The sequence below is a fragment of the Nomascus leucogenys genome, chromosome 11, assembly GCF_006542625.1.
Source record: "Nomascus leucogenys isolate Asia chromosome 11, Asia_NLE_v1, whole genome shotgun sequence".
Taxonomy (NCBI): domain Eukaryota; kingdom Metazoa; phylum Chordata; class Mammalia; order Primates; family Hylobatidae; genus Nomascus; species Nomascus leucogenys.
This window is the reverse complement of record NC_044391.1, coordinates 41,103,729-41,225,624: the sequence shown is the minus strand read 5'-3', so window position 1 is coordinate 41,225,624 and position 121,896 is coordinate 41,103,729. Positions and strand designations below refer to the sequence as shown.

The window sequence follows — 121,896 nt, the reverse complement described above, 5'->3', positions numbered from 1 at the left end:
CACATATCTTGAATTTGGTTGAGAATATATAATCCCAGCTCAGTTCTGGGTCTAGCTATGCATCCCAGAACGTGTGGTCACACTCCTAGGGGAAAGCAAGGGTCTGCGGCTGGAGAGGAACAAAATCACCGTGGAGGTGTGGCCCCCGTCCACTGTCAACTGCTTCTTCGCCCTCCGACACGGAAGGTGACAGGCTATGATAGCTGGGAGTGGACATTCCTTGTAAGCAGGCTTGAATCTATCTAGCTCTCCGAGACAGGGGAGTTCCTTGGTGAGGGGCCTTGAGAGTCCTAGTGACATTAAGAGTCTGGCTTTTTCCACCCCCCTGGGGTTTCCGTCTTTCTTTGCTCACTGCTCCCCCTACCCCGCGTACAAGCCAAAGAAAGTTTTTCTCAGAATGAGCCCGCGTTGACGTAGGCATCGCCTCCCCTCTCCGCTGGATAGAAGCCCAGAAAGGAGCCACGGGGAGAAGCGGAGATAGGGGTCGCCTGGATTTCTGTTGCTGCGGTCCGGGGGCGGGGCGGATCAAAGGCCAGCCAAGAGTATTGGTCCTGGATCTACAAATACATCAGGCTTTTTCCTCCTCCGTCAACCTCCTAAATCCCAATGAGGTCATAGCAATGAGAGAGAATCAGCTCGAGAGAGAGGGGGAGGAAGAGGACGACGACGAGGGAGAAGAAACCCAGACGGAAAGAGGCCATCAGACAAGGTCGCTTTTTCTGGCGACAAAGCAACTGCAAGGAGAGTGGTGCTGAATATCATCCGCCCGCTCTGCCTGGGGACCCAGAGACTTGCAGAAGCACTTTGCATTGCCACGAAAACAAAGGAGAGGAGACGAAAGGGAGAGGGAGAGAGAAGCTCGGAGCAGTTCTCTTTGGATCTCCTGGAAGCAAAGCTCCTCTCCTCGGCAATAAAACAGAAGGGACCGTGTGAAAGGGTCTAGTAGGCTGGGGAGGGCGCGGGTTTCCCTGCGGAGATTTGGGACGCGGCAGAACTCTGGACAGCGCCTGGGGAGCAAGGCTCGGAGCTCCCTGGGCTCCTCCAGGTTTCCGGCTCCTTAAAAGCCCTGGTACTGGTGTGCAATCTTCGCACCACCGAACCCAGGAAGATCCTTCTACGATCCCTATCTGAACGTGCCAGGGGGTGGAGCAGCTCCTTTGCCTCTGGCCCAGCCAGGGAAGGTCTTCGTTTCTGGAAATCCAGCCCTTGTGGATAATGCCTCGCTCTTGAAGAAAGAAAAGTTTTGGGATCTGGTAGGGGGTGGAAGGGGTAAGGAGGATAGTGGAAGAAAAAAAGGTAGATGGTTGATTTCCCTCTCTGATCTGGAAGGAAGATGACCGATGAAGGATGTGCACCAGCGGTCAGATTATCGGGAGCCTCTTGGTGCTCTCCGTGCTGGAGATAGGGCTGGGGGTGTCCAGCGTGGCCGTGGGGGCGGTCAGCTTCAGCCTGGCCCTCCGAGAGCACAAGCCGCAGCTCGGAGACTCGTCCCCGGTATGGAGCGGGGTGTGTGTACGTTGAGCCATTTCACTCTCTCTTTACCTCTTTACGGTGATGGTCAGGGTGCGCGCACTAGTCACTCCCTCCCTGGGAAACAAAATCATAAATCTCTGGCTTGCATGTAGGTTCATGCTGAAAAGCTATGCTTCTTTATATTGTCCTTTATTCGTTTTTTGTTTTGTTTTGTTTTGTTTTGTTTCCTTACTTGGGCTTAAGACCAAATTAAATGGCTTTGTTTAAAGGTGGGGGTGGGGGGTTAGTTTCCACTGGCTGATTCTACAAAAGGCTGCTTTGCCCAGTGGTGCTGTTTGGGAGGCGGGGGGAAGGGGGGTGTCACACCTGTCAAGGGCAGGCTCACTTAATCTTTTGTTCCTTCTACAAGGAAAATCAAAATAAGAGTGTTCCATCATTTTTTTTTTGTATCAGGGAACAAGCAGGGAGAGTTACGCATTTATCCCTGGGCAATAATGCCCAAGGTGCACCAGAGGCAACACCAATAACAAAAAGAGAAATGTGGTGTGAGTGTGAAAGGAAGTTTGTGGGTGCATTTCATTCCAGAAAACATTGCTCTTAATTTTCCTTTGCTACATTTCTGATATTTCACCTCTGAAAATGCTTTTGTAAGTTCTAGACAGTAAGTTAGAAAAACATCAAATGGTAAGATGTGTAACAACATTCTAAATGGACAATAATTCTGCTTACAGAGTACCTAACTGCTCAGAGAAACTGTCATAGTTATCTCTAGGTCAGATGTCGGACTCAACAAGCTTCTTTTTTATTAGGATGAATCTCCAAGAAAGCCTTAGAGACCCATTTCTTCCACCAAGATACAATAAAATAACTCAGCACCATTCCTAATGTGAATCTAATTGTGAAAACCAGTTTTTTCCTTCCTTCAAGCTATATACGTGTCATATACTTCTGGATGTGTAGCTTGATCCTACTTTTCAAGATAATTCAATAGAAAGTATTCTGTCACTGATGATCTGTAGCATGTTTAACCACCATGGCTTAGTCACTTGAGCTTTAAGTCACTAAAAGAAAATGATTATTATGGAGTTCAAGAAAAATTATTCAAAAGTAATTCATTTTTGAAAGATGCTGTAACTTTTTTTTGAAACTGGCAAAATTTTGCTTTGGATAATTAGTTTTTATATATTTTTTCAGGTGAGATAAATGTTTTTAAATTGCAGAACTACAAAAAAGAAAAATAGTGTTCAATTCTAACATTGAATTCATCCAAGAATCCTTAGTTTGAATTCAATAATAAGTTACTATCAGCCTCCAAATAATTATCTTGCTCTTTGTCATGTAATTTTTGTCAATGTATATATTAAATTTGAGTTTGAAAGGATAAAGACATCTTAAATCTGATAATTGTTCATTTTATATGTGGCAGTAATTATTTGGAGAGTTGTAGTTATTGTTCTTGTTTTTGTTGTTATTATATAAACAGAAATAACACTTTAAAACTTCATTGAACAACTGTCAAAATGAAGTGTAATGTCAACATTTAGGGAAAGAGGGAGAAAAGGTGATCTTATGATATCTTAATGGGGAGAAGCCTTAAATACTCTACAGCTCAATCCCCCCCCCGAAATTCAACCAATTGAGTCAATTAAGTTAGATTTTCCCTAGATAATACTAAAGTATCCAGTTTATCTTTGAGAATTAAAAAAATGGTTATGTTAGCTTAGTATCATGTAAGAAAAAAATGATTAAATGTTTTTTCTTTTTCTCAGACTATTTACTATTATCTAGATGTGTATGTATAGAAAATGAAAATTTTGAATCACCTCATGGAAAAGCAAATAAGTCAGTCATATCTACATAGTCATTATAATAAAGAATTATTCCCTTTTTTAACTGGTTGTTTACAGTGAGCAAAATTCATTTGGGTTTCTAGAACAATAGTTTTGAATTCTATTGTCTGATTCAGTAAAATCAAACAATACATCTGACTGAATGAATGGGTTTGACACCAGAATGCCCAAACAGCTGCTCACTTTTATAAACCCATTTAAAAAGTGAAATTTGTGAAGAAACAAATACCCAGTAGGGATCATTGTGTTTATTGAGTGACAGACTGGCTAAGTAGTTTCTAAATTATTTTGGAGAAGTCATTTATGGTACAGTCTCAACTACCTCAGTTTCTTCAATGATGAATTTATGTAGCCAATATTTGTAGAGGGCTTAGCATGTGAAAGGCATTTTACCATTTACTACCAATACTATAAAGATGAATCAGAGCACTGTCTTAAAAAACTACTCCATAGCGGAGGAAACAAAATGGTACATTACTAACTTTGCCAGCAATGAGAAATTAGAATGCGACTTCAGAGAGATACAAAGGCAAAAAACGGGGAGAAAGATTGGGGTGGTCAATGAAATATCCGTGAAAGAAGTATTATTTTATTCTTGATCTTGGAAGTTTATCAGGACTTAGAATCAATGTACTGCAGTGTTAACTAATGCTTCACAGTGTGAGATCTGAAACCATACTACCTGGTTGCAAATTCCAGATCTACCACTTACTTAGCTGGGCGACTAGCCCAAGTTTCCTTATCTATAAAATGGGGTTGTTAAAAGGAACAAATTAAATAGAGTTGGCCCTCCCTATTCATAGGGGATTGGTTCCAGGGCGCTCCTGGTTACCAAAATCTGAGGATGCTGATGTCCCTTATGTAAAATAGTGCAGTATTTGCAATAACCTAGGCACATCTTCCAATATACCTTACATCATCTCTAGATTACTTATAATACCTAAAACAATGTAAATGCTATGTAAATAGTTGTTATACTGTATTTCCTTTGTATTATTATTGTTGTTGTATTGTTTTTTTTCCCAAATATTTTCAATCAGAGGTTGGTTTGTATTCATGGATGCAGGACTTAGGAATACAAAGGGCTGATTGTAATGTTCTTAGTAAAGTGAATGGACTGTAGTAAGCACTGAGCAAATATGAGCAGCTAATACTGAGTGCACAGACTGGTAGTGGAGGGCATGAGAAAAGAGAGTCTTTCAGTCAGCATAGATGAAGGCAAAAAACTGGGACAGGTTGGGTTGTGGTCCAGGAAGAGTAGGTTCTTCTATTTTTCTGGGGCTTAGGTGTGTAAGAGGAAGATAAGGATAGAAAAAATGATTGGGGCCAGACCACAGGAGACTGTGTGCCAGTTTGAGGTGACAGATTTACTTTCTCATATTTCGAATAATAATAATAATACCCATTCTTACTTCCCCTTCCCAAAATGATACTAAGGAAATGCAGAAGAAAGCTAGATAGAAAATTATTCATCTCTTTGCTAAATTATGAATTAAAAACCTGGATTATTTATAAATGCCAAATAAGATTTTACAATAATTAACCTGTCACAATACACGTAGTCTACAATCAAACTATATTTTGATTAGTGCTGTAAAACTCCTTTCAACACATTAATATCATTACAAAAGATTTCTGAATTAAATTTAAAAGTCAGTGGAAATAAAAGCTGCACTGTAAAAGGATTATTTTTATATAAAGAGACCCTAAAATCATAAGCTTTTTATCTAGGACAAGTGCATTAAGGTTTTAAGCAACTGCTGCATTTTGATTTTTTGGCCCCGAACGTGGAAATACAAAAAACTGAAAGATGGCTTAAAAACAAAGATAAGGCTTAAAATGTATGAGATGGATGCTTACACAGATTATTTCCAGGCACTATTTCATCTGATTAATCAGGCAGGGATACTTCCTGTGATAAATTTTTAAATATGGGCAATTAGAAGGAAAAATCAATTAACTATAATTTCATAGAGAAAGAAAGCTATAGGTGTCATAGCATTTTTGTTTCTTCTTGATTCTTTGTTATAGCTGATATGGTCATCTACAATGAAAGCACAAAATCAGAGGCATAACTGTTAGATAACAATTAATAAACTATTGAGTAAAATGCCTTGGAAAAGATATAGTCATGTGAATTATAACTGATGTATCAGATTTATAAACAGGAAGTTAAATGGACAGAGCTCTGTTTCCAAGTTGCTGTGTGAAAGTCACTCTTCTCAGCCTCCAGTGCATCATCTATAATGGGAATGGACTGGGTTTAGTAGCACACAGATTTATAAATCCCTGAGAATTTTATTGCTGTAGGTAGAGATTTGGAAATCTAAAGATTCAAATGGTGGTATCCAGAATAAAATATGATGCTAAGTTGTATTTTATATATATTATGCTAAAATTCCATCCATCTATTAACATATCTGACAATATCCTGTAAAACTTAATTTATTAAACTTTTCTAAGCCTAGTTCTCCCACATGTAAACCACGAGGTAGTATTTTTAAATATTTAAAAGTTTTCTTATCTAAATCATTTAATGTTTACAGGTTTTATTGCTTATTTTTCTGGAGCATATTTGATTTATACATTATATCTTTATCTGCTTAATATATCTGATGTTTTGCTTCAGCGAAATTTCCAGCATAGCCAACACACATACCTTTTATGTAGACTCTTGGTTTACCATGGCAACAACTCAGCCAATTGTAGGATTTTGTTGAAATTCACCTCTATACACTCTGATCTATATTATAGCAATCTAAATGAGGTGCTGTATATAAATTATAGCTGCTCCAAAGTATTATTTTTAATATTTAAGCTTTTTAAATATATTTACTAGAAAAGAAATAAAATAAAGTGAAAGAAACCTCTCAGTTACTGCAAATGCACACAATTTGAAACTAGTGTGTCTCTAATCAGGAAATACATCATTTTTTCTCCCAGATCAAGTACTTAACATAAGGGATTCATAGCCTTTAGCATAAGATGAAAATGCTGCTCCTATCCCCCCAAAAAATTACAAACGTGTTTTTATGCCCCATTTTAAAATTAACTGAAATTATACAAGTAATTTATAAATACATTCAAAATGTTGTTCAAAGTTATAACTAAAGTCCTCTTCCCTACTCCCTCATCAAAATTAGGCACCATTATATTATTATAGTTTCACAGACATTTCTCCATGTAGAAAAAATAGTTTTGTTCTGGGCATATAAACCAATTTTCATCAAATTTTTGCATATAATAAAGCCCATTAAGGGATTCTGTAGAGCTCAGGTAAAGAATCTCTTTCTTATATGATTCATACTCTCATTTTCAAATGCTACTTATTATCCACTGGGCATAAGCAGTTGGATGATTGACAATCAGATAAGTTAGGCAAGCCAAACTACTGGGAAATATAGTTATTATTCAGGGGGCCATACCATGCGTCAAAAGAGATATAAATATATGTTCATTTCTGGTGTAAATTGATAGTGGTATAATAGAAAATATGGTGAGTTTTGTCACATTTTTATTTATTTCATTAATTTCTTAGTCTAGATTCTGTTCACATGTAAATGGCACATACTGGAATTTCTATCCAAAGTCCATGACAAAATCTGCTTTGAGATTTTTGTTCTTATTCAAGGGTATAACTGGTCATGAAGTCTTTGTCCTAAAAACATTAAGAGATAACTAATAATATTTGCATCAGTCACCTACTAATTGACAGTTTGCTTGATAGAAACATCTGAATGAAGTCAAACTTTTTAATTTGGACATTTTTGCCTAAAATACATCTTAGTTGTGTCTCTGTATTGCCTTAATTATGAGCCAGATTATCCAATGTGTACTTTGAATAGAACCAAACTATCTAATTTTTTATATATTCACTTGGTTTTCATGCAACAATTAATCATATTGGTAGATTAATCCACCCTGAAATGTCTCTCCTTGGCTTCAACAAAAGCTATAATAGATTTTGATGTGTGTGTGTGTGTGTGTATGAACTTGCATACACACACACGCAAACCAAAGGTGACCAAAGGTGAGAAAAACTGCAACAGTTTTTGGATCTGAACCATCATTTTACTTGTGAAGTGGACCAAATTTCATTTCGCTACTGCATTAAAAAAGTTATATATATATATGTATATATGATCCTATCTTTATCATACATATAATATATATCATAATATATCATATATAATATATATCATTATATATATATATATGATCCTATTCACACAAATAGAACTTCTGTACCTAAATAACTAGGTCCAGCATTGGTCTAAATATTTAAATTTGTCTTAGTAATCTAGAGAAATTTTCTTGCGGCCACTCTACAGATAGATGTTTCAACATGCGAATGGACAATGCCTTGATAATTAGACTCTGATTGAGCATATTTCTAGAAAAGAGAAAGAGAGAAGAAACTGTGTGACTACTTTCCTCTGTAATGTACAAAGCCATGCAGTCCTTATAACTGCAGATCTAATCTATATATACTTCATTAAAATTAAATGACAATCAGATTAGATTCATACATCTCACTCAATATAACTGTGTCAGTGGAAAAGTTTTATTTCTTCACCAAATCACAGTCTCATTATTCCTAAAAGGAGGGAAATATCAGGACCTATTTCATGGAGTTCTTGCGAATCTCAGAAAACAGTGTTTCTAAAGCTGCTAGTTCTGGGCCTGGCATAGAGAAAGAGATCAGTGAGCATCAGCTGCTGCTTTCTCTCTGCTGGCCTGTGCTGCTCCTTGCCTGCCTGGGGTCTAGAGTCCACTAGTGATGCTCTGGCTCTCAATATTTCTCCCACACCTTTCATCAGCCCTAGTTTGACCCATTCTTTTTGTTTTCGTTGTTTCTGAATAGTATGTATCTAGTTAGGTTTTGATTTAATTAGGATATTTACATTAGCAACTATGAAAATGTACCAAAATATCTATATTAGAAAAGTTTCGTAAATATTTAGTCTAAAACCGAATGAGGAAACATAAAACACCTCTTCTTTTGTTTTTCTTTTGGAGTGAGACAGGGTGGTAGAAACTGTATCATAAAGATATTTGGTAATCAGATTAACAAGATAATTATATAAATTAGGCAAATCGAATAGTGTGAATATGGTGACCATTATTTATGCCATAAAACAAAGTATTCAAAAAACATTTAGAACTATGTAAATACTTGTTGAAAAGTGAAAGTACAAATTAACACATCTAATAAAGATACTTAATATCTTAGAAACTTGAACTGCCTGAATAGTAGCTTTACAAGCCATATTTATTACATGATGTATTATTCACAGATACCTCAATTAAATACCTAGATTTCAATAATGACTATTATAACCTTAACTGGTGCCCACAATTTATTAGTACCAATAGTAAAACCCCCAAGAAGCAACTCTAAGTTCCATTAGCTCGTAATCTATTGTTAAATATTGAATAAAATCATGTGGTCAAGGCAAAAAGAAAATATTAATGGTTAAATAAATAGATTAACTTGGGAGATAGAGTGCCCTGATCTATTTACCCTATAGAAATAATTCTAGACATGATTTATTAATAGTTAACTAATGTCCAGATGCTTCCATATGTATTATTATTTCTAATTTTAACAACTTCGTGAAAAATGTGGTATTTTATAAAGTTTTAAGTAGAAAAAGGAACTTACCTAGGGTCCACTGTTATTCAATCAGCTTAGTCAGTCAGTACTTTAAGTCACGACAATATTGTTTCAAAGTCTGTACTTTTTTTTTTTTTTTTTTTTTTTTGAGACGGAGTCTCGCTCTGTCGCCCAGGCTGGAGTGCAGTGGCGCTATCTCGGCTCACTGCAAGCTCCGCCTCCCGGGTTCATGCCATTCTCCTGCCTCAGCCTCTCCGAGTAGCTGGGACTACAGGCGCCCACCACCACGCCCAGCTAATTTTTTGCATTTTTTAGTAGAGACGGGGTTTCACCGTGGTCTCGATCTCCTGACCTCGTGATCCGCCCGCCTCGGCCTCCCAAAGTGCTGGGATTACAAGCGTGAGCCACCGCGCCCGGCCGGTCTGTACTTTTTCTATTGTGTGTTGTGTGGAACTTTGGAAATTTTCATGAAAAAGTCTTTCGCTGAGGCCTGACCTCATTATTTGCTCCCCACCCTTGAATACATGGACCAGGCAGGATGTCTTAAAGGCTAAGTCCCAGCCGGGCGCGGGAGGCGGAGCTTGCAGTGAGCCGAGATTGCGCCACTGCACTCCAGCCTGGGCGACAGAGCGAGACTCCGTCTCAAAAAAAAAAAAAAAAAAAAAAAGGCTAAGTCCCAATCATTCTTTTTATCTATTTTCCAGAAGAGACTAGCACAGTCAATCAATCAACAAGCACAACCCCCATGTTACCAGAAGTTTAAATCTAAGCTATTGGACCGAAATTGTTCCTGCCATTAAAGTTTAAGCCTTAGTGTTGGATTATGAATCTCAAACTATCCTTCAATATTATGAGGTCCGGTCAGTATAGCACGTGACAACAAATTTAAACAGAGTTCAAAATAAAAGGTATAAGCAAGAGATCACTTTCTCTTCATTTAAGCCTTGGAGACAGAATAGGTTTCCAGTGGGCAGAGGAGGAAAAGTGTGCAAAGCAAAACTATTAACATTTGTAAAGTCATGGAGAAGAGGTAAAGGCAATGAAATGGGGTTTTTGTGGGGCACTGAAGATATCAGCCTTGTTAGGGCAAGACATCTTCATGTAAAAACTGCAAAATGAAGATCTGCCTCATCTAAATAAGATGGTACCAGTCTTGAAAAGGTCCTGAAAGAATGCCAAGACTGGTCTGCTCTTGATACCCTACTAGGCTTGGAGAGCTCTACAGGGCAGAACTTGACAATCGTGAGGTCAAGGCAGTTAAGCCCAGGCAATGCTGCTCAATTTCACAGCAAAATGCCAGCTGGGTTCTGAGATGTACATCCTGGATCAAAAGAAAGACTTGAGGAAATTCTTGAAATTGAAGAAAATGTAAATTTACCATTACAAATCTAACCACATTTTCAAGTGTCATTCCTGTTGATGGTAGATTTTTAAACTTGTAAGTTTCTTATGTTCAGTGAATCTCACAGCTGGCTGGCATATAAAAATAGAAATTTGTGCATTTAATTGGAGATATCGGCTTAATACAAAGAAGTGAGAATAGGTTTGGGAGCTATTAAGATCTGGGTTCATATCTTACCTCTAGCACTTTTTAATTGTTTAGACTTGAGTGAGTTACATTGTCTCACTGAACAATCAGTTAATTCATCTGCAAAATAGAAATACTACCACTTATCTCATGGAGTTGTTCTAAAAATTAAATGTGATATTTATATTAAAGTATTCAATATACACATTAGATATTTAAAAACCATGTCTGACCCACAACAATGGGATGCATGTTTGTCATTTTTCTGGAAAATCTATAATCTGTGTGTGGTTTCTATTTGTTGTTTATAGACACATTTATTTTTATACATTTATGAAGAGGATCTTGTTGTAAGACCATTGATGAAATTGACCTTGGACTCTAGGCTTGCTAACATTTAGGTCATATACCCTCTCTTAGAAACTGTTTACTCTACATAACTGATTTTGTTCCTTAGTAATAGTTGTGATTTGGTGTGCATGTTCCAGAATCCCAGGAATAATTGTTTTAGATCAATGTTGGAATACCAAGGTATAATTTTTGTTTGTTCTACCAAACAGAGACATGTTTGATTTTCTTGTTATATTTGGCAGGGTTTTTGGAATTCTTAGTTGCCTTCTTTTTAAATTTGTACCCTGCCAATTATTTTTCCATATGGATTATTCTGAGGAATTAAAATAATATCAATGATGTTAATAATAGCAATGGCAGCTTATGTTTATAATAAATCACATTGCCCAAGAAATCCAACTGCTTTCATTACACCATTTATCCCAGCAGATAAATTTATTCACTTAAGGGATGAGAGACTAAAGGATTTAGGATTTAGTGATTTAAGATCAGAAAGTGAAACCAGTAACAGAAGTAGGATAAAAATCAAAATCACCTAAAGAGAGAAATACATGTACGAGCCTGTGTGTGCACACCCAGGCACAGAGAAGGTAAAAAGACAAGCAATTCCTAAGAAAAAGTTGGTAATTGTCATCAATACACAATTTAAGCTGCATTTAGGCTGCTATTACCCTGACGTGGGGGCAAGTTCCTAATGCCATGACATTCTGTGCAGCTATGTTTGTTTCCATAACTGGCTAGCTTTCAGAAACCACTATGCATATTGGATGAACATTCATCTGTTGTGTTGGCAATTCTTGGGAAGAACATAACTTCCATTCTTTAATCCCCTAGGGTCACTGGCTATTTTCAAATATGTAAGAACAGGTCACAAATCAGACTCAAAGCTGGCACAACTCAAGGGAGTAATTTTTTTTCTTTCTCCTTCACCAAATTTATCATCTACATGTTAAAGCCTATTATAGTTTCCACATGTTTCAAGTTGTGAGCTTTATATTTGAATGTTGTGCTAAGCTATATCCAAGTACATTGTAGTCATATTTGATATGAAAGAATCTTAAACATAAAATGTAAGCAAAATGATGTAAGTTGGAATAACCTATATTAATATAAAACTACTTCGTTACATAAATATGCTTATTAAATTGTTATTATGAACTACATAATACAGAGATTCTGCACAAGTATATAAAAAGTCTAGGCTACTGCAGTAACTAGAATATTATTGATAACATTATCCATACATTGATGCTTAATATTAATCACAATCCTTTTTACTTCCCTCTAGAAGTAATCACTATTATAATGGTTTATATGAATTTAATTTTAAAATTTATTTATTTATTATATTTGACTAAGATAACACAAATTGGAACTCCAAAGAGAAACTATTCTGATTTTTTTACTACTATCTATGAGATGGGTTTTCTTTTAAGAGCCTATGTGAATAATGACTATAACTAAGATTTATTTAGGAAAATGACATTTAAATATACTGCAAATTCAAAGTTCCCCTTATATAAAATTCACAAGTTTGGTTATGATTTTTCTGTCACTTTTGAAGCAGAAACAGCTCTAACACCTAAAAGCCTTATTTACTTAGCATGCTCAAAATATTCAAGAGATAATTTTTTAAAAAAGAAAAAACTATCACAAAACAGAATTGGAATAGAACACAATGCATAATGCATTAAAAACAAGAAAGATTCATTACATGAACACTGAGAGGGAGATGTGAAGAAATTGCATTCTGAGAATTAAGGCTGATTTGTTCTGTGGACTGAAAGATTTGGGTCCTGGGCCAGTTTGAAATTTCTGAGATTTTTTTGGACTTGGATTTATTTAGAAGTGTGTGCATGCGTGTTAGCTACATGCTATGTCTGGTGATTTCTTCCGAAATTTATTCTTAAGTTCATCTTCCTTTCAGTTACTTTAGTCTCTGAAAAGGTTTCTGTCACTACCTGATGTGCATCTTCATTTAACACCGTGAAACTATTCTTTCCATCTCTCTCGAGTGCTTCTGGTTTAATTTCTGTTTGCTATAGTTGCATCTTATCTCACCTGGTCTGCTAAGCCACCAAGATGGCTGCTGTTAATGGAGGAACACCTTATCACATAAACATGTCTCTTGTATATTTTATCATCTTGGGATTTTATTTTTCTATGAAGTTGATTACATGTGCGAGAGGTTATGTCTCTTTCGATAAAAGATGTACATTACCCTTTTCCAGTTAAACTGATGGTGAAATTTTCTGTAGTGGAAGAAACACGGTGTATGGAACTATATTCTTTACATTATTTCAGTCCTTCATTATAGTTTAAAAAATAAGAAATTAGTTTGAGCTTAAGGAAAAAAGAACGTTGCATAATTAGCAGGGTTTTCCTTTGACTAAGAAAAGAAAGAAATATAAATAGGAAGATGGAAAGTGGCTTCTTTTGAAGATGTACACTATGCTAAAATTGCAGAAGAACTGGGAGAGGGGAAAGCTGAAAGCCAAGACCACTGAGGAGATCTGTAAATCTAATAAAGGCAAGGAGGGCTCAGGGATCTGGATTGTGAGCCCAGGGAGTGGGACCCGCAGGGATTAGGCTTATGAGGATGGGGCCAAGTCAACGTTGAGGTCAATGGCAGTAACATTTGATGGGCCTTAACTCCGTAGTCCACACTGGGCTGGGATGAGACAAAAGAGGAAAAGACAGCGTGATGTGGAAGAAAGCTCTGCGGGACTCCGGGAGCACAAGCTTCTGTTGTCACTCTCATGAGCCACCCGCTTACTCTCCTCAGTTCTCTTTCTTGTTAGATTTAGTGAACAAATATTGATTCCATGGCTACTGTGTTTTATGGTGTGATTTTGGTCCTGAGGGTCTAGCAGTAAATAAAATAACCATAATCCCTGATCTTTTGATGCTTAATTCAAAAAGAAAATATAGACAATGAGCAAATAATACACAAATTAAAATTAAAGATTGTGCTATGTTAAACAGGAAAATAGGCCGGGCGCAGTGGCTCACGCCTATAATCCCAGCATTTTAGGGGGCCGAGACAGGCAGATTGCTTGAGGTTGGGAGTTTGAGACCAGCCTGGCCGACATGATGAAACCTCGTCTCTACTAAAAATACACAAATTAGCCGGGTGTGGTGGCATATGTCTGTAATCCCAGCTACTTGGGAGACTGAGGAAGGAGAATTGCTTGAACCCAGGAGGCAGAGGTTGCATTGAGCCAAGATCATGTCGCTGCACTCCAGCCTGGGCAATAGAGTGAGACTTCATCTTGAAAAAAAAAAAAAAGGAAAATATATAGGCTTATGAAGAATATAAAATAACTTTCTTAACAGTGGGAAAATCAGGAAAGCATCTCTGAGGAAGCAATATTTTCTCAAGAATGATGAGGCATTAGTCAGACATAGAGAGGGAAGAGCATTGTTTCATGCAGAGGAATAGCATGAGTAAAGACGCTGAGATAGGAAAGCTTTGGTGTGTTTCAGAAACTGAATGAAGTTCAGGGTGACTGAAGTATGACCTGAGGGGGAGGAGGTAGAAGGCATTGTGTGAGATACTGAGCCTAATAGGGGTAAAAATTAGACCTTTATATACGTGCCACAACATTTAGATTTTTCCCTAATTATAAAAGGATCTATTGAAAACTTTTGAGCAGGAAATGGACAAGATTATAAAGGTCATTCTGGTTTTCAGTTTAGAAAATATATTGATGTCACACAAGAAGTCACAGGTGTAGTTAGGAGGCTACTAAGATGTGTGATACAATGGTTACTGCAATGAAAGCAGAGGTGGTAAAAAATAGAAGCACAGCTATTTACTTGATAAGACCTTGTGTTTTGTGTTCAATTTTATGCCATTATAGAGGGGATGTGTTAAGAACAACTACCAGATTTTGAGATCAAGCAAATGATAGAATCGAGTTTCTGTTTAGTCTTTTGAGAAGCAGATAATCAGAAACGAGAAAAACTCTGTGTGCATGTGTGTGTGTGCGTGCATGTGTGTGTGTCTGGTGTAGGATGGGAGATCAAGAATCTGTCTGTGACCTGTGAAAGTAGAGATGCTTGTGAGATACCAATATAGAGAGATGCTGTGGACTGTTAGATAAATAGGTCTAGGGTTCAGAAGAAAGGGCTGTGCTAGAAATATCAGTGTGGGAGTAATTAGTAATTACAAAATATTTTTAAGGTCATATGTTTGGTTGACACCACCCAAATAAAGCTTTTAGTTACTATAATATTTAGAGAATGCATAGAAATGAGGAACCAGGAAAAAGGTACTAAGAAGTTTGGCCAGAGAGATAGGCTGAGGCCCAGAAGAGTGGTGTAAGAAAAGACCGAAGGAGAGACTTCTTTGTAAGATGAAGGCTGAAACATGGCAGTCATTGTTTGCTTTTCCAAGAGTAGCTGAAGTAAGGTAATGGGAATATAAGCCAGGCTAACGTGTGCTGAAAATATAATGGGAAATAAGAATCTAGAAATTGTAAACAAGAGGCTTAGTGGTGAAGGGAGATGCGTTCTGTGTAGAGATAGAGCAACAGACTTTGGATTCAAGGAAGTTTTCTGTTTTTAGGGGAGATTTTGGAACATGTTTACATGCCAATGTGAATAATGGGGTACAAAGTGAAAAAATAAATATGTAAAGAGAAAAAGTATTTGAGTAGGTGAAGGGTAATTGGATTTAGAGCTAAAGGGGGAGTTTTTTATTAATTCTCATCTTTGTCTATTGTAAAAAAAGAGAGAGCAAGTCAAGTATGAGTGAAGATGCAGGCTAATGTATGACTAAGTCAAGTATGAGTGAAGATGCACATTAAATGGCCAATGCAGAGAGGAGTCTTGGACAGCTTCTGCTCCTTTGTGTAGCCTGAGACTCTAGCAGTCAATAGCTGAGGGTAAAGAAGAGATAGAATTCTGAGTACGTGTGCACTGAAAGCATCATTAAAATGTTTTCTCTTCCTATTGGTTGAGAATTATAATTGAGTCATGCAATGAACTAGATAGAGATTTAGAAATAATTTATTCTAAATTCATCATTTCACAAATAAGTAAACTTAAGCCAGAGAATCACCATAGCTGGCTAGCTGTAGAACTAGGACCAGAGTCCAAATCATCTATTTTTTTATTCAAACAGTATTTCTACAGATGACTCAAAATATTAACTATCCTTAAAATAATCTTTCAACCAAAAGGAAAATGTAGTTATCTGGCCACTACCCAAAACTGAACAGGAATGATCCCAAATAATTGGCAGTGCTAAACCATAATGGAAATATAATTAGTATGTTAACAGATTTCAGGGGTTTCCACCTGTTTGGAAGTTTCAAAGAAATGGCTTTCTACACCAATTTTGGCACCTTTTCCATGGTGCTTTTCCAGACCAACTGAGAAATGGAAGCTAATTTTTAGAAGCTAATAGTTTCCAAACCAACAAGAGCTATTGATCAATTTGGATAAGTAAGTGAGTTGCCTTCAAGAAGATTTTTTTAAAAAACAGAGTCCAAAGCTCATTTATCAAGCAGTGAACATTCAAAACTTTGGACTGGAAATGTCAAAGTCATTAGGCTATTAACATTTGCTATCTGAGCATTTTCTTTTTAATTCAAGTATATATGAATTAAAATTTATAAATTTACTACACCATTTGCCTGGAGTTCTTAGTAAAAAAAAAATATATATATATATATAAAAATGCTTCATCCAACACCATTTTAAAAGATAAATGCCTTTTAATCATGCTATATGTTTAAAAAGGTAACCGTTTTAATGCTTTTATTTTTAACCATGGGTAGAGTACAGCATATTTACTAGTGATGGGGTGGGCTGTTTTCTAATATGAAAGTAAGAAACTAAAATATCATTATAAAAGACAAGCAATATTAATTAATTTTATATGCCAATCACTTATAATTAAAATATTTTCTCAAAGGATCAGTTATTTTGGGGAAAAAAAAGGAGTAACTATGATTTTGCTAATGTCTTTTCAGCTCCAGCCAAGCTATCTCACTAAACCTCTTAGACCCTCAGACCTTCAGAATAGTCTCTTAGAGGGGACATGAGGGTTTATAAAATACTAAGATGAAAGCATTGACTGGGCGTCGTGGCTCATGCTTGTAATCCCAGCACTTGGGAGGCCAAGGCGGGTGGATCAATTGAGGTTAAGAGTTTGAGACTAGCCTGGTCAACATGGTGAAACCCCATCTCAACTAAAAATACAAAAAACAAACAAACAAACAAAAAAAACAGCTGGGTGTGGTGACACGCACCTATAGTCCCAGCTACTTGGGTGGCTAAGATGACAGAATCGCTTGAACCTTGGAGGCAGAGTGCAGTGAGCCAAGATTGCGCCACTGCATTCCAGCCTGGGTGACAAAGTGAGACTTCATCTCAAAAAAAAAAAAAGTATCTACTGCAATATAAGATGCAAGTTTTGGAGATATTACACTATAAGTTATCAGAAAACTTATGCAGGTAAAAAGCAAGCCGCCTTTAGAGCTAATATAGGAAGACATTGTATTTTCTGAGTGATAAGATATTTGGGAAGAAACTTGTCTTTTCTTGACTTGTAGCCATTACTAGAACTGTGCATCATCTAGCCTTGCGTGGTCAAATGTAGTAGCCAATAGCCACATGTGGCTATTGAGCACTTGAAGTGTGGCCAGTCTGGATTAAGATGTGCTTTACACTATTCACAATAGCAAAGACATGGAATTAACCTAATTGCCCATCAATGATAGACTGGATAAAGAAAATGTGGTTCATATATACCTGGGATACTATGCAGACATAAAAAGGAATAAGATCAGGTCTTTTGCAGGACATGGTTGGAGCTGGAGACCATTATCCTCAGCAAACTAACACAGGAACAGAAAACCAAATACCACATGTTCTCACTTATAAGTGAGCTAATGTCTTTTAATATATACTTTTAATAAGAGCTCACTTTTAAAGTGAGCTAATAAGACATTAACTCACTTATAAGAGAGCTAAATGATAAGAACATATGGATTCATAAAGGGGAACAACACACACTGGGGCCTTTCAGAGGGTGGAGGATGGGAGGAGGGAAAGGATCAGGAAAAATAACTACTGAATCTAGGCTTAATACTTGGTTGAGGAAATAATTTATACCACAAACCACCATGACACAAGTTTACCCATATAACGAACCTGCAGATGTACCCCTGCACATGTAACTTTTAAAATAAAAGTTTAAAAAACAAAGATGTGATGCAGGTAAAAAATACACACTAGATTTCAAAGACTGAGTATGGAAAAAAAGAATGTAAAATGTCTCAAGTCGTTTTATGTTGATTACATGGAAAAACGACAATACTTCTTATATGTTAGGTTAAATAAACTACATCGTTGAAATCCCCCTTTTGATCTTTTAATGTAACTACTAAAAAGAATGGTTATATATGTGGTTTGCATTTGTGGCTTACATTAGATTTCTATTGCATAGCTTTTGTCTGAATACATTTTTTTTTTGAACAAAAGAAATGAGTAGCTTGTCAGGAAACTTCATGCTTTTTTTTTTCTTTTTTTTTTTTTTTTTTAATACAGTCTCACTCTGTTGTCCAGGCTGGAGGCTGGAGTGCAGTGGCACAATCTTGGCTCACTGCAACCTCTGCCCACCAGGTTCAAGCAATTATTGTGCCTCAGCCTCCTGAGTAGCTGGGATAACAGGCATATGCCAGCATGCCTGGTTAATTTTTATATTTGTAGTGGAGACAGGGTTTTGCCATGTTGGCCAGGCTGGTCTCAAACTACTGGCCGCAAGTGATCTGCCTGCCTCAGCCTCCCAAAGTGCTGGAATATAGGCGTGAGCCACCCATGCCTGGCCTCATGTTTTGTTTTGCTAAGACATTAACTATAGATGAGGAAAGTCTTTAAGACAATTTGTGTTATTTTTTGGCATATTCATAAACTGGAAAGGCAGAATTGGCTTATTTGCCTTGTAGTGACACCAGAAACAGGTGTTACAGTACAGCATTTCTCAAAATGAACCCTTAAATTATTTGTACTCATGACACAATACTTTCAACCTTATTTTTTATTTTATTTTTTTTTTGCTAGTAAAATCAAAGTCTCTCTGTTACTTTTTGTTAGTGGGATTTCAAGTATAGTATAATCTGGCAAGTACCAAAAGTGTTCCAGGCAAGGGAAGACTATTTCCCACTTCTCCCACTGAACGGAAATTCATTCACTCATCGATCTATTCATCACCAAATAGTCACTGAAATTTTTGTATGTGCAGGTCTCATGTTAGTGATAAAGGTTTAATATATATTTTAATAGCAGTCAACCAGGAGGAGTTTCAAACCTTTTGCAATGACAGATATATAATTAATGATTACCAAAAAGTATGATCAGGGCATCAGTGTTAAAATATGCATTAAAACAATATTTTGTTAGGTTTTGACTAAGAATAAGTAGAAAGGTTAAAGAAAGCATCACAAATAAAGTTAATAACTGCACTGAATCTTGATGTTCAAAAAGAAATTTTTCACATGGAAGGAGGAAAATAAACATTTATTAACAGCTGCCATGTACCATAACCCAAGACTGAGCACTTTCACATGAATTGTCCCTTTAAGACCATAGTTACAGGATATTAACATTAGTCTCCTTATTCTTATAAAAAGAATGGAGATAATTATTTCATTATAAATAATATGTGCTGTATCAGCTGTGATTTTCATCATGGTAGACACCGAAGAAATGCCTGCTAAAAATGAGTGGGAAAAAATAGGGTTATATAGATTCGTGATCAGAAAATGTCAGAGCTGGAAGAGATCCACAATTTCATGTGATCCAACTCCCTCTTTTTGAGGATGAAGCCCAGAGAATTAATTGACTTGCTTAAGGTAAATAAATAACAAAGGAAGACAGAATCGCCACCTAGGGGTTCTGTTCTGAATTGCAGAACTTTTTTTCTTTTTTTTTTTTTTTTTTTTCTTCCTATAGTTCATGGCCACAAGTAGTTAGTTGACAAGCTTTTAGCCCATGACTACAGAAAAGAATTTCATGAAAACCTGCACTCTGGCAACAACACACTTCAAACCATGCTCATGATTTATTGCAAGCTTTCAGATTACTTGTAGAAGATTCCCGTCTGTATTCTACTGATTAGAGTTGTAATTATAATATTAACATTTAATCATATTCTCTTTTTGGAAATTCTGATGATTTTTTTCATCTGCTTTCCTAAATATTGGTTTCCTTAACAGGACTGATATTATCACGGTACTTCTGGTAATACAAAGCTTCGATATATACTGGACCCTAGAGCTCTCCAGTGAATCAATTTGACAAATAATTATTGGGCTAACTTTGAATGAAGCACTTGACTGAGAATTTGAACATAAATAATACACTGGACTCTGGATCCAAGGGCTTTAGAGTTGTTAGAAGAAACATACCCGCAAACAATAATAGACAGCGAGCACTTGAATTCTTCCAAGCGACTTATACCTACAATTTTATTTAAGATTTACAGCTATTCTATGAGGTGTACACTGTTATGCACCTCAGTAAAGAGGAAACTGTGGAAAAATAAGTAACTTTCTCAAAGCCACACAGCCAGAAAATGGCAGAGCCATGATGCAAACCCAGTCAGTATGACTCCAGAGTAGTCATTCTTCATCACTAAGCTACACTACCTCCTACTCAATCCACATAAATATAGTTCAATACACAATAAAGTGTATGCAGATCCTGTGGATGCACAGGGAAGGTGAAGGTCACAGATGACTTCATGAAAGATGTGCCTTCGGTGGCAAACCTGGAAAAACGAAGTAGGGAGAGCTTGAAAAGAGAGGAGGAGAGATATTCCAAACTCGTGGAGGCAAGGCCTATGAGAGCTTGAGAATGGCAAAGAGAATGTTGGTTTCTAAGCACAGAATGAACAGAAAGCAGGGAGCTTGAAGAGGTAGGCTTGGTCCAACTATGACGAACCTGAGTATTAGACTATAGGATTTGAAGCCTGCTTCTTTAGAAATGAACAGGTACAAAAAATGTTGTAAAAGGTTTTAAGGATAAGGGTGACTAGAATCAATATATTTTAAGAATAATCACCTAGGGAGTAGTGTGAAGAATTAGAGGCAGGGGGATTATGTATGCCTTTAATATTAAAATTAAGAGTCAGAATGAAGGGAACACCAAGAGCAATGGAATTATGTGAAAAACTATGGAGACACATTCAGCAAGACTTCATGGGAGTCAGGCTTTTAAAAACATGGGTTGAAAAGATTGGCAATTAAGTCTGACTTTCTGCCTGGGTTAAAGAGAATGAATGTGTGCTGAGATCAGAAAAACCAAAATGAAGGCAGGTTTGGGAAGGGGTAAGAAAATGAGTTTAGATAAGTTGTACCTCTTTGATTTATTCTGAGTGGGAGTAGGGTGCTGGTGGTGGTTATAACATAGAATAAAAAATAGACTTCTCTTTAACGTGCTTAAGAGGTAGTAACAGAGATAATAAACATATAAATATTTATGAGTCAAAACGTAATAAGCCCCATAAAAAAGATACTATGAGAATTAAGAAAAAAAGATGGGATTTTATCTGAGCAGAGAATTTCAGATGGACCCTGGAGAATAGTAAGAATAAGAATAAAGCTGTCCAAGAAGAGAAGTGGAATATGCAAAAAGGGATAAACTGAGAGTGTACAGAATAATTTAAGTGCACTTTGGCTGTAGAAGATCCACAGTAGACCAGTTGTCAAATTGGCTTGGAACCATCCATTTGGGCCCTGATGCCAGGCCAAGAAATTTGGAGAGACATTGATTTTAAAAATTGAACGAAAAGGCCGGGCGGGTGGCTCATGCTTGTAATCCCAGCACTTTGGGAGGCCGAGGCGGATGGATCACAAGGTCAGGAGTTTGAGACCAGCCTGACCAACATGGTGAAACCCTGTCTCTACTAAAAATACAAAAATTAGCCAGGCGTAGTGGTGCACGCCTGTACTCCCAGCTACTCGGGAGCCTGAGGCAGGAGAATCGCTTGAATCTGGGAGGTGGAGGTTGCAGTAAGCCAAGATCGGGTCACTGCACTCCAGCCTGGGCGACAGAGCAAGACTCCATCTCAAAAAAAAATAAAGAAAGAAATACATAAAATTAAATTTAAAAAAATTGAACGAAAAAATAAGGCACTAATAAGGCGCTAAAAATCATGCTAGGAATGAACTTAGAGTGAGTGATGTGAGAGAAACTAAAGGCAGGGGGACTCGCTCAAAAGCCCTTAAATAATCCAGTTAAGGGCTGGTGAGGCCTTGAATAAAAGAAGAATTTCACTGTGGATATAAAAGTAATGGCACACAGTAATTAATGTGATGAAAATGACATAGGAGGAGAGGGGAATCAATAGTGTTTTTGAGTTTTGAGAGAACAGTAATAAGAGTAATAGACATAAGAAAAGTGGTGAGTGGAAACAGGGTTGAGATTCATGTTTTGAGTCTGAAGCTGACAGTGTAAGTCTAGATCTGTTTCATTAACTGCTGTGCATCTGGCTACATGCACATTGAATTGCAAAATGATTGTAGGCTGAGCTAAAACCAGACATAAGCTTTTATGATGACCAACATCTTATGTTATTCTTTAGTTTCTTGGAGCATCGACCCAATCTGAATATAACATTATGCTTTAAAACATGACATTCAGAGACAAGTATGATTGGTAGCATTTCAAAGACCTCCCTTGGAGTAAATAGAAATTAATACACAATTATTTTCCAGAAGACAGTCCACTTACGATCCTTGAAATCTTGTTAATTGTAGCTTAGTGTATTAGGGCCAGAGGTTGCAGAGAACAGTGGTACTCACATCGCTGAGTATATATATTGGTGTGATGTAGGAAAATCTGCCTCCATGGATGAGGAAACATGAGTATTCTGAAGCAAACATACACACAGTTTTGGTACAAGGGAAGATCCTTTAAGAAAATAAAAGTATAAAATATTCTTTATAATTCTGTTAGGAATTCTGCCACTGGTCTGTACCCATCAGATGCTCAAGAGTTATAAAATTTTAATAATTATTATTAACAGCTCCATCTATTTATAGTTTATTGGACATTAGAAATATACCAAAAATATCACAAGCATTATCACATTAATATTTTTAACAGCACTTTTAGATAAGTATCAGCATACTTGCAGGAGTACATCCATTTTACCAATGGGAAAATTGAGAGTCAGAGACTTTCATTAGCTGCTATAAGCCCCACTTGATTGTGACACAGCCAAATTTACAGCACATGTCTGTCTGACTCCAAAGTCTGTACTCTTAACCATTGTGTCATACTTTTAAGCCTTGGTTCTAAAGAGCAGTGCTGGTTTTATATTCCAGAACTTCGTGGACAGCACCTATCAATTAACCTTTTCCCAGAGTGAAAAATGTCCTGGAGCATAAATGCGGTTCCACTAGTGCTTCAGAAACTAGCAGCTCAACATGAAAAGCCATTGCAGATACTTCTCTCCCCTGTATAGTTGCATTCTCTTAGCTGATGCAGAATCATCTTGCTATCTATCTTGTCAAGGGAGAGGAATTATTTTCTCTTCCAATATTTATATTTCTTCTTCATATGGTTTAGTGGAAAAATCATGCCATTCTGCATCTTCCTATTTCTGCTCTAACAAGAAATATATAAAATAAAAATAATCATGACATCCTTTATTTCTAATCAGAGAGTCTTTCTAGTCTTTCCTCAGCAATGAGGGAAAAACTTTGAATGCATTACATTTTTAACCATTCCTCTTAACTTGGTCCACATATTACAGTTACTCCTTTACAGATACCTTTGGAAACAAAACACTTTTCAAGGAAATAGCATTGGGGAATTACAAACTTTAAAGCCAATATTTTAAAAGATATAATAATATATGATTGTTCTTTTTCAGATATTCTGAAGGTATATTTTTGGTGTAGATTGTGCAAGATTCACTCTATTTCTGAAGGAATGATGTTATTTTTATTGAGTTCTGTAAAAGGATAGAACTGCCTATAAAGGAAATAAATTGCATAATGAATGGTACTTGTTTATAGACTGCTACGCATTGTAGACCCCGTATATTTTAATCTCTGTTGTTCTATTTGGGAGTAGAAAATGGCCTGGTCTCGGTAAAGACACCAGAGGACCACTGCTTAAAAGTATTTACAACCCCAGAGCAACTTTTCACCAGCTTAAGGCTGACATGTGTTAAGGAGTTCTTGTGAGATACGAATATCTGTAAGGACATAATAATGATTAAAGACCTCAACTACTTGGAAATTTGCTAAAAAGAATCTTCTTCTGACTAACAGAAAAAGGTCTTCCAATTTATTCATTTGCAGTGTAGCTTCATTTTTAACTGCCAAATAATAATTGTATATATTTATGGCTACAATGTGATGTTTTGATTGTTTTGATATATGCTTACATTGTGGTATAATTAAATCAAACTAAGTAAGATATCCATCATTTGCATACTTATCTTTTGTGTGTGTGACAAGAACATTTAAAATCTACTCTTTTAGAGGAATGGGAAGTTTTGCTGACTCTTAAAGAGACAGAAAGACAACAGAACGTTTAGGAGAGAGTGATCATGAAAATGGCTGAGAAGCTAGGGCATGTTTTTCCTAGGGGAAGATACAGGGTTAATGGTGCTCTTGTCTTAATGTGTAGACAATGGGTAGACATGCTGGGGATAAAATCTTCAGGCTTAATGAGAGAGAGAACTTTCTAACAAAGTCCCTTAGGATATAAAAGGCTGCCTTTTTAATGGAAGAGATGGATCCTAAACTGTGAAAACTTGTCAAGCAAGGAATGAGAGTAGTATAGTTATGCCAGACAAGTTATGATTGCGGGCAAGTTAAGATTGCATAACTCACTGACACTCTAATTTCCACTGCAGCAGGCTGAGCTTAGCCTCAATATGTAGGAGAATTGTTTGTGAGCGTTGTGTATTTGGAGGTACGAATTGTGAGTAAGGGAAATAAAGGAGAGAACAAAAATAGATGAGAAAAATCTAGAGGAGTTGTTAATGAATACAAGGCTAACTTACAAAAAGCCTTGTTCTCCTTGCATTGAAAGAGATGATGGATATGTTCATTTGTTCCACTATGGTAAGCATTTTATTATCTATATGTATCCCATAACATTATGTCCTACACATTTAAATATACACAAAAAAAATTATTAAAAAAAACCACAGAACGTTCCAGGACATTTAGCATTGCTCTGGGTTATTAGCAAGGGTTTCTGACATGCACACAAAGCAAGATGAAGGTGTTTTCCCACTTGAATACTAATTTTGTGAATGCAAATCCCACCCACTTTATAGGTTACATGCTAAATGGATGCCTTTTGGGGAATCTGTGACTTAATTCAAATGAATCATTCACAGTAGGAACTTAAGCCAAGTGAGGGAAATATTTTGATTGGCTCTCTCCATATCACGTGTTATAAGTAGGTCTTCCTCCACTTCTAAGAAGGGTGGCATCTCTTGGTTTATTTTTATCTTATTCATATATTAACTCCTATAAATGTAAAAGCCATAGACCAATGGCCTAAATAAAGTTATCAGGACAAATTTATGGAAATATTATACTTAGTATCCTATTATTTTTTACAAGTTTACTGTAAAGAATTGGAAAAATACAAAATAGCAAAATGACATTAAAATTGCCCATAATCCTACCACTCAGAGATAATCACTGTTTAGATTGATTCACAATAATTTTCTAGTTTAAGAACAAAACGTGCATAAAATGTTATATTCCGATATTATATTAAATTGAAAATAGTCATATAAACATTTTATTGTGACCTAACATATTCTAAGAAAACATGATTTTAAGGAACAGTAATTTTTTATTCTAGTCTTCTGCTTTCAATTTCATATAATTATTTAAGGCAAATATTATCTCTACCTCCTAAAAAAACTTTCTGCCTTATCTCATTCTAGTAGACCACTCCAAATTTCCACTTGCCTTTTAGCTAAGCAAAATGTATCTTGATCACTATGAACTCATTTATTTTACTTGTCTTTACATTGGAGAGTTCAGCATTCTTAGAATTTTGATATTCCCTCCTGAAGTCTTTCTGTACATGTCTTTCCTTAGGCATAGTACTGCCATCATCAGAGGGAGCGTGACACAGAGGAGGGTGCACATGTTTACGTCAGACGACTCTGGATTTGTGTCCTGCTTCTGCCATTTATGAGCTGTATACACTGCGTTTAAGTGGACAGAATCACTTAAATTTCTCTGAGCCTGTTTCTTGTTCTATGAAATGGACTGGTTGTGTGTATTGAGACAACATACTTAAAGTTCCTCGATTATTGTAAATGCATAGTAATAAGTTAATGCTCGATGATTATAAGGTCTCTTCTAATTCTGGTTTGATAAGCTCTCATTCTTTCTAAGTTCTGTTATTACCCTTTTTTTTTTGGACAGCCACAGTGAACATCTCTAAATCTATAAGGCTGAATGAAGGAAACCTTTATATTGTCATTATGTATAAACTTTGTTATAAAGGAAAACGCAAGGATTTTAACTTAGGAGATGCAGGAGAGCATTGTAAGCAATGCCCCAGAAAATCATAATCATAATAAATAATAAATAAATATGCATGGGAGAAACCAGTGGAAATACACGTATTACATGGAAAAAATAATGAATTGAAGGAAGTAATCCTTTTTACAAATCACTCCCAGTTAGAGGTAACGATCAATAGCTTAGTTGTTAATTAATTGGGAGCTACTGCCACCAAGTGGTAGGAAAGTACTTCTTCAGAGACTAGAATCCAGTAACCTTTAGGGAGAAAAGCTCCCTCACCATGCTGTGGACTCAAATGTATTCCATCCTATCCCATTGCATCACAATCACCCAAGATCTGATCTTCATTAAATAACCAGCAGCCGTCTTTGGTTTCTGTTACCACACTAACAAAATATTTTTCTGTCAAGAGACAAAATTGAAGTTTAGTTCTAATGGAGGAAAATAAAACAACCAAATACTGACAGAGTTCAGGTAAAATCATAATTGAAAAATTCCAAATTAGGTTAGCCTCTAGAGTTAAAAAGGCTGAAGTTCAAACACCAACTCTGCCACTTGCCTGCTGTATGATATGAAAAAAATGTATCTGAGGATCAGTTTTCTCAGCTGAAATATAGAGGTTCATTTAGATGATGTGTGCAAAATGTTTAGCCTAGAGGCTGTTATCTAGCAAGTGCTTGATAAACATTATTCCATTCCTTTTTATTATTATAACTATAGATTGTATTCCTCTTCCCTAAACCTGAATACGTTTTTAGTTCATTAAAATTATGACATATAATCAACTCAACTGTAAAGAGGTTTAACCTGAGAGGGTAAAAATCGCCACAAACATAATAGGGATTTTCTGATTTACCTAATTCCAAAGAAACAACTACAGTGAGAAGACAGAAATGAAGAAATCTCATACTTTCTAAATCTAGATCAGGCAATAATAATTCCTTCCTGCTGAGGTTCTGAGCAAGGCAGTTAAGCCCCCTTGAACCTCGTCTAACTCATGCAGTGCTATAAAATATACAAATCAATTAATTATTTTGGAAAGTGGCCCAAAATAGAAAATTTGTATGTGGTGCCAATTATAATTTTATGCAATACAAACCGTAAAGAGTTATCTACTCTTATCTTTAATCAAAAGAAAAGTAAAAATAGTGTGGTTGTTTCTTTGTTTATAGTAAACTGTTATCTGGAATTCTGGATTCAGTAGCCTTAATTAACCAATTCATGCATATATTTATGAGTTGAGTAATTTATATTCACAACAATAAATATCCCAGAACACTGAAATAGCCTAAAATGTCTTGTTTTATCAGAGATAAATTACACAGTGTCACATATATGTCACTGAACTCCAATTCTTCGAAAATTGAGCATCTACATTTCTTTGAAAATTGAGCATCTAGCCACGTGGTAAATTACAATTAAAAAGAGAGCCAGTATATTTCATAGGATTCTACTTCAACTTCTTGCCAGATTTGTACCAGCCTTATCCTCTGTACTCCCACGTGGTACTCATTTACTGACTCCCTAAACATTTCCCGTTAAAAAGACCTCATTTATGTTATGAGGAACCTTAATCTACGTTGTGGACAGATCTATTGATTAGAAATTATTTATTGATAATTCGTTAAAATCTTCCTCTATATAACTCCTCTCCATTGTTCTTGGAGCTAGCATTTAGATTCAGAAATAATAGGTAACATTTTAGACTACCCCAATTTCCCAGGTAGGTCAAAGAACAGAACTTTTAGTAGTATTAGCTTCAACCTATGAATGTGCATATCCTGCAGCACAAAATGTAGTTCTTCTGTGTATCTCACCTTTCAGCAATCATGTATTTTTATGACCTTAGCACTTTAAAATAAATACAATATAGGTCCTCTGAGTTATTTGATTTTTTAAAATCTGGATATCAATCAGAACAAAATGCAAAAAGACCATCATTTTTATTAAAATAACCCATAGAATACGCCAATGGATAATTTCAATTGGGAGCAGATGACCATGGAAGTGGCCTCTGGCCCTTTGTCTCCTAAGGTTCGATGTCCTCTCAGCATCCCCAGTACTGGGTCACTGGGTGCCTCCAACAAGATGTGGGATGGAACAGGCCCGGCATATTAGATGAATTATGCACCAGGAAGAAGATGCGTGCTTTAATTCTCCTCTTGTACTTCTTTATTTTCTAGCCATGTCTCTTTGAATATATCAACTTATTTCAGCTGTGTTAATAGATAAATGGAAATAAATTTATTCTAGCTTTGTTAGGTTTTATCCCAGCTGGGCAAGAGATACAGTGGGAAGCGTAAGTGTGACAGTGATTGTGAGGGGAAAAAAGAATCTTCAGGGAAAGGTGAAAATTAAGGTGACAGGCATACTCACTAGCAACCCTTCCCTCCAGAGAGATTTTCCTCAAAATCTTTTTACTGGGAACAATTTATAATTGATCTATTAAAGAGAGTATTTTGTGACAAGGCGTTTCCGATATACTTAGTGCTAATGTGAAACCAAGAATAGTTGGCCCTCCCTATGCACAGGCTCTGCATCCACCAATTCAACCAACTGCAGATTTAAAAAAATATTGGGAAAAATGATAAAAATAAGAGTACAACAATAAAAATAATACACATAGAAAAACAATATAGTATAACAACTATTTACACAGTAGCATTTATATTGTCTTTGCATTAAAAGTAATTTAGAGATCATTTAAAGCATATAGAAGAGTGTAGGAAGATGATATGCAAACAGTGTGCCTTGTTACATAAGCGAATTGTGCATCATCAGGTTTCAGGATCTGTGGTGGTTGCAAAACCAATCTCCTGCACATATGGAGAGATGACTATAATGGGCACAATAAGGAATAATTAGGAAATCCCAAGCTTCAATTATCATTAAAATTCTGCCACTGATTTGCTATGTTTTGTTGTTGTTGGCTTTTTTTGTTTTGCCTCTTTATTTCTCTACACACAAAATATAAACACTGAAAGAATGTTCTTTTCAGTATTCCCAGAAATATTGGGAGACAGAACTCAGGTAGTCAGTGTTACAAACTTTTGAAAAAAGTAAACTATTGAAATTTGAGAATTTATTCCAAAAGAATACTTCAGAAATGTGTCCATTTGGGGTCATTCTTGATTTAACAGCAAAGTAAAGAAACTGGATGATGAGGGTAAAGTTTCATCGCTAGACATCTTATAATTTTTTTTTAGTAAGGCTAAGAATTGTGCCTCTAAGGGATATTGATAGAGAGTGCAGTGTTTAATATTTTCTGCAAAACCCAAAACCCACATGTGTTTTATGCTCCTAAATTATGTCTTTTTGCTACACTATTATTTCTTGCTGCAGCCTTTGTGAGTATTTCAGTAAAAGCACACTGTGACTCCAGGAAATAGAAAATCTGTCAGGCTTAATCTTTTTGCTTCTTTAAGAGCCAGCATCTATTGTCTGGCTCTGTTGAGAGTATAAGTTATTTTTTATTCTCTGTAGCATCATCTTATAATACCACAAAGACATGCAAGTGTTAAATCTTGTATGCAACTGCACAGGCCTAAGAAAATTGCTGAGTAATGAATAAATGAATCAGTGAAAGGCTAGAAAAAGAGTTAAAATTATTTTATGATAGTCCTATTTATCCAGAGAAAGCTGAAAGCTGTTACATTAATAACACAAATCAACGAGGCTCAGAAACCACCATTCATAACTATTCTTAAATAATTCAGAAACTCAGCATCTTCCCTGGGTCTTTTATTAGCTTAAGTTTATAAATCACCTAGACCATTACTGTACTTCAATTATAATGATTTCTTCCACAATCTAGTCCTTAAAAACCTCACCCTCCAGATTCATTTACCAGAACCTTCTATCTGATTTGGATTAGACAAGATTCTGGTTCATGTTCTTGTAAGATCTTATTTTAGATTTTTTGAGACAATGAGAAATGTATAATTACTTTTCAGTTATATAATTCTCCAATATTTCCTTTTGAGATTTGATTTAAAAGTCTCCCTATTTGCCTTGTCAAGATTTTAAGACTCTGTGGCAAATCAAATTGAACCAGGTACTGGAAAGATGTAATTCATGTTTGCTGTCCTTTAAAACCAGTTTGAAGTTAACAAACTAGGTATGTGGAGAGATGAGATACTTCTCCCTCAGGAAATTTCAAGTGAGTTATAAATAGTGCTCTTTAACTCATTGATTTCCCATAGAGTTTGGAAACAGCTCATTCTAGTTTACTATTTCCAACCCCTTCATTTTCATAGTCCAATTATGTATACTGATGACCTCTGGCATAAATGTATTAGGGAAGAAAATCATACTTTTATACCTGATCCAAAATATTTATTATAAAATTGATACAAACAGAGAAAGCATGGCTAAGTAATATAAACTATAATACTGACTCACAGAGTGAGAGTAAAATTCTTCCCTGTGTTTATTTCAAAGGCCTCAAATCAACTGCTCTAGAATCTCTGGAAAGAGAGAGCGAAACAAACAGAGAAAGACAGAAAAAGTTGGGTGAGACAACTACTTTTGTTAATAGCTCTTGAAGAGGCCATTCTCTCATTCGTTAGGGGCTCTATCTGGGATGATACCTCCACCTTCCCTTCAATCCAAGTAGTCTGATCCCCAGAAATAATCCCTCATCATGAGAAACAGAAAAACAAAGTTTAAAAGAACTTAAAAGTCCAGATACACCACCAGTTCTTTGATGGGGGAAATGAGCCTCTCAAAGACAAACTACACAAAACTTCCCATGCAAAGGCATAAAAGGTCAACAGGATCTAGAGAAAGCAACAGTAACCTCTCCCCATACCTAATGGAGATAAGTATGAACAAGACACTGACTCCTGACAAAGTGCTTCTCACAACTGTCTTAACACCTGGGAATGGAGAGGCAAGTGTTCTCTATGAGAGTCCATACCTTTCAGGAAAGAGAATAACCTTGTCCATCACAAAAGCTTAGGGAGTCCTTAGAGTATATGAGACATCAATTGCCACTCCCTTCAGGACTCTTACATGAGTCTGCATTTCTAAAAAGTATCCCCTTGTCATTCCAATATAATGGTCTATGGAAGTCATTATTTGAAAAATTATTGTGGATGCTTTGTAACTCAGATTATTCGGACTAAAGTGGGTCCAGTTGTTAAGACAGCCAAAACTGAGTCCCCACAAACTACCTGTGGAGAAGAAATAGGCAAATAACATCAGCAGCTTTTATACACTGCCTCATTCCCAAGAGTGCTGACACCGGATAGATGCACATTCAGATAGGATTATTGAATGAAACATATGTTGTCAAATGGAGCGATGTCTCTTTACTTTCAGTGATATCTTATAAAGGATTTCAAGCCAGTCATAAAGTCAGGATTATTATTAATATGACGTAAGCCCTGAGGTTTAAGGAAGTTCCTCTAAGGGCACCCCACTCTCCCTGTGAGAGCATACTCTTTTTCCTCAGAAAGGACAAACAAAAAAGATGGCAACAGCTTTGGTCATAGTCCTTCGAAGACCAGTCATTGTTTTCAATCAGAAAGTGAGACGCCTCTCTCCTTTAGGAATTGTGTTTTAGATAGGCATGGAATGAAAAGTATAGTACCTGATGGGTTAAAATAACCATAAAATAACAAAGAAATTGACCCTATTTAAAAATGTATTCTGATATTTAAATGTCCTGAGACATTTTCTAATGTATTTTGACTGTTCATACGTTATCTGATCTTGACTGAATTAAAAGTATCTGGATTTCTTCCAGATGTAAGATTCTAGATGATATTAGGATAGTGTGTGCATGAAGGCTAAAGAGGGGTCTAAAGAGGAGATTGAACTACAATTACTCAGAACAGTGAACCAGTCAATAGCAGGTAACAGCATCTCAGCATTCAGATGAAAGTGCTAAGATGTTGTCCAACTTCCAGTTCCACCAAAAGGGAAAAGCTATTCTGTGTATATTCTGAAGCCAAACCTGGTGTTTGAGAGAAAGTGAATCAACTACTGGAATATATTCTCTTAGGTAAATTTCACAAATCATTTTCTGTCTTAACAATTAAGTACAGAGTCTTTTCTGGTTTGGGAAATTACTTCTCATCTCTAAAAACTATTTTTGCAATCATCATTCAGTGCAAAAGTACCGTCTTTTTCAGTGACTTTTATGTAGAAAAGTCTATTTGTATTGACATCTCAACAGCATCTGAGGACTGAGAAAGAATTTTCTGAAACACACAGTGTTATGACTGTGACATGTGGAAGGTCAACACCATCCAAGTTATTTTCAAATGCTACCATTTAGAAAAGAATTAATCTATCATGACTAACCATAACTGTTTTCAAAAGTTTAAATTAACTGGATTTGATTCAGTGACCATTAATTGCACCCAGTTATGTGCCTTAAAATTGGCTGAAATTGATTAATTTTTGTACCTCCCCATGGATACTGTAAATACACTCATCAATGCATTTACTGATTCATTCATTTCATCTGAAGTTCCATTATGTCATCTAGAAATATTATTTCAACAGCACAGCTTTGTCAGAGAGGCTATGGCAAAGCTGGATATAACGAGTAGATGATCTGTTACTCTAAAAATGCCAGTAATTGCAAATGAAATAACACATTGAATTCCATTGTTTATATGGAGATTCATATGAGGTTTGAAATGGTTTCTTAGATCCATAATTTACTTTCTTCATAAACTTGCCCATCACAGAGCAAAATTCCTTTTTCAATCCATCTGTTTTTTCTAGAGGGTCGAGAGACTATCAAAATACTTTACAAAATAAAGATTTTATTTCAGCAACTATTATGAATGTGTGGGAACTACAAGATCCTTTCTAAACAAAGATGAAATATGTTAGTTATTGAAGGTGGAGCCTGCATCTACTTCAACATGTAGTGGTTTATGCTTCATTATATTTAAGAAGAAAACTGCGCTCAGCCTTCAACCTAAATCTTCCATGATAGGCTTAATTTATTTCTGTACTCAATTCTTATAAACTACTCTATGGAACTTTTGAGTTTGTTCCTGAAATGCCTGACCCTCCAGATTCTGAATTCATTTCAATTCCACATACACAACTAGCCTTGGATATAGGGAGGTAAAACAATGACCTCAGTGGTTGTGGTTGGAAAAATGCTAGCAGAGCTCCTTGGCTCACCCCAAAAAGGGGTGCCACCCTCTCATTCCAAATACACATTCTGAGTATGTACAGATTGGGGAGTTTTTGTTAGTATTTTTTAAATACCCATGGAGAACACAAAACTGAATAACAATGAATCCTGATGGGCTATTTTTTCTTAATATTTACATCATAATTTTGCCTTGAGCAAATAGGAGTCAACTTATTTAACTTTTTGAATAAATAACTCCTGAAAATGGTTCAAATGTAAATAAAACCAAAAGTATTCAATGAAAATTCAGTCCCCTTGATCAGGTTGCCATCACTCCTCTAACCCAAATAATCACAGCCATTTGTTTCTTATTGGTTTTTCCAGAGTTACTTTACACATGTATGAGCAAACTTGTATATAGATAATTATATATTTCTTGCCTTTCTACACAAAAGGTAGTATATTACATACACAATTTTACACCTTGCTTTTTTCCCTTGACTATATGTGTTGGAGAACTCTCCATATCAGTGAATAGTAATCTTTCTCATATATTTTTAATAGATGCAGAGAATACCATTAAGTTTAACCAGTTCTCTACTGACTGACATTTGGGACTGCTCTTCTTGTGTTATTACTAATAGTGCTAAAATAAATAATATGGCACATGGATCAGTTTGTACACTTGCAGCTAAATCTGTTGGATAACTTCTCACTTGTGGGACTGCTGAGGCAAAGGAGATATATGTGCGCGCACACACACACACAAAACACACCTGTATAATTTTAATAATTGTTGCTGAATTCCTTTCAGTAATCAATTTATCTATAAGCAATGTATGACTGTCTGGTTCTTTACATCTTTGCCAAGATTATCGAACAGTACAGAACAGAATATAAGGATTTCTGCCAATCTGATAAGTGAAAAAACACATTTGAGTTAGTTTGAAATTGCATTTATCTTATTACTGATGAGGTTGAGCATATTTATATTTAGAAGTCATTTGTATTTCAGGGAAGTATCTGTTCATATCTTTTGTGTATGTTTCCTTTGAATCGTTTATCTTTTCCTTATTAGTTTTTAGGAGTTCATTTACATTAGGGAAATTAGTCTTTTGCTTATTGTTGCAAATATTTTCCCCAGGCTGCTGAGAGATTCAGTGTCTGTTGAGGGTTCACTCTTTGCTTCAAAGATGGCACCTTCTAGCTGTGTCTTCAGGTAACTGAAGAGATGGACAAGCTCTCTGAGGCCTCCTTTATAAGGTCATTAATCCCATTCACAAATATTCAGACTATAGCAATTATGTTTTATGTATTTTCATTTTTACAAATCTATAATATTCTTCATTAATATTTTTTAAGTTTTCTCCTTATTTATACTTAAACAATTTATTTTTAGGAATTTCATCACTTGCATATATGAATATTACTACTTTCTAATATTAATTTGTGCCTTGCTACCTTTCTATATTACCATGTAGAGTTGATTCTCTTCAGAATTTCATATATCAATTATATTGTCTGCAAATAATGATAGTTTCACTTCCACCTTTGCAATTTTAATATTTTTAATTTCTTTCTATTGCCTATGTGAATTGTCTACTGGCTCTGCTCCAATGTATAACACAAGTGGTAACAGTGGGCATCCTTGCCATTTTCATCACATTGTATGAAGGATATATACTATCAACATGATTTATCACTGTTGGCATTGACCTTGGTCACCTGATTGAGGTGGTGTTTGTTCAGTCCCTCCACCCTAAAGTTACTCTTTTTTTTCCTTTCCAATATGATACTTTTTGGAAGAAAATCATTACGTGTGGCTGACACTTAGATAGTGGGAAGTTATGCTCCACTTCTTTGAGAGCAAAATATCTACAGAAGTTATTTGAAATTTTTCTGTACAGTAGATTTTTCTATTCTCTGCATTTACTGATTTAGTCTATCATTCATTTTTATGGCCTCAAGGATATTTGTTGTACACATTGGGTCATAATCCCACCCTATTTTATTTTGGTGCTTGAATTGCTCCAGCTTTAGTCATTGGAAGCTATTTCAGTTGGCTCCTTTGTCCCTTTGACAAATCTCAATGTGGGTTTTGTTTGTTTGTATGCTCCATGTTTATCTTATATATTTCCTGCCCCAGTCCAAAAATCAGCCATTTCTCCAAGGATTCATGGTTCTTTTTATAGGAGAAGGTATTAGAAACCAAGATCTGGGTGATAGGTGTGCTCATTGATACTGGGATGTTGCTCCTTCTGTCAGTTAACGGAGCAAAGAAATATATGTATTAGTATATGCCAATGTGCGTATAGACATCTATATAAATAGTTCTATATGTAACCTTCTGTATCTATATTAAACTAAAAATTGCTTAATACTGATACCTACAACTCCAATCCCTTACCATGTGGATCATCCTAGACTCTTCCCCTGACTTATCTCTGAACTCTCACTCCAACAGTAAGAAATCTGGCTTTTACCATCTATGCATTTACTTAAGTGTTCAATTTCAGTATACATGTATAGTGATGTCAAAATGGTTAACCAGTAACCCTGTAGGAAACAACTTTGTGAAATAGAGTATAATGGTTATATACCATTGCCTTTTTGTCTTTTCTTCAGTTTTACAGATTCTACTTATTTCTAAAATTACATCTCAGGTCAGCATTTTCTCCCTGACCCCTTTCATTGAAATTGTCTTATACATTTTATTATAGTTATATAGTTTGGTTACATTCTACATTCTATTCTGGGATTCCCTAACCCCCTAATTTTTTTATTTTTAACAAAATTAATTTAAAAAATTGTTTAGACATTAAGATTTTTTGTGTTATAAAGTTCTATGTGTTTTGACAAAAGGATAGTATCATGTGTCCACAATTGCAATATCATACAGAATAGTTTTATTTCCTTAAATATATACCCCATGCTTTGCCTTTTCAACCCCCTTTACCTCCCTCAAACCCTAGCATTTACTTTTTTTTACTGTCTCTATTATTTATTTTTTCCAAAAGTTTACAGAATTGGAATCATACGGTGAACAGCCTTCTCAGACAGGCTTTTTTATATAGAAGTATGCATTTACACTCTACCCATGTCTTTGAGTGTCTTGGTATCTCAGTTTTTTTTATATTAGTGAATGGTATTGCATTGTATGAATATACCACAGTTTATCCATCTTTCTATGAAAAAGCATCTTTATTGTTCCTAGGTTTACAAATCATTTCAAATTAGTTAGGTAAATACCTAAAAGCACAATTTTTGGGCCACATGGGAAGACTATGTTTAGCTTTGTAAGAAACTGCCATCTTGTTTTACATAGTGGCTACACCATTTTCTATTCCTATATGTAGCAAATGAAAATTCCTGCTGCTTCACATCGCAGCAATTGATATCATCAATTGTTTGTTTGTTTAATTTTAGCCATTCTAACAGATTCGTCTTGGTATTTCACTGTTGTTTAAATTTATAATTTTTAATGACAAACAATGTTGACTATCTTTTTTTATGTTTATTTGCCATCTGTGTATCTTCTTTGTTCAGTTGTCTGTTCAGATCTTTCACCCACATTTCAATTCAGTCGTTTGTTTTCTTATTCTTGATCTTGTTTAATTTCAGTTTATTTCCCTTCAATATTTTTCTACAGTGGTGTTTGTTTGTATAGGTGTCTTTCTTTTGCCTATTTCTCAATTCTCAATAAAAAACTGGCCTGATTTACCCAGATAATTGTGTACCATGCCAAATTCTAGGTCTAGTTAACTAAAACAAAACGGAAAGTTTGAAAAAAGTTTAGAAAAGATTAGAGGCTTGGGGAAAAAATATGTATTAGCAACGATGAAAGGCCCTGAGTGAAATAAAGGATGATAAAATAATGATCTCTATATCTAAGACCTATTACAAACCAAACAACTCTCACTCTTTGACCTTATGTTTTGAACGTTGACTCCATGTCTCTCCCTTGAAGAGCGGTTTATCTGGTCTTCATGTTTGTTGATATCTCACTGACAGTAGTTAAGGAGAATTTCAGTGCTGAAGTGGAGAGCCCTAAAATGAATATGTCTATTGGTAAAGCACTGCTGAAAACACTGCATGTGATTCCCAGGGAAATGGATTCTGTACCTTGACTGTACACTAGAATCACCTGGGAAGATTTAAAAATAATGATGCCTGAGTTCTAACCCGGATACTCTAATTTGTAATTGGTTAAAATATCAGGAATTATGAAAGCTAATGTGAAGCCAAATTTGAAAACCAGTGCTTTCAGTCAGGCTTTCCAGCTTGATAAGCTTTCTCCATTTTACAGAGATAATTTACATATTTTTATATATATACAATAGGAACCACTAGAAAAGTGGGATCTCAAATGAAACGAAGCCCGTAACAGAGGAGGCATCCTTATTAGTTGAGCCAGGATATGATGTAAGAAAAACACAATCATCAGCACAATATCAAGAAAACTATGAAATGCTTTTTATGTGCATTTTGTGTGTTGAACCACGAAATAACCTTTCTAAGAGATTTCAGAGTTATTCTTTAATTATAAGGTGAGTGAAGTAGAGTAAAACTATTCAAGAACTAGTGGTCTCAAAATAAGTCTTTCAACTTTTAATCCAGGTACAGGATAAATACATCTTTTAGCCAGAACTAGATTCTTTCTAAACAATTTTTAAACATTTAACATTTGTCTGTGTGTTTTCCTGATGATTTTTCTATGCATTTTAAAGAAACGAACTAATGTTATGAAATTAAAGGTTATCAAAGTATTAAATTCAATTTGTGGTTCAGCTCATTATCTTGTGGGTAAAAAAAGCAGTGTTGTTTCTGTTTTCTAATGAGTATATCTCCTCTAATAACTAGAGAATTTCGGTGAAAATTATTTCATCTGAAGTAGTTAAATATTATGGGGGGAAATTTTTAATAAGCTATGTTAAAATAGGATTGGCCTGTCATCTTTTATAATCTTATCAGTTCAACCTTGCCTGCTCTCCTTCAACCTTGCCTGCTCTCCCTGCCAGTTAATAGAACCATTGCTTATATCTGCCTCCACAGTAATCATGGTTCCAAAATTTTCCATTATATAATTCAAACTGGGGAATTCTACCATTGCCTTTTTTACTCTTAGTCGCTCTTTCCCAAAATAAACTTTCTTGTACAGAAAAGAATAGTAATAAGGAACTCATTAACTAGCACGTAGGCCAGTACAAGAGAAAGAGAGAGAGAAAAAGAAAGAGAGGCAGACAGAGAAGAGAGACAAACTGGCAGGGAAAGAAAAGGGTTTTACTCATTTTAGAGAAATTCTAACAGAGTAGTTTTCTGGTTTCTATTTTTCCTCTTGCTAAGAAAGTTGAAAACATTCACATTTAGTCTTATTGCTTACTTTATTAGAATTATTTACACCAATTTATTGCATAGTTTCACTTTTTAAATTTTTTTCTAACTTTCCTAATACCTGTTGGTTTAATCTTTGTTTTCATTGTATCTTTTTAAAAAAAATTTCTCTTTTAGTTTTCTGATCTATAATTTAATGCACAAATTTAAAGTTTGACTGTTTAATCAATATCTAAATCTAGTTAGGATCTCTTTATTCAGTTAAGTAATATAAGAATGTTACAAATTTTACTTACATGTTCTTTACTCCCATTCAACACATCATAGCTTATGCCAAAATCGCCTGGGGTATTGGCAGATATTAATTTTTTCAATAATGTATTTTCCATATATTTACTGTTTCTTATTTTGTGCTTTTGTTATTTCATTCCTTTCCTGTCTCATATCTTTCCCTATTTATTCTCCTGAATACAAGTTCTGGTAATTCTTTTAGAGTTTTATGTGGAATAATGTTTTCGAGCCTGTATTAGTTTCCTGTTGCTTCTGTAACAACTTTCTGCAAATTTTGTGGCTTAAAACAATGGAAATTTGTTTTCTCACAGTTCTGAGGGGCAGAAGTCTAAAATTAGTCTTTAGGGCTACATTCTTTCTGGAGGCTCCAGGAAGAATCAAATTCCTTGTCCTCTCCGGTGCCCAGAGGTCACCTACATCCTTTGCCTCATAGCCCCCTTGCCTCTCTTCAAAGCAAACAGTGTAGCATCTTCAAATTTCTTCTCCCTGTCTCTTTGTTTCCTTCAACACATAGGCTTCTGCTTCTTTTGACCTTGCCTACCTCTTAAATGACCCTTGTGATTACATTTAAGGCATCTGTGGATAATCTGCAATAATCTCCCCATCTCAAGAAACTTAATTTAATCACGTTGGCAAAGCCTTTTTTACCCCATAATATTCATGGATTATGGGGGTTAGAAGATGGATATATTTGGAGGGCCATAATTCAGTCTACCACCATGCCCTTGGCCAAGTGAACATGTCGTTCTTATAATCTCTTGCTTAAGTGAGAGTTTGGCTAGATATACATTGCAAAGTTTGAAAGTCATTTTTTTTCAGAATTTCGTATTTTATCTTAATATCTACTTTCAGGCTGTTAGTGTGAGAAGTGGAGTCAGTCTGGTGTAAGGGACTAAACGTTGTTTGGCTGTGATTATCTGTGGTGCAAAATAGTCTTCACATTCCTCTAGTGCTGGGCTACAGTTGCCATGAGTGCCCCACCTTCAGCTTGAGCCCCTGTTCATCTTCATCACAGGGTTGGGGTGGAGGGTCTCCTCCCATGCTGTTGTCTCCCCCTCATTGGTAGACTGCTGTCAGTTGTTACTTCCAACTGCTGACTCATGGTGAAGTGAAGGTGGGGCTGAAGGAGAAAGTGTTTTGTTGTTGTCAATCAGTTTCAGTTTAGGAAGTCCCTGTGCAGCTGATCTCAGGTGTGGGGCTTTCTCAGTATTCTGTACCCTCCTCCCTGAGACAATTAAATTTAGCCTTATATCTGGGGTTGATCTTGGGCAAGAGGCTCTTGCGTCTTCTCCAATGGTCAATGGCCTCTACGTAGTATAGGCATAGGATGCCAGGCCCAAGATGAATTCCTGCCTCTCCCTCTGTATTAAAAAAAAAAAAAAAAAAGAATCTTCTACTTTTCCTCCAGTTAGAGTGGCAATCTATATTTGAATAGGCCCTGGAAATGAGAAGTTTTGCTACCCTTCTGCCAGAAGCCTAAGTCTTTTGCTTCATAAAAAAGAAGGTCTAGGGAAGGAACAGGGCTTTATACCTCCCTCAGCACACACAAATGTGTGATGACCAGTGTCTCTTCCTCCCTTACTCTGCAACAGGTGACATAGTGTCAGACTTTTCTTGGAGAAGATTGTCCCTCTTTGAATTGAAGTTATCTCATTGTCTTGGAATCTCAACCAGCTCTCTGATGGGCTCTAAAATATCATTTCCTTACTGTAAGAGTGGAAATGACATCTTTGCATCTTTCTCTGTCCTAAACAAAAGCAGAAACCTCCAAGGACTTTACATAAAGAAAATCCACTCAAAGTGTAAAATACTGTCTTCATAATCATGTCATTTAATCCAACAAGTCACAATCTTAGTTTTCTATTGAATATAATCTAAATTGGAATCAAATGAAGTTCGCTTGGAGGATGAACTAATTTTATTTTATAGTGTAGCACTTGATGCCTTATCATTAGATTGCTACCTTTATATTATTTCACAGTAAGATCAACGCAAATAACCCTCCCTGGATTTAAACATCCCATCTTCTCAGAAATAAAATCATATTTTCTCATGGTTTAGGCTTTACACATATACACATACATACAGCTATCAGCTTTACTTTTTTAGCTAATTTGTTTTTTACTTGCTTAATAATTGCCATGATGTGGGTAAGTGCTTTGCATCCTGGATAAAGTTATGTTGAACAAAAAAATATGTATTTTGAAATATTATAAAAAATTCCTTTATAAAATAAGATGCATTTAATTTTAGAATGTAACACAATTGACTGATGTTCTTATTATTTTTATTACATCAGAAGTTATATCATAAATTAACAATGGTCTTGCAGTTGTAGGTGAGTAGGTATTCATTGAACACTTGTAGTTGGATTTGCTAGTATAATCTACACTGAACTAACACCAAAAAAAAAAAACTCTTTAAAAATCCGGGCACGGTGGCTCACGCTTGTAATCCCAGCACTTTGGGAGGCCGAGGCAGGCGGATCACGAGGTCAGGAGATCGAGACCACGGTGAAACCCCGTCTCTACTAAAAATACAAAAAAAAAAAAAATTAGCTGGGCGTGGTGGCGGGCGCCTGTAGTCCCAACTACTCGGAGAGACTGAGGCAGGAGAATGGCGTGAACCCAGGAGGCGGAGCTTGCAGTGAGCCGAGATTGCGCCACTGCACTCCAGCCTGGGCGACAGAGCGAGACTCCGTCTCAAAAAAAAAAAAACAAAAAACACTTCCATTACTTTTTTTTTTTTTTTTTTTCTGACCTTGATGTGTTACCTTGAGCAAGTCACTAACTCTCTGGACCTCTGGTTCCCCATGTCCCCACATGTAAACTTCGAGGGATGAATTAAATCATCTTTTAAGATCTCTTCCAGTATTATGACTTGAGGTAAATAAAGATAGCCAATGAAATAAAATATCAATTTACTACTTTGGGGCCCTCTTTTTCTCTTTTCTGTAAACTGTGATGGCTAAATTTCAACCAAGATCTTTTAGATCCTCCTCATAAATCCCATGATTTCATATACTTCCTGTTACATGTGTCCACTTTTTCTCAGGTTACAGCTTTTCTCTAGGAAACGTGATTTTGGATACTCTAACAGAAGTAACAGTTGGAGAGTATTTACATTCTTCTGCTGAAAGTAGAAAAAATATTGATTGATTCCTCCCCTACTCTTCCCTTCCCTCTCCCAATCCTTGAATTCACATTTCTTAGCTCCATCCAGTTGAAGTGAGACAATACAAAATAGCAAATTTATTGCCACCTAGATGTTCCAACCAAATGGTTGGATGGAGAACTCTGCTTATGCTCCTGACCACCCCTTGGGCTTTACTGTAAATGAATAATGGCAGTGTTTACAGATTTCAAAACAGATGCAAGGAACACAAAACTACACTGCTTTCAAATTATTTTCGAATGAGTTCTGGATAAATGGACTTGCAGGATGAAAATGGGGTAGTAAGGGAAACTTAAGGAGAAGAGTATGCTTGAGCTTTGATCTGAAGCTTGAAGCACTGAAAGGTACAAAATTGGTCCAAACTGGCATTTCTTCAGCACAGCCTTGAAAAATGTGAGATGAAATTAGTAACAAAAAAAGTCCATAAGAGGACATGATCATCTACACTTAGGACACAGTGGGTGGTGAGAAATGGTCACTCTGAAATAGCTTTTTAAGGCTACTGAAAATTATGCAAGTATTCAGGTTTTATAAAGTTCTGAGTTTCTATCTTCTCATGGTTTTATAATACTAAAAATATTTTGTTAGATCTATTTCTGAAGTATGTTAACTATTTGGCTATCATATACTTTCCGAATATAATCCCAACATTTTTTGCCTTTGAGTGTTATGTTTTTGACCATCAAAATTAAATTTTTTTCTATTAATAAGTACTTTCTACTTTGGTTTATTACTTTGGTGCTACATTTAGAAAATCCTTCCCAGTCCTCTAAAATTATATAAATATTTAACTTTGTTGTCTCCCAATGCATTTAAGCATTTTTGTATAAATACTCAATTTTATATTAATTTTGGCGTATGTTAGGGAATGTTAACACATCATTCTAGTTCTATTTATTGGGCAAATAATCCTTTCCATTAATATGAAAGGTCAACTAAATTATATACCAAATTCTTATATATTCTGTGTTCCCTGTTCCTTCTTGCTGCACCACTGCCTGCATAATAATCATTCTGCTCCCTTATAGGAAAACTTTCCTTGCAACAACTTCCCTTACTTATTGCTTTTTAACAAATTTTCTTGGTACTTCTCACATGCATATTATCTCAGATAATCCTTAGTATATTTTGATATGTATTTGGAAATAAATCTATCCAGGTGTCAAATATTTAGTGAAATAAGCTATATTGTTAGTTCTGACTTCAGATAATTAAACAACAACAACAACAATGAAAACTAGTTCTCTTTGCAAATAAAAATTTTCTTTACAAATCTGAAGTCCTTTAGTGGACTTCTTACTTATTAATGAATATTTTATACAGTTATTTCAAGTTAGAAGTATGTGAAAACTTGCATTCAAATGAAACTGTTTCTATTCAAATTAAACTATTTATCATTTTATGATTACCAAAATATCTAATAGTCTCTCCTTGGTAGATAATGTGATGTGACTGCCTTTGCAAAGCAATTATGTCAACAATGTTTTATTTACAAGAAATAATATGCTATCAATTGCTTTATCCCTTTGTGTTCTTTTTTTTTGAGATGGAGTCTTGCTCTGTCGCCCAGGCTGCAGTGCAGTGGCGCGATCTTGGCTCACTGCAAGCTTCGCCTCCCAGGTTCACGCCATTCTCCTGCCTCAGCCTCCAGAATAGCTGGGACCATAGGCGCCCGCCACCACGCCTGGCTAATTTTTTGTATTTTTAGTAGAGACGGGGTTTCACCGTGTTAGCCAGGATGGTCTCAATCTCCTGACCTTGTGATCCGTCCACCAGGACCTCCCAAAGTGCTGGGATTACAGGCGTGAGCCACCGCGCCCGGCCTATCCCTTTGTGTTCTTCTGACATATCCATAAGGCCAGTCTTTCTTGTAGAATAAGGAGGCTGTCATTGTACCAGTTGGAGAGGTACAAAGAGTATCTCTAGAGAGAATCATCGCCTTGTCTGATGCATTATGTTTCGATTTGTGCAGATTCTTTCCTGTAGTATAACTTACTGATTTCTAGTTGTTAAGTGTGAATGAATGTATCACATCACTTTTCTCCCTGAGAAAGTAGAAAGGAATCAGACAGTGAAAGGAAGCGGGACAAACAAAGCTCTAAATTCATTTATTTAACAATTTTACCTGATGCTAAAACTGATTCAATTACCTCTAACAATCTGGCAAAAACTAAATTTTTATTAGGCTTTATACTTTTATCCTTTATTATTCTAGAATGAGATCTTATCTTCTCCAGGTTTTGAAGGAAATTTAAAATGTTCTATCTTCCCTGGAGAAAGTGTCATGAGTGAACTATAAGCTAAAATCTAGGGGTACTCGTGTCTTTGGATAAGGAGTAATTGTTCTTCTTTTCCCTTTCAGTTTCTTCTTTGCGGCATTTGTGGAATATTGTGCGCCAAAAAAAAATCAGGACTTGTCGTAAGTGTTTGATTTGTTTGTATTGTGCATTGAGGTGTATGAAATGTAAAATTTTAAAATAGAAATGATGACTAGCCAGCTTTCATATGCTGAATATTGCTAGTTTGAAGCAAAAAAAAAAAAAAACTGGCAAATAAATCCTGCCTTTTCTGTTTTCAAAGAAAACCATCAAAATTATTAGAAACTATGACAAAAGCCCACCTATGTAAAAAAAACTTTAATAAACTCTTTAAATACCTGAATATGTAACCTTTAATGACTGCTACGGATGACAGTCTCTAGTTTTCCAATTTGGAGACTGCCAGACAATCGCCTGAATCCTTCAGTAAGCTCAAGTAGATAAAGCTTCAGCCCATGAGAAATGTAACCGTTTAAATATGGAACTGGGCCTAAGGATTATTGGCTTTCGTTGACTGTGAAGCAAGTTTTGCGAAGCAGCGAGACAGCTGTGTTGCTATGGTTACAGTTAATTCTCAGAGATTTATTTTATTTTCTTTTATTACTGTGAATGCACACATAAGTGTTTTCAGATGTTTTCTGGTACTATAGTAGGTTTCTGGGGTATGGAACACACTCCCAGTTAACTCTGATATTGGCTGGATGAGACACACTGCATGCTGAAGTGTGGATTCCCCATCGCCTTTCATGGTTTTTTATAAGGGTTTGGAAATAAGGAAAAAGTGTGGTTTATTTTACCAAGTATTATGGAAAAGAACATAGACACTTACAAATTGGCAAAATTAATACTACACAGGGACCCTAGGAAGTGGCCTTTGAGCATAAAAAGAATTCTCCAAGGTGAGGCCAGTTATCTGAGCAGATCAGGGAATGGGAAGCATTGCAGTTATTTTTATTTGACCCCTTTTTCTAATCACATCTTTCTTTGTGAAAACATCTATTATGACAAAAAGGCTAAAGCCCTCACTGCTTTAGACAGCAATTTTAGGTGTAATTTTTAAAAATTACATAAAGGGAAAAATGAAACCTTTAGGAAAAAAGTGTATTTTTTCAGGCTTGTAACTTGCATTTATGATTCTCCCATCATTCTTTAGACATGGTCTTCATTCTTCTTATGGTCTTCCTCTACCAAGACTCTTTATGACTATGTAGGAACAACTCCTTGGGAGAAAGCAAGTAAACAAGCAAGGAAGCATGACAAAAAGAAAGAGAAAGAGAAAAAAGAAAGAGAGAAAGAAAGAGGAGGGAGGGAAGGAAAAAACAAAAAAAGGAAGGAAGAGGCTTTTTGTTGTTGTTGTTGTTTTATACAAAGGCAATAGTGGCACTTCTCTTTCTCTTATAAATTACAAGGAAAAAAATGACGAAATCTGATTTTTTTAAGAAACTACCACCCAGGTGGTAGCTGTACCTACTATTAGAAGGTACATTATCCTCTGTACTTTCTAAGGTCCCTATTGATGGCATTTAACTATCAAGATTTTCTACATTTTAATGAAATTTTTTTTAAAAATTTCACTCCAAATATATCTGGAGTCTAGAGTCTCTAACCTGGTGAAATTTGAAAATAGTATACGGTTACAGATTTAAACATTTTAATTCCTGGATAAGATTGTTTTATTAACACATGTTAATGAGGTGTCATGCCTTTAAAGAATTAATCAGAATGACATCAGGAAAGACGTGGGCTTTCCTGTGATAGAAAACTAAAGGTATTGTCTACTTTCTCTATAACAAGAATTAATTATTTGAAGCTAGATTGTAATATCTTTCCGTATTTTCAGAGAATGAGTAAACACCAAAATATATCCCCAAAGAACAGCATGACATCCAAACCTACTTTAAAATAAAATATAATTGGTTAATTCTACTAGGCATCTTGAGCTACAAGTTTACACTTAGTAGGATGATTTAATTATTTGGTAACTGATCTCCAGTATTATATTTAATCAAGTATAAAAAGATTTTACCCATTCATTATTGGATTTTTAGCTCTGATGATATTTACAGATGCAATAAGGAATGCTGAATTAAGTTGAAGAAATGAAATTAACTACTTGTAGTTACTGACATGACATATTCTCAAGAAGGCCTTCTCCAAAAATCTTGGCTGGGCTAAATTCTTCTCCTCCCTACTCCTAGGGCAACCCATATATCCGTTTCTTAATATTTATCATGCCATGTTAAAATTCTGGATCTTCTCTTTCACAAGATTTTTTTTCATCAGATTTTTGGTCTGAAGAGGAATTATTATGAATGATTGATTGTAATGCCAGCAGCTGCTGCACTCAGGGGCTAACAAATGCTAGGTGCTCAGTAAGTGCAGGCTAAACTCAACTGTCAATGAAAAATAATATCTGATAAAATAAAATTAAATGTTAAAGTGAGTTACAAAGCTGTTTGACCTGGGGAATTATAGCAAAGGAGGAGATCAATAAAGTCCAGGTTAGGACTTAATTTGTGCCTTTCATCCAGGAGTCTAAGGAAGAAGCAAAATTATTTCCAGGAAATGAAAAATATCACTGATGTGGGAAGGAGTAACCCATATTGAAGGACAAGAAAGGTGACTGGAATAAGACTGTGTTCCAGAGAAGAATGGAAATTAGATTGCATAATTCAATTAGTATCATAGTATAAAGTATCATGAAAGCCCATAGAAGAATTTAGACCAGATGCAAAAAGAAAATATAATTATTAAAGTTATTTGACTAGCTAATTAAATTTATTAAATATTCACAAAATATTTACTTCTCAGAAAGCATTATTCTTGGTTCTGCCAGGGATCTTATGATAGTTGTTGATTAAACCCCCTTAGCTCTATTAATAGACACCTAGATCCAACCAATAGTAGGACCAAAAGCAAAGCCACATCATCTGTTTCTCTAAAACAAACAAACAAACAGTATTTTTGGAACTCCTATTGTATATTCTTCAATGATAGTGCCACAAGTAATAAAATATTTGTAATATATAGGGGTCAGTTCATAGGAGTCCCTAAAGTACTTGTTTAGGAAATACATGCACAACGAAATATGAGTGAACTTTTTTTTTTTTAAAAAAAAGAGATTTAACTAAATTTCCTAAGCTCACATAGGTAGGAAGATATAAAGATTTGAAGTTAGGTCGAACTAATGACAATCCAAAGAGAAGCTATTGAGATATTTTTGAAGGACTGACACAGTGAAAGTAGATTTTGAATCAGAAAAATCTGGGTTTGGTGCCTAAATTTAGTGTTAGCTATTTACCATTCATTTTTCTAAAACGTATGTTACTATCTCAGAGGCTTGCTGGGAGTGTCAATTGAGATGATATCTGTTAAAGTTCCTAGCGTAGTAGCACACGGCAGATGTTAAATAAATATTTAAATCTAAATCTACCTAGAAGATAAATTTTGTTTGCTTCAGAGTTTTCATAAGCTATATCCTTGGCTTTAATATAGTCAGTTATCAATTTCTGAAACGCTGTGGTATACTCCCTCTGTCTACAGTGAGTCAGAGTGAATAGAAACTTGGCTAAAAAAAAAAAAAAAAAAAAAAAAAAAATCTCCTGTCCTCTGTGAAGCACCAAAACCACCTTTTTCTTCTTTATTGTAGGTTAGTCATCATTGACGTGCAGACCGACAGGGCAACTGTGTTCTGGTCAGGTTTGCCTTTTCAGCTTTAACGCTGCCTTTCTTTTTCTTATCAGATGATCCTGTTTTCAGCCTGCTGTATCTGTGGACTCATTGGGGGCATCCTGAATTTTCAGTTCCTCCGGGCGGTCACGAAGAAAACTTCCTCCCTATACCCTCTGCACCTTGCCTCCATGTCTCTCGCGTGCATTGGGATCGGGGGCTGCACTCTCTCTTCCTGGCTCACTTGTCGACTAGCCAGTTATGAACAGAGGAGGATGTTCTCAGAAAGGGAGCATTCCCTGCATCACTCTCATGAAATGGCTGAGAAAGTGAGTTTTGTACCTTATCCTCTCACTGCTAGCACATGATGAAGACTGAAGTCCACTCTGGGTGAATCAACTTGAAACTTTAGATCATAATTTGAGGAATCAGATTTTATATTTTTGGCTCTATTGGGTTAAGAATAGAAATTTTATTTTTTTTCTCTGCAATTCATGGGCACACCTATTTTCAACAAAATTTTGTAGTCTCTCTGTCTATTCAGAAACACAGTGCCTAAAATCGTATTTCATAAAATATTGAATACCTTATAAATATGGATTTTTATGTATTATACTGAGGAAAAACACAGATACTAAATACACTCTCCACTCAATAATGCCAGTTTTAGAAATTGCATGAATTCCCTTTTCTAGCTCTTCCCTTGTTCTTTTAAGGAGATGCATTTGATTATGTAAATTTGATCTTCAAGTATAAAGGGGCTTTTTAATAAGGTGACAAAAAGCCTTGTCTATCAGTGCAGATATTACAGTCCATATAAAGCTTCATTTAATTCTCATGTAAACTTATGCATATTTGGATAGCTTTGCCTGTATTTTAAACAGTTGTCCTTGCATAATTGTTTCATGAAACCCATATAAATAGGAAGTTAAATTAATTGTATAAAAGGATAAATGGTATAGTATGATGTCTGTGTTTCTATTACATTTTGCACGTATTCCTTAATTCAGTTTCTGCTACTGGATCTAGTAGAGAAAAGAGGAAACATTTGTAAAATAAACTCACCAAGGTAATGACCACATTATATTTTGCTTCATATCATGGAAATAAAATTGCACAAGCACAGAGGAGAATTAATAATAGCAAGACTTACTGCACATTTCTTTAGAATGTTATTTTGAAGGAAAAATATGTATTCTGTAGTGTTTCCATTTTGTGTACCATCTATACATTCAAATAAGGAGAGCAAGTGTTCTCAAATTGACTCAAGGAAGCAATTTTAAACAGAGCTATGCATGTCCTTCATTAAAGAATTAATAATATACATAGCAAGACTCCAGTAATTTAAAGAAATGATTGTTAAAAATAGATGATCATTTTATATGTATATATGAATAGTGGCTCTTTTGTGCTTTATTTTATACTAGTCTGATTTAGTTTTCTGTATATATTTGTACAATATTTATTGTATGATTGTTATATTTATATTAGAGATTGAGGGCTATTGAAATAACCGACTTGCCCAGCTGCCCGGTGGTGCCCCCGACACCAGAGTTACCTACAAGGTACGCTGATTTCTAGGGAGTTACCATGTTGTAATGTCGCTGCAGAAAGCACTACCCCTTCCAGAAAGCCATGATGTCAACAGATCAGTCTGAACTGATGTTGTTTAATGTTTCTCAAAGTATCGCTTTCATAAGCGCTTACTTTGCAGAGCTGACATAAACCTACATGGCCGAGTCTTGCAGCTTGAAAGTTGGTTGAGTATTTAAAATACTCAGCCTGCCTATAAGCATCCAAACACATTTCTGCTTGGATGATTCATGACTCCTTTTATTGTCTACTACTTCATGATTCTGACTCAGTATAATCATTCATGGGCCAGAGTTCTGTTTTTAATAATAGATATGTCTGGATAAAGACAAACTGTGTATTTCCCTCATGCTAAAATTGCATGAGAAGATGGCCAAAGTTGGACACTAATACAGTAAAATTTTGGTATGAAAAGATTCTTCTTATAAAATTATCTTATGTGATACATTTTAAATTTAGTTCCCATGTTTCAAATTGCTAAAAATAAATATTAATGGTTCTTGGTTTGCTCAAACAAAGTAATTGGACATACAGAAAGTCACATGGATACTACGGCCCATTTGCAGAAAGCCCATTTGCAAATAGTCACATTGGTCCAGCTCAAATTTAAACCACAATCTTCCTATTAAATTAAGCATGCCTATTTGCAATTTTTTTTTTGCAAACTGGAGACTCACTCATTTTAAAACTAATTTTCACTCTTCTTTCCTATCAGTGATTTTACTGTGTTTATGGTAGAGTGAATTCAGTTAAGAAAATTCTTTTTTTGTAAAATTTTAAAAAATTGTTTTACTAAGTTCTGCAATAAAAGGTTAATATAACAGATTAACTTTTTATCATTTCTAAGCAGTTTTTGAGTGGGATGTCATTGTAGAAGGAGAAAAGTCTCCTAACGGGTTTATGTAAATTTATTAGAAATTTGATTTTTCTCCTAGTAGGTAAAATAGGAAAAGTAAATTTTGTTGAAGATCATTGGGGGTGGGGGGTGATTCTACCTATTTTGCCATCAATGGTGAGTTCCTCAATGAAGCCTCAAATCAGATTTCTGAGCTATACACTTAATTCCAGCATATAACCGTAATATATTTTCAGATTTTTCATCACATACATCTCTAGGAGAATTTCACCATGTACATCTCTAGCAGATTCTCCAAACAGAGCTAGATAGAAATAAAATAATTGAGAAAATAATTTCCACTTGTAATTTTTTTTTTCTGCTCTGTTGCAAATAGGCTTGTTCAAGCATGGAAAGATGCTGCCAATTTATTTTTAGATAATTTTATCAACATATTTTTAGTATGGTGCTCTAACCATTACAATATGAATGGGCTTCATATCCCATTACTTTTTATTGTGTTGGGAAGGATTTAATATTTAATAAAACATATGAATTAAAAGCATCAGAATTTTTCATAATGTATTTCATATAATTGAAAATGAAACTTTTAATGATAGTTTGTCCTTTGTATCTATATTTTCGTGCTTTTCTATACAGTTTTACTTATTAACTTTTTAGTAATTGATCCATTAAAAACATGTTAAGAGACTTCACTGTTTTTGCTTCTTACTGGAAGAGTGATAGTGTCATGAAAAACAATCTTTCCCACTATGATTTTTTAGTGATCCATAGTTACAAATGAGCAATAATGCCCTTGTAGGCCTTTTTCTGTTCTTAGCAAAAAGGCCACACATTTTCCTATAGAATAAAGGTCACCTCTAGAATGCATTGGCACTTTGTTGACATGCTCAGCAGAGTCCATGCATTAGAAAAACTTGCGCATTTAACCATCTTCTTCTTTCTAGGCGAGGTCTTTCCAAAACTGAGTTGAAGAAAGAAAGAGGAAACTCAGGAAAGTGGGGAGAGAATGGACTGTTGTTGTGGATAGAATATTTTGGTCTAACTGATTCTTACTTCAGCATTTTCATGTGCTCCAAGATGCCATGAAATTTTAGTTCCTCAAATATAACAGCAATATCCTTGTCTCTCCCCAAAACTTAGCAAGTTTTTCAATGGATTGAAATTTCTGTTTTGCAAACTCATTAATGAAAACAATGTCTTACTCTGAAAGCGAATTTTAATTAATCATGTCATTTTTCTAACAGGAAATGACAGACAACATGAGCAATGGAGGACCACAGCTGATATTTAATGGAAGAGTATAATCAATGTTTTAAAGAATTGAACACTTTTAAGGATTTTCATGAGGCAATGAGACACCAAAGGACTAGAAAATAAAACAGTTTTTGCATTTGCATTTGTCTCTCCTGAGCATCCACTAAAATTTTTCTTCCTAAAAAATATATTGCCTCACTGGTTTCTCCACCCTTTTTTATGGGGTAAAAAACTTTCCAGAAACATTCTAGTACAATAATTTCAAGATGCTTTCCAGATTGTTCTAAAGAAGACTTTTCAGGAAAAAGAAATAGTAAAACAGAAATAAAATGCATATTCTATACAAACACTATTTGACTAGCATGATTATTATATTTGTAATGACATATTTCATATGAGTAATTGAAAAGTGCAAATGTCAAGAAATAAAAATAACTTATTGATGTCTTTGTTTTGAAAGACAGATGGCTTCAAGGATGCTACAATTCAAAACCTCAGTAATGCCTTGTTATAAAAACATTGTAATTATTTTCAACTTATGAATGAAATATATTTCATAATTTATTTGTAAATGACAAAAAACCTCACGCATAAAAAAGAGACTTTTTAGAGAGAGAGAATACTAATCTATATGGTATTTTTGCATTTTTGCACAAAGAGTGAAAAGTTATATGTGAATATCATTTAAGAAAATAAACATGTTTTGATCATACTGTGCAGATTGATCTGCATGTTCATGAATGAGCCTAAGAATAAAGTATGTGTGTGAATGTGTGTATATATACTGTAAATATAGAACATGTATACAGCATATATTATAGCATACATGAATGTAAATAGGTATTAGAAAAGAAATTGTGATGCTGTCGGGGTAATATTAAGATTCTACTCCACTAGAAATGGGAAGGCAATTGCTCAAGGCTCTTCTATGCCCACAAAACCACATGTTTAATTTCTACTAAAATTGCCCATTTTTCTTCTTTTAATTAGGTTTTGTGTAAATATCATTGTGGCTGATATTTATGAAGATGAGTGATCTGAATAGTGTAGTGTACAGATAGACTACTTATTTGACTATTTCACTATGATTATAGTATTTATGTATAGCAATTAAAATTAATTTATAAACGAACATGACTTTAATGACATAGTTCCATATTTATAAAGACATCATGACTTAAAATTATTGATGATATTGATATTTCAAACACCTTGCAGTCCGATTAAATGATACAAAAGGGCAGATGATGTAACCCCCCAACAATGAAGTTATAATTACCTTTGCTATAATCTAATTTAGGTGTTTTGTTTTACAATTCTCATGAAATAATATAGGCAGTCCATATATAAGAAAGCCTACATCCAAAGATCCTGAAAGAATTCTTTCAGGAAAAAGTGAAAAGATAGGCTAACCTTTATATAGCTAGATTCAATCCTTTCCTCTAATAATGGAATGTTAAAATAGCAAACAAGAACAACACATATAAGTGAAAAAACAACATATATCTGAATATATTTATGAGAATATAACCTCTGGCAACAGACAAAGAAATCTATTATTTTTAAATACATAAATCTCACTATATTGTATACTTTTCTTTTTCCCCAAATCTAATCAATTTTCATGTCATTTTTATGAGTTACTTATTGAACCAAAGGTAAATTAAAATATTTAGTATCCAGTATGAGAATATAATTTATAAACAAAACATGAGTTTTAATTGTGCTAACACAGTAATAATAATTCAAGTTAATGAAAATTTGTAGGTCTTTTATTTTATAGCAACATGATCATCATTTAACCTATTTAAATCAGCTCACTTAAAATTCTGGCTGTCATCTATTCAAGAGAAATAACTGGACTCTTCTTGTTTGGTGCAGTTTTTGAAGTCTCCCAATTCCTCTGGATAACTTCATTGCCTAGTAGGTTACAGAAGTTACCCATAAATGCAACCTCATATAGTGAATCAACATCATAACTATTCATTCAATGCCACAAACAGGCATGATCTTTGCCAGTGAAAATCTAAATTACATCATGAAGATATTTGTGTGTGTATGATCCTACTGAATTCATGCAAGGATGTAGTTTTGTACTGAAAGAATAAACACTGACTCTAATTTTCAGTAGCATTTCTCTATAAACATGTTTGTTCAATACAAAATTATAATACATCAGAAAAATGTTGTAATGCCTTTTGAACTGATCTATGACATAACACATTAAAGGACAAAAGGAGGCATATCACTTTGATGTATAGTTAAAAAGAGACGGCATCATCACAATTATTCAAATAGTTTACAGTATATGTTTAACCAAGTATAGATATATTTTTAAATATGATTATTTCTACCTAGTGTTTTCAAAATTGAGTTTAGAATGATTTACTTGGGATGTGCAGCGATTCTTTTTTAGATAAGTGGGGGATGTTAGGAAGATATTGTTCAAGTGCTTGAAACTTTAATTTGGACAATACATTGAACCATATGCTGGAATGTTTTAAGTGACTACCTTATAGTTTTAGTATGAGCCTATCCTTGGAAGAAAGTAAGGTGATATTAAATTAGAAAAACGATGTGAAACTGGAGTGGTGGTATACTTTGGACCATATCAAATAAGTAGAGGTATTATAAGCATAAAAGAATAAAACTGGGCTCTCTTTGGAAATTTTAAACATATATGTGTATGTGTGTATATATATACACATATGTGTATGTATACGTATATACATACACACGTGTGTATGTATACGTGTATATATACACACGTGTGTATGTATACGTGTATATATACATATGTGTATGTATATGTGTATATATACACACGTGTGTATGTATATGTGTATATATACATATGTGTATGTATATGTGTATATATACATATGTGTGTATGTATATGTGTATATATACATATGTGTATGTATATACATATACATACACACATATGTATATATATGTATATATACACACACAATGGTTTGGAAGTGGAACATGAAATGATAACTCTACTGACATGTCTATAATAAAATGATGTGCTTTGAAACTACGTATGGTGTTGGCTTTCTTTTCATTATAATACAGAAATGGCTTCCCCAATAGCTACATGAATAAATGTACTATTCTGAGAGTGGCAAGGGATGGCCTGCTGTGAATGAGGGAAAAGAGACAGTCACAGATGAAGGATATAGAATTAAATAAGAATATTATTTGAGATACAAAAGCTAGAATATGTTCAAGTATAGACAGAGACTGGTTGAAGACATCAAACAAAATGATTATAATAAGAATGTGAAGTCCCTGAGGGCATGAGAAAATAAGACACAGATCATATGAGACAGAATTTACTACAGTAGGACAGAGACTGCAGGTGATGTCACAAATTAAACCACAATATTTAGACAACTCTGAAGGCCTACTTGAGTTTGTCAAATTGGTTGTTACTGGCATTTGGGCTGGATAATAACTCATTATGCAGACTGTCCCACACATTTCAGGCCATTTAGCATCTCTCATCTCTACCCACTAAATCCCAGGAGGACACTCTTATCATTTTAATAACCAAAAATGTCCTAACAAGTGTTTACCTGTTTCTTTGGTAGGGAGATATTAGCCACTTAAGAACCACTGAGGAAATCCTTTGAACATAATCCAGAGCAGCCAATTTTAATGCTACCTATAAGTGAAGACTTGAATGGCTCAAGGTCATAAACTCACTGTTCTAAGGTCTACCTACACTGTCTAATATGGTAGCCACTATCCACATGTGACTATTTAAATCTAAATATAAATTAATTAAAACAAAAGAATATTTTTGTTTTTCAGTTTCTCCATCAAACTAGCCATATTCCAAGTGTCAAATAGACATATATGGGCAACAGTTACAGAATATCCCCATCATTTCAGAAAGATCCATTAGCTAATGCTAGTCAAAAGCACATAGAGAGGAACTTCCAATTTCCTTCAGTCCTTGTACAAATTCTTGCACAATTAACCAATTATCATTCCAATTGAAAATATGAAAAGAGTCAGTAAATACTCCATGGAATTTGAAAGGTGATGTACCAATTACAAATCCATGAACTGGGCAGGGCGTGGTGGCTTATGCCTGTAATCTCAGCACTTTGGGAGGCTGAGGTGAGTGGATCACAAGGTCAAGAAATCGAGACCATCCTGGCCAACATGGTGAAATAATTTTATTAAAGCTATAGCTTGGTTTTTAAGCAGTATACTACTTGTGAAATGCATTTTCATTCCTAGTAAAGAACTCTTGTATTCAATAAATTGTTTTCCTGGCAAAGGGAGTAAAAAGAATGGTGAAACCCCATCTCTACTAAAAATACAAAAATTAGCTAGGCGTGGTGGCATGTGCCTGTAGTCCCCCCTACTCAGGAGGCTGAGGCAGGAGAATCACTTGAACCCAGGAGGTGGAGGTTGCAGTGAGCCAAGACGGCACCACTGCACTCCAGCCTTGTGACAGAGCGAGTCTTTGTCTCAAAAAAAAAAGAGAAAAATCCAAAAACTGAGCAAAACTTGTAAAAGCTAGCAAATGTGGTAGAACAACCCATAATAAATTAGAAATTTTTTTCGATATTTCACATTTAAAAAGTTCTGCTCAGAAAAATTCCACTAAATTATTAAATATTATATGCTTGACAAGCAAAATGAGATGTTGGGTAACCCCTATTTTTCAATATTTTTACTCTACCTATTACATGTGTCAAAGGATACCCTGAATTTCTTGTGCTTAGGGATGTGACAATAATAAATACATGGTCCTCCACTTTATTCTTTGACTTAGTTCAAAAATGGTGTATTTAAAAACCTTACATCCCAAACTATTTTCAAAGATTATTTAGCAAACATATTTCAGAAACTTATAGGAGCATCTTAAGTATCATTTAGTTAGAGCACTGTTTGCAAATAAAATGTCAGAAGTTGGCATCACTTCACTCTTTTCTTCTTTTAGTCATTTTTTTCTGGAAACATATATAATACTTCTTACTCAAAGTGTATGACAGCCAAGAAATTCAATTATTCCAAATCCATAAATCACAGGTTGTCAGTTACTCATAGCATGGGAAACCAATTCAGAAATTGCTGGAAATATGGATGCCTAGCAAAATTATACAGAGGAATTTCTTTTTTACTCCCTTTGCCAGGAAAACAATTTATTGAATACAAGAGTCCTTTACTAGGAATGCAAATGCATTTCACAAGTAATATCTTGCTTAAAAACCAAGCTATAGATTTAATAAAATTATTTCAATATTTTAACACTTCAATATTATTTACATCAACAAATTATAGTGAAAAGAGACTCCTTCATTTTAGGCAGAAGGCCTTCATTTAGTTGGAAATCTTGCCATCTTTGCCTTTCTCCACATCAACTAGGGACTATTGTTTTCACAAGATTTTCTTCACTGAAAGTCTCCACCTTCTTCAGCCACACAATACATTGCAAGCCTTTCCCCAAAGCTAAAAGTTATTATGCCACGGAAAATTGCCAAGAAGACTCTAGAACTTGCCTGAAACTTCACAGAAAAATCTAAAATGTTGTTAAAATTTCACCAAGTGTCGTATTAGCCGCAAGTAATCTCATGACTGCTCCTTAGTATCCAATCAGGGTATTGATCTCCACCTAATCATTCTATAGCATCCATCCCGGGAGTTGGGGTTGGGGGGTGTGGTGCACTAACAGATATCTCTTGAAATAGCTAGGGTCATTGCCCAGGAAAGAAAAGCTACTGACACCTTTGGGGGTGGCTCTATTAGCCAACACTACCCCTCACTCTGAACTATAAGTCAGCCTAAGGATGAGATAACACTCAACTGTGTAATATAGAAGTACTCTAAGGGCTTGTTTAGATAGTCATCTAAATGTCCACTCCTTTCATTACTATCCAAAAAGGCTTTTGAAAGCCAGACTTCTCTTTCTATCTTCTAGGTATATTAGTATTCTTCTATCAATCTCTAGGAAAACAAAATAAAAGCTTCAATGTTCTCTGTAATAAAATGAATTGCTGGAGAGAAGGTCAAGTTTCCAAGTCTCAATATACTTAGTAGTGGTAATATTAGCCTATTGCCATTTACCAGCAAAAAGGATGGTGGCACAGCAGGTGAAAATGAGCATTTGTCAAGCTCTATTTAGCAAATGCTATTACAATATACATTATCTATAAAGTTGAATATCCCTCTATGATATTAACATCACTTATTTAACATGAAATAAGAAATAGAATAAATAAGAAAACGGTGGGTAGACATCATTTTACCTGAAAAGTGAGATCATTTCCGATGGTACTCCTGAATCTTAAAGCCATTCAGCCAAATCATATAACATGTGTGTGTTTACGCACACACACGCACGCACACTCTCATACTTAGGTCCATAAAACAAACCAATTCTATCCCATATGAACCATTCTCCTTTATTTAATCTGCTTGTTTTGATTTTAGATTCAAATTTCTGGTTCTGTGATGCTGCCTTGATTTCAGTTTCCGGTCCCTGCACTTGAACCTGAGACTTCATCTCTCCAGTTGTCAAGCTTTGACAGCTACCTTCAGTCATTTCACTCTAGGCACTTGGGTTTGTTTAACAAAACTCCCTACTCCTGAATCAGCCAACTGAAATCCAGCTTTAGTCACTAAGGCAGCAGCAGCTAGTGAGAGAAGCGACCGTTTTAGTCACCTGGCCAACAAGTATGTACTCAGATTGAAAATAGGAATTCAGAGAAAGGATCTCAGCCAACTGAAAGAAAACTTGAGCTCCATAAACCTTGAATATAAAGAGGCTTGAAAATCTAGGAAGTCATTGGAGACAGGCAGAAAGCTGTAACTGAGAAACGGAAACAAGATCACTTTTCCCCTAGGCTTTATTGATAAGGTGCTTGGACCTATAGGCTACAGAGAAAACTAATTTGGTCATGAACAAAATTATTCCGCTATATTAAAGACATGTTCATTTCTGGTAGGGTCTGTTTTTTTTTTTTTTTCTACTTTTAAACATCCAGTTTAGTCTATTCAACTGTGCCAAAGATTTCAAGAGAAATGGTTTTATTCAAGCTGGAGTTAATACTGTCAGTATCACCCTAAAGCCAATATGGTACAAGACAACAGGAATCACAACAAAAAATGTCAAGGCGAATGAGACAGACACAAAGAAATCGAGTAGCTTTCTTTTATTCATTAGTCTATCCTACTCAGTGCAAATTTTGGACTTTCAGATATTTTACTAACGAATGTGGCCTTAAAGTAATGACTTATTTTGTAAATTCCTGCAGTGCATTTTTTCACAACTGGGCAAGTTGACTTTGCCATTGGACAACGATAAATTCATAACTATAATAATGTCTAAAGCATTGACGTATTAAGCACCCTGCAGCTGTAACAGGAAGTCTAGAATATGATACATTAATATAAATTGTGTTTGGTCACTTCAGAGTAAATTGTATATCAAAAGGCACTGCATCTAAATTTCATTTTTTTAATTACCACCCTCAAACTTTCCATACCACATTCTTTGGAACTACTTAATGTCAAGAATCTTGGAGTTCACATCTACACAGATTCTGCAGTCAGCAAGTGGTTTATGAAACTACAGCATTAAAGTAATCTCCAAAATATAAAAAAAGAAAACTGTTTTCTATTTTTGTTCTGCACTGAGCCAAAGACAGGTGGAAGTAAATAAGAATTTCCACAGGCACCCTTGCAAGCATCATAGCCAATTGTATTAGCCTAATTCATTGGATTTGAAAACCTTGAAAGAAGGATGTTGAAATTCGATTGCAGAAAGGTCTGATTAGAGAGGAAACAGGGCTTAGAAGAAATACTGACACTAGTTTTTGTAAGAGGACAATAAATACAGATGGCATCTTGTCCTCCTAAAGTAGATTCACCCTCTTGAGATACCTTGTTTACCTCTTCCCAACATCAAGAAGCAGTCATCAGTGCTCACATCTACATGTATGCAGATTCGTGCATATCCACACACCTCAGATTTATTTTATTATTTAAGCCAATCCTTTTTAGCTGACATCTTTCATCCAAAGTGCTCGGCAGTTGCTTTCTTGGCTTTTACCTAGATAGATAATTGTAACATCAGGAGCTAAAAAATTGGCATTTTTTATTTAGGTCCATATTTTAAAGCTCAGGTTTAAATCGTGTGTGTGTGTGTGTGTGTGTGTGTGTGTGTGTGTGTGTAATATAATGTGGTCTGTTAATATATTTCCTCATTCTCTGCAGGCACATGTGTGTCATTTAGTGTCAACAATCTAACAACCAAGTAGAAGGCAACTTCAGAGCCAAAAATTCATCCTAAGTTCTTTTTTGAAGAAGGATTGTAGATAAAAAACAAAAAAGCCATCAATAAATAGTTTCCTTTCACTTTTGTCATTTCTATAGTCCTTAGGCTAAAGCAAAACTTTACAAATTTAAGCTCATTTTTGCCATCTGCTGGCAAATTTGTGAAATACAAGTGGTCTGCATCAACAAACATTCGGTTGATATATCCTGTATTATATATATTTGGCTAAAACTGGTGCTTGTTGACACCTTTCCAATCCTACTAAAATGTTAATATTTACCAATTTGGTTAAATATCTTACTTTAGCATTTTTTAGGCAAAGACTAAATAAAATAAACCATCAATTTTTACAATTTCCTTCTTCATCAGCTTTTGTTACAGACAGAAAAAGTGAGGATTTTTAGTGATTGAAAGCATAAGTTATGGGATAACTCATGCCTGGGTTAGATTCCTTTATTGATAAATAGCTGGGTATTCTTGGGAAAGTCATTAGTTCATTCACCCAAGGAGTATGCATTAGGCCCTGGCCATACGACTGTTAGCAATACAGAGAGGACAGCTACCATCATGAGGCTGACTTTTATTTTTAGAATACAGGCTCCTCACTTGTAAATATATGTAATTATTGTAAAAAATTCGTAAAGATTATCTGTCAGTGATTTACCTAGGGCACTTGGCATAGCATCTGGCAGGTTTGTAATAAAGTTTACCCATGATAATGTTGGTCATTGTGATGTTGACACTCATCACTCATTCCACCAATTTGATATAAACAGTCATATAAGCGTGATTAAATCCTTCCTGTCAGTACTAGTATTTCTCTTTTTCCAGGGTGGGCATTCCTAGGGTCTTATATACCCTTGATATATGACAGAAGAAGCTTCTGAGCCTCTCTGAGGCAAAGAACAAAGTACCTGAGATCAGATGTACCCCATACATTGAATTGACATTGTGGAAGTTCCAGAGTCTAGACAGGAGGTCTTGTGTGCTTCCTGCTCTATCTTGGAAACCTGCATAGCTGCCAGGAAAGCAAGCTCACTCTAGCCTGCTGGAACACCAGATGCATGAGGCCACGTATGAGGACAGATACACAAGTGAACCCAACTGAGTGCTGCCTAAATTTGTCCCCATAGCATTATGAGTTAAATTAATAGTTTTATTTAAAGCCACTACATTTGAGGATAGTTTGTTATGCAGCAAAAGCTAACTGATACAATGACATTTTTCATGGAATGCTCTTTATAGGAATTTCTTATGCAAACAATTACATATAGCCAAAAATTCCTGTCTGATTCCATCTTCAAATAATCCTACTGTAATAATTTTAGTTTTTTGAAAAGCGAAAGAAATTTGCCTAACATCACACATCTAGTAAGTGACAGAGCCAGGATCTGAACTCAAGCAATGTGACTTTAGCATCTAGGTAGGCTCTTCTCTTTGTATTAAGCCTGGTGCAAAAGTAAGTGTCATTTTTCCCACTAAGAGTAATGGCAAAACCCACATTACTTTTGCACCAACCAACACTATTAAATCATCTAAAACTAGAGTATTTCCTGTAACAACTTAAATCTTCTGATTAAGTTTCTGATTTGTTTCTGTATAAAACATTAAAATAATATATAAAAATTCACAAAAATAAAAGTATAAATTCACACTCAAGAGATGACTAACATTAACATATGGTATAGACATGTGTCGCTTAATGACAAGGATACATTCTGAGAAATGCATAATAAGGCAATTTCATCATCACATGAACATCATAGAGTGTACTTACATAAATCCAGATGACATACCTTACTACACACTTACGCTATATGATGTGCTATGCTAATCTCCTCCTTTATCAGCTTTGGTCATGTACATAGAAAAAGTGAAGATCTTTAATAATTGAAAGGGTAAGTTATGGCATAAGTCATGCCTGGGTTAGATTCCTTGATTGATAGATAGCCTATTGCTATTTAGCTGGTTGATAAATAGCCTGTAGCCTATTGCTCCTCGTCTACAAACCTGGACAGCCTGTTACTGTACTGAACACTGTAGGAAACTGTAACACAGTGGCAAGTATTTGTGCAACTAAGTATATCTAAATATACAAAAGATACAGTAAAAAGACATGGCATTATAAACTTACAGGGCCACCATCATATAGGTCAGCTGTTGTTGACCTAGATGCATGAATACAATCATGTTCTCCATGATTTTTTTCTAAGCATATAAGTGTGCATGTGTTCTACAAAAATCAGAGCATATGGCACATATTACTTTGTAACCACCATTATTTATTTCAGCAAACCACCAATTTTTGCACATTTATGTTGCTCCAGGGATTATCTGATTGTGAGGAATAGAAACACACTAATATAATAAGGTATATGTGCGTGCATGCCGGAGGTGGCAAGGTCAGTGATAAAATAATACAGACAGTTGCACAGGAAATTTTCTCTCTCTTCCTCTGAGGCCATTGGTCATGGGGTCAAAATTATTTCTAGTTTTCTTTCTGCTCCTCGTAGAATGAAGATCTTCTAAGCACATTGCCTTTGACTTGACAGAGCTTTTCATGAGACAGGGACCACCATTGCCTTACTTTCTGTGGAACTTGGACAAATTTCAGAGAAAAATAAAATGGTTCAGTTCAACTACAGGTCTTTGAACAAATAAACTTTGTACATGTCTGCGGGGTAGGGTAGGTAGGAGGAACTCATGGTATTTCTGTTTTCTTCCCTGTGTCGAAGGTGGAACAGGTTAATTTGTAAAGTAACCCCATAATGGTGAACACTGGCATACAGGCAGAATCACCTCGTTCGCTCCCAAATCCTGCAGAGCATGGATAGCAGCTAACGATCAAGTCAGAATTTTTAAAACTGAAAATGAGAAAATCAGTTTCAAAATTAAACAAGCAAACTTCTAACTGCAACTGGACACACCTAGGGTTACAAAACTACTGCATGGGTGCACTATATTTAGTAGTTGTGAAAGATTATTACTGGAATATTTGATTTCAGGTAACGTTTTGTTTTGGACAAATTGTCATGATGTCCAGCTTGTTTTTTACTAAATTCTTTTTTGACCAAATTGTTTTCATTCATATCACTTATAGCCAGTCTAGATCCATCTTGACTGTAAGGTGTAGTCACCTGGAGAGGTTTTGATTGAATTGGTCTGGGATGTCATCCGGACATCAGGAGTTCTTAAAGCTCCTCACCTTAGGTGACTTCACTGTTTAGCCAAGTTTGAGCACATTGAACAAAAGCGTCCTGCACAGGGGTATCACAGGACTTTGCAACAAAATGAAGGTAAAGGCCATTATGTTTCCCATTTATGGACTTAAAGTGTCTACTATTAGGTTTTGGGGCAGTTTCATCCCACTATCATCTCATGCTGAGTTTGCAGTTATTTAAGGAATATTAAAGAAAATGCTTTTTATTTATCTTATTTGACCCTCCTATCATCTCTCTAAGGTAGCAGGGCAAGTATTATTTTTCCTATTTTACAAGTCAGAAATCAGGTTTAGAGAGGCCAAGAGGCTTTTTGCAGTATCTAGGAGATGAGGGAGTATGTTAATACATTACTGCTACACATTTCTCTTGGCACTTATCTAGCATAACCTGTTATATGTTTATGTTTAGATCCCACTTCCACTTAGGCTGTGAGCTCTTTATCACTTATTATTTATTAACTCACTATCAGGTTATTCATTCAGGATGTATTGGTTGGGCTTTTATTGGTTTCGTTTCTTTGGAGGAGGGATAAGATGTGGGGGGCTACTGTAGTGAACAATACAGATATTATGGTCCCCACTTTAGTGAGTGTAGGAATCTATTGATGGAACAAGCAAGCAAATGGGCAGTTAATAAAAAATTAACATAAAAACCAACATAGATGGGTAACTAGCTAATCCTTACAGAGAAAGAGGAGTGGGGTGCTTGAAAACTCTTTGCAAAGGTATAGAATGTAAAATCTAAGCTAAAAATTCATACATGAGTAGAATTTACCCTTGTGAAAAATGCTATTATATTCCCTGGTGGAAGGAACAGCGTTAAGACTGCAGAGAGATCTGGAAGTGGATCAAGGAACATGATAATATTAGGGTGGGGAGTGTGACAAATGAGAGAGGCTGTGTGCCCACGCAGATCACAAAATGGCCTTGTAACTTTTAAGCCATTTTCAGGAGTTTGTGTTGTCCTAGAGAAAATGGGGTGCCTATGTAGGGCTTAAACAGGGCACAATACGATCATATGTATTTCAGGGAAGATCTGGCTGCCCCAGAGTGTCCTCCTGACCATTGAGCTAGGCTTCTACAGGCAGGGAGTCCTGCGGTTTTGGCGGCAGGGAAAGAGAATAGTGTCCAAATAGAATGATATTTCCACTTTGGGCAATACAGGCCTTCAGGCTGATTTGATATTTGGGGATACAAAAGAGGATCCGAGGCTGACAGCTTGGCTGTATGATTCCCTGATTTAGCAGTTGCATAATGAGAAGAGAAGCGGCACAGGAGAGAACTAGTGGGTTCGTTTTCAGATGTGTTGCATTAGAGTTATCAGGCCTGCTTCTTAGGATTCCGTGTACTGCATAAAATATACTCCATAAATATTTTGAATTTTTATTGTACAGTCCAAGCTTGTAAAATTCTACCAAACCCACCTTACTACTGGAAATGATCAAAGTGAGAATCCCCCTTTTTGAGCTACCTACTTAATCCAATAAGCTTCTGTGCGAAAACACACATTTGCCTGCCCTTAAAAGAGCAGTCGGTTGGCTTTCCTGCGTGCTCAATGCATTTCCGAGGCTCTAAGCTCCCGCCCTCGAAGCGCGAAAATACGGTTCCCCCTGCTGGTCAGGGCTGCGTAATGCAGCGGAAGGAGGGGAAATTCCTAGGGGCGTGGTAGTTGGTGGATGACGTAAAACGAGCGTCGGGGACAGGCGATTGTGCTTGCGTCAACGGCGCGCGCCGTGGGAACCTTGACAAGCAGCATGGCTGCGGGTTGCTCAGAGGCGCCGCGGCCAGCGGCGGCTTCTGATGGGTCTCTGGTAGGGCAGGCTGGCGTCCTACCTTGCCTAGAGTTGCCGACTTATGCCGCTGCTTGTGCTCTGGTGAACAGTCGCTACTCATGCCTGGTGGCCGGGCCGCACCAGAGGCACATCGCGCTGTCGCCCCGCTACCTTAACAGGAAACGCACTGGCATTCGAGAACAGCTTGATGCGGAGCTCCTTCGCTATTCTGAGAGGTACCGATCTCTTTGCCTGTTCCTTCTTTTGTGCACGGGAAGTAGCAGCAGGTGGATGTGCTGACGACGCAGCAGAAAGGGGCAAATGGCAAAGGTCGCATTGCCCCCCGGAGCTTAGCCCCGTGGAATTCTAGAGTCGCGATCCGTCCCTCAAGGCCAGTACCGCTCTGGTAAAGATGTATACAGGGTCCCTTTCATAGATAGAGAAGAAAACTTAAAGATGAAGTTCAGATGTGGGCGGAGGGAGTGGAGATTCTCGCTCCAGAACCCTGGTGTAGGGGTAGGAACAGACCAGGGATCTGGAGACCTAGTAGGCCTAGTTCTGTTTGGCATTCAGCCTTTCACGGATGATGTTTTCTCATTTGACAATAAAAATTTGGTTTGCAGTGCTTGAGTAGATTCTCATTCCATAGAAGATAGCACATGAAGCATTAGTACAACCGTTTTACTTGTAAAACATGAAACACGTTTTTTGTTGTTGGATTTCGCTCTGCTAATTTCCCCATTTTCTCTTCTCGTGGACCTGATCTGGGGATTATGAACATGCCGTTAGTTTAGCGGGATTTTGTTGTTTTTAAGACGATTTATTCAGTCGAACTAGTGAGCCTGTTGCTTTTGGGAGAGAAAAAACCAAAACGTATGCATTTATATTACGGTATTCAAAAGTGACTTGAAAACTTAGAATTACAGAGGTGGGGGGGCGGGGGACGCGGGCATGTGCTTTAGTATTCCTCTGGACTATACTTTGGTTCAAAAGCGGGGTTCTAAAACTAGAGTGAATGGATTCCCTAGGGATTCATGATTGCCCTTCAGGAATTCCTATGTGAAGTTCCTTGGGCACTGCATCGGAAGCTTTTATCACTTTCTTAAGGGATCTTGGACCTCCACGCATGTCTAGAATATACAGATTCTTCCAAGCACCAATATACACTTCTTGTATGTTTATATTATATACCGAACACTTGAGATACAAAAACAAAAAATAAAATCCCTGTTTCAAGGAGCTTTAAGCTGTAGTAGAGATACAAATACAAGCCAATAAATAGTAAAGTGTTAAAATTTGACAGAAATCTAATAAGGAGTGTAGATTTGGATCTTGGGACCTTTGAGAACAACTTGATTGAAGAGGGTACTGTAACATGGTAACATTCCAGGCAAAGAGAGTGGCATAAACAGATACTGGATGTGAACTGGTATGCTTTGCCCAGAGAACTGTATCTATTATATAAGTAGAATAAGGTTTATGTCAGGGGAAAGGCATTGGATGCCACTGGAGAGGAGGGCAGGGGGCCAAAGATGACTCAGAGAGGATGGCCATTTTGCTTTTCCCTTCCTGCCATTGCCAGTTTTTGTTATTTTGGGGGTAAGGTGGGGTTGTTGTTGTTTTTCCTTTTGTGTTTCTGTTTTCTTAGGCAGGGTTAGTGCTCCATCCTCTCAGTCCCTTTAACTCTGAGACTTGGCACACTTTTGAGAAAGTAGTACTTATCTGCAGTCCCTGGCATATCAGATTGCAGTTTAAGAAACAACACTTACTTAATGGTTAGCTACCAAATAGGATGAGAAAGTGGACAAGGAGAGGAATTAAGATAATGTTATAATTGTCCAAGAGAAAATGATGAGAGAGGATGGATTTGAGAGATTAAAGGATATACAAAGTAGTCATAACATCTGAAAACACAAGCAACTATCTTGTTTTCTGTAAGCAGTACTGCCTGCACTTGACAGGCTAGTGGGGGAAATCACGCAGAGTGGCTCTGAACAGATCTGGACACCACTCCTTCCATATTACTTGGGTATGCTGTTTATTCAGGTGCAAATCAGGCACCACACTTTGAACTATGCATTACTAATAAGGGACAAAACATTGAACATATAGTATTAAAGAACTAAAGTGAGGCTACCACCTTGCCCTGATACCTATTTAGGATGGTATCTGAAAAACAAAAGTGAAGGAGGAAAAGGTATATAGTGTTGGGTGCCTGTGTTCACATATCTGATGACTTTTAACAATATCCCCCTTGAATTTATATATTGCTAAATTCCTGAAAATTTTAATATATATTAAAACTGTGCAAAGATGACTTTGTGTTGATGTGTTTTAAGAGTTAAATTAGGTGCCTAGCTATTTGTAAATAGATTTGCCCTTTTATTCAGAAGTCAGAGTGAAGGATATTTCCTCATTGTATCAGACTGTCCTGTACATGACAGACTGTTTTCTTCCCTGACTTCTGCAAAGTTTATGATAACCATGATTAGTATCACAAATTTCCAAATGTCCCCCCTCCCACCAGGGGACCACAGCCCTCCTTCCACTTGAGAATCACTCTCTGATACTTGAGAGACAAGGCTTTGATTAGGGGAAATAAAGTCTTGATATTTGTTTTTCTGTTTAGTATGGCAGTTAATTTTTCTTCCTATTCTCTGTTTTCTGTGTCCCTAACATTGTCTTAGTGATAGGATGATTCCATCTTAGGAATGCCACATGCAGAAATTAAAACCTCAGAAGATTGCTTTCCCGAGTAAGTCTGTCAGTTAGGATTTTCCTAATTTGGTAGTTTTTAAAGTTTATCTTCTGTGGCTTCTGGCTGTTTTACTAAACAACATCTATTAGGGATAAATTCTTTCCCTTATTTTATGTGAATTGTTCGAAGTTTGAGTTCAACAAAAAATATTCTTTGCTATCAAAGGCCTTAGAGTCATGTGTGAAATTCAAACATATATACAGATAGGTTCAATACAATTAGATTAAGAACAGTGAGAAAGTTGGCCTATAGGAGTAGAGGAATGATTTCAGCTTTGCCTAGGGGAGTCAGGGAAGCTTTCTGCAACAAGTAGTGGGTGTGGTAATGAAGCCACCAGGTTTTGTTTGTTTTGTTGTTTTTTGTTCCTTTGTTTGAGATGGAGTCTCCCTCTGTTGCTCAGGCTGGAGTGCAATGGTGAGATCTCAGCTCACCACACCCTCCGCCGCCCACCACTAGGTCTTTCTCCTTAATAGTTATAATTCCTTAAAAACTAAGAAATAACAGTTTGAAAAATAGTTGTCCCTTAATCCTGACTGTTAACATTTGTAGACTAAAGTGTCAGAGTCAGTTCCTAAATAATGTAGTTGTATTAACATTTCCATTTACTAGCAACAGTTGAAGTTTGGGATTTTCTCTATTAAGTCATTGACTTTAAAATTCAGGGGCTTCAGCTTTAACTGTAATGCTTCCCTTGCTATACGCTGTCAAGTACTGAAATTCAGTAATAGTGAATAATACCAGAATTGCCTCTTATTCAGTCATGTCCACAGAGATACACATTTTCTTTGCTAAGTCCCTTTCTTTCTATCATAGTATAACTTGAATTCAAATAGTCATGCTAGGATAGAAAGAATGGGACTTGGCCAGGGAAGAAGAGTTGATTTACTGCTCATGCATTAATTGGGCATTTTGTTTCTGTGTATCTTGAGTCATCATTTTAACTTAGCCAACACATCAGAATCCATTGGTGAAATAGGACTACTAAAGTTGTTACAGACTAATCATATTCTATTGTTTTTGACATGGATGGTGTATTTAGGAGATGTGTAAGTTTTGGATAGAATATCTAATCAGTATGAAAATGACCTGGTTTGAAAGAGTGCAGTGGTGCACACCTATAATCTCAGCACTTTGGGAGGCTGAGGCAGAAGGATCAATTGAGCCCAGGAGGTCGAGGCTGCAGTGAGCCCTGTTCATGTCACTGCACCCTATCCTGGGTGACAGAGCAAGACCCTGTCCCCAAAAAAATAAATAAAGAGGATAAAAGATATCATTTTCAACTTTTTCTTTTTACAGCCTTTTAGGTGTCCCTATTGCATATGATAACATCAAAGTTGTGGGAGAGCTTGGAGATATATATGATGATCAAGGACACATTCATCTTAACATTGAAGCCGATTTTGTTATTTTCTGCCCTGAACCGGGGCAAAAGCTTATGGTATGTGTATCACTTTTTTCTAGCTCCCTTTGTGTAATTCCATAATTATGTAACTTGGAATATTTTAAGAGATAATGTATACCTTGGGACTCAAATAAATTGCTACTGTGAGTAAATAAATATTATTTTTAAGGAAAAATTAATTTGTATCATTCAAACGTAGGTAAGTTTTTGAATATCCTCCTAAAATACATACATGCACAGAATATATGTCCCATCCACTTTATTTTCATAGTAGCAGGATGATTTTAAGGGAAAAAAAATCAATTATCATTATTATTTCGAAAGTTCTCAATTCTACACAAATACTATTTCTTTATAAAGGATTCAAAGAATATAGCAGTATGTAAAACAGGAATTCAAATGAGCCAGGCAGTAATGAAAATACACCAATAACAGAGGACAGAGCAGCCAGTCTGTGCCTTGGAAATGGAAGCTCTGTGGGAAAGGTCTTCCGGTTTTCCATAAGCTGGAAATGCAGATATTGATACGAAATTTACTGAAATAGATCCTTTTTTACTCTTTACTTTCTCCTCTCTTCCTCCAGCAGTTCTCTGTGTGTATACACATGTTCGTATGTATACTTGTATGTGTGTGTATATGTTCTTTTCCTTAGCTGATAAATATTTTAATAGATCAGAACTGTTAACCCTTGATATTGTCCATAAAAAATATAGATCAATTTAACCATGACAAAACCCACAAGGCACTTGAATTTTTCATTTTTCAATATCAAATTAATACAAATAGTATCCTTTGCCTGTTAAACTGGAATCTTATAACTGGACTACTAAAGTTGGCAGTAGATTTGTATTTGGAAATTAACAAACTTAACTTTCGTCTACTTTGTGTAAATTATTATTTTAAATATAAACATGTAGGCCAGGCACAGTGGCTCACACCTACAATCACAGCATTTTGGGAAGCTGAGGCAGGAGGATCACTTGAGGCCAGGAGTTCAAGACCAACCTGGGCAACATAGTGAGACCTCATCTCTACACAAAATAAAAAATTAGCCAGGCATGGTGGCATGCTTCTGTAGTCCCAGTTACTCAGGAGGCTGGGGTAGGAGGATCACTTGAGCCCAGGGGTTCAAGGCTGCAGTGAGCTATGATTGTGCCAATGCATTCCAGCCTAGGCAACAGTGAGACCCTGTCTCTAAAAATACACACACACATACACACACACACACATACACGGAAATAACATATATACATGTACATGGAAATAAAGATTGTACAAAAAGTATGAAATGAAAAATGTCCCTTTTATTCTACCTACAAGATCCAGTCCTCAAATATTTTTGACCACCCACTTTTTCTTCAATTATTATTATTAATATTTGGTGAGATAAAATTTACCTATAATAAAATGCACAGATCATATCGTTTAGTTCAGTGAAATTTGTCAGGTCTGTATACCATTCCATCTCCTTAGAAAGGACCTTCATGCCCTTTCCTGGCCCAGTTCCCTCTCTTTATTGCAGATATAATTACTCTTCTGATTTTGTTTATCATAAGTTAGTTTTGCTGATTCTATAATTCCATATTAATGGAATTATTCATTATACATTCTTAAAATCTGCCTTCTTTTGATCAGCATGTTTTTGAGTTTCATCCATGCTGTTGTGTGTATTGGTAGTTTGTTCCTTTTTATTGCTCATGGTATTCAGTTATATGACTATATCACAATATAATTATCTGTCTTCATTGATGGATTGATTCCAGGCTGGGGCTTTTATGAATAAAGCTATTGAAAACATAATATTTTCAGACGTATGAATGAAAACATATTTTCAGACATATGAATGAAAACATACATTTTCATTTCTCTTAATAACTAGAAGTAGAAGAGCTAGTTCACAGGGTATTTATATAAAACCATTGTCAGACTGATTTCCCATTCAACACTTGCATTTACTCTGTATCGTTATTAACATTTGCTGTTGACCTTTAATTGTACTGATGGGCATATAGTAGTATCTCATTATGGTTTTAATTTGCATTTCCATTTCCCTCATAAGCAATTTTTCATATATTTCAGTAAGAAGGGCCTGTTCAAGTATTTTGCCCAATTTTAATTGGGTTTTTGTATTTTTATTATTGACTTGTAGCAGTTCTTTTTAGTCTTAAAACGAATTCTTTTCAGATAAGTATTTTGAATATTTTCTTCCAGTCTGTGACTTGTCTGTTAACTTGCAATGGTATTATTTGATGAACAGGTACTTTTAATTTTGATGAGGTCCAATTTATCATTTTATATTTTTATGACTATTGCTTTCTGGACCCTATCAAAGAATTTTGTCTACCTAAAAGTTGTGCAGATACTGTTCTGTGGACTTCTACAAGCTTTTAGTTTTAGCTTTTCCATTTAGGTCTGTGATCATTCTCAAATAATTTTTGTGTGTAGTGTGAGGTAGGCCTTGAGATCCACTCTCTCCTTCATGTAGCTTTCCCTTTGTTCTGGATTCATATATTAAAAAGCCTTTTCTTTAATTGATTTTCTAAAATTGATATATTTTTAACAGCAGTTTTAGGTTTACAGAAAAATTGGAGAGTATAGAGTTCCCATATAACCACCCCCTTTCCCCTATTATCAATATTAACTTGCATTAGTATTGTGCATTTGTTACAATTTTCGTGCCAATATTGATACATTATTATCAAGTAAAGTCTGTAGTTTACATTAGAGTTCAGTCTTTGTGTTGTGCATTCTATGAGTTTCCACAAATGTGTCATGGCATTTATTGAGGTATTGCCCCTCACAAGAGGGCATTAGCTGTGGGGGTCTGCCCGCAGACCTTGACCTAAAAGATGGATGAATGAAACGTACAGTGACACACAGATACTCTGTTTTGCCAGTACTGCTGAGTGTCCGACTGCCTACACACCAAGAGAGGTTTGTCACTGCCTCTGGCCCTGAGCAGTTCACACTCCAGGTGTTTATTTAGTATACAATTAACAACAGAAGTTCTGAGTCCACACACTTGTGGATAATTAACATGGTTAAGAGAGTAGTTCTATGAATGATTAAAGCTCAGGTACCAAGGTTTAAAGTAAATATCACTGGGGGCAATATCCCTGGTCGACCTCCCCCCACCCCGCCCAGAAGGCCATCTGACTTAAAGGTTAGTTAATGGAGGTGTAGGGTAAACAGACTTAACTGGGGAAGCCTCTATTGTCCCTAGTATTTACCCTATAACTTAATGCTCTAAGGTAAGAACCCGCTGTCTTCGGCCTGTTCAGCTATTACAAGCTTTTGGCCTTCCAAAAAGGTTTGTGACTATTCCCTATAACTTTCCCTAATATTTCCCTTTAATATTTCTGCCACTATCCTGAGTGAATCCCAACAACTTATTTTCCATTACAGTATGATACAGAATAGTTTTCCTCTCCTAAAAACCCCTTGTGCTCCACCTATTCATTTCTCCCTTCTTCCCTCCGTTCCCTGTAATCCCTGGCAACCACTGATCTTTTTACTGTTTCCATAGTTTTGCCTTTTTAAAGAAGAAGAATAGAGTATGTATCCTTTTCAAATTGACTTCTTTCACTTAGCAATATGCATTTAAGGTTTCGCTATGTCTTTTTATGGTGAGAACTTATTTATCTTTATTACTGAATAATCTTTTATTTTATAGATGTACCAGTTTGTTTATCTAGACCATCTGGAAACTACCAGTGGGAACACTAGACTTCTGATCATACCAGATAGGGAAGTTTTATTCTGTCACATGTGTAAAGGGTTGCTGATGTTAAACAGCATTGTATACACGTCAGTATTACTTGCAGTTTTATAATTCAGAAAATGTGAATTTTTGATATTTCTGAGTCTCATTTATATGCTTTGTATATATTGACCCTGAGAAGAAAAATAAGTTTTATGCAAAGTCTCATCTTAAAATCATATAGCACATACTTTTGTTTTAGTTTTAAAGCTTCTAATAATACTTTTGTGATTTAGCCAAAAGATAGTCATGGTCAATATTTACATATAAAGGGTAAGCTGTCTTCTAATGGAATGCTTGCATCATGCTAAATTAAATAATTAAAGAATGCATTTTTAAGCTTTGAAATTTGGTCTATTTATAGAAACGTAGCATGGATCCCAGTTATAAAACGCATATGAGGTCTTTTTAGAGGTTATATGGGGTTTGCTTGGTTTCACTGTAGCTAAAGAGTAATAATCTCCTCCCTAAGGAATCCTGCAGTGGGGAGTTTAGGTGGTTTTTTTCTTGGACAGGGTGGCGGGGGCAGGTTAGTTTATCCAGTTAGAAAGTTAATGTGCCCAGTTAGACAGTTAATGTGCAATTACTTATATAATAAAGTTTGAGCTTTCTCAAAACCCAATGGTATTCTAAAGTGATGTTTTGGCATGACATGTGGTAAGTTTTAATTGAGGTAAACTTTTTCCATATTAAATTAGACCATTAATTTGATATTTGCTCTTTGAAGATTATTTGAAGCTTGTAAAGTTTGGTTCACCTTTTAACTTTGTGGATGTGTTCTTTATGTTACGCTCTTTATTCCTTCTTCTTCCCAGGGTGTAGTTAATAAAGTGTCTTCTAGCCACATTGGCTGTTTAGTACATGGGTGTTTCAATGCCTCCATTCCTAAACCTGAGCAGTTGTCAGCTGAGCAGTGGCAAACCATGGAGATAAACATGGGTGATGAACTAGAATTTGAAGTATTTCGTTTAGACTCAGATGCTGCTGGAGTATTCTGCATTCGGGGAAAACTAAATATCACAAGGTTAGTTTATCATTACATAATTATCATTAGGTACTTAATTTCTATTTAATTCTGAATTTTAAAGAGAATTTTAATTTTAAAGAGAATAAGCCTCTCTAAAAATACCTATTTATAGGAATATTCATGCTTTCAAACCGTAAAGTCAATATAAACAATACTCTTAAGTAATCTGTAACAGTGCATCAAATAAATATTCTGAAACACAGACTAGCTAATTGGTCTGTATTTTAATATTTAATAGCTCAATTTTGCTGAGTATTTTCTATTTTGTTGTTAACTTTTTTTTAAAGTTGCCCTCTAAACTTGAAACTACTGAAAGCACAATTACCTTCCTAACTATTGGCCTGCTTTGTTTTTACACACAAAAAATTGTGTGGATTATTGTCATCTGTGCCAGATATTTTAATTTCTGTATTATTCTGTATTGAAATTATTATAAGAATTAACTCTGATCTTGAACTTGATTCCATGGGAGCCAAGTTTAAAGGAAGAAGGAGAGAGACAACTCTTAGAATGCTGCTATTGCGAATAATTTTTTCTATATTTTGCCTTAAAGTTACAAGAGTATGGGTTGAAGTTCTGGAACAGCCGTTCAATTTCTGTAATGACAAAAATACAGTTTATATACATAATACAGCAGCCTCACTATTGAGCATTGAAATGTGACTAAGTCTGACTGAGGAACTGAATTTCTAAAGTTATGTTTTTGGTATTGATGAGGTACATGTGCCCAGTGCTACTGTATAAGACTGAAGTTCTGGAGAGAGAGCTACTTCATTGATCCTTGTTTTATTTTAGTGGTATAAAATAATTCACAATGTTAAAGTAACACTATCTTAGTATCAGCTAAGTAGAACAATGGACTATTATTTGAAACAAGATTAAAATAGTAGACTGGAAACTCCATTACTTTGATAAAGACCAGATCATATTTTCTATTAGATGTCAGTGGTTTGGTTAATAAGCCTAGGTATTGTGGTGTTTAATGTTCAGTGACCAAATTTTTCTGAAACAACCCAAAACTTGGAAGACGTGTTTTGACAAGATTTTTATGTCATTTTTATGTGTGGAAACAGTCTGGGAGAAGTTCTTCGTAAAGAAATAATTTCACATTTTAATGTTAAATTTAACATTTTTCAATTTAACATTCAGCAGCCCATACATATTTTAGTGGGTTGAGGGATAACAGGATAGAATATTTGGAATTTATGCCATGGTTATGTGTCTTGTACTGGTGTCATTATTTAGAAAATCTTAGCCTGTTAGGATATCTTGATCTCAATTTGTTCTTTGTTTTTTGCTTATTGCTCTGTTAATTTTTTTAACTGTTGATCTCAATTTGTTCTTTGTTTTTTGCTTATTGCTCTGTTAATTTTTTTAACTGTTAATTTAATAGTTTACAATTCAAGCGCTCTGAAGTTTCTGAAGAAGTTACAGAAAATGGCACTGAGGAAGCTGCTAAAAAACCTAGTAAGAAGAAAAAGAAGAAAGACCCAGAGACATACGAAGTGGACAGTGGTACCACAAAGCTAGCAGATGATGCAGATGACACTCCAATGGAAGAGTCAGCCCTGCAGAATACTAATAATGTGAATGGCATCTGGGAGGAGGAGCCAAAGAAAAAGAAGAAGAAGAAAAAGCACCAGGAAGTTCAGGACCAGGACCCTGTTTTCCAAGGCAGTGACTCCAGTGGTTACCAAAGTGACCATAAAAAGAAAAAAAAGAAAAGAAAACACAGTGAAGAGGCCGAATTTACCCCACCTTTGAAATGCTCACCAAAAAGAAAAAAGAAAAGTAATTTTCTTTAGTGTATTTTAAATATGATTCAGTTTTTAAAAGATCGATCTACATACAATTGATGAATAAATGTTTTCAGTGATATGAAATGGTTAAGTATACCAGTAGTTTAACAAAACAGAAAATACTTAACTAGGAGTAGGAGGCTAAAAATGATAAAACTGACTGTAAATTAATTTGGGGAAAACCAGTATTGTTAAAGTACCATTTTATACAAAATAAAAAGCTGCTCTATCAGCTCTCACTGTCGGCTCTCATATTCTTCCAGGTTTTGCACTCTACCTAAAATTATTTCTACAATGTCAAGACTAGCCAAAGGACTTTGTAATACAATATTATATTACTAAAGAATGAGTTAAGTTTGAGATTTTGATGATTTGATTTTGTGTGTGTTTAATAGGCTTCACCTTATTACATGCTATTTTATTTTGCTTTTTTAAAAACTCAGGACATTAACTAATTTTAGGTTTTCCTTTATCATGGCTTCTACAGTATTTCTGTTGTTTAACATAAAATGGTTTGCCAAAGAAGTTTCTGAAGTCTTCACAGCTCTTAAAAGCCAGGCTAGTACTGACTGTGTGGTGGTAAATGCTATTCATTATTCTTTTCTTCCAGGTGCGTGTGTGTCCTTGTCTTCTTAAGTCTGAGTGGTTGATGGAAAGGACTGTTTTCTTGTACTTGTTCATTTGTGCCTCAGCCATTCTAATTTTGTTGTGTGTTGGAGGACGGTCTAATGAAGACAGGATAAATGTGATTCTGACTAGTGCGAAATTTTAGATTACTTTTTAATGATTGGAATGGGCTATAAGATATTGTGCTGAAGAGAAAACAGTTGTTCTGTTCACTGCTTTCACTGAGAAAATGTGGAATGTCTCTTGACTAATTGACAAAGTGTAATGAAATGACAAGCTGGTTGAAGCTGATAATCAATGCATGGCCATATTTATTCATTTTCCACACACTTGACCATCTACTTTGTATAACACATTCTGCTAAGGCCCAGGGATATAATGGCAAACAAGATAGATGTAGTTCCTTCCCTTGTGGCATGTCATAAGAGAAACAGATGTGCATATACACACAATAACTAAGAAAATTAATAATTGTGTTAAGTGGTATGAAAAAAAGGGGGAGGATTGTTCACTCACTGTTACCTGTGTTAGTATCTGCAAATGGTTGAATGGTTGAACTCCCATGTCAGCATTTTTGTTGCCATTTATTTAGTACCAGACATAGTGCTGGTCTCACAGCTTAATATTTGGTAATGAATAAATTCTGCTAGTGGTATATGTTGATCTGAACTTATAATGATGGGATATAGAATTGGCAGAGTGGCAGATGTTCACAATTGTCTACAAGTAGATGTGCTAGACAATGGAAGGATGCAGGCCAACCTCTTTGATTACAATTGAGATTTATGTGAGTATTGAGCCCTGGAAATGTAGCTTGTCCAAATTGAGATGTGCTGTCAGTATAAAATACATACCAGATTTTGAAGATGTACCAAAAAATGTAAACTATCTCAATTTTTATATTGGTGAAATCAATATGTTTTGGTATAGTGGGTTAAATAAAACAATTTTAGCCTCTCAGTTTATTTTTCTACAAAAAGATTAAAAATTATACATGAAGCTAATGTTAACTTTCTTTTGGTCAGTGCTATTTTAAACGAAGTATGAGTTGAAAAAAATTTGAAATAAATCATATTACCAGGACTTAATATAGTGGCATACCCAGGAAATGCTTAATAAGTATTCCCTTCACATTTTAAAATTTGAGTATACAATCATGTTTGACAATATAGAAATTTAATTTTTAGTGAAACAATTCTAAACCCCTTTTCCATAGACACCAAGAAAGATGTCACATTTATGCTATTCTTGGAAAAATACATTGTGGCTTAGCAAATAAGCAAGTTCCCACATTACTTTTGTTTTGCTTCAAGTAATACTTCTGCCAGTTGTGTTTTATGAATTAAACAGGGAGCGGCATGCTGAACTTGAAACTAGATTTGTTCCTGCTTTTTACACAATGTGAGTAGTTTTGAAACGTCAGATCTGGCCATTTGTCTTTCCTAGAATAGAATAACTTTGTTCATTGTTTTTTTGTTTGTCTTTCTGACACAGACTGATGATGGTGTCCACCATGTATTCTTCAAGACATTTGTCACATGCTACACTAACCTAGTCTATCTTTTCTATCTTGGAATTTGCTCATACAAACCCTCTAGCCTAGACTAGATCCCTTACCCTCTCTCCGGTTCCTATCATTCACCCATTTCACTGTGCAAAACACCTCACTAGTCACCAGTGATACAGAAATGACTTAAGCAGTTTCTGCTCTTAAGGGCTTACCGTTTTGTCTATAAGATACACAAGTATAAATGATAAGTACAAATAACAATGAATGTTTAATGCTTTATGTTTAGTGTTTAAGATGGTTGTTGGATGAGCAGCATTTTGACCCTTGGAGAAGAAAAACTAGCTGTGGCATTCCAGGTGGAGAACCTGACAGAGGACTAAGAAGTTATCTAATGTAAAAGACCTCAGGCACCACCTTCGCATCAACTTCTTCCAGACGAGGCTAAATGTGCATGCTTCATAACCATAATTCTTATTTTTCTTTAATAAATATTTTTCTACTTGTAACACTGTGCATTATTTCAAACTGTTTACCTGTTTGTAAAGCTTGTCTCTTAATCAAATTTGTCTTGACCAAATAAGTTTCCTGAGGGCTGGAATTATGCCTTAACTGTATCTATAGTATTTAACAGTGAATCCTTTGTATAATGAAAGCATCAACAGATAATTTTAAATTGATAAATAAAAAGCACAGTTTCAAATGGTATCACTTTGCCTCTGATGTGATATTATTATTTTCACTTGTTTCAATAAATGCATTCCTTTTTTTTTTTTTTTTGCCTATATGTAATGTGGTTTTTAAGCACTTTTATCACTTTAGTGTGTCCGGGATAGAATACTTACAAATGACAGAAATTTGATCTCTTTTGTTTTATACATTCACCACATGGGTCATCTTTGCCTTTTTTTCCCAAAAAGTAGATATTTTATGTTACAAAATCAATATATATTCGTTTAAAAATTCAAATAGTAAAAGTATATACATCTTCCCACTCTACCACTGATCTCCCTCCCTATTCCTCCCCACACCACACACACCCACTTCTCAATTCTGCTTCCAAAAATAACCACTATTGTCAATTCCATGTGTAGTTTTAGAGATTTTTTAAGTAGTGAATCTTAAAATGTTTTGAGATATATATGGAATCAAACTACCTGCACTTTTTGGGTCTACCCTATTTTATAGTAAATATCTTCCCATATGAATATGTAGAGGTCTTCCTATTTTTAATGTTTGCAGAATTTCAGTGTATAATTTATTTCATTTCCTAAGGATGGATATTTAGGTTGTTTATATTTTCCCTCTTAAAAGGGTATTGTTAACATTTCTAAAAGCTTTCACTGTTAGTTTAATTGCTCATTTCCAGCTGTATTGTACATTGTGACTTCCAAAGGTAAGCTCTGATTCCTACCTTTAGAAATGGAGGTATTTCAGGGGGCCAGTACATAGTTCGGTTTCAAAAAATATTCTTAAAAAATATTCTTTAGGCACTTGAAATGAATAGTTATTTTTTAAGTAGAAAAAGCACTCTTAAAATAGATTTTTATATATCATACAGTGAGAACAAAATTGAAAAATAATGGATAATTCTGCACATTATGTGACTTTTTGCGGTATTTTTCCTGGACAATTCATGGAAAAGTTCAACACATCTTCAACTCAGAATATCACTGGCTGTCCCTACTAAACATAAAGATGTTCAGATGTTTGGTCTAAACTTTCTCATCCAAATCTCCGCTTTGGCAGTAGGAAATAACTTCATGGCATCATTTTGTCTTCTACTTCTTTGAAATAAATATTTGGTACACTGAATCATCTTAAAGTCCAGTTGTTTTATCTCAGACATTTGAATGCTAGACTTGTTCCTACTTATTCACATTGATTTGATAACTCGAATATGTTTGAAAATTTTTAGTAAGACAAAATTTAGTAAGTTATGAAATTGGAGTAATTAAGGGGGAAAAGGCAGAATCAACAAACCCAAGTCTACAACCAGGATTTCAATAGCAAATAAGCTGCAGTCTGTATAGTCGTAGGTAGTTAGTTCCACATTCATTAGCTATAATTAGAAAATGCTCTGGCACTTACTGAGTCACAGAAAAACAAGGACACATGAAATACCTCGTCCATTCTTAGTAAACAGCTGGACGTAGAAGCTAAAAGAGCCGTCAAAGAGGACCATAATTTAGCATTTAAAAGTAGAATGCATTAGTAATTAAAATGACCTACAAATTTATGAGATTATGGACAAGAAAGAGCTAAATACAATGTATCTAATACAGGAGAGAAGTTCCTGCTAATTCTGCATCCCACCATAACTTGTTACAGTCTAATGTCTCAAATTTGGTTGCCTATAGACAAGATCACCAGTTACAGAAGATTCTTATAGGCATCAAATATACCATATTTTGTGTGTAATTATGCCTATGTGCAAGGGAGCCTGAAAGAATACCAACTCTCTGAAATGAACGATCAAACAAAAATATTTAAGTGCCTAGTGTTCTAAGATATTCATGCCCAATTTTTATTTCTTACTTTTAAAATTTACATGGTAAATGACAGTGATTTAACCCCATTGGGTGGAGTTTTTTTAAACAATTTTATTGACCTCTCTAAGCTGTGTTTCTTTACCTATAAAATGAGAACACTGAACTGGAAACCAGGTTATCTAGAAGTTCCCTTCACTTAGAGAATCCTGAGTATCATTGATACTGCTGTCTATTGAAAGAAAGAACTGTGAAGAGTCTAAGATTTCATCCAACTTGCAAACTAATAAGTTACTCTGCCACAGCTTCATGGATGCTAGCTTAAGATAAGACTCCTAAATCAGAGACAAAAGGAGTTTAATTATTACCCACTGCACCTCAATAAGCTCCATGTTTGTACCAGCCAGTTCCCATTGCACCCCAAGTCCTATAGGAACAATGCAGAGTCCTAGGGAGCTACTGTGCATGAAGGGAGTTTGTGTCACAGCTGAGAAACTCCATGCTTAGGGAACCCCAGTGATTTATATAAAACGGACTGCAATCATTTTATATAAAACGCCCAATCTTTGCCCCAGAGGAAGATATCTTTATTACACTGGAAAGTAAACAAATCTTTTTGTTTACTTCTGTTTATTGTCTTCTGCTCTAGAGGGGGCACTGTTTTTATTTCCCAAGGCTTTAACTATCTAAACATTCTTGAAAAGTTAGTCTGGAACAGAATCTGTGAGTACCTCTGTTCACAAGGTTTGCAGAAATTCAAGAGACTTGTGCAATATTGTCTCAGCATCACCTCACCCAAAGGATAAAGTCAGTTAACATCATTTAAGTAATGCATACGTATACTAAGTATCACTACAGATTGTTATAATTTATGCAAACGTACATAATGATATTTTCATATTGAGAGGTGACAATATGCTAGCAGCCCTTGCTCGCTCTCAGCCTCGGTGTCCACCCTGGCTGCGTTTGAGAAGCCCTTCAGCCCACTGCTGCACTGTGGAAGCCCCTCTCTGGGCTGGCCAAGGCCGGAGCCAGCTCTTTCTTCTTGCGGGGAGGTGTGGAGGGAGAGGCGCAGGAGGGAATGGGGGCTGTGCTAGCATGAGTTCTGGGTGGGCATGAGCTCGGCGGTCTCTGCACTCAGAGCGGCCGGCCGGTGCCCCTGGCCCCGGGCAGTGAGGGGCTTAGCACCTGGGCCAGCAGCTGTGGAGGGTGCACCAGGTCCCCCAACACTGCCGGCCCGCCCACGCCGTGCTCGATTTCTCACCAGGCCTCCGCTGCCTACCCACCGGGCAGGGCTCAGGACCTGCAGCCTGCCATGCCCGAGCCTCCCCCACACTGTGGGCTCCCGTTCAGCCCAAGCCTCCCCGACGGGCGCCACCCTCTGCTCCCCGGCGCCCCGTCCCATCGACCTCTCAAGGGCTGAGGATTGCGGGCGCGTGGTGTGGGACTGGCAGGCAGCTCTGCCCGCGGCCCCTGTGCCAGATCCACTAGGTGAAGCCAGCTGAGCTCCTGAGTCGGGTGGGTGGGGACTTGGAGAACTTTTATGTCTAGCTGGAGGATTGTAAATGCACCAATCAGCACTCTGTGTCTAGCTCAGGGTTCGTGGATGCACCAATCAGCACTCTGTATCTAGCTAATCTGGTAGGGACTTGGAGAACTTTTATGTCTGGCTAGAGGATTGTAAATGCACCAATCAGCACTCTGTGTCTAGCTCAGGGATTGTAAATGCACCAATCAGCACCTTGTCAAAATGGACCAATCAGCTCTCTGTAAAATGGACCAATCAGCAGGATGTGGGTGGGGCCAGATAAGGGAATAAAAGCAGGCTGCCTGAGCTAGCAGCGGCAACCTGTTGGGATCCCCTTCCATGCAGTGGAAGTTTTGTTCTTTCGCACTTCGCAGTATTGTTGCTGCTGCTTACTATGGGTCTGCATCACCTTTATGAGCTGTAACATTCACCATGAAGGTCTGCAGCTTCACTCCTGAAGCCAGCAAGACCACAAACCCACCAGGAGAAATGGACAGGAAGAACAAACGACTCCAGACTGTAACACTCACCACAAAGGTCTGCAGCTTCACTCCTGAAGCCAGTGAGACCACGAACCCACTAGAAGGAAGAAACTCCAGACACATCTGAACATCTGAAGGAACAAACTCCGGACACACCATCTTTAAGAACTGTAACACCATGAGGGTCCACGGCTTCATTCTTGAAGTCAGCAAGACCAAGAACCCACCAATTCCAGACAATATATAATTATGAAATCCATTATTTCAACTTTAATATCAAACCATTAATGCTTTTTTAGTTTGAGTTTCTCATTAGAAAACTATATTCAAGTTACTTGTTTATGTATTTTTTCTTTTAAAACATGTTCTTTGTAAAATACACTATTAATATCTTGTTATACTACACACACATATACATACAATTTGTATGTATACACACTCACACATACTAGTGGATATCTGCTAATTTTTCTGTCTAAAAAATTGGGTATGAATATCTTAGAACACTAGGTACTGAAATATTTTTGTTTAATCGTTCATTTCAGAGAGTATTCTTTCAGGATCTCTCACACATGTGCATAAATACACACAAAATATGGTGTATTTGATGCCTATAAGAATCTCTCTTAGAATCCATCTCTCCTCTACTACATGGATTCACATGGGAAAGTACAATTATGGGATCCAGTCTTGGGTCCCCTTGTGACCTCAATTCATGAGTCATATGTCCTAAAATAACCAAGTGATTAAATAAATGTCAGGGTGAGTTTTCAGAATAATTTTGATCCTGCAGGAAAGAAGGTTTTATTGTCTCTTGGACCATGTGACAGCCATGAGAATGCACCTCACAGACCTTCAAAATGGAGCTTAATTGGCTATAAGCTCTAGCTGCTGTGCTCTGAAATCCATCACCACATCTGCATCAAAGCCATGCTTCCTACTGCCACTCCCAGCCAATGCTGGCTTGCAGCACAGATATGAAGGCAGACCCATTTCTGGGACACACAGGACTCTTACAGTAACCAACTTTGACTTGACTCCCTGATGGTCCTGCCTGGAATCTTTGGTAGATTACACAGCAGACTATAATGCTTCCACCTTTCTTTTCCTTTCTATTTCCTTCTGGGTCAAACTTATACTGTGTTCTGACAGTTTACCCTGTCTATCCCAGTGCCTTTCCCATTTTCTCCCACAAGCATTTTCTCTAATAAAATCCTTGCATGTTTAGTCATGTTTAGGTGTCTGCTTTTCAGAGGACCTAACATAGATCACTGGCTCTTAGTAGGATCTAGAAGTTCTGGTGACTATTTTGGCCGTCAGGTTTTCCCAACATGGAAACACAGAGGACAATAGAGGCAGAGAGATTAAGTCAATGGATAATATTTGTTGAATTCCTACAGTCAGAGAACCTGAAGCCAGAGCCACCATCTTGGACTTCTATAGTACGAAAACCATGAAATCCCCTTCCTCTTCTTTTTCCTCTCTCTTCTCCTCCATGAGAGCAGGAACTCTGCCCATCTCCCTTCATGACAGTAGGATCAGAATTGGTCCAGATTGCCTCTGAATAATACCAGTGCTGGTACACTGCTGGTAATATAGTAGATACTCCATACATATTTGTTGAATAAATAAAATGTAAAAACATTCCAATTCTCCTTGTAATTTCTAACCACTTTAAGGCTGAATTATTACAGAAGTACAAAGGATGTCCATGGAACCAAGTATACTTCCTTAGTCCCGGGAATCCAGTGGGCAGAACCTTTATTATGTTCCCTTTCAAATGCAGGCAAAAGGTCTGCACAATCCACCCTTGGAAGAGAGAACTTCTCAAATCTATTTTAAATAAGAAAAGATAATTTTTCTCACTTTCAAGCTACATGTCAATTGTATACAACTCTATTTTTTGTTGTTTTGTTTGGCTTTTTTTTTTTTTTAGAGCCACATTCTCTTCTTGTTCCATTCAATTAGCATTTCCAACTGGATAGGCACTGTTGGAGAAAACAAGAATCTCCCACAAAAAAATTTATCTTCTCATAATACCACATTTTAATTTAGAATTATTTGTTCCCAAACAAATAAAACCTACCAGAATTTACTAAAGCTAAAAACTGAACTAATGAACTAACAAAAAACAGCATGAGAGTTGCTATGAAAATGCAAGGTGCCATAGGAATTCTGGGACCAGCATGCAGCTAGACCTCAAGAAAAGATTAAGAGTTATTGGAAAGCATCAACAGTTTCCCTCAGTCTTTCATATGTATTCCACACAGTCACTTTGCAGTTCCAATCACATGGAGATTAATTCTTTGGCTCTCAGTACCAATTGCAAATCCCCAGGAGGGAGAATCCAGGCCAATTTGGGGATGGATTCACTACTCATATTACTAACATGACTGCCTGATATCCAGATTTACGAAAGAGGAGTTAAAAGGTGAGAACAATTCCCCCAAAAAAGAGGAATTATTACTACCTGAAACACATTCCAAAACATGACTTGTATCCCAGGTACCAAATATACATATTATTTTCATCCTAATAATCATTTTGAAATGATGAAATTTTCTTTTTGTGTGTTTTCTTTCTTCATAGGGTTCTTGACTGAGTTACATCTTCTATTGAGTGAGAAAAGGCACAAGATAGTAGTAGGAACATAATAGAGTAATGGAGAGTCATCCTACTCCATGTAAATGTAGCACTAGAATCTACAAGCAAATTGCAAGCTGAGGCTGTTGCTCAATGTATCAGTCAAGCTGGGAACATCAACTTTTAGATGTATGTTCTGTTTTCGTAACCTAAAGGTAATATGTACAAGGGGTCGTTGTCGTAACTGGTGGGAGGACTGGGAGAGGCATTTATAAACTTATTTAGCTATAGTGATAGAAGTTTGTATTTTATAATGTGAAATACATGGTCATCCATTTCCTCCTTTTAAAAATCATAAATTAAAAAACATGGGAAGGAAGCTGTATTCGTTTGTTTTCATGCCACAGATAAAAACAAACTGAGACCATGCAATTACAAAAGAAAGCTGTTTATTGGACTTACAGTTCCATATAGATGGGGAGGCCTCACGATCATGGTGGAAGGCAAGGAGGAGCAAGCGACATCTTACATAGACGGAAGCAGGCAAAGAGAGAGAGAGCTTGTGCAGGGAAACTCCCATTTTTATATAACCATCAAATTTCATGAGACTTATTCACTATCATGAGAACAGCATGGGAAAGACCTGCTCCTATGATTCAATTACCTCCCACCAGGTCCCTCCCACAACAAGTGGGAATTCAGGATGAGATCTGAGTGGGGATTCAGCCAAACCATATCAGAAGCCATTTATTTGTTTATTTATTTGTTTATTTATTTATTTAGAGACAGAGTCTCGCACTGTTGCTTAGGCTGGAGTGCAGTGGCACCATCTCAGCTCACTGCAATCTCTCCGCCTCCTGGGTTCAAGCGATTCTCCTGCCTCAGCCTCCTGAGTAGCTGGGATTACAGGCGCCCACCATCACGCTCAGCTAATTTTTGTATTTTTAGTAGAGATGGGGTTTCACCATGTTGGCCAGGCTGGTCTTGAACTCCTGACCTCACAATGCGCCTGCCTCAGCCTCCCAAAGTGCTGGGATTACAGACTTGCACCACCCTGCCCGGCCAGAAGCCATTTATTTTTTTAAATCACTAATTGATTATTGCCAGCCCTGAGGCAGCAAAGTTTATTCCAGTCTCCGATCCAATTGTTTAAATTACCATAGATGCTATAGCTTGGGGTACTGGCACACTGTTTATTGCTCCATACAATACAAACAAATGAAAACAAAGGGTGCTGCCAAAGTGCCTGAGCTGTCCGTGCAGTCAGATCTTTAAAAAAGCTGAGATATTTTTTCCTCCAGCCAAGCATTAGAGATTGTGTACATTTTACCAATCCATGTGACAGCAAAAAAGAAATAATATGTGCTCATAGCCTAAATTTGGGTTTCTTTGTTAACTGTCTCTACATTTTAGTTTATTTCAAAATTTAAAAAGCCTGCACTGCCAACACATTTAAAAAAACGAATGGTGAAAACTTCTTAGTTTCCAAAACGTCCAAAATTATTAACACTTCAAAGGCAGGCAGACTTGAACTAGAGGGGATCTAAGCACAAATTTAAAAAAAGAAGAAGAAAAAGAAAAGACTAAGACCAACTTTATTTCTGACATGTTTTTTAATGTCTTGAAAGTGATTATGTAGTAAAACTTACATTTTAAAATGTATTTTCTATGTATTTTTTTTCCTCCTCAATCTATTAATTGTAAGAATACCTATGACTTGAGAAGAGAAGAGAGAAGATTGGAGAAGTAAGTAAAATCTCTTCACGTGCATTCCAAAGTGAGCTTTGGATTATTCCCAAATAGTTTATAGACAGAAACAACTAAAGTCATAAAACTGACTGCTCTCACCTCAAACAGAGAACATTATGGTTCTACAAATCATAACTGAAGAGTTTCTATCCATTTTTCTTTGAGACATCTTTATAATTCTGATAAAATGAAAGAGCTTTGCTTGTAATTTATCATGTTCATATGTATAGCTTTTAAAACTTAAAAATTTATTTTCTGTTAATTTTGGTTTCAGGCTACACAACCTATTTGATGTCACATGATAATGTACATTAAGGCCCAGACTTAATAGTCTCTGGTGGCCCCAAGTTATTTGGTGAGGTAAATGTGAATGTACCCTCACATTAAAGAGCCATTTGCTTTGTGATTGTTGGAGATTTTCATTTTTTTGTTTGTTTTTTCTTTTTCTTCTGAGCCATTCAGTCATGCAATCAATATTTATTGGATGTCAACTATGTGATAAAATCTGATTTGAGAACTTATTAGGGAAACAAAACAGACAACATTGCCTGTTGATGCAGCATGTATTTTAGAAGCAGGAGGAGAACAAAAAAGAACTAAATAGGTAGTATGCCAGACGATGATAAATGTTGTGGAGGCAAAAAAAAAAAAAAGTGTCAAAAGCTATGTCAGTGTGGTGAGGGTAACAATTGCAATTGTAAAAATGGTAGTGAGTAAAGGCCTCACTATAAGGTGAAATCAGAGCAAATACTTGAAAGAAATAGATTCTAGAGGAACAGAATTTCAAAGTGAGGACACAGTCAATGAAGAGGCTCAAAGACATGAGGAGTGGCCTGGGTTTCATACTTCTGAAAGATAACCAGAGCAACAATAATTTTTGTGTGACTATAGCAGAGAGAGCAAGACAGAGAATGAGATGTGATGAGTTCAGAGCAAGTTGATTTCATTGTATGTCTTTGTATCTTTGACATTATTTAACCATGTCCAATAATCTAAAGAAACTACTTTGAAAGAATTATTGTTGTTTGCTTAATAATTATTTGATGATGAATTTTATCAAGGATAACTGAACACTTAATTAGAAAATGGTATTTTAAATGTTTGTGTATTAAGTGGCACATGTAATATTCCTTATCTATTTTGGTTTCAAATTACAAAAAAGGAATATATTCATAGGTTTTCAACTCACATGCTATAATGAGATCAAATAACATTATTCCTGTTTGACAGATGATGTAGTAGTTTCCAGATGTTAATTTTTGGTTATTTTATCTTCCAGTAAGTTTAAATTATTGATTCCAGGTGTGCTTTCTTTTTATTCTCAGACATATATAATACTAAAAAATCTCTAAAAATACCTAGCCTGGAAGTCCAGGATTGCAATAAAAGCACATCAGTTAGTAGCATAAGGTAATGAGTGTGTGTGTAGTTTAAAATCCTCATTACTGGTAAGTGGCAAGAGAAATGCACTTTAGATGTAACTAGAAATGAAATTCCTCTCTTAGCATTTACATCCTTTTTAACCCAGTTCTTGCCCATAGTCCTAAGAAGGGCAACCTTTGTATCATACAACTACAGTTTTCTAGTCATATTGATTTGATCATGGATGAACAATGACCCAAGCTGGAATAACCATGTTCTCTTTCCAAACATGTTGGGATATAAAAACATAGACTGAAACACCATGTTATATTGCTGTTGGAAATTGGAACTGTAAATTTATGGAGAGAAGAGAGAATGTCAGAAAAAGAGCCAACCAGATTCTTCTGGTGCAAGTTACAATCACTAAAAAGTAAAATCTAGAACTTTGCAAGAGAGCATCTTCTATGAGAAAATGATACATTATATCTTTTCACAAGGATAGAGTGTGAGAGGCTAACTTCCAGGCAAACATCTACTTCATTGAAGGCCTAGCAATATTGCTTGCTGTTGTGGTCCACAAGCTCATTTTTCTCTTTGTGATAAACATCCTATTAACTTGGGCCTTTTTGAAGGGGTTCCATTTCTTTCAACCAAAGAGCTCTTTACTATTGCTAATGATTGGATATAGTAAAGACTTGACATGTTGATGAAGTAAGCTTGTTGAATTGTTTAAGCAGGCTTTCAAAATATTGTTTTAAGTATAATAGAAAGTTGCTCAGATTTCTGATAGATATGCACAGCTAGAATAAGTAAGATACCACTCTTCTCCATCATTTGAACAAGGCTGAATTTAGTGATTACTCAGCTGCATATGGGCACTGTGAAGATACACTTGTAAGTATGTAGCATGTTCACTATTTGAGGAGAATATTTAGACTTATACCTACCTTGTTCTAGATGTGAATGGATCTTATTTATTCAGTAATTTGAAAATATAACATCTTTCCTACCTCTTGTTTTTTCTTTTCCCTATTTTATAACACAGTGGCCAAGTTAAATGGATGATTTTGATGAGAGAAGAAGGTTTGTATTACATTTTATTTTTAAACTTTATAAACTGTGCATTGGCCAGGTGCGGTGGCGCATGCATGTAATCCCAGCACTTTGGGAGGCCGAGGCAGGTGGATCACTTGCGGTCAGGAGTTCGAGACCAGCCTGGCCAACATGGTGAAACCCCATCTCTACTAAAAAATACAAAAATTAGCCAGGCACGGTGGTGGGCGCCTCTAACCCCAGCTACGCAGGAGACCTAGGCAGGAGAATCACTTGAACCCAGGAGGTGGAGGTTACAGTGAGCCGAGATTGCACTATTGCACTCCAGCCTGGGCAACAAGAGCAAAATCCCATCTCAAACAAACTAACTAAAAACAAAAAACTGTGCATTAAATGCTTACTATTTGCAGGTTTCTGTTGAGTGCCAAGAAGGCTATAAGTATGATTAACGGATGGTCCTTACATTGTCTCCTCCTCTATAAAGAAACTCTTGAACTAAAGAAAATCTTTTGAGCAATAGTCCATTTTGCTCACCACAATGGCCAAATTATGCAGATTGGTTCACTTTCCCTCATAGTAGAGACCCATCTTTGGACAGCTGATTATGTCACCTTTCTCACAAAATGGGCAAAATTTTTTAGAGTAAATCTGGAAGTCACTATGACGTTACTTTCACAAAATATTTAATACATTTCTCAAAGAGCCTAAGGAACTCTACCTTAGTAAGATTTAGGTTAGTCTTTTAAACACCAAACCCAAAAAACACATAAAACAGGTATGTATATGGGACGGGGAGCAGATGAACAATGGTTTTTATTATGAATTAGTCAGCAATTGAGTTAGTGAATATCATAAAAATACAGTAGTCCCCCCCATTTCCATGAGGGATGTATTCCAAAGCTCCCAGTGAATGCCTAAAATTGTGGATACTGCCAAACCCTATATACATATATATATATATATATATATATACACACACACACACTATATATATATACACACACACTATATATATATACACTATGTATTTTCTTATACATACATGCCTATGATAAAGTTCAATTTGTAATAAGATACTGTAATAAGAGTTATATAAATATGATGTCTCCCTCAAAATATCTTATTGTACTGCACTTCCTTCTAGTTTTTTGTTTGTTTTTGTTTGTTTCCTTGTTTAAGAGAGAGGGTCTTGCTCTATTACCCAGGCTGGAGTGCAGGGATGTGATCATAGCTCAATGCAGCCTTGAGCTCCTGGGCTCAAGCGATCCTCCAGCATTGGCTTTCTAAATTGCTGGAATTAGAAGCATGAGCCACTGCACATGGCCTACCCTTCTTGGGATTAAGAAAAGACAGAACAGAACAGTGTGAGATTTCATCAAGCTACTCAAAATGGTGCACAATTTAAAACTTATGAAGTATTTATTACTGAAATTTTCCATACAACGTTTTCAGACTGGTTGACCACAAGTAACTGAAATCAGATAAAGCAAAACCACAGATAAAAGGGGACTACTATATTTTATGCTTTCTAAAGTGAAGGATAAATGAGTTATTTTGAAAGAGGAAACAGTGTTTATAGTTGTATTCTTCCTCACTCTATTTTAAGATTGTAGGACAGCTGGTCTGTTACATTATTATATTTCAGTCCGAATTATTTGTCATTCAAATTCTATATATATGATATAATGAATATGGAAGAGAGAGGTATTATGGCCAATGTTTTTTGGCAATTGTATCTCTGTTCATGGTTTTTTCTAATGCAAACTATGTCCAACCCTAAAAGTCAATAAGAAAAATACCTTTAAAACTTTCAAGTACTTATTATAGTTAAAAGTAAAAGCCATGCTATTACGGTAAAAAGTATAATAGTGTATATAAACATATGGGCCTAGCTGACAAATTGAAGGTTATTTTGAGAAGACAAATAATTAAGGACTAGAGAGATTTAAGCAAGATTAAAGTAATGTAATAACTCAATAATAGGACTTCATGACTGTTAAGTGGATGGCAAAGTAACCTCAGAATAACTTGAAGATGTAAAAATTAAGGCAGAGTAAAACTGATTATAATAGGATAAAATTGAGCAAAAAATGTACATGGATCATCACATAAAAACACAAGGATAAATGTAATTGGATTAAAGTTATCTCACAGAAGAAGTGATTTTATTTATAATAAGTCAACTGCATTTTTATCCTCTTTAAAATCTGAAATAAACTTAATAAGACATCATATAATTTTTTCTAGAGGTAACCAGGTAACAAGTTCTAATAGCTCATGTTTTCTATGAATAGAATGAGACTAAAGAAAGGAAAGTATCCTGGGCCCTCTTAATGTTACTAATGAGTGGAAATAAGAGAAGATTAATGAGGGACTTTAATTTCTCATATCCCCATTTAGAAAAATGCCTTCATTATTTTTTATTTTAATTTTTTGCTCTTGTAGAGAATTAAACATTCCAATTTTACAATCCACACAGGGAGTAATAACATATTTCTCATGGTTCTTGTCTCCTAACTCCTCTTACTTTTTCACATCTTCTTTTTTAAGTTCAGGGGTGTGAGCGCAGGTGTTACATGGGTAAACTTGTGTCTTGGAGGTTTGTTGTACAGATTATTTTGCCGCCCAGGTATTAAGCCTAGTACCCATTAGTTATTTTTCCTGATCCTCCCCCTCCTTCCACCCTTCACCCACTGACAGGCCCCCGTGTGTGTTGTTCCCCTCTATGTGTCTATGTGTTGTCATCATTTAGCTCACACTTATAAGTGAGAGCATGTGGTGTTTGGTTTTCTGTTCCTGCATTAGTTTGCTAAGGATAATGGTCTGTAGCTCCATCCATGTCACTGCAAAGGCTATGATGTCATTCTTTTTTATGGCTGCATAGTAGTCCGTGGTGTATATGTATAACATTTTATTTATTCTATCATTGATGGGCATTTAGGTTGATTCCATGTCTTTGCTATTATGAATAGTGCTGCAATGAACATGCATGTCTGTGTGTCTTTATAATAGAATTATTTATATTCCTTTAGGTATATATCCATTAATGGGATTGCTAGGTAGAATGGTGTTTCTGTAGGTCTTTAAGGAATAGCCACACTGTCTTCCACAATAGTTGAAATAATTTATGATACTGTCTTTTTTTAATCAAATTAACTTTTCCCCATCATTCCCATGTACATGCACCATTTTACCTTCTCTTCTTCTTGCTTGCATCTTTTGTATATTATGTAATATAAACGGTCGTTCCTATAGCAGAATAATCAAAAGAACTTTAAAAATCAACAAATGTAAATGCTAATATGTTTGATGAGAGCTTCCTACCCTTTCTGATTTTTATATGGAAACTCAGTTCTTCATTTGTTTGATGCTATTTTGTTTCAATTAGTGTTTCTACCTATAAATCATAGATCAATTGATTTATTAATATTTCATTGCTAAGTTCTTAATATATTTGGAAATTCAGTGCAATTTTTTTTCAGAAAATAATTGTCACTTCCACCTTACGTCTAATTCCATTTCAGCCCTAGAGTTATCACACAGATAAAGGAGCTCTTGAAGTACACTCCAAAGTCTTTCACAATATATATTAGCTAAAATGCTATCACATGAAACATAATTACATTTAATAATTTTTAGAGGTGCTTCCGGTTATTGTCATCCAGTGAGTTAGGGAAGGAAACTAGCCTAAAACTTAGAGAGTGGCGTTTTATCGTTGACCAGAGAATCTGATCTCAAGAGAGGAGAATGTCCAGTAATTTATTTTTCTCTCTCTACCCTCTCACCACTTGGCTCCGGATGCAGACACATTTTCAGGAATGCATGACACAGTAGGAAACTAAAGCCACAGCTTTTTATGAAGAGGATCGGTGAGAGGGGCCTCTGGGAGTTAGAAACCACTGGGAGAGTATAGAGAGGAGAGAGCTCAAGAAAGAATACTCTAAGGTTTTGTATTTGCTTTTGTCCTTGCCCTGTAACTATTTTCAAATTTGACTCTAATCAGTGTGTAAATGGATTCAAGAACTGAACTATGAGTTTAGACTGCCATCCAGGTCTCATAGTAGCTACTGTGTTGCATTTGAAATTGAACTAACATTGAAACTACAGCCCACAGAAAGCAGGTATAAACTTGCTGCTTTAATCTCACAAGCCAATTTCATGCCCAAACAAACAAGCAAGTAAATAAATAAATGAATATTTTTCCATAGGATTAAAATAAAACCCAGAGTCATATAATATTCAAAAGACCCAAGATATAATCCAAAATTGTTTAATATATAAGAACCAGGAAAATCTCAGCATGTTGCTAGGTAAAATACCATAAATACCAACACATAGCAACTGAAATTATTAGACTAGGATTGTAAAATAGCTATTATAGCCATGCTCCAAAAAGTAAGTACAATGAACACACCTGAAATGAATGGAAAGCTGGAAAGTCTCAGCAGAGAAAGATATAGAAAGAAACTAAATGGACATTTTGGAACTGAAAATTACAAGTGAAAACAATTTCACTGTATGCTTGATAGCAGAATGAAGATGACAGGGGAAATCAGTACACGTGAAGACAGATTAATATAAATGATCTAATCTGAACAAGAGGAAAAATATTTTAAAATATTGAAAGATAAATAAATACCTTCTCAGATTGAGAAAAGCTGAGGGAATTTGTTAATAGCAGACTTACTCTTAAAGAAATACTAAAAGGTCTTTAGATGAAAGGGAATTGCTACTAGAGAGAAACACAGAATTTTAAGAATAAAGGAAAAACAATGAAAATGGCAAACACCAGGGTAAATATGATAGATAATATTTCTCCTCTAAAGTTCTATAAAATATATGATGGTGTTTCAGTGTATATATGTGCAACACTTATGATACCTGCAAGACAAATGAGGCAGAGTAAAGGGACCTATCTATATGATAAGGTTTCTACATTCCCTTTAAATTAAAATATTAATTCAGAGTAGATGATGAAAAGTTAACCATGTCTATTTTAATTCCTAGAGCAACCACTATGAAAAACTATTCGAAGAGATATAGCTTAAGTGGAATATTAAAAATTATTCAAATAATCCAAAATAAGACAGAAGCTAGGAAACAGAGAAACAAAGAATAAAGAGAACAAATGGTAAAGAAATAATAAAATGACAGAGCTACTGTTACATTCTAAATTTCATCCTAGGAGTCCTATGACCTCTTAAATAATCTTTTTTTTTTGAGACAGAGTCTCGCTCTGTTGCCCAGGCTGGAGTGCAGTGGCGCCATCTTGGCTCACTGCAAGCTCTGCCTCCTGGGTTCACGCCATTCTTCTGCCTCAGCCTCCCGAGTAGCTGGAACTACAGGCGCCCACCACCACGCCTGGCTAATATTTTCTTGCATTTTTAGTAGAAACGGGGTTTCACCGTGTTAGCCAGGATGGTCTTGATCTCCTGACCTCGTGATCCACCTGCCTTGGCCTCCCAAAGTGCTGGGATTACAGGCATGAGCCACCACGCCCGGCCAACCTCTTAAATAATTTTTAAAGAAATTTGCATATTTAAGCCACTCTTTTTGCTGTAAAATTCTATGAGTTTTGACAAATACATAGCATTTTGTATCCATCATTATGGTGTCATAAAAATAGTGACATTGCTCAAAAATATGCATGGTGCTTCACTTATTTAACCCTTCCTCTTGTTCTAAGCCTCTCTTAGCCACTAATATTTTTGTAATCTCTACAGTTTTGACAGTTCAGGAATGGCAAATAACTAAATCATACAATATGTAGCCTTTCAGAATGCTTTCTTTTATTTAGCAATATGCATTTAAAATGAATACATGTATTTTCATGGCTTGATAGCTCATTCCTTTTTATTGCTGAGTACTATTCCACTGAATGGAAGTTTATTTCACCTTTTGAAGGAGATTTGGCTCCTTTCAGTTTGGCAATTATGAATATAAAGCTCCTAACAACATTTCAAATCAATTGACTAAATACCTAGAAGAAAACTGCTGAATTGCATAGTAAGACTACATTTTACTTTGTAAGAAACTGTCAAGCTGTCTTCCAAATTTGTTGTACCATTTTACATTCACATCAGCAATGGACTTTCTGTTGCTCTGCAACCTTATCAGCAATTAGTATTGTCAGGGTTTTTATTTTATTTTATTTTAGACATTTTAATGTGTGTAGTCATATCTCATGGTTGTTTTCATTTGTATATCCCTAATGTATATTGAGTATCTTTTCATAAGCTTATTGCCATCCATCTATCTCTTTGGAGAGGTGTCTGTTTAGATCTTTCGCCCAATTTGTTCATTGAGAGGCTTTTAAAAAAAATCTTAACTTGATGGGAATTTTATTAGAATTCCATTAAATGAAGATTTAACATCTCAGTAATATTACACCTTCAAATTCATTAATATAGAATATCTCTCAATTTACTTATATCTATGATTTCTTCATTTAATGTTTTGCACTTTCTGCATTCAGATGGTATTCATACTTAGTTAGAATTATATCTACAAGTATTTCATTTCTGGCACTATTGTAAATGTATTGTTTAATTTTAAGTTCCATTGTTCATTGACGGTGTATAGATAAGAAAGTGGCTTTTATATATTCACTTTATAATCTGTGACCTTGCTGCATTCACCTATTGGTTGCAGAAATTATTGTGTAGATTATTTGAAATTTCTGCATAGGCAATCATGTCATTTCCAAATAAAAACAGCTTTTTTCAATATGCATACCTTTTTTTTCTTACTTTAGTGCACTAAATAGAGCTTCCATTATGACGCTATGACTACCGTGAAAGGACATTCTTACATTTTCCCAAACTTAGGGAAAAAGCATTCAGTCTTTCAACATTAAGTATTCATTTTTTCAAAAAGAGGCTTGTTTCAGAATGGTGGTATGTAGTTTTTTTTGCATAACTCTTATTTTTTCTAGCAAAAAATTTTTAGAAAATTTTCTCTATTCTTAGTTTGCTTAAAAATTTTATTACGAATTGGATTTTCTTCAAATGATTTTCCTGCATCAATGTATGATTATATCCTTTTTCTTTATATCCTTTGACATATCAGATTATGTTGAATGGTTTTTAATGTTGAACAAGGCTTGTCTACATTGAATAAATCCCACTTCATCCATGTGTATCTTTTTATATTATTAAATTCAACTTGCTAATATTTAGTTGAAGATTTTTGAGTATATGTTCATTAGAGATACTGGTCTGTAGTTTTTCTATTATGTTAGGTCTTTATCTGGCTTTGAAATTAGGGTAACACTGGCCTCATAGAATAAGAGTATTCTTTATGCTTATTTTTTATGGAAGACATGGTGGAGAATTAGTATTATTTCTGACTAAATGTTTGTTAAAATTCACCAGTGCAACCAACTGGGCCTGGTGTTTTATTTTGGAAGGTTATTAATTATTGGTTAAATTTCGTTAATATACTTAGGGCTATTGAGGTTATTGCTTTCTCTTTGGGTATGTTTTTCAAGAAATTTATTCATTTCATTTAAGCTATCAAATGTATGGACATAGAGTGTTCATAGTAGAACTTTGTTATAATTTTAATGTCAGTGAAATCTGTAGTGGTGACCCTTCTTTCATTTCTGAGACTAACTGCAGCATTTCCAAACAATTTTCTTGAAGCCCTGACCCCTATTGACTCTGTCTTCTCCCCTCTCTTTGGTGAAACAGGAAGCCTGGAAGGAGGGCTGAAGTGGGAAGAATACCCTGGGGTAAACTCCAGCCCAGTCTTTTCTCCCAGAGATTAGGCCTTTATTATGGAAAAGGTTCTCGGAATACTTCAGAATGATTAATACTTCCTTTCTCTGCTAGAGCCATAAGGAATCTTTCTTAGATCTTCATCATATAAACATGCTGTGATTCCTGGAGGCTGCCCTATGACTATGACTTCCAGTAGTTTCTCATATCACACCAGTCCACAGTCCATCTCCAGCAATTCATTAAAATTACCATAAAATATTTCTATCAGATTATGACTCCAAGCTAAGCAGATCTTGGCTGTGTCTCTCTGGATATGTCTGTCTCTCCAGATTTCAGGGTGGTTTGTCCTACAACCTCAGTTCTCTGATGGGTCCAAGCAAAGTCTTGATTTTCAGTTTATCCTTCTTTTTCACGATGTAAGGATAGGAGTGACAACTTTCAAGCTCTGTATATGTCAGGGTTGAAACTGGAAAGTCTACTAGTTGATTTTTTTAAGTTGCAAAGACATTTCAATAATGTAAGGACTGTCCTTTGAACACATGGTATTGGAACAATTTTATATAAATCAGTCAGAACACCTCAATCTAAATCTCACACCCTATACAAAATATTAACTCAAAATAGATACTACAGCTAAACAAAAAATTTCAAACTATAAATTTTTTGAATAAAACATAAGTGAAAATTTTCCTGACATTGATTTAAGCAGTGTTTTTATGTATGGCACTAAAAGCTTGATCCATAGAGAAAATAAAACCTAAGCTGGATTTTATGAGAATTTAAAACTTTCTTGTAAATTTTTAAATTTGCTTTCTGAAAGACATTTTTGAGAGAATGATAAGACAAGCTACAGACTGGGAGAAAGCACAGTTGCTTCTTGTTATTTGCAGTGGTTATGTGCTATAAAGTACCATGAACATGAATTGGTGAGTACTGAATAATTGCTTCTAGAGGAACTACATGGTTAATTCTCTGGTCACAATATTTTCATCAACTGATCAATACACATCCTTGTTATAAGTTTGTTTCTGTTTAAATATGCCTTATTTAATAAATATTGTTTGCTCTTTAACATTGAATTCATGGCCAACAGCTCTAAAGTCACGCCTGAATGAACCTCATCTAACGCACATTTTTCTGTAAGGCACATCACAGCCTTCTTGTGCTCGAGATCACTAGACGGCGCTTCAGCACTATGTTCAGGGCCATTCTAAATGACTGAGTTCCAAAAAAAAAAAAAAAATGAGTGAAAAATATGTAATTAAGTAGGCTGCAGAAAGGATGCTTTACTATGAGAGCTGAAGCAAGAAAGCAAAGTGTCACCTTATTCAACCTTGGTGAGGAATGCTAGGCAACACAAATGTTTTACCACTCTTTGCATGCCTGTGAATTACTGCAAAGAGATGGTGAGAGTATTAACTTGGGGTTATTATTAAGTTTTAGTGAGCAGACAAATGTGCACTATGGAATCTGCAAATAACGTTCAGGTATATTTTAAAATCATATATCCACCAAAGTACTTACATTCTGAATATGTAAGTAACACTCAAACTCCACAGTAAAAAAAAAAAAAAAAAAAAAAAAAAAAAAAAAAAAATGCAATAAAAAACGGGTAGCAGGCAAACATTTTCAACAGACACTTTACCAAAAGAGATATAGGGATGGCAAATAAGCACATGAAAAGATGCTCAATATTATATTAGAGTAATGCCAGTTAAAAGCACAGTGACACACCAAGTCCTATGACATACCTAGTAGAACCACTAAAACAAACAAACAAAATAAACTGACAAAACCAAGTGCTAGCAAGGATTCAGAGCAGGTAGATATTTCACACATTGCTAGTGCAAATGAAAAATTTACAGCCATTCAGGAAAACAGATTGGTGGCTTTAGGTAAACTTAAAATTATACTTACCATTTGAGTCAACAACTCGATTCCTTATTATTTACCCTGGAGATACAAAAACTTCGGTTTGGAAACCTGTACATGAATGTTTATAGCAACTCTATTAATAATCACTAGAAATTAAAAACAGTCCAAAGGTATCCCAATGGATAAGTGCATCATACCAACTCTGATCCATAGATACATCCATACAATGGAATACTGCTTAGCTATAAAAAAAAAAACATTAACACATGCAACAATATGGATGAATCTCAAAGGCAGTTTGTGTTGAATGAAGGAAGCCAGTCTCGAACAGTTACATACTATATGATTTTACTTAATAACATTCTGGGAAAGAGAAATCTATAAAGACAGGGACAAGATCAATAGTTGCTAGATTGAGTAATGGAGAGATGGTTTGACTACAAAAAAAAAAGCAGAAGAAAAAGTTTTGTGGTGTAATGGAACTAGTCTGTATTTTGATTGTGGTGTTATAGCAATATAAATGCATTACAATACAATTGTGCACCAAAAAAATCCTTTTCACAGTATTTAACTTAAAAATATGGTGGTCATAAACATTCAATTGTTAGAAACATTAAATTCAATATATTCTTCTTATAAGTTTTATTCTTTCTCTTTTCTCATGCACTACTTTAAAAAAGAAATAAAATACACAGTGTTTTAACACATCCAAATTCTCCATCAGTGAGAAAATGAATGAATGTATGTTGTGCATATATATGTACAATAAAGAAAATTTTGGTAATTTCTCCCCAGTTCTCGTGACCATTTTCTGCACCATTAGGTACTCAAAGAAATGTAGTTAAGTCTAGTGCCTAATTTCACAGGCTCAAGCACACTTCTTTCAAGCTCTGAAATCACTTTTCAAATAGTACAATATTACATTAGTTCTTTCTTGTACTGTTATAAAGAAATACCTGAGACTGGGTAATTTATAAAGAAAAGAGGTTTAATTGGCTCACAGTTCTGCAGGCTGTACAGGAAGCATTGTGGCTTCTGCTTCTGCGGAGGCTGGAGGAAGCTTCCAATCATGGTGAACGGCAAAGGGGGAGCAAGGCACTTCAGAAGGAAAAGGCTGGAACAGAAGGAAGAGAGAGAGATGGGAGAAGATGCTAGACACTTTTAAGCAACCAGATCTCATGAGAACTCACTCACTATCAGGAGAACAGCACTAAGCAGGATGGTGTTAAATCATTCATGAGAAACCGCCCCCATGAACCAATCACCTCCCACCAGGCCTCACTGCCAACATTGAGGATTATAATTCTACATGAGATTTGGGCGAGGACACAGATCAAAACCATATCAAATGGTCGTAAATTCATCTAGATTAGGAAAATCTTCACTCCTCCTGAATTTCAAAAAGTTTTTCAAAATAATTCAGTCATTATTTCTTTCCTTATGTTTAGTTTGAACTCTTACAAAATGCTATTTAATTTTTCCTCCAGTTTGAATTTTATTTTTTTATTTTTTTTGAGATGGAGTCTCACTCTATTGCCCAGGGTGGAGTGCAGTGGTGCTATCTTGGCTCACTGCAACCTATGCCTCCCGGGTTCAAGCAATTCTCTTGCCTCAGCCTCCTGAGTAGCTGGGTAGCATGCTGCCCATGCCACCAGTCCCAGCTAATTTTTGTATTTTTAGTAGAGACAGGGTTTCGCCATGTTGGCCAGGCTGGTCTCAAACTTCTGACCTCAGGTGATTTGCCTGCCTCAGCCTCCCAAAGTGCTGGCATTACAGGCGTGAGCCACCATGCCTGGCCCAGTTTGAATTTTAAATGTAAGGATGGTTTTCCTAACAAAATGTCTTATGTACTATACTCTGTATGAATGCATTGTTAATTAAAAGAGGACTTGATACCAGCTCTTTGAGATGGGACCCAGAAGATCCCAAGGTTGCTGATTGTAGCTTTCCTCATTTATAGCAAGATTCTTTCTACTTGGACAAGCTACTTTAAAGTAGAGGTGGCAATTTTGATGGTTTTTTTTGTTTGTTTTTACAAACTGTTTAGATCATCTCCAAAGCAATTTTCAGTTTTCCTAAAAGTAACAACTTTAGGGAAATTGTGAAATCATGATGCTTTCCTAAAAGGAGATATTCTACATTCCGTGTCACATCTTTCAGACATGTTTGAAAATTTCGATAAATATGTCATTAACTGATCCATTAAGTAAAGTTATTTTCTACCCTTCAGCTTTTCCTCTAAGGGGTTTTCAAGATAGTCCATTTAGATTAAGCAAGTACTTGTCAGGTAAGTCAGGGTGTAATAACGAAGTATTTTTAACCCAGGAGACTCCCATTGGATCTTACTCAATTTGTTCATCTTAGTTTTTATTATGACATTTAGAACCAGACCTAATATTTTTTACAAGGCTAATTTATACTGACCTAAGATAAAGCTTACCTTTTAATTCTTGCATTGTTAGACTCAGACATTTTCATATATACATATATAGTCCAAGTGGTTTTTTTTTTGTTTTTTTTTTTTTGTTTTTTTTTTTGAGACGGAGTCTCGCTCTGTCGCCCAGGCTGGAGTGCAGTGGCGCAATCTCGGCTCACTGCAAGCTCCGCCTCCCGGGTTCACGCCATTCTCCTGCCTCAGCCTCCCGAGTAGCTGGGACTACAGGTGCCCGCCACCACGCCCGGCTAATTTTTTTTTGTATTTTTTTAGTAGAGACGGGGTTTCACCGTGGTCTCGATCTCCTGACCTCGTGACCCGCCCGCCTCGGCCTCCCAAAGTGCTGGGATTACAAGCATGAGCCACCGCGCCCAGCCAGTCCAAGTGTTTTTAAAACTTCATTAATAACAGCAATATCAGCTTAATCATTCATTTAAAATGTCATTTCTCATTTGTTAAAAAAAATTAGTCCTTCTCAGATAATTTTTAAAATTTGCTTAGTTTTGTAAATAAGACACTTTGTCCTTGCTATGCAAATGGAAAGATTGTATGAAGGAGTGCATGGGTGTGAGCCTTGGCAGAATTAGGTTCAAACCTTTGGGTGGATTACTTAATTTTGAATCTCTGTTTTCCCATCTCTCAAATGGGGACAATAATATTTGTCTTGTAGGGATGTTAATCTAGAAATAGTATAAGAAAAGGAATCAGTCAGTGGCTGGCAGTAGTTGTTGGCCCACAATTAATGGCAATAATTTGAAACCAATAACTTCTACCACCCACAGATTTAATTTTTTTCCCTGAAAGAAAACTCAGCTCTCTTAACAGGTATTCTTTCTTCAGTCTAGCATCCAAGAAAAATTTGTTTATGCAATATATATTTATGTTAGAGATTGTATTCCTTAAAAAAGCAAAAACAAAACAAAATAATAATTGATATTTATAAAAACACCCTTAAAACTTCTAGATATTTTTACTATTAAATTAAAAATTATTAATATCGGATTTTAAAATGGTAATGGCTATCAACATTTCAAGAATAACTTTTTCTTCCACTTTTCTTTTAAATATTGGATTTCTTTTCACTGTAAACATAATACCTTTGTTATCAAGTATGTTTTTCCTTATGGTGTATAAAATTATTTATATTATATGGTATATACCTATATATTTAGTTTTTAATTTGAAATTTTCTAAGATTTCTTCTAGTCTATGCCTTGGTTTTCCTTAGAGAAAACTAACCCAGCACTTGTGTTTTTAATTTAAAATGTGTCTTTAATCAAAATATGCATATTAAAATTAGTCAGTGATATTACCTAGTATCAGTGTTTCATTCTTCTCAAAGTTTTTTTTCTTCAAATTAGGTGAAATTTTGTTCTTGAGTAATCAATAGTTGAGAAGTTATTATTTAAAAATCAATAAATTTTCTGGTATTTCTTCAAAGAGAGAAAGTCAAGGAAAAGCTGCTATTTCAGGGTCAATGGATTTGTAATCATTTATTTGCTGTCGAAGGAATTTCTATGCATTTTTCATACTCTACCACAAGGTGGAGTATTGCTTTAAATATTGGACCTTTTTACACCATGTGTTCCTAACTAGACTAATTCTATTATGTAGGTAAACAGTGAAATAAAATTTTGGTGAATATTAACAGAACTTTGGGCAGTAAAATTTTGATCACTAAAGGATTCACCTGATTACTACTAAGGTATATTAAGAAAAAAAGCCAGAAATATTGCATTCAACGGCTCCCAACAGAAGAAAGCAAAGAAATTTATTCCAGTGTAGGGACTTTATGACATAAGTCTTGAAATGATATTTAACTTTCATATATCTTTTTCCTCAAAGGCAGGACTGTCATAGCCTACTGTTTAGATAATTTACTTCTATTTTGTATATATGCATTAATTGTGATAATGTAGTCTGTGCTGAAGAATATTCATTGAATTCCATTACATTGTTTTGAAATGATGGCTGTGCTACTGAATTGCTTTAGAATCATCATGCTGAAAACTTACCAGAACAAAATTTTTTATTGACACTAAATAATTTCTAGCTGAGGTACAGTCGAAGGAAATCCTTAAATTACTCGATGCTGCTTTTAATTCAGAGCAAGCAGATGATCTCCCCAGAAGCCAAGGCTACTTGCAGGAATTTTTATGGATTTAACTGTCATGAGATTACATATCTCTCTGACATCTCTCTGCCTTACCACTCTTGTTTGTAATTCTACAGGCTAATGGCAGGGGCTATGATAGGTGGCAACAGAGATATAACAGAATCACAAATGCCAGTTATTTATGAATGTGAAGAATGCATGCTTAAATAGTATCCAGCGGCTCGCCTCTCAGACCTCTATGAGAAGACAAATAAAATGTTTGAAGTGCTGCACATGACTTAGACCAAAATGTCTCATATTCTCATTCAGACATATCTATTTTTTTAAAAAAATTTCAACTTTTGAACATTGGATGAAGTAAAAAAGAAAAAGAGGAGTTTTCCTAGCTCCTCAGCCCACCCCCAGCATGTATATAAAGCTAAGATTAAGACAGTAAAAAGACAAATTCTAATTTGGAAAGGTAAGGATGATATTTAAAGCCATTATTTCAAAATCAAAGAGATGTTTAACTTTTCTTTTTATAATTGCTGAATAGCAAGACACCAAACATTTTATGTTTAGACCAAATTGTATTTTTTCATTGACGTGCAGTTCAAATAACATACAGTAAACCATTTTAAGGTGTACAATGCAGTGGCATTTAGTGCATTTGAAATGTTTTGCAACTACTTCCTCTTTCAGTTTCAAAACACTACCACCTCAAAAAACACCTTGTAGCCATTACATGATAACTCAATATTCTCTGCTTTCTCTGTCCCCTAGCAACCAGTAATCTGCTTTCTGTCTGCATGAATTTGCCTCTTCTGTATATTTCATTAAAAACACATAATATATAACCTTTCGTATCTGGCTTCTTTCATTTAGCATAATGTTTTCAAGGTTCATGCATGTTGTAGCATGTGCCAGAATTTCATTCCTTTTTTAAGGCTGAATAATATTCTATTGTATGTATATTACCACATTTTGTTTATATTCATCTGCTAATGGACATTTGGCTTGCTTCCACCTTTTGTCTATTGTAAATAATGCAGCAATGAACATTGGCAAACAAGAACCTATATCCTAGAAGTGGAATTGCTAGATCACATAGTAATGTTATATTTAGATTTTTGAGGAACAGCCAAATCGTTTTGTACAATGGTTGCTTCATTTTACATGTCTACCAGGAATGTATGAGGATCCCAATATCTCTGTATCTTTGTCAATACTTATCTTCTGTTAAAAAATTATATCATTCCTAATAGTTGTGAAGTGGTATCTCATTATGGTTTTGATTTGTGTTTTCTTAATGACTAATTATGTTGAACATCGTTTCATGTGCTATTGGTCATTTGTATTCTTCCCTGAAGAAATGTCTGTTCAAGTCATTTGTTCTGTTTTTAATTAGATTTGTCTTTTTGTTGTTGAGTGTTAGGAATTCTTTGCATATACTGGATATTAAACCCTAATCAGCTATATGATTTGCAAATATTTTCTCCAGTTCTGGAGGTTGTCTTTTCACTTTCTTGGAACTGTCCTTTGATGCACACAATTTTTTATTTTTATGAAATCCAACTTATCTTTTGTTGTTGTTGTTGCTTGTGCTCTTGGTGTTAAATCTATGAATTCATTGCCAATTAGAAGTCATCAAGAATTACTCCCAATGTTTTCTTCTAATGGTTTTAGAGTTTTGGCTCTTGCATTTTGGTTGTTTTTCCATTTTGAGTTAATATTTTCCTATGAAGTAAGGTAGGAGTCTAACTTAATTCTATAACATGTGGTTGCCCTGTTGTCTCATCACCTTATGGCAAGGAACTATTCTTTCCTCATTGAATGATCTTGGCACCTTTGTTAAAAATCAATTGTCCATAGATGTTCAGGTTTTCTTTGGGACTTTCAATTCTAGTCCATTGATCTAGATTTGTATCCTTATGCCAATATCTCATTGTTTTGAATACTGTAACTTTGTACTAAGTTTTAAATCAGGAAGTGCGAATTCTTCAAGTCTGTTTTTCCCTTTATATATCATTTTGGCTATTTGGGGGTCCCTTCAAATTTCATGTGATTTTTGGAATTGGCTTTTCCATTTCTGCAAAAAAAAAAAAAGGCAATAGGAATTTTGATAGAGATTGCATTGAATCGCTATATCACTTTGTAGATATCTGTTGCCATCTTAACATTATTAAGTCTTTCAGTCCATGAGCACAGGGTATCTTTCCATTTATTTAAGTCTTTAATTTCTTTCAGGAATATTTTGTCATTTTCAGTATATAAATCTTGTACCCCATTGTTTAAATTTCTTCTTTGGTATTCTTTTGGATGCTAATGTAAATAATATTATTTTCTTTATTTGATCTCAGATTATTGCAGGTGTAAAGAAACTGATTTTTTCATAATGATCCTATAACACAACTTTGCTGAGTTTGTTTATTAGCTCTGATAGGTTTTTTAATGGGTTCTTCCGGATTTTCTACTTATTTCATCATCGACTTTCTTACTTGGATATTTTTTATTTATTTTTCTTGCCTACTGGCAAGACTGGCCAGAACTTCCAGTATAATGTTGAAGGGCAGTGGTAAGAATGGACATCCTGATGTTATTTCTAATCTTAAAAAAAAGCTTTCCATCATTCACCGTTGAATATGATGTGAGCTGTGGGTTTTTTATAAATGCCTTTACCATATTGAGGAAGTTCCTTGCTGTTCCTAGTTTGCTGAGTGTTGTTATCATTAAGGAGTGTTAGATTTTGTCAAATGCTGTTTTTGTGCCTATTGAAATGACCACATGTTTTGGAGTTTTTTTCCCCTCTTGGTTTTATAAATATGCTGCTTTTTATTGGCTTGTTTTCATATGTTTGACCACTCTTTTATTTCTTGGAAAAATCTAACTTGGTGATGGTATATAAACATTTTAATGTACTGTTAAATTCAGTTTGCCAATATTTTGTTGAAGATTTTTGGCTTTATTTTACTAATGGGTATTAGTAATATTTTTTTCTTTTCTTGTAATGTCTTTGTCTCATTTTAGAATCAGAGTAATGCTGGAATCATAGGATGTGTTAGAAAGTGTTTCCTCCTCTTCTATTTAGGAAGAGTTAGAGTAGGATGGGTGTTACTTCTCTATATATTTGGTAGAATATATCAGTAGAAGTTATCTGACTATGGACTTTCTTTGTTGTAAGATTTTTGATCTCTTACTGATTCAATCTTTTACTTGTTGGAGAAGTATTAAGATTTTCTGTTCTTTCTGAAGTCAATTTTGATAATTTGTGTGTTTCTAGAAATTTCTCCAGTTCACCCATTTATAAAATTGTTTAGCCTACAATTGTTCATAGTATCCTCTTATTTTTAATTTCTTAAGGTCAATAGTAATATCCCTACTTTTATTTCTAATTTGAGTTATTTATGTATTCTGTTTATTTTTCTTAGTTTGACTAAGAAATGCCAATTTTGTTGATCTTTTTAAAAAAACAACTTCTGGGTTTGTTGATTCTTTCTATTGTTTTTCTGTCCTTTATTTCATTTATCTCTGCTCAAATCTTTATTGCTGCTTGTTTGGGATTTAGTTTTCCTTATTTTTTTTAAAGCTCCTTAAGGTGTAAAGTTGGGTTGTTGATTTGAGCTCTTTCTTCCTTGTTAATGTGGTCATTCGTAGCTATATACTCCTCTCTAGGCATTGCTTTTGCTACATCATCTGTTTTTTGTGTTTTCATTTTTATTTATTTCCAAGTATATGCTAATTTTCCTAATGACTTTTTTGACCCATTGGTAGTTTAAGAGCATGTTGTTTAATTTTCATTTATTTGAGAATTTTCATTTTCCTTCTGTTATTTATTTCCATCTTCACTCCACTGTACTTGGATAAGACACTTAACATAAATTCAATCTTTTAACATTTACTGAGAATATATTATAGCTGTAAATATTTATAGCCTGGAGAATGTTTTATGTGAACTCTGCTTTCATTGTGTGGTGTGTTTCTGTATACAGCTGTTAGGTTTAATTGGCCTATGGTGTTGTTCAAGCCTTCTATTGTTGATTTTATTTATAGATATTCTATCCATTCTTGAAAGTGGAGTACTGAAGATCCCAACTATTATTGTCAAATTATCTATTTTTTAAATTCAATTGTCAGTGTTTGTAAAATGGACTAATCAGTGCACTGTAAAATGGACCAATCAGCACTCTGTAAAATGGACCAATCAGCTGGACGTGGGTGGGGACAAATAAGGGAATAAAAGCTGGCCACCCCAGCCAGCAGCAGCAACCCATTCATGTCTGCTTCCACACCATGGAAGCTTTGTTCTTTCACCCTTCACAATAAATCTTGCTGCTGCTCACTCTTTGGGTCTGTGCCACCTTTAAGAGTTGTAACACTCACCGTGGAGGTCTGTGGCTTCATTCTTGAAGTCAGCAAGACCGAGAACCCACTGGAAGGAACTAACGCCAGACACATCTTGGTGACCATGAAAGAAGCATCACCAACTGGGGAGTACCACTGGACCTCTTTCGCTTGCTATTCTGTCCTATTTTTCCTTAGAATTCGGGGGCTAAACACTGGGCAGCTGTAGGCCAGTTAAAAGCGACTAGCGCAGCCAGCGGACTAAAGACACATGTGTCAGGCTTTCTGGGAAAGGGCTCTCTAACAATCCCTGACTCTTTGGAGTCAGGGAATGTTGGTTTGCCTGGAACCAGCTTTTGCTTTTCCTGTACTTCTGGGCTGAGCTGAGTGTTGACAGAGAGGAAAACCATTCAGCTCCAGGGTCCCGACAAAATGTTGGTTGACCCTGCAAAGTCACATCGCCCAAGTAAGACTCTCCCATCTATCCTATCTTTCCTGACCCTTGCCTCCTGGGCCCTAATGCCTGTCAGACAAACTTCCTCTCACTTCTCTTCTCCAAGGCTAGTTCCACTTCTAAAAACCACTCCTTGTCACTGGTGCTTTTCTAGTTTCTCCTAAAAGAATGATTTCTAGTATAAATTTCAGGACTCTGTCCCTTTCTTCAGGCACCCAGGCTCACCAATCAGAAAGACATAATTTTTGCCCAAAGCCCCATCAGCAGGAGACTATCTGGAATTTTAGGATCCCTCCTCAGACAAGCAGGCCTAATGAAGGCTATTCCTGAAGTTAGGATATGGGGAGCCTCAGAAACGATATCCTTCCTATCCATATGATGAAAAGTGAGGACAAAAGGAGTCACTCTTCCAACTCTGGAGATCCCTTCCCTCCCTCAGGGTGTGGCCCTCCACTCCATTTTGAGGCATAACATCTTTATAGGACAGGGGTAAGGTCCCAATACTAACAGGAGAAAATGCTTAGGACTCTAACAGGTTTTTGAGACTGTGTTGGTAAGGGCCACTAAATCTGATTTTTTCTCAGTCCTCTTTGTGGTCTAACAGGAAAGGCAAGGGTGCAGCTTTTCAAGAATGCGTTGCTAAGGGCCACTAAATCCGACCTTCCTCAGTCCTCTTTGTGGTCTAGGAGGAAAACTAGTATTTCTGCTGCTGCATCGGTGAACACAACTATTCCGATCAGCAAGGTCTAGGGACCGTTGCGGGTTCCTGGGCAAGAGGGGATCTGCTGCTGCATTGGTGAGTGCAACTGATCCGATCAGCAGGGTCCAGGAACCACTGTGGGTTCTTGGGCAAGAGGGGGATCTGCTGCTGCATTGGTGAGTACAACTATTCTGATCAGCAGGGTCCAGGGACCATTACAGGTTCTAGGGCAAGAGGGGAATAACAAACCAAAACCGCAGGTGATTTTTTCTTTCAGATGGGAAACACTCAGGCATCAACAGGCTCACCCTTGAAATGCATCCTAAGCCATTGGGACCAATTTGACCCGCAAACCCTGAAAAAGAGGCGGCTCACTTTTTTCTGCACTACAGCCTGGCCCCAATATTCTCTCTCTGATGGGGAAAAATGGCCACCTGAGGGGAGTATAAATTACAATACTATCCTGCAGCTTGACCTTTTCTGTAAGAGGGAGGGCAAATGGAATGAAATACCTTACGTCCAAGCTTTCTTTTTATTGAAGGAGAATCCACAACTATGCAAAGCTTGCAATTTACATCCCACAGGAGGACCTCTCAGCTTACTCCCATATCTGGAACCAATATGGCTGGAGTCCTAGGTTGGGAGGCTCTGCCCAGTGAGGAAAAGCAGAAATGAGGACCTGCATTGAAAACAGTCTGGTCGCTTTTCTTTGGGGTGGCTTCACTGTGCTAGGGATCCACGCCAATCCCTAATTACCATGCTCACTCCAGAGCCTGAGGGCAACATTGGTGAGGGGTGTGAGAGAGCAAAAATAGCAGCCTGCCTCTCCCTCTGGGAGCTCTGTCTCAAGGAAGTTCAGAGCTGCTACCAGCTTGAGAGCCCAGGTGGGGCAGAGGTAGGCACACTATGGTCCCAGTCCAGAGGGCTTTATCCCAAGAGGGCCAGTAGAGGCAAACTCTGCAGTCTGTCATGGCTCAGCCCCCAGGATTTGGCTCCTTTCTTCAGGGTATGCAAGGGAGCCTGACCTCCCCCATAGCTGGAGCTGGAGCCACTAATGCTGGGATGCCTGGGGATCTAAGGCACCTGGGACTCCATGTGTGCGTGAGTGGTGGCCTTGCCCAGACTCCATGTAGCTCTCCATGTCAGTCTGGAGGCCTTGGTGTGGGGACTCATGCAGGAATCTCCTGAGCCCAGGGTTGCAAAGCTCCATGGCAGAAGTGTGGGTCCCTGGGGACTCTCACTCACTTACAATTTCCCTATTATAGAGGGACCTACCCTGGCTTTGTACCACTCCTGGGTGGGCAGTTGTCCCGTCTCGCTTCTTTCTGTTCTCCATGGGTCGAATTGTTTCCTTGATTAATCCCATTGAGTCCACTTGGACGTTCCAGCAGAAGAGGTTGTATTTACTCACAATTGTTTCTCTCTCAGTGAGAACAGTGCACACTAGCTGCTTCTAGTCAGCCATCTTGGCTCTTCTCAAATGCTTTTTATCTTTTCTCTGTCTTGTCTTCTGTGAATTCTATAACATGCAAATTGGTATGCTTGATAGTGTCCCATAAGTCCCTCTGTGTCCTCATTTTTCATTCTTTTTTCTTTCTTCTCCTCAGGCTGGATAATTTTATTTATCCTATCTTTAAATGCACCAATTCTTCAGAAGTTACATCTTGGTTCAACCCTTCTAGTGATTTTTTCATCTTGTTTGCTGTACTTTTTAGCTCCAAAATTTATAGTTGGTTTCCTTGTGTAATTTCTATCTCTTCATTTGGTATTTCCTACTTGCCTACTTGCTCATACATTATTCTTCTGATTTCCTTTTTTTTTTTTTTTTTTGTCCATGGTTCCCTTCAGTTCTTTGAGCATATTTAAGATACTAAAGTATTTGTCTCGTAAGTCCAATGTAAGAACATCCTTGAAAATAACTTTTCTCATTTTCTTTTTCTTTTTTTTTCTTTTCTTTTATTTTTATTACTATTATACTTTAAGTTTTAGGGTACATGTGCACAATATGCAGGTTTGTTACATATGTATACATGTGCCATGTTGGTGTGCTGCACCCATTAACTCATCATTTAGCATTATGTATATCTTCTAATGCTGTCCCTCCCCCCTACCCCCACCCCACAACAGTCTCCGGAGTGTGATGTTCCCCCTTCCTGTGTCCATGTGTTCTCATTGTTCACTTCCCACCTATGAGTGAGAACATGCGGTGTTTGGTTTTTTGTCCTTGTGATAGTTTACTGAGAATGATGGTTTCCAGTTTCATCCATGTCCCTACAAAGGACATGAACTCATCATTTTTTATGGCTGCATAGTATTCTGTGGTGTATATGTGCCACATTTTCTTAATCCAGTCTATCATTGTTGGACATTTGCGTTGGTTCCAAGTCTTTGCTATTGTGAATAGTGCCGCAGTAAACATATGTGTGCATGTGTCTTTATAGCAGCATGATTTATAGTCCTTTGGGTATATACCCAGTAATGGGATGGCTGGGTCAAATGGTATTTCTAGTTCTAGATCCCTGAGGAATTGCCACACTGACTTCCACAATGGTTGAACTAGTTAACAGTCCCACCAACAGTGTAAAAGTGTTCCTATTTCTCCACATCCTCTCCAGCACCTGTTGTTTCCTGACTTTTTAATGATGGCCATTCTAACTGGTGTGAGATGGTATCTCATTGTGGTTTTGATTTGCATTTCTCTGATGGCCAGTGATGATGAGCATTTTTTCATGTGTTTTTTGGCTGCATAAATGTCTTCTTTTGAGAAGTGTCTGTTCATGTCCTTTGCCCACATTTTGATGGGGTTGTTTGTTTTTTTCTTGTAAATTTGTTTGAGTTCACTGTAGATTCTGGATATTAACCCTTTGTCAGATGAGTAGGTTGCAAAAATTTTCTCCCATTTTGTAGGTTGCCTGTTCACTCTGATGGTAGTTTCTTTTGCTGTGCAGAAGCTCTTTAGTTTAATTAGATCCCATTTGTCAATTTTGGCTTTTGTTGCCATTGCTTTTGATGTTTTATATGTGAAGTCTTTGCCCATGCCTATGTCCTGAATGGTATTGCCTAGGTTTTCTTCTAGGGTTTTTATGGTTTTAGGTCTAATATGTAAGTCTTTAATCCATCTTGAATTAATTTTTGTATAAGGTGTAAGGAAGGGATCCAGTTTCAGCTTTCTACATATGGCTAGCCAGTTTTCCCAGCACCATTTATTAAATAGTGGATCCTTTCCCCATTTCTTGTTTTTGTCAGGTTTGTCAAAGATCAGATAGTTGCTTTTCTAAGTAAGTAGGCTGGAACTTTCTCTTCTTATTTTTGTTGATTTGGTTGTTATTGTTTAGAAATGGACCCTTTGACTATTTTAATGTATTGATAGTAACTCTAGAATCAGATTTTTCTCCCTCTCCAGGATTGTTCTTTTCTTGTTGAAGGTTGCAGTCATTCGTTTATTACGTTTCCAAACTATTTTTGCAAAGACTATTCCTTTTTTTCTCTGAAAATCACTCTTCTGTTATCTGTGCAGTCAACCTGTCACCTAAGATATTTCCTTGAATGCTTTGACTCAAGGGGTAAAAAAAAAAAAAAAAGGTGTCTGACTCTAAATTCTTTCCACAGATGCTTCTAGAGAAGTAGCTTTAGACTGAGAGTGTTGAAACAAAGGCCAGCTTCTGAGCAGGTTTCTCAGTGAACCACCAGGCAGATTCAAACCTAAAACTCCAATTATTGGAGGACAAGATTTTCATTGTTCACCCTGGCACAGGCAGACTACACCAGGACTTTTGGCCACTGTTTCCATGGCCATTTGCCCTGGGGCTGGGAGATGGTTGTTGCAACACAAAATGCTGAAATTCACCCATATTCACCAGCCCTTTTCTTTCATCAAACACTCTTGTTGATGAGTCAAGTTTACAACTAAACTTGAGGTCTAAAATAGTTGATTCTCACAGTCTTGAGAGCTTAGTAGTTGTTTTGGTGGCGGAACTGATTCCTGACCTGCCTACTCTGATATCTTTTGTGTCATCACTACTAGAAATCCTAACAAATCTGATGATATACTATCTTTCTGATAACAATAAAAATCCACATACCTGCTTGTACATAAATTCCTTTAATTTAGGTTAGATGTTTTATGAAAATAGTTAATCCTTGGGTGGCTTTTTATTTTTTGCCATAAGTACTATCTCACCTCTTTGTTTCCCTTTTAATATAGTCAAATATTAAACTCTGCTTCTGTAACACATGCTCCAAAGAAACTTTAAATATTCTGGGAATGCAGAAAAATCTTTAATCTGATGGTTCAACCTCATTTCTTGTTTATATCACCTCTACAAGAACCCACCAATCTTCTATTTAAACATCTCAGGGCTTGGAGTTTATATTATTATCAACGTTATTCCATTCCATATTTTAGAATCTTTGATTGCTGTAATGATCTACTTTGTATGAAGTTGATACTTCCCCCCACTACTTTGGTACTAGTTTATTTATGAAGTAATCACAAAATAAACCTGAACTTCTACCACATAATTGAAATGGATATTTGTAAATGGTTGTTCTCTGGGTTGTCTGAAGTAAGTGTTCTTAGTCTTTTCCATTTTTTTTTCCCCACATAAACCAAGTTTTAATCAAACCACACAGGTAATAGCTTATTTACGGACATTTTCATCCTGGGAATATTATTCCTAAAACAGAAACTCAGTACTCCAGAACAATTGGCCAGCTTCAGACTGATCATTCTAGAAACTACTAAAAAGAAATAATTACAATCCGGCTTTATTTTCTTCATGAACTCACTGTGGCATCTTCCATTTAGATACTAACAAACCCATTTTGTAATGGATTTATTAGTATTTAATTCCTTAGATATATATATTACAGAAAATTTAGAAAATAGAATAAAATGGATTATTACACTACTCTAATAATACTATTATGATTTTTCAATGTTTCTTCTTGTGCTCTATTGTGTAAGTATAATGTCTTAAGGTTTTTAAAGTTTTAGTGATAAACTCAAGAAGAAAATAATCCATATTCTCACCATTATAACATAATTAGTATTTAGAGTAAAATTAATACAAATTTTGGGCTAAATGTTTCCTTTTTTTAAAGTAAGCATTTTTAATGCAATTAGCATATATGCAATTTCATATATTACTTTTTAATATTATATGAAAATTCACTTATGTGATTACATGGTATTTGTAACTATCATTTTCAGGTTTCGTAACAATTTCCCTAAAGGTGCTATATTTAATCTGGATGTAATATTTTTATACATCTTTATATATAAAATTTTGTATTAATTTAAGTTTACTTACGTAAGTTAGAAAATTGAAAAGAATGGGCTAAACACCATGAATTTTGAAACCAAGTAGATATTTCCATGTTCCAAAAACAGGTTACAGAAATTCACATTGCTGTGAGAAATTTATGCCCACTTCACTTTGTACTTTTTAACATCAGTTTTCATCGTCTTTTATTAGGTTGGTACAAAAGTAATTGCAGTTTTTTCTGCGAGTAATGGCAAAAACCGCAATTACTTTTGCACCAACCTAATAGTTTACTAAGCAAAAAAAGTCATTTGTTTTTTACTTTGCAGTTCTCTAATTACAGTTGATATTAAGTTTTTAACTCTCCATGTATGTTTACTATTGTCTTTCTTCTATGAATTACCTATTCATGCTATTTGTCAGTTTATTGATATTTTATCTTTTCATCTTGAGAATCTTTTTGAAAGTAATATTAACTTTAATTTTTGCTCCAAATCTTTTAAATCTTGAGTTGCTTCATTTTCTTTTCATGCATCGAAGTTCAAATATCTATGTATTTCTACATTTTCTATTTATTCTGTTATTTTATGCTTAAATTGTTCCTCTCAACTCTTCCATCCCATTTTTTCTAGACTGTCTATGGATTGTTATTTTGCATTTAATTCTTTAATTACCTTCAAATTTACTTTGCAATTTTAATGAGATTCTGTTCTGGTTTATTTTTCTAAGACACTGAATATTTATTTATAACAGTTGTGTTGACATCCTTTGCCCTCATCTCTTTCTTCCTGGATAACAGGAAACCATCTCTCCATTCATTGAAGGTCTGAGTCTCACAGTGTTCTTAGGTCCACATGATACCATTCTTTCAACCCTGCCAACTAGTCTTCAAGGGCAAGACCCCTGAAAGAAATTGCTGAAGTCTCTGACAAAATACTTTCAGTTCTATCAAACAAGTTTTCTTTCATGGGAAATACGAGAATGTTCTGGAGAGCTGGGTCATGCAATAACTGTGAATTTGGTGGAGATTATTGTGTTTGTTTTTTGTTTTACACTCAGGTCTTGTTTCTTAGTCTCTTAATTTTCCCAAATAGTGATTTCTGTCATGATGTTTATCCTTTCCCTATCAGTTTTTTATTGGCTATTAAACCTAAGTGTATACTTGTGAACCTGGTTCAACACATGAGGCTGAACTCAAATTCTGTCTAACTAGGCTCCTGAGCCTGTGAAAATCAGGAGATCTATTTAATAGTGAGAAATAAAAGATATATCTTGACTGTATCAATCGGGTTATTTTTAACTGAATTTCAACTCTCATTTTGCCCAAATACCCAATAAAATATTCTTAAAAAACCCCAAATTAGACCTAAAATTTTCAACTTACTCTCAAAACAAAGTCTTTTCAACTTGTATATTTAACTAACTAGTCATAGATATAGTAAAGGAAAATGAATAAAATCTTGATCTCTTGAATGAAAGAGATCTAAGTTTGAATCTTAACTCTCTCGCTTACCAGTTCTGTGACTCTGGGCTAATAGACTTAACTTTTCCAGATTTGAGTGATAACTTCTTTATAGTTTACTCTGATGATTAAAGGGAGATGATTCTTTAAGTTCTTAGGAGGTAACTCATGTGTTATAAACATCCTGCAGTCTTGGGTGTTATTATTTTATCTATTAACATACATATAATATGCATAATGCAATATAACAATTTTCAACTTTGTTGAAATGGGCAGTTGGGAAGTGGGAGTTTGTATGCTAAATTAAACCTTGGCATAACAACAAAAAATATTGGAAATCATAGGTCTAGTAATTTAAGCCTCTAAATATATCTCTAAAACAATAACCTGTTATATATAGGAAAAATAATTTCTATAAAAATCCTACTAAATAGGTAATAATTTCCCCCATTTAACAGATGAGTAAATTGATGTTCATAGAATTTAGTTTGCTAAAGTTTATTCAGCTGAGAAATAGCTAAATGGAAGTTTAAATCTAATTTTATCAAATCTCTTTTACTAACTAGCTCTAGCTTTTGAATAGCTTTTATTGAAGATGCAATTTATATAATGTCAATTTTTTCATTTGAAAGGATTCTAGGTAAATCAAGAGCAATTCATAATATCTTCCCATGTATGAAGTTAGATTCTATGGCAGAAATATAGTACTTTAGAAATGTTATAATTTAAATAATAAGCTACTTCTGACACCTATGAGACACCCATAATTTAAGTATTAGGTTACCTCAGAATCCTATAAAACACTGCACTGTTTCAATAAGAAGTGTGTCTAATATCCATATTGAGGATGGAAGGAAGGTATTATCTTTTGTTGCAGAGACAAGGGAGGTGAATCCAACTCATCATTTATACTGTTGATTCACTTTCCTATAATATTCTCAGCTTTTACCCAGTGAAAATGCTTATTTCCTAGCCCAGAGGCCAACAGGGTAGGGAGTAAAACAAGGATTTGACTGAATGTGGGAGGTTAGTGTTCCTGAATGGGAGAGAACTGAAGTTCTTCGGAAGAAATGGTCAATCCCCTCCATCAGTTGTGGTAAGCGGAGACTACAACAAACTCAGCAGCCACCCTGTATTAGTCAGGGTTCTCCAGAGGAACAGAACTCATAGGATATATGTATATATGAAAGGGAGTTTACTAGGGAGAATTGGCTCACATGATCACAAAGTGAAGTCCCATGATAGGGATAGGCTGTCTGCAAGCAGGGGAAGAAAGAAGCCATTGGCTCAGTCCAACTCCAAAAGCCTCAAAAGCAGGATAGTGAGAGCCCCCAGCAATCCACTGGTGTAAGTCCAAGAGTGCAAAGGCCAAAGAAACTGTAGTCTGATGTCCAAGGGCAGGAAGCATCAAGCACGGGAGAAAGGTGAAAGCCAGAAGACTTAGCAAGCCAGCTTATCCTCTTCTTCCACATGCTTTGTTCTAGCCATGCTGGCAGCCGACTGGATGGTGCCCACTCATACTGAGGGTAGGTCTTCCTCTCCCAGTCCACCTACTCTAATATCAGTCTCCTCTGGCAACACTCTCACAGACACACCCCGAAACAATACTTTACCAGCTATCTAGGCATCCTTCCATCCAATCCAGTTAACACCTAATATTAACCATCACATATCCCAACCCTCTTTTCCTGCCCATCATTTACTACATCAGCTAAAAATTCCATATACTGTCTTTTCCAGTATATTTTGTAGCTAGGGTATCCATGATGAAGCCCAATTAGATATAAAAAGAACTCTGCTGGATGATTATATTAAGGATTTTTCTTCTCCTTGATAAACATGCAGAAAAAGAAACATGCAAAAAATAAAACTTGCTTGCTGTCTTTGGGCATGATCATGTGAGAATATGGTCACGCATCAACAGGATGCTTGTTGCTTTGAAAACACACCTTGTGACTATGGGAGAAGAGCCAAAAGAACACCAGTGACACGAACAAAGCACACGGTATTGTTGAACTGCTAAGCACCCTGCCTCCAGATTCTTCCTTATGTGAGCTCTCTTTATTGTGAAAGCAAGTACTAGTTTGTTTTTTTCTTCTTGTTTGCATTTGAAAACCCCTTAAGTAAAGCAGGAATCTCCTGGAGATTCTTCATTTTCTTAGCATAGTTTTTATTATTTTTATTTATTGTTATTATAGATTCAGGGATACATGTGAAGATTTGTTACATGGTTGTACTGTGGAATGGTGAAGTTTGGGCTGCTAGTATACTCATCACTCAGATAGTACTCAATAGGTAATTTTTCAGACTTTAGCCTCCCAACCACCCCATTTTTGGAGTTCTTAGTATCTATTATTTTCATCTTTATGTCTGTAAGTACCCATTTTTTAGCTCGTACTTATAAGTACTTGTGGTATTTGATTTTCTGTTTCTGAGGCACTGTTTTTCTTATCAGATCCTTTCACCATTCTCAGTAATTGATATGCCTGCTTCCCTTTACACTACCCCAAATCAATTGCTGTGACAGCAGAATGTTTCCACATTAGCTCAATAAAAAACAAGATATTATATTTTCTTTTCAAACTCCCCTGCTGTTGGACTAAGGGAGAGATGTGAGGGATGTGTCATCTTCCTAAAGTGCTATTGTTTACCAACTCTGGAAATCAGAATTTTCATCATAATTGAGAGCTGGACGGAATTCATCCATTGTGAAATTCATCAATTTCACATCTATCTAAAGCAATCCATAAATGTGATGTCAAGATACGTATTTTGGGGTGTAGTGGTAGGCGTTTTAGTCAGGAACTAGAAACTTTACCCTAGTTCAGTATATGTCAAACACACACAAAAAGAATTAACTAAGTAAGACGTCTTCCCACGCCATGAAATGATAAATCTTATTAACTACTAAACAGATAATTCAGGTATGAAGGTGTATGTATTCAACATGTATTTAGTATACATAAAGCAAAGTACATGTTCTATGAAGAGAGGATTGGTTCCAGATTGAGTTTATATGTATTCAACATGTATTTAGTATACATAAAGCAAAGTACATATTCTATGAAGAGAGGATTGGTTCCAGATTGAGTTCATGATAAAAGTGACCACACCATATTCTAGAATTTAGAGGTATCATAAAATTTCAGGTAAAATAATTTCAAGGCACCTATGAGCATTTTAGTCTTTAATCAGTTCATGGCATTATTACAAATATACACAAGCACATCTTTTGACTTTTCTGTCTCATTTTTTGTTGATACATAAGGATATGGGAGGATTTTTATTCACCAATTCATTGTTTGATCAGTTAACAGAGGGATTAGGTTATGCTTCCTAAAGAGAGCCATGTCATAAAAGTTTTGTGCCAGGGGTATGGTCTTGAATACAGTGGTAGTATTTATAAAAGTGTCAGGGGAACTGCTCCCAGAGAGAGAACATGGGGTTTGAGACAGTCAGATGTCTGGGCTCCTGCTGAACTTGGTGTAAAACCCTCCCCCATCTCCTGTCTCCCTGGCACACAAAAATATAAAGTAGAAGTAAAAGACCATCAGGATTGACATGATGTGATAAATTGCTTATAACAGGCATAGGAGAAGATGCAGAGACAGAACCCATATTGCCAGTTTGGAACACTTTCTACATGGTAGAATCACTTGGAATCCAAGAAAGAAGGGTTTGTGTACTGTGGGAAGAGGAGGAGAAGACTAAAGGAAGCAGATTATTGAAATGTCACAGAGTCACATCTAAATATATGCAACATTTGCAGGCTGGAGCTTGAAAAAATACAGGCTAGAATCAGGCCTAGTTCAGAGTAACAGAAGTAGCTACACAGAGATATGATCTGTTTTTTTTTTTCACTACTTCAGCATAAAAACAGAAGAAGGAACTATTGCACTTGAAGCAGGTATCATGGTCCATTCCAATGGGAATATAATCCTCAGAGTAGAAGAGGGCCTATTTTATTTAAAAATGACAACTAAGAAGAGTTATTATTGAACATATACAAAGATATAAGAACAAAAGTGAAAATAAACACTTTCTAACAGATAATAAAGACACATCAAGAAAACATAGCCATGAAAAGACAAATGGTATAGCCACACATTTTAAAACAAGGTAAAGTAAACAAAGATAAAAGATTTTAAAAAAGGTATAAATCTGAATTAGATAACAATGATATAGTTAGGCAATAGGTAAACAATATAAAGATGATATGAAGACAGAACTTAGAAAAGCATTGTGTGGTGCATAATGATGTTCTGGTCAACAGCAGACCACATGTATGACAATAGTTGTATAAGATTATCATACAGATGAAAAATTCCTTTCACCTGGTGATGTCCTTGCCATGGTAACTATGTAGGGCAATGTATTACTTAAGTGTCTGTGGTGATGCTAGTGTAAAAAAACATACTTCGCTGCCAGTTGTATAAAAGGATAGCATATCCAGAGATTCAACTTCTTCCTCACTTAGCTTTGGGAGGGTATGTGTGTCCAGGAATTTATCCATTTCTTCTAGATTTTCTAGTTTATTTGCATAGAGGTGTTTATAGTATTCTCTGATGTTAATTAATAGCCTACCAACCAAAAAATATCCAGGACCAGATGGATTCACAGCCGAATTCTACCAGAGGTACAAAGAGGAGCTGGTACCATTCCTTCTGAAACTATTTTTTTCAAACTAAAAGAAGATATTTATGCAATAGAAAAAGAGGGAATCCTCCCTAACTCATTTTATGAGGCGAGCATCATCCTGATACTAAAGCCTGGCAGAGACACAATAAAAAAAGAGACTTTTAGACCAATATCCCTGATGAACATTGATGCGAAAATTCTCAATAAAATACTGTCAAGCCGAATCCAGTAGCACATCAAAAATCTTATCCACCACGATCAAGTCGGCTTCATCCCTGGGATGCAAGACTGGTTCAACATATGCAAATCAATAAATGTAATCCATCACATAAACAGATCCAACAACAAAAACCACATGATTATCTCAATAGATGAAGAAAAGTCCTTTGACAAAATTCAACAGCCTTTCATGCTAAAAGCTCTCAATAAAGTAGATATTGATGAAGCATCTCTCAAAATAATAAGAGCTATTTATGACAAACCGACAGCCAATATCATACTGAATGGGCAAAAACTGGAAGCATTCCCTTTGAAAACTGCCACAAGACAAGGATGCCCTCTCTCACCACTCCTATTCAACATAGTGTTGGAAGTTCTGGCCAGGGCAATGAGGAAAGAGAAAGAAATAAATGGTATTCAATTAAGAAAAGAGGAAGTCAAATTGTCCCTGTTTGCAGATGACATGATTGTATATTTAGAAAATCCCATTGTCTCAGCCTAAAACTTCCTTAAGCTGATAAGCAACTTCAGCAAAGTCTCAGGATACAAAATCAATGGGCAAAAATCACCCACTTCCTATACACTAAAAACAGCCAAACAGAGAGCCAAATCATGAGTGAACTCCCATTCACAATTACTACAGGGAGAACAAAATACCTAGGAATACAACTTACAAGGGATGTGAAGGACCTCTTCAAGGAGAACTACAAACCACTGCTCAATGAAATAAAAGAGGACACAAACAAATGGAAGAATATTCCATGCTCATGGACAGGAAGAATCAATCTTGTGAAAATGGCCATACTGCCCATGGTAATTTATAGATTCAATGCCATCCCCATCAAGATACCAATGACTTTCTTCACAGAATTGGAAAAAACTACTTTAAAGTTCATATGGAACCAAAAAAGAGCCAGCATTGCCAAGACAATCCTAAGCAAAAAGAACAAAGCTGGAGGCATCACGCTACCTGACTTCAAACTATACTACAAGGCTACAGTAACCAAAACAGCATGGTACTGGTACCAAACAGACATATAGACAAATGGAACAGAACAGATCCCTCAGAAATAACACCACACATCTACAACCATCTGATCTTTGACAAACCTGACAAAAACAAGCAATGGGGAAAGGATTCCCTATTTAATAAATGGTGCTGGGAAAACTGGCTAGCCATATGTAGAAAGAAGAAACTGGATCCCTTCTTTATACCTTATATAAAAATTAACTCAAGATGGATTAAAGACTTAAATGTTAGACCTAAAACCACAAAAGCCCTAGAGGAAATCCTAGGCAATACCATTCGGGACATAGGCATGGGCAAAGACTT

At 35.8% G+C, this 121,896-nt stretch overlaps 2 protein-coding genes across 4 annotated transcripts; both read left to right on the top strand.

Annotated features, from left to right (window-relative positions):
- Window positions 1-349: 349 nt before the first annotated feature.
- On the top strand, window positions 350-52,292 carry TMEM196 (transmembrane protein 196). Of its 3 annotated transcripts, XM_030822204.1 has the most exons (5): window positions 350-1,494; window positions 44,610-44,666; window positions 48,309-48,563; window positions 49,726-49,799; window positions 51,931-52,292. In XM_030822204.1, the coding sequence occupies exons 1-5, from the start codon at window positions 1,348-1,350 to the stop codon at window positions 51,935-51,937; spliced, it is 540 nt and encodes a 179-aa protein (XP_030678064.1). In that variant the 5' UTR covers window positions 350-1,347; the 3' UTR covers window positions 51,938-52,292. The 3 variants fall into 3 exon arrangements, with proteins under 3 accessions (XP_030678064.1, XP_030678066.1, XP_030678065.1); XM_030822206.1 differs by lacking the exon at window positions 49,726-49,799; XM_030822205.1 differs by lacking the exon at window positions 49,726-49,799 and having other exon boundaries at window positions 350-1,512.
- A 12,859-nt stretch (window positions 52,293-65,151) lies between these two features.
- On the top strand, window positions 65,152-78,822 carry TWISTNB (TWIST neighbor). The gene is made up of 4 exons (XM_003252368.2): window positions 65,152-65,470; window positions 69,289-69,430; window positions 73,970-74,178; window positions 75,575-78,822. Exons 1-4 carry the CDS (start codon window positions 65,217-65,219, stop codon window positions 75,984-75,986), a joined length of 1,017 nt encoding a protein of 338 aa, XP_003252416.2. The 5' UTR covers window positions 65,152-65,216; the 3' UTR covers window positions 75,987-78,822.
- Window positions 78,823-121,896: the final 43,074 nt, after the last annotated feature.

Excerpts from the sequence above, each read along its gene's own strand:
- TMEM196 (XM_030822204.1), top strand. The coding sequence starts at position 1,348 with ATGTGCACCAGCGGTCAGATTATCGGGAGCCTCTTGGTGCTCTCCGTG. Across the intron at positions 1,495-44,609 it reads AGCTCGGAGACTCGTCCCCG|TTTCTTCTTTGCGGCATTTG; the intron begins GTATGGAGCGGG and ends TTTCCCTTTCAG. Across the intron at positions 48,564-49,725 it reads CTCATGAAATGGCTGAGAAA|AGATTGAGGGCTATTGAAAT; the intron begins GTGAGTTTTGTA and ends TATTTATATTAG.
- TWISTNB (XM_003252368.2), top strand. The coding sequence starts at position 65,217 with ATGGCTGCGGGTTGCTCAGAGGCGCCGCGGCCAGCGGCGGCTTCTGAT. Across the intron at positions 65,471-69,288 it reads CTCCTTCGCTATTCTGAGAG|CCTTTTAGGTGTCCCTATTG; the intron begins GTACCGATCTCT and ends TTCTTTTTACAG. Across the intron at positions 74,179-75,574 it reads GGAAAACTAAATATCACAAG|TTTACAATTCAAGCGCTCTG; the intron begins GTTAGTTTATCA and ends TTAATTTAATAG.